This window comes from Eleutherodactylus coqui, chromosome 13, assembly GCF_035609145.1.
Source record: "Eleutherodactylus coqui strain aEleCoq1 chromosome 13, aEleCoq1.hap1, whole genome shotgun sequence".
Taxonomy (NCBI): Eukaryota; Metazoa; Chordata; class Amphibia; order Anura; family Eleutherodactylidae; genus Eleutherodactylus; species Eleutherodactylus coqui.
The window spans coordinates 58,386,834-58,530,783 of record NC_089849.1 but is presented as its reverse complement, the minus strand read 5'-3'; the positions used below and the strand labels follow the sequence as shown (position 1 = coordinate 58,530,783).

General features: G+C 44.3%; 4 protein-coding genes across 10 annotated transcripts in view; 3 read left to right on the top strand and 1 right to left on the bottom strand.

The window, feature by feature from the left end:
• The window catches only part of RBM39 (RNA binding motif protein 39), a 34,725-nt gene extending 9,909 nt beyond the window's left edge, over positions 1-24,816 (top strand). The window contains exons 2-18 of one of the 6 annotated variants that reach the window (XM_066586035.1): positions 4,819-4,879; positions 5,097-5,169; positions 6,580-6,629; positions 9,291-9,485; positions 11,287-11,352; positions 12,427-12,477; positions 17,516-17,633; positions 17,735-17,887; positions 19,072-19,209; positions 19,293-19,358; positions 19,445-19,649; positions 20,191-20,268; positions 20,728-20,760; positions 22,077-22,203; positions 22,698-22,803; positions 23,856-23,934; positions 24,022-24,816. In XM_066586035.1, the coding sequence (XP_066442132.1) occupies positions 11,312-11,352; positions 12,427-12,477; positions 17,516-17,633; positions 17,735-17,887; positions 19,072-19,209; positions 19,293-19,358; positions 19,445-19,649; positions 20,191-20,268; positions 20,728-20,760; positions 22,077-22,203; positions 22,698-22,803; positions 23,856-23,934; positions 24,022-24,122 (1,296 nt within the window). In that variant the 5' untranslated portion in view covers positions 4,819-4,879; positions 5,097-5,169; positions 6,580-6,629; positions 9,291-9,485; positions 11,287-11,311 and the 3' untranslated portion in view covers positions 24,123-24,816. Of the gene's footprint in view, positions 1-4,818; positions 4,880-5,096; positions 6,630-9,290; positions 9,486-9,737; positions 9,881-11,286; positions 11,353-12,426; positions 12,478-17,515; positions 17,634-17,734; positions 17,888-19,071; positions 19,210-19,292; positions 19,359-19,444; positions 19,650-20,190; positions 20,269-20,727; positions 20,761-22,076; positions 22,204-22,697; positions 22,804-23,855; positions 23,935-24,021 lie in introns of those variants that run through there. The other 5 variants (XM_066586032.1, XM_066586034.1, XM_066586031.1 and 2 more) reach the window with 5 other exon arrangements.
• Positions 24,817-48,470: 23,654 nt separating this feature from the next.
• On the bottom strand, positions 48,471-51,650 carry ROMO1 (reactive oxygen species modulator 1). The gene is given in 3 exon segments (XM_066586497.1): positions 48,471-48,823; positions 51,518-51,554; positions 51,557-51,650. Coding segments are annotated over 3 exon segments (240 nt in total). The 3' UTR covers positions 48,471-48,714.
• Positions 51,651-58,247: 6,597 nt separating this feature from the next.
• Positions 58,248-96,611, top strand: NFS1 (NFS1 cysteine desulfurase). Of its 2 annotated transcripts, XM_066586494.1 has the most exons (13): positions 58,249-58,404; positions 61,797-61,873; positions 64,775-64,891; positions 65,754-65,837; positions 70,130-70,282; positions 70,376-70,469; positions 72,081-72,215; positions 73,655-73,812; positions 75,038-75,143; positions 76,560-76,641; positions 88,214-88,297; positions 89,410-89,499; positions 93,273-96,611. In XM_066586494.1, the coding sequence occupies exons 1-13, from the start codon at positions 58,314-58,316 to the stop codon at positions 93,334-93,336; spliced, it is 1,335 nt and encodes a 444-aa protein (XP_066442591.1). In that variant the 5' UTR covers positions 58,249-58,313; the 3' UTR covers positions 93,337-96,611. The 2 variants fall into 2 exon arrangements, with proteins under 2 accessions (XP_066442592.1, XP_066442591.1); XM_066586495.1 differs by lacking the exons at positions 88,214-88,297; positions 89,410-89,499; positions 93,273-96,611 and adding an exon at positions 79,127-79,330 and having other exon boundaries at positions 58,248-58,404.
• Positions 96,612-117,333: 20,722 nt separating this feature from the next.
• Positions 117,334-139,431, top strand: RBM12 (RNA binding motif protein 12). The gene is made up of 3 exons (XM_066587174.1): positions 117,334-117,479; positions 126,246-126,293; positions 133,009-139,431. The coding sequence occupies exon 3, from the start codon at positions 133,031-133,033 to the stop codon at positions 135,665-135,667; it is 2,637 nt and encodes an 878-aa protein (XP_066443271.1). The 5' UTR covers positions 117,334-117,479; positions 126,246-126,293; positions 133,009-133,030; the 3' UTR covers positions 135,668-139,431.
• The last annotated feature ends 4,519 nt before the right edge of the window (positions 139,432-143,950 follow it).

The window sequence follows — 143,950 nt, the reverse complement described above, 5'->3', positions numbered from 1 at the left end:
TATGCTGAGTGATCACAAGGTCGAAGTACAGCACATGCTTGGAAAATATTACTCAAGCCTGAAAACCTTACTGTTTGCAAAGTAGACTTTTAAAGTGTAGTGGACAAAATCATGCCATAAGGGAAATCTGTCAGCAGTTTTAATCATGCAAAACGTAACCGTGTTAAGGTACCAAGCCGCCTTCAACAAATGTCTCACGAAAGATCATTCGTTGGACAACTGTTGCTCTGGTCTCCCACATGGACATGAAAGTTCATGTGTTTAGGAATGAGAGGCAGCCTGTCAGCTCTGACACCAGTTTATCTCCTAGGGAACAAAAAAGTCTGGTGCTGAAATTGCACGCCCCTGATTCTCCCTCTTTTTCGCTGTCGGGGGGGGGGGGGGGGGGGGGGGGGGGGTAGTTAAGCTGCCTCCATATACATTAGTGAATAGTCTAAACCTGCTGTAATTGGTGTGCTCAGACGACTATTGGGGCCTTTGGTAGGAGCCAAGGAGCATTTTTTTAAACATACCAGTTTCATCACTAGCACTCAAATATTATTGCAGTGTGTTTCCGCTATGGCAAGTGCTCCAAATCGGGTACTTCTCCCTGAAGTGCACTCAACTCTGCATGGTAATCCGATGCGGGCAGATTTAAGGGGGGACAGGGGTAGTAAAGGATTGAGTAGTTGGATTTCATGCCTGATCCATTCGTTAGCAGATGAGATGAGGTGCTCTTGAAGTTTGCCAATGACTTACTTCCCAATGTGAACATAAGCACTTTTAAAAGAAACCCATCACATCCCACTACACCGTAAACTAAGTCCATTTACACTCGTCCCTGTGTGTCTGTGCTCCTGTGCTGTCACATGGGAGCTCGTAGAGCTAGCTGCCTCACTCACGGAGCGGCCAGCAGGGGGGCGAGGCAGTGCAGGAGATTTCTCTCCTCTCGCTCCCCTGCTCCTCTCCATTGACATAACAGCGCCCGTTCACTACTGAACTGCCACTATTTAAACTGAACGATGGGTGATAATCGCATTGTTTATGCTCCATAAACGATTGACAATGATAATATCACTCAGTTTGAATAGAGGCCGTTCAGTAGTGAACCGCCGCTGTTATGTCAATGGAGAGGGCCAGGGGAGCGAGAGAAGAGAAATCTCCACTGCCGAGCCAGCACTACTAGCTCCCGTGGACAAGTGTCGGTCATCGGTCTCCCCATATTTGTCCCATGTAAATGGACCTTTAGGGTGCCCACCCACTAGCGTTTTTTTTACTGCGAAATTCGCAGCGTTTTTTTTTTTTCTGCAGGGGTCTTTGGGCTATGGGACATACAAGGCTAAAATTGCGATCGCGCAAAATCGGGATATCGCGGTAAATCGCGATTTTGCGCAATCGCGATTTTTACATTACAAGTCCCATAGACCCCCTGCAGAAAAAAAAAACCTGCGAATTTCGCAGTGAAAAAAAACGCCAGTGGGTGGGCGCCCTTAGTTGTGATACTGTTAGAGAACATGGCTGGGACCTGGTTGATGTCCCCCCCCCCCCCCTTTTTTTTTTTTTTAAGGGGGTGGGGGTTATATTTGTGCGCTCTCTAGATCCAGCGCTGTCACCCTGTGATGTCTGCGCAACTCTGACTTTTCAGAGTCCGATGCATTAATGTATGGTATTGGGGGTACGTGACAGGTTGCCTTTAAGGTATCTTTACATGGGACAACTGTCAGGTGCATAGGCGCCAATGGCCATCCCATGGACTATCACCTGACAGTTCTATGGGCACATAAACTTGAGCATTTTCTTTCAGCTTAGCTGCTCCTAGCACAGCTAGACTTTAAGACACGGCTTTTTGTTTTTTCCTTCTCTCCCCTCTCCCCTTAAAAAAACAAAACAAAAAAACTCCTTTTATTTATCTATTGACGTAGCTGTATGAGCGCTTGTTTTTTGCGGGACGAGTTGTATTTTTCAATTCTATTTAATGTACTGAAAAACTTTTAAAAAGTTACAAGTGGAGTAAAGTGAAAGAAAAAGATATTCCACCATCTTTTGGTGTGTCCTTGTTTCAACGGCCCACAAACTGCAACAAAAATGACATAACTTTATTCTGTGTCAGTAGGATTACTACGATACCAAACAGTTTTTTGCTGCACTACTTATATTTTATTTTTTTCAAAGACCTTTAATTTTTTTAAATTATTTTCTGCCGCCATCTACTGCGTGCAATAACTTTTTTTTCCCTATCAACATAGTTGTAAGAGGGCTCATTTTTCGCCAGACTTCCTGTAGTTTACATTGGTACCATTTTGGAATACATATGACTTTTTGTTAGCTTTTTATTGCATATTTTCTGGGAAACAGGGGGACCAGAAAAGTGCATCTCTGGTGTTCTTTATTTATTTTTTTGGACGATGTTCCCCGTGTGGGTTAAATAATGCATTACTGTGATAGATCGAACTTTTACGGACGGGGCGATACCAACTATGTATTTTTGTTTTGTGATTTAGATTCTTTTATTATAGATATGGCAAAAGGGGGTGTGATTAAAACTTTTTCTTTTTCTTTTTTAACAATTAGAAAAACTTTATTGATCTTATTTTTACTTTTTTAGTCCTCCTAGGGGACCACAACATGTGATGCTTTGATCGCTTCTGCAGTATGATGTAATGCTGTAGCATTACATCATACTGCTATCGGGCAGGCAGTCTATCAAGCCACCTCACAGGGAAGCAGACTGCCTTTTAGAAGGCCCCGGCTGTCATGACACCCTCACAGCTCCCTGCGATCTTATTGTGGGGGAAGGGGGGTCTACCGGACCCCCGAACATTGTTCTTTCCGGGGATTTAAATGCCACTGTCAGAATTGACAGCGGCATTTAAAGGGTTAATAGTGCTGATCAGCCGTGCAGCTGATTGCAGCCCGCGGTTGTTAGTTGTAATAAACAGCTGGCACTTGCGCTGTATGAAGAGAGAACGCCCCGCGATCTCTCTCCATACATATCGACTTCACAGGACGTAACTATGTCCTAGAGCGGGAAGGGATCAAACAAAACGCGCTAATGTGAGCTTGGCTTAATTTTTGTGCGGATCCACTGACTTTTTTTTCTGTCTGCAACTTCCTGTGATACTGTACAATATACTTGAAAGCTGCCAGTCACTAAAATAAGTAATTAAAATTATATGTTGTAATAGTGTAAAATAGACCTGTAATCCCCCAAACGCATGCGCAATAAAATGTACAAGAGGAGGAAATCTCCATGTAGGTTTTCTAAGAGCGTACACATCACTGGATCATCCAAAATGCCAAGAGAAAATAATTAAAGATGAGCGAACGTACTCGTTTTGAGTAATTACTCGATCGAGCACCGCGATTTTCGAGTACTTCCGTACTCGGGTGAAAAGATTCGGGGGCGGGGGGAGGCATGGCGGAGCGGGGGGTAGCAGGGGGGAGCCCTCCCCGCTGCAACCCCCCACTCACCCACGGCGCCCCCCCCCCCCCCCCCGAATCTTTTCACCCGAGTACGGTAGGACTCAAATCGCGGTACTCGGTCGAAAAAGGGGCGTGGCCGAGTACGCTCGCTCATCTCTAAAAATAATCCTTTCTTTGAAATTCTTTATGAAATATATTTACAACGTAGACCACCACAAAAAACAATAGTGCTGCATTCTTTCTGATCTATTATCATATTTTAAAAGGTTTTCTGTGAATTTGTTGTCCATGACCTATACTCAGGATAGGTTATCAATAGTTGTTTAGCACGGAGTCTACTGCTCAAATTAACTGTGGGGATCCTGATTTTCCAGCCTGGTGTTAGTGCAGTGGAGTTGGACGTTCGCATTGGGGTTGAAGCTAGAAGTGTATTAGAAGGCATACATAGTAACACAGTATGCTAGGCTGATAAAAGACAAATGTCCATCCAGTTCAGCATGTCTACCCTCCCCTCTCCCCAACTGTTGATCCAGAGGAAGGCAAAAAAATAGTGGGGCAGAAGTCAATTTACCCTCCTGACTCTGTAATGGCAGTCAAAATAATCCCTGGATCAACATTTTAGATCAATAACCCTTCTGGTTATTGTCTATATCCTGTAATGTCGTGCTCTAAAAAGACGTCTAGTCCTCTTAAACTATATTGATTTTGCCATCACCATATCCTCAGGCAAAGAGTTCTAGAGTCTTGCTGTTTTTACAGCAAAGAACCCCCTTCTGTGTTGGTGATGAAACCTTCTTGTTAAAGTCCCAGTCCTAGGTATGAACAGATCATGGGAGAGATCCTTGTATTGTCACCTAGCTGCCATTGAAATCAATGGGAACAAAGCCTTCTACACTTCCAAAACCCAATGTGCTGTGCTCTGCACTGACAGCAGGCTGGAGGATCAGCAGAGCGGCAGGGATGCTACAGATGCAGAGTAGCGCAATCTCTCTTCCACCCCACCTTCTTATTTGTACTGTCTGCAACTACTGATGACCTATCCTTTGGGGAGGTCATGAATTTTTAAGAGCTGGAAAACATTTTTTGTGCTGGTTTTATTCAAGTGTATTATGGATGTGTTCCAGCTTGACTGGCTCTACTGAGCTGAACACAGAACATCATATGATGATTTGAGTTCAGGGCAGTAGATCTGCTGTTGGGCTGGGACATTGATCTGCATTATGAATGCATAAACGAATCTGTAATATGGTTGTGTAAAACTAGTCTAAACCTAACAATTCTTAAGCAGTTGAACTTTTTAAAATGACTTTTAGATGTTTCAGCCTATCCGTATGTTGCACTGCTTTCTTGCTGATTATTAGTAGTTTCTCTGTTAGATTTTGCACAAATTCTAATAGGACTTTGTTTTCTTTCTAGATAGACCATAATGGCTGATGACATCGATATAGAAGCCATGCTTGAAGCGCCCTACCGGAAGGTGAGAAAGATCTGTCATGTTTTTCTTTTCCAAGATTAGTTAATTCTTGAAACTACTGCAAAAAAAAATGTTAACTAACACCCCTGGAGCTCTCGTGACTTATCCCTTGGAGATGTTACATAACTTGAAACGTAAATATTTACTGTTGATGTGATGATTTTGTGCAGTAGTTTGACTTCAGCGTGATAAATAAATGCCCATCTATCTCTTTTTGTAGACTTGCCTAACGATATATCACCTCTACTCCCATGAATTCACCTTTGATTCCAGTGTGAACTGTCAATCATAAGGTAGTAATTGAGTGACGTATCGCTGTACCGTGGTCCCCTAGGTAAAGCCTATGAACTGCCGAGCTTCGGTTTGGCTTAGCAACAAGGTGAATAGAGTGGTTTTGGGAAAGAAATGGGGTTCCAAGAATATCCACTTTCACCAGCCAAGATCAGGGCAGTTCAAGCAGATTCTACTCTGCATATTTTAATATATTTTGTCATTTTAAACTTTTTTTTCTTTTTCTTTTTATTAAAAGTGGAAAAAATAACTGGTGGAAAGTTTGACATGGAAAGTATCCAGCATTTGAATAAAGAAACGTGACCAGATTCTTGGATCTCCCACTTAATCACTTTCATTATTTATTTATATATTTTTATTTTGGCCTTTTTTATGAAATTGTCTTGACTACTATGCTGTTCCTTAAGTTCAGCAAAGTTCTGTAGTATTGTAACACAGGTTTCGTGTACTATTCTTGGTGCATTACGTTACTGTGTTATCTTAATACAAATTTCTATTTGAAAATTCTGAATTTATCCTCACCATGTTCAGGGAGTTAAGCTGTAATTTGCATGCAAAAGCATAGAAAAGCTCAGTATAACTGAGATTATGTTGTAGGCTATGCGTTTGAAATGCCTGTGTTTTGAACTTGGAATGTGGCCCTTTTACCACAAAATTTCTTTAAATAAGCTTGTTTATGTATTGACAGTTATCCCCTAATAATGAAGATACTCGTCATAACCTAATGGCTTTCGGAGCCTTCATTAAACATGGCTATTTCCGTGTTAGTAGGAATGAAAATAGGGAAATGTTTAGGTTTGACAGGTGCATATTTGCTGATTTTTCTTGGGAGTCGACGTTACTAAAGCAGTGTGAATCCCTGTTTGCTTCAGGGCGAGATGTGTGACAGAGGTGGCATCAAGCTCTTACAGTCCCAACCCACCAACGAAAATGGGCGAAGATCACAGGAATGGCATCGGTCACAGGAATTGGATAGTGGCTGCTGCTAGCGTGGCCACTTTGGGCTTAGGCAAACGATAGCCTTGGTACTGACCATAAGGACCACAGCACCTAACCAATGTTTAAATCAATACAACTTTTCACATAGGCAAAACTACAGCATCTGCATTTTACAGTCACAGGATGCTCTATTACATGAACTGTGTTAAGTATAGACAACTAAGCCAAATTGCACTAGTTAATTGTAGCTTTTTATAGACTATTATTCGCATTCTAGTGGAACTCTTAAACAAGTTTCCATGTATTTCTTTTTTTTAGCCTTACACACAAGTTTTTTTTTGTTTTGTTAGTAATTTAGTCATTAAATTTATTTTATTTTTTTTTTATTCTCTCATTCCAATCCCCTTTCCCCTTTTCCCACTTGAATTATTACCTCTTCGCCCTCATGATGTTCTTCTATCAACCCTGCTTAGGACGAGAACAAATTGAACAGTGCCAATGGACATGAAGAGCGCAGCAAAAAGTAAGTGCCAACGTAAAGTTTTTTTAATATATACCATTTTTGCTTATTTTGGCATACTGCTGTTATAATATTACATAATCCAATGGATTCTCTAGTTTTGAAGTTATACTTGGCACATTATCCATGCAAATTATCAGTCTTAAACAGTTTTTTTTTCTGGACGACTAATGTGATATGGACGCAACTCACAAGTGTAAAGAGCCCATTCATTTGAATGGGTTTATGTATACATGTGAATTTTGGTCTGAGTTTACTAAAAAAAAAATGTACCATGTCCTATTTTTGTGCTAGTGGAGTCCTGCAAATTGCACATCACCCAGATAGGGTGTCTCCGTGGTGTGCAATGCGAGTTGTTCCCTGTGCGGACCTGGCACTTTTATTATGGCTCAGGGTTTTTTATATCATGAACTATTTCTACAATCGTAAATACAAGTTTATTACTTTTACATAATGAACCTCTAGTTACCACTCTGGTCCTCAGTGATTCTTCTCCTACTCACTAAAAATCTGTTTTATGGGTAGACATGAAGTGAACAGTTACATGGCAGCATCTATGTTCTACAGACTATATGCCCCAGAAGTCCTTTGAAGAGAGTACTCACGATCTCTGCATGTTACAATCCCAGAGCCATACATTGTGCTACAAACTGAAATGGTATAGTTAGATTTGGGTATAATGAGTTTGCCAATTAACTTTAGTGTGCTTTCTCTTACTAAGCATGCTCAGACTTGCCTGTGGCCTTTAGCTGGGTCTAGGAAGTAGTGCATGCTCTGCAAGTTTGTTCTCGAAATGAAAAGCCACTTACAGAATCTATGCCCAGCATCTTTACTTGTGCAACGATGGATAGAGTATAGCGATTCATTGCTAAGATGCACATACAGCTACCCTGCCAACTTACCAGTAGTTAAGCAGATAACCTTAAAACTTTGCTAAATTTAATTGGTTCAAATTGACAACTGGTTTACATTTCCACTGTGTTTTGTACTTGTCTCAATGGGATCATGTTTGTTGAAAAAACCCTTTCAGTTAGTGATAGGTAAACCTTCTACACATATGTCAATCTGTTTGAATTTGGCCTTAATTTGCCATGGCTTTCATTGCTACTAATGGGTAGATTCTGGAGTCTTGTTGTAGTGTTTTCCTCTTGCTACAATATTGAATTATGGGAGTAATATACTTTGGTTAAAATATTTTTGCTTTTAACAATGTTAATATTACGGAGAAGGAGGCCATTTTCTGCATTGAACTACTGTGCAGCGCTTCAATGCACCAAGAGTTCTAAGAGAATGCATTGTCATAAAGTTTAGTTTGTCATCAAAAGTACTGCTAAATCTGTAAATTGTGTAGTATCTTATCCTCAATTCTACATTAGCAAGTTCTAAAAGTAAATCGGACGTGTGCCAAGTCTTAATTGCTGCTGTTTCTGTTATTTTTTTTTATCCATTTCAAAATGGTGATCTTGCATTTATGACAATTTCGGCCCTGAAAAATTGGAGTTTGGGCTGCCTTGTTCTCTTGATTTGGTTACCAGTTTACTATTATTAGACATGCCGTAAAATTTCAGTTTTAGAGAGAAAAAACAAAAACCTTAACGTCTGGGACACATGAGTGTATTAACCACACTTATGTGTCCTTAATAGGGGTGAATGTCCTGGCCTGATCACAGGTATCCTGACCCGAACCGTAAGCCTCATAGGAGAGGGCTATGCTTAAAGTTCAGGTCAGGATACCTGCCCCCGTGGTCAGGCTGGGAGATTTTTCTCTATTATGGACGCAAAGATATGATGCAGCCATAATGCGCTCATGGTGTCACCAGCCTAAGGCAGTAGTTTGTGGGGGGGTTTTGCATTGCACAGGGAGTACTTTTTATTAAAATGAATGGGATCTTTTTTCACCTTGCTGAAAACTGTAATCCTAAGGCTACATTCACACAGGTGACAGTAATATCTGGCGAAGAAACGCGCCCCAATATTGTGCTTGGCAATGTACATTTTACATAAGGATGCAAGGTATTTTTCCTTCAAAAACCTCACATGCCTTGCGTGAAATTACAATCCCCAGGCACATATTTCACATTCGCTAGAGTATCGCAAGTGTTTCCTATTCATTTTATTGGGAAACTCATCACATCGCACGGCTTGTGAGTGCCATGTGATGTCTTTTAAAGGTTCCCATCGAAAACAATTGGCAATGTGTTTTGAGGGAACGTAAAAAGCTAACTTACAGCGATGCTGCATGGTAAAGAATTGCTTCGAGGGGAAAAAAACACTCATCAATAATTCCATTCAAAAGAATTGCGTTTATTCGTGGGATTTATTTTGCGTATTGCAACGCACAATACTCGCTAGAGATTCTTGCTCGTGTGCATATAGCCTTAGGGAGTTTTTTTGTTTTTTTTTTTATATAGACCCTGGCATATCACAAGGGTTATATACCACCAATGTCCTATTGGCTGGGGTCTGAGGGCATATCCTCCCCAAAATTAAAGCAACCTGTTAAATTTTTCATAACAATGCAGTGATTAAAATATAGAAATGTTTGGAATTAACCTAGAAATAAAAATTGATATATAGATATAGATATAGAGAGATAGATATAAAATTATATATATCAATTTTTTTATTTTATTTTCATTCATTCTTTTTCGGTGTGATTTCAAGGAGAAAGAAAAGTAAAAGCCGAAGTCGCAGCCGCGAAAAAAAGCGTAGCAAGAGCAAGGAGAGAAAACGTAGCAAGGAAAGAGAGCGGAAAAGAAGTAAAAGCCGAGAAAAGAAACGCAGTCGCAGTAAAGAACGGAGGAGGAGCCGGTCACGGAGCAGGGATCGGAGGTTCAGAGGCCGGTACAGAAGTCCATAGTACGTATATAGTCTTGTATAGTATGTCATAATCGCATATTGACGGAAGAAATGATTTTCAATGTCCTCTGCATTGGTCTTGAGCATACATGGTTACAGGCTGGATATTATTACCATGGATGAAGCGGCTGTAAAACTTATAAAAACCTTAACGGTCTGAGTGTCATATTTAAAGTGCACCTCCTCTTATAAGGTTTTGGCATTCTGTTTTAATATGGAGCACCAACACTTTCGTCCCCTGTCCCCTTTCAGGAGTTAGCCTTCCCGATAGAGGTGTACTTAAACTACAGTCTCTTGAAACACCTTGACTGCACAAAGGTGATCTGAACTTGAATTATGTTACTCCTAAAACCAATTGACCGTTCCAGTGGTTTAGGTGTGTCATAGTAGCAGGGGTGAGTAGTAATATACTTATTTTGTTTTACATGGGTCATTTCGGGGTTTGTAGTTAACTTGTCATTAAAGCCTAGTTAAGGCTGTAGTGACATAACAGTGCTGTTTACCAGCGCTTAAAGGAATGAAAACATTCAAAGGGCAATACAGTTTATAGGCACTGCTCGTTTGTTGGTCATGGCATAAAGTGCTGGCACACAACCTTTTTTAACTTTTAAGTCTTAAGGCCCATTTACACCAGCAGATGATCGCTGAAATGTCTGAGTGACAGCGTTGAGCGATCATTTTGCATAAACTATTAGGTAGCCACTTAAGTACCAATTAGGTGTGCAAATGAAGCCTTCGCCGAATGCAGTTAATAGCCTGATGGCTATTATCTGCGCTCAGATCCTTTGTTCTCGACGGGGAAACGATGCTAAGACTGACAATTTTTAGGTTAGCTTGAACTTAACGATCAGCTAGCAGTGCCTGAAAAGCGCACAATGGGCGCACACTTAGATTGCTAAAAGAATCACCGATTAGCTTTTTTCTTTTTGTGATCATCGGCTGGTGTAAACGAGCCTTTACAGTACTCTAGTGTAAATCTCAAAGCTAATGGGGAGCTGGCTGCATAATTGTTAGGTGTAGAACTTTATTTCAAAATGCGGACTTGTAAGACCTTATACACTTTTTCATTTGCTTCCTATCATTACTTTCACAATGCTAGCTGGTTCTTGACCATTTTCCTTCCTGTATTCTGTGAGGTATGTTTGTCAGAACCAAACTCTGCTTTGGTACATATGTGATATATATGCTGCTTTCATCTCCATTATGTCACAGGTCATCAGGAGGGTACATTATGGAATGATTAGTCTAATGCTTGTCGCATAAGGCTCAGTCTTTCTACACAACAGTGTTTGTAGGGGGCTTTTACAAAGTCCCTCTGCTACGAAGTGCTCTTCATCACTAAACTGCTCTAACGTTTGTTGCTGCTTCCCTTCAAAAAAAAATAAAAAATTGTGTCAAGTATGATTTGTCCCCAATCTCCCATTAGCTCCCCAAGTTGCAAAATGCTGCTTCTAATGGATTTAATGATGTCTAGTAGTACCAGTAGAATATATTTTATTACTAAGTAATAGCATGAAATATTTGCTGAGTAGACTCCTAAACTAGGAGTTTAGAAGATTGGCATCCTGCAGCGGCACTGGTAGCTTTTCTTTTGGTTATTAGGGAATTAAACACAACTTTCTGCCTAGCAATTTTGAAAACTATTTTATGCTTCAGATTTACAAAAAAGTAAAAAATCCTATACACATGTTGCTGTTGCTCAGAGAAATGCAGGTTTTTTTTCCTCCCTAAAAGTGTAAATGGCATATTTGAAGTGTTTTTTTTTATTTTGAATAGAAATTCCACTTTTATCTTTTTACAGTTCTGGACCAAAATTTGGCAGCTCCATGCGAGGCAAAATGGGAGTACCACATAACGTGAAGTTAAGGTTGGTAAACTTTCTTACAGATGTTTAGAAATTCTGGAAATTGTAGCCTTTAAGCAATCCTCTGGTTTCGGGAGTAAATTCTGTCCCAGCATCGGAGGGGTTATATTGCTTGCAGTTCTCTCGTCTCTTCAAGCCACCCATTCTGGGCCCTGTATTTGGTCATTCAAGATGGCTGATGCAATGTCCAGACTACATAATTTTCACAGTGCATTAGTAGTATTGGACTATCAATGCACTATATCTGCAGATTGGTCAGAGCTGCTCACATGATTGTCACTGCACAGTGTGCATTAAGTAGTTGGAAAATTGTTGTAGCCAGCTTGGATTGTTGAAAATGGGTTCTGGAACCAGCAGATTGGGGGACAAAATTTTATCAAAAACCATGAGGTTTGCTTTAAAGGGTTAGCATCTTGTGAAGCTAAGGCATATCTCCTTGAATGGGATTGTGCTGCAGTTCCATGCACAGCACATGGTGGGAACACAATTTTGTAGGATTCAGTGGTAAAAAAGATGCAAAGCTGCTGCCTCCTTCATTCTTGGCATCATTGAAGATTCCAGTGGTATGGCACCAACTGATCATAACATTAGTTCTATTAAGCTAGGAATACCCGTTTTAGTAGTAAAATTGGCTTGCTTGTTTACTACTATTCCTGTCTCGTTTTCTTGTGTCGCATGTAACTAGTGTTTGTGCAATAGAATATTCTCAACCCTTATGGTATGTCTAGACGTTATCAATTTTTGGCAGGAAAAGTCACCGATTTTACGATGAACCTGCAGCAATGTCCGCGTGTAAAAAATGCAGATTTCACAATGTATTGATATGAGTGAAAATCTGCAAAGAACATGCAGCAAATTTAAAATCCACATGCCATGTCTTTTCCTTAGGGTCTGATTTTCTGCTATCGTAGTATGCGGCACATTTTTGACCAGAAATCTGGGTCGAAAATTCACAGCATTCCTGCTGTAGGTCAACAGTGTTATGCTGTCACTGCTTTAATTCAGTTAGTTGATGTGCTCCTTTGCTTAAGCTTACATATTTAGTGTCATTTAAATATATATTTTTTTATATTCTAGACGTCGTTCAAAGAGCAAAAGCCCACAAAAAAGGGAGAAAAGCCCTGTAAGGTATGTAACTGTCAAATGCCTCATTAAAGGGGTTGCCTCCAGAAGCGTAGTGGAAACTTGTCCAACTGGGAAAACTGTGGGCATGCAATTACATCTGTTAACCCTGCCCATACACCTTTTAACGGTGGCTGTTAAGGGGATTTTTTTTAGTGATTATGTTAACAAATGGAAAGAACTGTATGGTCCAGTCAAAAATGAAAGCTATAGATGAGTATAGTAGGCTTCGAAGGAAGACTTCAATTCAAGTACTACAATCCAAAGAAGCCTGCAAAGTGGGGCCTACAAACTTTCGCCTGTGTGATTTCTGAAAATGGCCTTTCTATTTTTTCGAATTCCCTATTATTACAAGCCCCCCCCACAGACAGTCTTATTCAGCCTGATTTTTGCCATTTGTCTCGGCTTGTGGTTCATTTGTCGCAAGGCTTACAAGTGGTACACGCTATCACATCTACACTGACTGGTTGTACACAAGCCCTCAACTTGCTCAGAAATTGTTTGACATGAAAATACATATAACAGGAACAGTTATGGCTTTTAGGAAGGATTTTCCTAGTGAACGAAAATAAAATGGCAGAATATCGCTTTATGTACATATCAATGTGACAAGAAAGTGATGTGCCTCCTATTCCATTACAAGAGGACAGTGACAATGCGGAGTTTATTCTATGGCCCTCAAACAGTCACAGCTTATAGGAAGAAACAATCTAGTCAAATTGAAAAACTGACTGTTATTTTGGAATACGCAAAGTTTATGCGAGGAGTGGACAGAGCTGATCAGTTCTGGGGCTGCTACAGACTCATAAAAAGTGCCTAAAAATAGTGAAAAAAATATTCTTCTGGCTGATGGAAGTTGCAGTTGTGAACAGCTATACTCTTTAGATGAGGAGAGTGGCGAAATATTGCAGAAACCCTTTTCGTGCAGGAAAAAACTGTCACTTTGCTTGTGGGCAATGTGAGGAACAGAAATTTTAGAAAGGGAGGAATATCATTAACTTCTGAGGTTGAGGAAAGACCTGATGGGAATATGCATTTCCCAATGCAAAATGAAGAAAAATCTACAAAGGATTGCATGGTCTTCAGCAGAAGAGAGAAGTAAGGAGAGAAACAAGTTTCTACTGTGAGACCTGCAATGGGAAACCTGGACTTTATCCTGGAGATTGCTTCAAGAAGTACCACACAAAATAAACCAAACCAATATTTTTTCCCAAAAAAAATTGCTAATTAAATCATGCAAGTTCATTTTTAGATTTCAAAACGCTAGGTTTTTTGGAGGGGAGGGGGGCGGGGGGAAATCGCAGCATGTCCTATTCTAGTGCAGGCCTCCCACAGATGGCAATTCCGAAATCTCAATTTCAGAATTGCAAATCCGCGTCATTGACTGTTATCTGCAGTGCATCGGAACAGGTATGTGGGGGATTCACAGGCCGGCACAGTGTCGGATTTTGCTGCGAAATCACGCAGCTGGAATCTGGCCTGGCCGTGTGCACGCGGCCTTAGTTATATTTGTCCAAAACAATTTCTTGCATTACAAACCAGTATTGTGTTTAAAACTATAGGCCAAAGGAATGAATAAATTGCTTTGGTTAAACATAACTAAAAACACACAAGAATCTCAATACTCAGCTGTAAAAATACAAAAAATATTTCAGATTTTAACGTGCATTGAAGTTTGGTTCTCAACCAGCCTCTCATGGCTGGGAATTTTTTTAACCAAAAAAAAAAAAATTTTGAAAATAGCTTGACTTAGTAACGCTGTTTTGCTGGGATTTTTGGAAGGGGGGCTTTCAATGTTATGGCTGTGCTTTGGTTCATCGATCGCTGCGGTGATTGGCCGAGCCGCAGAGCTCGAGAACCAATCACAGCCAGCGTTTTTTGTAGATGGGGTTTTAGACTTCCAAACCAGGAAGCGCTGACTGAAAACTTCAAGCAAGTCAGCTGGAGCTGACAGCGCCTGCTAGGTGCATAAAAAAATAAAATCGATCAGCCAGGGCTTATTTTAGGGCTTTTATAATAGGATTTGCAACACAAAGGAAAGGTCCATAGGAAACATGGACTATAAAACATGGCTATAGCAAATCGCGCCTGCCGCGATTTTGTATTCTCGCAATGTAGCAGTCTACAAAACATCACTAATGTAAAAGTACCCATTGAAAAACACGAGCTTCACATACATGTGATTTGTAGCACCGTCGCAGTACAAGAAAATCGTGCGTTTTTTGTCGCCCGTGTGAAATCAACCTAAATCTTTCTTTGTGTGTATTTAGATTTCTGCAAATGTCATTGAAAATCAAGATTTTGTCAAATTTCATGGAAAAATTGTGGAAATTTTTTTTTTTCTTTTCAAAACCTGTATGAACTCTGCAAACACATTTACAGCACAGTTGACCAAAAAATTGGGGGGTCTATGAATGCTGCAATATTAAATTATTTTAATGTGTGAAGTTGCAAATAAAAATAAGAAATATATATAAATTTGGTATTGACTTAATCATACTGGCCTGCAGAATTAATTTTTACATATTTATAAACTGCACTGTGAACAGCGTTTGCAATTCAGGTATGGTTTTGGTTTATTTTTTTAAGATTTTGTTAATCTTGCCTATAGAAAAAAAGTTTGGCTGACTGCTCATCTCATGTAAAAAGGACTGTTTAAAGGCTTTGTTTTTATGTGTGCATAGGAGACTGTTCACAGCCTTGATTGCTATTTGTAAGACTTGGTTGGCATTTTGCTTATTGTCAGAATGATGGATTCTACAATAGAGCCTTGACTGGCCCCATTGTTAGTAAATAGGTCCAACAATCAGCACGGGGATCCCTCCATGGCTTTTAGTTTGTAAGTTAAATTTCCTAAGCCCCTTTTACACGCAGCGATTATCTAGTTAAGGTTAAAGGTCCATTTACACACAACGATCGTTCAAAAGCCATATTTTGAGCGATAATCGTGTAAATGTGTACCCATCGTGCACTTCTCATCCATCGCTGAGTTCAGCTCAGCATAAAATCCATTGTGGACCACACTTGCCGTGCTGATAAGAGCTGATAACATTCTTTTAGCAGGTGTTGGAGAACAATAGTGATGAATACATGCAAATGAAGGTACTTCCCTTGTAATAGGCTGATTAACCCATTAGTAGCTAATGCAAAATAATCTCTCAAACCTGTCAGTTTCTGACGAATTTTGAGCGATCATCTGTGTGTAAATGGACCTTTTAGAAATAAAGGCAAACACATTTATCTTTCAATAGACTGCATGCTGCTGTTCTCATGGCATGTTTACACTAGCCTGGAGGAGAGCAATGCAATCTCATCAGCCATGAGTGAACAAAGGAATGTGCTGGTAATTAAACCCATGCTGGGCTCTGAAAACAGCTTCTGCAGGCTTTTTTTATATGCAAATGATGGTAAGGCCCATTTTGACAACTATCACTCAAAAGCCGTCTTTTGAGCAATAATTGTTTAAACGCGCTGCCATCGTGCGCTATTCGTTCATCGCTAATTTTTAGCAAGCTGAAAATCAGCGATGAGCCTTATCAGCGCTGAGTTCTCAGCAGAATACTGCTGATAGTATTGTTTCAGCTGGTATTCCACTTGGAGCTCCCAGCTGGATACCAACTGAGGCCTCCGAGAACAAAGCAGCTGTATGCAGAAGACGGAGCTACTGCTGTCTTCTGCATACAGCAGGAGCCTTCATTTACATACTAATAAGCCCTTAAGTAACTAATTAGCTATTTAAGAGTTTATGCAAAGGGATTGGTCAAAACTGTCACTTAAACTGCCTTTTGAGTGATTATCTTTCTGTGTAAATGAGCCTTTAACCCCTTGAGTGGCACGCCCGGAAATTTTCCGGAACGAGCTCCACTGCCGATAGTGATATAGCCCGGAAGATTTCCGGGCTATGTATCACTATGGGAGCTGCAGAGCACAATGCTACAAGCTGTGACATTGTGCTCTGCCTGCACAGTCCCACAGAGAACAAAGCGGGACATTGAGAAGCAGGAAGATATTGCCGATATGTCCTGCTTTGTTTAGAGGTTGCCATAGAGACCATCGGCTTGTCAGAAGCAAGCCGATGGTCTCTGTGGCAGGGAGAGCTTGGTGCTTGGCTGTCAGAGGACAGCTAGGTACCTGCTCTTACAGCAGAGATCAGAGAAAACCTCCGATCTCTGCTGTGTTAACCCTTTACATGCTGTAGTCTATTTGACTGCAGCATGTAAAGGGCTGTCACCATCAGACCCCTGGAAAGTGATCAGGGGGTCCTGATGGGTCCCTGTGGAAGTCCCCTAAAGGGACAAAAATAAAAAAAGTAAAAAATGTAAAATAAAATCACACATGTGGTATCCCTGCGTTGTAATGACCCAGAGAAGAAAGTTGGTACATTATTTAACCCCTTAATGACATGGCCACTTGTTTTTCTTTTTTCCCTATTCCTTTTTTTCCTCCCCGAAATATAAAAACTGTATAAACTTGGTATTTCCAGAATTGTGTGACTCAGAGAAAAATGTTATCACATTATTTATTCTGCATGTTGAATGCCGTAAAAATGAAATCCAAAAACCAAATGGCAGAATTTCTTTTTTTCCCCTCAATCTCCCTACAAATGTTTTTACAAAAGTTATGCAATACATTATATATACCCAAAAATGATGCCATCAAAAAGTACAACTTGTCCCGCAAAAAACAAGCCCTCATATGGCCTGGTCAATGGAAAAATGAAAAAGTTATGGCTCTTGGAACGCAACTGCAAAATTAGTTAAAATTCAATGATTAGACCATTTAAAAAACCTGCCCTGGTGGGCACGACAGGGTCGTAGGAAACCCGCCACCCAAGGGGTTAATGGCCATTAACACTTTATGCAAAAGTCACAAACTTTCAGTCATTTGAAAGATTATCTTTGTGTCAAAGGGCCTTTAGACAATGTCTTGCTTGCAGTGTCTATTAGCATAATTTAATTTACAGCTGTGTGCTATAAACTGACTTTTCCTGCTCCAATAGTTGATTGATCTTGTTCTTGCCCACTACCAACCTTTTATCTTTCAGAGGACCAATTGATAATCTATCACCAGAAGAAAGAGATGCTCGCACTGTTTTTTGTATGCAACTGGCAGCACGGATCCGCCCAAGAGATCTAGAAGAATTTTTCTCAACTGTTGGAAAGGTAAGCAAATTTTTAATTTTTTTTTGTTTAAACATATCTCTAGTTTGGACGTATGTTGTAAAATTTGTATATTTGCTTATTTTTAATATATTTTCTTTTAGGTTCGTGATGTGAGGATGATTTCGGACAGAAATTCCAGACGTTCTAAGGGGATAGCTTATGTTGAGTTTGTTGATGTTAGTTCCGTACCTCTAGCAATTGGTTTAACAGGACAGAGAGTCTTGGGTGTTCCCATAATAGTGCAGGCATCTCAGGTAAGTGCCATGAATATACAAACCCTAGTTTAAAGGGGTTCTGACATGAATAATGTTTTTATGCTTTAGCAGCCATTGTTCCCTGGTCTGCCTAATGGACCCAGGGAACCCATGGGTTAATGGCTGCTAAAGCATAAAAATCTTATACTTACCTTGTCTCCTGTTGTTGTTGACATCGGGGGGTCATCTCCCGGCAGCATATTAGCACTTTCTGCTTAGGTTAAGCAGCCTGACTAGAGCCACCTGATTGGTGCACGCTGTGCAGTCACGTGGTGCCGAAGAGCCAATCAGGTGGCTCTAATCAGCAGCGCTGTTTAACCTAAGCAGAAAGCGCTAGTATGCCTCCCGGCAGGCAGTCTTCTTCCTCCAGCAGCCGCGCCGCTCCGGGATCGCGCGCAAGCGCAGTGGAGAGGTGCCCTCTGACAGGAGTCAGGACAGGCTGCGTCTCCACTGCGCATGCGCAGCACTCCGGAGTTCAGCCGGACGGACGGGCCGCCCACAGCAAGCACTGCTTGTGACGTGCTTGCTGTGGCGGTCCGTCCGTTGACCTCGGAAGTGCCTGACGGACGGACCAGAGCAGGAAGCGGTCTTTTTGACCGCTCCTGCTCTGCTTTAAAGGCACAGAAGAAGATGCCGGCTGGAGGGGACATGCCTGGCGATCAGGCCAGGCAAGGTGAGTACAATTTTTTTTTTTTCATGTCAGAACCCCTTTAACTGTTTCTTTTATAACTTACATAAATATATATAAATGCATGTATTGATTGGAAATTAAAGGCTTTAAATGGGTTTTCCAGGCAAATGCTATTGATGACCTATCCTCAGGATAGGTCATCAATAGTTGATCATCCGAGGTCTGTCGCTTGGGAACCCGACCGATCAACTGAGCGCGGGTGCATGCTGTCAGCACCGCAAATACCCTGGAAAGCCCCCTTAAGTCAAGAAATTGAATGACTTATCTAATTGTGGGTGGTGTGTAAAGTATTATGTTGGAATATGCAGCATTACATTGCTCTAATAGCCACTAATCTAAAGAATTAGCTAATCCAGACAGCATACATACACATACCATGTCAATTATAGATATCTGCAAGTGAGAGCATTTAGGGAGTTGGAACGTTGTTGTTTTTTTAAAATTTTTTTGAGACAAGATTTCTAATGTTTGCACTATTGATTTTTCATTGCAGGCAGAAAAGAACAGAGCTGCTGCAATGGCAAATAACTTGCAGAAAGGCACTGCGGGGCCAATGAGATTATATGTTGGATCTCTGCATTTTAACATAACCGAAGACATGCTACGTGGCATATTTGAACCATTTGGCAGGGTAAGTGCGAGAAAACGCATACGTTTTTGCTGTAGTATTGTTTTGTTCTATCTTTTTACTTTTTTTTTTTTTTTTGGGGATAGATTGAGAGTATTCAACTTATGATGGATAGTGAAACTGGCCGCTCAAAGGGATATGGATTCATTACGGTAAGTGGTTGCATTGTGCATTCATCAGTTGGTAATAAAGTGAGGTGTAGATTGTAGAGTTCAGCTAATCGTTTTATTTATTTTAGTTTTCCGATTCTGAATGTGCCAAAAAAGCTCTGGAACAGTTAAATGGATTTGAATTAGCTGGGCGTCCTATGAAGGTTGGCCATGTGACAGAACGCACTGATGCTTCAAATGCAAGTTCATTTTTGGACAGTGATGAACTTGAGAGAACTGGAATAGACCTTGGTACCACTGGTAGACTTCAGCTAATGGCAAGGCTTGCAGAAGGTATGCATTATACAGTAATTCACGTCAGCCTGAACTTGGTTTTAAATTTATGATGACCTTATAATAGAGCAATTCCACCTATGGCCTCCTGCACACAGACCTATTTGCATTGTGGGCGTCCGCCTCTGGACTCTGCAGCAAATACAGCCCATAGTAGTCAATGGCAAAACGCCATTTTATCTCGAGCGGAATTCAATTGCCATTTTGTGCGGGTTACACATGGCTGTATTCTAACAAAGCCAACGGAGGCTGCCTGTCCCGCAGTACTGCAGAAGTAGCGCGGGGGATGCGCTGGCGGCTACTGTGCATGCGTGTTGGAGTGCTGGCCCGCATACCCGCAGTGGGTGCAGAGTCCGCCGGACAGTCACCAGCCGGTCACTGAGTCAAACTCCGCTGCAGGAATCCCAAATGCAGGGTCTAACCCACCCCTGTGCAGGAGGCCTAACTTTAATAAGCTTACTAGTTTTTGGAAACTGTAAAGTTTGTATTACAGGGAATGTATGGCAAAGCATGTAGTGTTTAACTTGTTCGTTATTGCCAGGTACTGGATTGCAGATACCTCCAGCGGCACAGCAAGCATTGCAGATGAGCGGTTCTCTTGCGTTTGGCGCTGTTGCAGGTATGAAGCTGTCATTTACTTTACATCACTCAGTTGTTTTTGTTTGTGGAGCCTACCTCTAGTTAAAAATATACATAATAGAAGACTTTGCAAAATCTTTCTCTAATATATGTTAATTCTAAATAACAGCACAGATTGGCTATGGTTCATGTTTCAGGCTGCACATAACTGTACAGGAGGTGACCTGTCGTACTTTCTTGGGCTCCTGTTTTAAGTACAGGAGCTAGGACTGTAGGTTCACGCTGCATGCTCAACTGCTGGCGTGTGCTGGAGATGAGACGCAATGAGAGCAGCAGGGACTGCGACAAAATCCAAATAGAAGCCTTATTGGCTCTGTTGTCTTGTTTTGTCCTGCATTGCACTATTAGCATTTTTGTATATTACTAGAGGCATACTTTAATTTCATATGATGCTTTTTTTTTTGCCTATTAACAAATTTTTTTATATATCTTTATACAGATCTTCAGTCAAGAATTTCACAACAAAGTGAAGGTTTGTTTTCTGTAATGTCTTGTAGTTATGTTGTTTTCAATGCATGGCCATGTTTAGATGTGGAAGCTTAAGGGGGCAAATCTGCACCTAGCACAATTCTCTGCCATGTGTTAACTTGGCCAATAACGCTATGTTCAAATCATGTTTGTTTTTCCTTCCATCCTGATTAGGAATAACGTAGTTGCGTTTGATTTTTTTTTTTTCTCTTTGTCCATCTTATTTGCATAGATATCAAAACACCCAGAAAACAAGTTGCGGCATGTTCTATTTCTGTGCGGGTCTCGCAGAGGCCCGCACAGAAATGTCAGTAGTGGCGGTCTGCTCCGCTCTGCGCATTGGTCGGCAGCCGGCGCATAGCAGAAGACGCCAGGAGCGGGTGAGCTGCAGGTCTCTGCAGCTGCACGGGTCCGCACCCCGCTGCGAGAATTCTCGCAGTGGGATTCGGCTGTCTGCAGGTGGCCTTATGCTGAGCATAGGTCATGAGTGTCTGAGATGTGGTTGGCTACTCGGGACGAGAGGCCTCTTCTCGGGCGAGTGATGTCATAGTCTAAGCAGCTTAGTTCCAGTCAATTGATTGGGACTGCAAAATGTTCGACAGTGACTAGGCAACGGTGCTCAGTAAGGCAAACAGCTGATCGGCAGGAGCTCTGAGCGTCAGTCCCACACTGAGTATTTATACCTAATCTTAAAAGGTATTGTACCAGAATAACACATTAACCCCTATCCAAAGGATAGGGGATAATTTGCTGATCAGTGGGGTCTCGCTGCTGAGTCCCGTGTCCCCTGTCAATGTGGGGTTGCTGCACCCCTCTCAGTGAAGAGACTGAATTGATCGCTGGACTCGAAATTATACAAGCACTCCATTCACTTTTAATGGGACTGCCAAGTGGCAATCCGTTCATGTATTTCTATCGCTCCCATTAAAATGAATGGAACACTGACCACGTATGCTTGGTTAGTGCTTCGTTCAGAGTAATGTCACTGCTGAGGTAGAAGCCACCCCCGCAGTGGCAGGAGAGCGCAGGGCAAGGGAGTCCTGCTTTTGAGATCAGTAGGGGGGTCTCAGCAGTGACCCTGTGGATGGGAGATAACTTGCTAGTCTGCCACAACTCCTTTTAAGGATGGGTTATCAATATTGGGAGTTCCAGAAACCCCCCTTTAAACCTCTAATATAAAGTGTCTGATAGTTTTGGTTAGGTTAAGTAGGATATCAGGCGTTAAAAGCTCTTATTGTTGCAAAGTCTTATTTCTGTGTAGTAACATTTTGTATGTAATTTGTGAAAGGCAGGTTCTGTAACTTGTTTTAAACTTTACAGCTCTTGCTGCTGCTGCCGCCTCTGCTGCTGCGATCTCATTGACAACATCCACTTTACCAGTACCAGCAGCCACTCAGCCACTTGCTACACAGTGCTTCCAGCTGTCAAACATGTTTAACCCACAAATGTAAGTAGGTTATGGTTTTTCTACTAATCATTTGTCCAGTGAAGCAGTGTGTTCCCTACTGGTTTTACATGAGTAAATATACATTACATATAGTTCTCCATTTTAAAAATTGCTGCACAATTTCACGTTATGACCACAGCCTAAATAAAGCCAACAATGTTCAGGGTTATTTGACAGCCATAGAAAACTATTGGTACGTTACTGTATAGAAAGTCTTGATTATGGCTCAAACCTCAGGAGTGTACATGACCTAAACTGTACTTTACAGGGGGTTTTGCTGTGGTGAAGCAGCCATGTTTAAAGGTTTGTTTTTTTTTGTTCTTTTTTAGAACGCCTTTTACATTTATTTATTATTTATTTTAATATAAACTACTAAATAAAACTTTGGTTTCATGTCCTTTTGGCTAATGCTAAAACACTATGGTATTGTTTGGGATTGTATAGGTTATTACTTTATCTCTTTTTTTTTTTTTTTTTTTTTTTTTTTAATTCAGGGAAGATGAGCCAGGTTGGGACGCAGAAATTAAAGATGATGTAATTGAAGAATGCAACAAACATGGAGGAGTTGTTCACATTTATGTTGATAAGAGTTCACCACAGGTAAGTTCCTTGTAGTTGCAATTTCAGTTTGAATTTCTTTTGTTTGAGGTTAATCATGTAGACAAGATTCACTGTTCTGCTTTTGCAGAAAGTGCTATTTTTTGTCTTGGTGCATTTTGCCAGACTGTTTCTATTATGTGGACTTTGTAATGTATATGGCTAAATGGGCAGAGCCAGTAATCTACATACTTTTGGTAGTTTGTGTATTTTTAGTGCAGTAATGTACCTTTTACTGGTTTTTGAAGCATAATACTGTGTTTATTTGCTATTGAGTTTAAAAGGGTTGTCTAGTAGAGATGAGCGAGCATACTCGGAAAAGCACTACTCGCTCGAGTAATGTGCTTTATCCGAGTATCGCTGTGCTCGGGTCTGAAGATTCGGGTGCCGCTGCGGCTGACAGGTGAGTTGCAGCGGGGAGAGAGGGAGAGAAAGATCTTACCTCCGTGCCGGCACCCGAATCTTCAGACCCGAGCACAGCGATACTCGGATAAAGCAAATTACTCGAGCGAGTAGTGCTTTTTCGAGTACGCTCGCTCACCTCTATTGTCTAGTTGTAAACTATTGATAAGCCTAACCACAAGATAGGCTTGGTATTGCAGTTCAATTTGCCATTGATGTGAATGGGAACTTTGCTTGTAAGCCTGATTCTGCAGTGGGATCAAAGCTGTCTTACTGCAGAAATGAGCTCAGTGCAGACTAGCCTAGAAAACAGCTGATTGGTGGAGGTCTTGGGCAGCGAAGCCATGCCAATCTATTTAATGGCCTATCCTGCGTATAGGCCCATTAATAGTTTACAATTAGATAACCCCTTTTAATGCATGCTACATATGGTGTCTCATGTTGGAACTAGTTTTTAAATATTATGCATGGATGCCTTTTATGGATTACACCATTTTACCTTTAATACAGTATTTTTCATTTACTTGGTTACACTTTAAATGCAAGACTTTTTTTTCTTTAATATCTAGTTGTGTCCTTAAAAATTAACTTCAGAGAATATTTGCATTGTTTTAAGTTTATTAAAATTTTTTTTTTCTTTTTTCTCTTTACAGGGTAATGTTTATGTTAAATGTCCAACCATAGCATCTGCAATTGCAGCAGTCAATGCTTTGCATGGAAGGTGGTTTGCTGGTAAGTAGTTACTTATCAATGTTGTCATAAGTACCTTAACACTTTTAAGATGCACTACTTAAACTGATCAAATTTTCTTCACTATAGGCAAGATGATTACTGCTGCTTATGTCCCTCTTCCAACTTACCACAGCCTCTTCCCAGATTCCATGACATCTACTCAGCTTCTGTTTCCTGTTCGCCGATGACCTGACTCTCGACTATTTTGTACATAGGATTTACTTTACTTTTCGAGAGAGTGATGTAGGGATTGATTTAGATGCATTTGGAAAAGATTTGGTGTAATTTGTGTACAAATCTGAAACCTTTAAATAAAGGATGAATGCAGTGTATTGGCTAAGCTGCATTCAACCTGTTAATTTGTTGTGCTGCCTTACTGTCCAAGAGCAAATAATTAGGACAGCAAAAAGTAAAGGGGTAATGGAAGAAATAAATGCCTGAACTTCTGTGAGGGTTAAAAAGTTCAAATCGTAGGAACTCTGTTACAATCATTGAAAGAATCTCAAAATGTTAGCAAATGAGGAGAAGCAGAGACATGCAGAACTGCAGTTTTAAAGTCTCAAATTAGTTATGTATCTGTGAAATTTATTTTGTACATAGTTCTGGTATTTCTTCTATACCAAACAAAATCTCAGTTGTGTTTCCAGGCAGGAAATTGTAACGTTTAAAAATCAGCATGTGTGTTGGAAGGCTGCCAGGTAATGCAGTGACATTTTGCTTGGTTGCATATAATCTTTTGCTCTTTAAGCTCTGTGAGCTCTGAAATTTTATTTTTTGTTAATTTAGTGTGTTTGACAAGACTGCTTAATATTTCTATCCAACAACTTTCATATTTCAAGTATCTTTGTAAAGAAGCTCTCAAATAAAATTATTTGAAACAAATAGTATTTAAAATTTTAGTGTGATGTATTTAATTGTCCTTTAAGAACTGTTAAGTTGCTGGTTTTTCCCATTGAAGTCACAAACAAAGTGAAGTGTTCTGCAACTTAAAATTGAATTCTAGGAACCCAAAGTATACCATCTACTTACAAGTGAATGTATTGAAAGGCAGGGATAGATCCTTATCCATGTGTATGTATTAAAGGGTTTTCCCCAATAGACATTTATTTTCTATCAACAGTATTAGGGGATGAATGTCTTGCTGGGATCTCAGCGATCCAAAGTCTGGTACACCAGAGTGTCCTATGTGAATAGGGCTGTGATGCTCATGCTAGAACACCACTCCATTCATGACCAGGTGTCCAGTCTTGACTGCATTGAGGAGCCAGAAATTCCCATTGATTTCAATGGGAGTGAAGCTGGCTATTACACTTATACCACTGACCACACATGACGTCTGGCCCGCTACACTGATAGAGGGCCAGTTGATCAGATGACTGTCAGGGATCCAGAGTGGTGGACCCTCTGTCGGTTAACTGTTGATGACCTATCCTGCAGATAGGTCATCAATAGCTGAAGTCCTTGAATACTCCTTTTTAATATGTTCGCAGAGGTCTGGGTAGGGGCTAAACCCTTAACAAATATTCATAAGCTCCTATTTTGAGTATCATACACTAGCTTTATTTTTTGAAATGGGTATTAAGGAAATGATCATGATATATCTATATCTGTTATGGTGAGACAAAAGTCTTGACACACCTGTATAAGGGGTAATATTGAGGAAACAGACTTGCAATGTATGAAAGAATTAAATGGGAGGGAGGCTGCATTTTTTTGGTGGTGATCTTGCCCTAAGGATGCTTTCATGCAGGACATCTGTGGAAGATCTGCTGCAGAATTTGTTGTGGTTTTGCAGATATCCAGTTAAGCTGTAGAATTAACTGCAGTTTTTTTGTTGCAGAATTTGTTTTTTGCATTTTTGTGATATGGCAGTTTCTGCTTCTGATGTTGCACACTGGCCAACCTTAAAAGTGTATTTTCAAGCTGATTTAGAGCAACAATCTATTTACAGATTGTTTTGTTTTTTTTTGTATTTTTTTTCCCCTTTCATCTCTGGAGAAACTCCACTGCAGATGCATGGTTTCCACAACCTATGTAGACATGTGGATTTGTAAACCGCAGTGTCCAAGTTTCAGGCTTTTCCAGTGCAGCAAAAAAAATCTGAAAGTTTGTAAAATCTCATTGACTTGCCTTGCACTGAAAAAATCCCACAGCTTTTATTATCTGTGAGAAGGCAGCCTTAGATGTAAAGACTAATGGAGGGGGAAAATAGCAATATTTTGGTTTGCATCATTGTAAAACTAATAAGCTAGTGAATTAACTGGAATGCAAGAACCTGATTCTAAAGCCGCGAACATCTCATATACCCAATGCTGCAATGTTTTATGAAGTTGCACTATATAGCAGTATTGGTCCCATATGTGCAGTTCTGTGGATGCTGCATGTTTGGAACAACTTTTTGTCTTTGATTCCTTTTAAGATCATACTGTAGTTAAAAATGCAAAACATTTTCTGTTGCTTATATAGCACCAACCTAGTCCACAACACTACAGAAAATCAGTACTTGTTCCTAAAAGGGCTCCTAAGATAAATGCCTGATTTCAAACACTAGGTCCAGTCTCCCTATCAATATGGTTATAGAAAACAAGTGCTTAGAATAAACACCTACAGAATTGGAAGTAGATATTAGCCCAGTGCTGCATGCCAACAGTATGTGACCTACTGTGTGTCCCCAAAAATAAGGCACCCCCTGAAAATAAGGCACCCCTGAAATTTGCAGAAGTCCCAAATATAAGGCACCCTCCCGACAGTATAGTAAAATGTGCAGGCAAGTCAAGAGGCCTGTCCCCTGCTGCCATCCCCGTTGTCTCCTACCTCCAGATGTATAGGTAGATCTGCAGACAGTCTGCTGTTATCCTGTCCCTGCTGTGTTGTTGTGAGCTCCCCTTGCTGGCTGGAAAAGTGCATACTGTACATTCTGTTCCTGCTGTACATGTCTGCTGTGATGAGCTCCCCCTGGTGGCCAGAAGCTGCAATACCATCCCTGCTTACAGGTGGTCCAGGACCTGTCTGCAGACAGGTACGTTACTTTACAGCCCTTATTGTTTTATGGCTCTGTGTGTGAGTCGGGCAACCTGTGTGATTCTTAAGGCTGGGTTCTCACAGAGCGTATTTCCAGCGGAAATCTCGCAATTTGGCCACAGCGATAAACAGCGAGATTTCCGCCGGGAAAGCGCTGCTTCAAAACCCCTCGGCACTCAGCCGCTGGTTTTGAAGCGACCTGGCTGCACGCTTTTCCATTTCTGTGGCCGGTGAATCCGCACCACACCACCGGCTTCTCCCAGCTTTGCCGTGACAGATTTGCTGTCCCATGGGGATGAGATTTCTGAGAAATTTCATCCACAAAGCTGGCCAATTGAGGGATTAGCGGCCACAGACGGATTTGCTGCGGCAAAATAAGACACCCCCTGAAAATAAGACTTAGCGCATATTTGGGAGCAAAAATTAATATAAGACGGGTCTTCAGGGAAACAGGGTAAAAGGTGTCAGCCCACTAAAAGGAAGATATTCGTTATAAGTATAGGACTTCTAACATGGGAGCTGTGTAGAGTTAACTTGCAGCTGTCATTTCAACTGAGCAGGGAGAGCTCCTTGTACAGAGTATACAGTACTTGCTCCATGTTTAATAGAAAGATCTTATCTTTTTCCAGAAACTGAGTTAATATATGAGCACTAGCTCATTTAATCACTCCTCTCTGCCTAATTAGGCTGTTTTGACTCTAAATTGTCACTAAGGGGTTAAAGGGATTCTGTCAATTAGATTCATGCTACCCGAACCACAGGTGGCATGAATCTAGGACAGGGAAGCCTGTTATTAATTTTGAAACTCTGCAGTGTTTCAGAATAAATACAGTTTGAATTTGGACTCTGAACTGAACCGCGCCAGACTCTTCATGTCCGCTCGCTGTATAGACAGATGACTCTCTCCTGGCTTGTGTTGAGAATAAAACGTCCACAGGGGCATCGGGCATCACTGTTCTGAGTTCATGCTGCCTTCTAGTTATATTTGTGCTTCTAGTTAGGTGGAGTAGAGTAAGAGCAGAAGATTTTGCATATGTCTGAAATTAAAGGGGTTGTCCCGCGGCAGCAAGTGGGGTTATACACTTCTGTATGGCCATATTAATGCACTTTGTAATGTACATCGTGCATTAAATATGAGCCATACAGAAGTTATTCACTTACCTGCTCCGTTGCTAGCGTCCATGGCTCCGTCTAATTCTGATGTCTTCCGGCGTTTTTGGACGCGCTTGCGCAGAAGGGTCTTCTGGTTTCTGTTCCGTCTGGCACGAGTGGCGTTCTGGCTCCGCCCCTTCTACGCGTCGTAGTGTAGCTCCGCCCCGTCACGTGTGCCGATTCTAGCCAATCAGGAAGCTGGAATCGGCAATGGAACGCACAGAGCCCATGGTGCACCATGGGAGAAGACCCGCGGTGCACCATGGGAGAAAACAGCAGTGCATCCCTGGGAAAGGACCGGCGGCCATCTTAAACAGAATATTTTTTTAAACTTCATATTTCGTCGGATCGGTGAGTAGCAAGCGGCTTAAAAACCGCTTTAAATTGCTATTTTATGCCAGGGGGGTGACAGGGGGAATGGGGTAATGTAAAATTTTGATGTTTGCCGCGAGACAACCCCTTTAAGCCCTTCTTGGAAGGACTTCAAAGGCACAATTATTCAAGTAGTGTAAGTTTAGGTATTACTATTGATCAGCGGCATATGTGGGGTTCTTTTTCACCACCCAGGAAAAGCCTATCAGCCTTGTCCAACACTTTAAATTTCACCAGTTAAAATTAGATTAACTAGTTTGATCTGCCAAAATCTGAGGATCAATTTGAACCTACATTTTAAACCATGATTACAGGCTACGCTGTTGGTGCAACATGTTTCTACTTGATCAACTCTTGTTGATCTTGAATCAAAACTCGACCACCTCGCCCGTGGTAAGTTATACTCATGAAGGCTTCAAACCATGGAGCTTTTCTGGTAGGGTGAGGATTGTCTACATATCTGAAAAGTCCTACTTGTAAACAGTTTGGTCATAAAGGAGGCTCTAGAGAAAAGCTGAAAGGGGAGAGGCTGATAGTCGCTTAGTTTTTAGGTGAGCTGAAAACCAAGTGACTCGGATAAGTGGGCAGTTTCTCACACAGTGCCCTGTTAGTAGCTGTGTGTACACAGGTCAACTATTGCCCAAAATTGCTGTTTACAGCAATTATTCAAACAATTGCCTCATGTAAATGGAATTAATATGATGCCTACCGTCTCCAAAGTTTAGAAAAGATGACTGAGACAGGACAGATGGGAAGGCTTTTAAACAAGTAAAATTTTGGGAGGACTGTTATTTTTGGTGCGTTTTAGATGCCCCAGTCCTGATATGTGAACAGGTATCAACTTTGCAAGTTTTTAAGTTTGTGTCAAGTAGACGTTAAGAGTAACTCATAAATATTTAATATAGGATAAGATTGTGGTGGGAAGATTAATTGGAAGGGCATCTGGTTTGGATCTATTGATTTTTATAACCTGACAGATTGCCAAACTCCAATCAGGGCCTTGAGGCACAGGAGTGAGGTCAACGGCTGTGTACTCGTAAGCGGCATGCAATGCTATTTTGAATTCCTTGTATCGTACTTTGATTCTACAGATAACTGGAGCCAAGCGTAACACTGTTGCTTGGAGGTCTATACAAAAGACAGCCATAGGATATAAATACCATCATAGTCACTGCAAAGAGAAGATCTCAAAGACAACTCTGGTGTGAAGGACTTCTATTTAATCAAATTCAGATAGGTTGTGCGTGTGGTGAAAGAATGAATCTATTTCGCTTTTCTGTAAATGGTGGACCATGCTGGTTCCAAGCAAAGCGATGGTGTAAACTTTAGGAAAGGGGGTGCTGCAATTTGAAAGGTAGCACAGAATTTGGGGAGATCTTCTGTAGCATATAACTTCACATATGAACACCTAGTTTGGCAGTCAGGCTGGAATGGAAGCCACTGTAATGGCGTTATTGGCTTCCCTAACTACTATAATTTAAGCATAGTAGGCATCTTTAACTTTTACGATAAGGAATCTTAAATGGTGAGCCCAGGGGGGTAGTGGTTTTAGGGCTCTTTTACATGAAATGATCTGTCAGCCGCAGATGCCTGACAAGTCATCCCAGCGATAATCGTTCCTGTGACTTTATACAGGAATGAGCATCGCTCAGTGAAGGGAGTGCAGAGCAGGCTCTGGATCACTCCAACTTGTCGTCCTCCATTCACAGTAAACAGTCGTTCATAAATGAACAATGGCCTGTTTTACACGGGCTGATCCATTGTTCGGTTTCTGCAGGAAGAGGAAGAGTGTTCTGTCAGGTATTGAGCCGTAGTGTTGCATGTCGTCTTTGTAAATGAGGAAGTGGCCCTACTCTAGGACTTCTGATGTCTTCCTCTGGCCCCGGTATTTTCCAATCTTAAAGCAACCCTCCAGGTCCAGACAAAGAAAGATGGTCACCTAGCCTCACTGACTACCTGATCCACATTGTGCATTCCCTTTTGTGCTACAGCACAATGATGGGGTTATTTCCGCCCCTGTGGACTGGTAGGACAGATGGAATATTTAATGAGTAAAACAAATAAACTGGAACACTACATGAATAAACTCATCCTGCCCCTTTTAATAGACCTAGCTACCTCTAATCTGGGCAATGCCTTTTTTCTGTCATGTGGTCAATGGGCAGATAGCATCTCCTTTAGTTCCTGGTAGCGGCTCCCATTTTGGTGGCTGGGACCTGGTGGATTTTGGGGGCTCTCTGCCTTGATCCAACTGGATGCTGTCACTAGCTACAGTAGTTGGTGTGCGCTGGTTCCCGTGCTACTCAAGCCATCCCAGGGCTGGGAGTTTCCTTGCTACCCAGGCCCATTGTAAGATGGCAGTGCCCATGTGGAGACAAAGTAGTTTGTTCCAATAGAGAGACTATTACTCATTAAAGGTAAGGTATAGGGGGAAGAAAAAACAATATATATAATTATGTAGGAGGGGGTATTCAGGTCCTGGAAGGAGGATCTGAGATATCTCATTTCCAGTGGAAGGGCTGTTTATTAAGCCCTTTGCAGTCCTCAGTACTCCTTCAGGGCCACCTTGCAGCAGTGTAGACAAGTGCAACTGCAGTCCTGCACTACTGCTTGCTTATACTTTTAAGTAAACCTTTTTTTTTTTTCCCCTTTAGTGATTGATGATAAATACATGGAAAATTTATTGAACTGCAAAAACTTTATTTTTGCGGTCTGAACAATTATAGATTATAAATAGCATATTTCCTTTCATGAAAATTACAAACGTTTGGGTTTCAGGTAATAGAAGGATAAACATAAACCATATTTCAATCAGAATACTACAAGTTGATGAAAAGGAACCAAGAAATGTGTAGTGCTGAGAGATTTGTGAGGGGCTTAGTCCCCAAATGTAGTCCCCCATCGTGTTTTATTGTAGTTTTTGGTAGCGATGTTTAACTTGTAAGATGTCTTGATGAAACTGCTTTCCTTACTCCTCTTAATAAATCTGCAGCCAATTTTGCTATAGTTTTTCACCAGATTCACAACCAATTCAACATAGTTTTCAGCTTTGATTTCTAAGAAAGCCTTTAACTATAACAAAACTTGTCCATGCTGCTTTTTTCTGTTCTTTGACAAGGTTGGGAAACTCTTGACACGCAATAACTTTCTTGATTTGAGGACCAACAAAAATGCTGGCTTTAACATCTGCTTCCCAAAGCTTCGGGAAAAGATCTTATAAATACTTGAATGCCACTGATTCCTTGTCCAAAGCAGTGCCATTGTTTCATGGGGCCTAGTTTGATGCACAGGTGGCCTTAGTACCATTCGAGGGTCTACAAGTGCCTCCCATTTAATTCTTTCACACAGAAAACTGTATATTTAGACCAATATCATCTGTGGTAGTGTGCTCTAGTATCTCTGCTATCCCATTAAGAATGCAACCATTTAAGTCTTCAATAACTTCCCAACCATATTATTCATATTTCAATGCATTAAGCACTCTTCACATTTGTGTAGTCGTCTTTAAGTTGAGCTGAATAGGCAAGAGTAAGAGGCTATTTGTTATCATTATGGAGTAATACTGCTTTAAGACCCTGAACTGTCAATGAAGAGGTGCCACTTACTAAGAACAAACAAAATTCTAATATCCTTGAACATACCAGTTACATCATGACGATAACAAAGTTCATCACGAATAAAAAAAACTGGAAAAAGTGTGATGTCTCTTCCTCTGACGTGACACTTGCACAGTTTTATCTAACAAGTTCCATTGCTTGAGTCTGGATGTAAATAGTTCAGCATTAGACTTTGTAAGACCAAGGTCCCCGATCAAATCATCAAGATCTTTTTGGTTGGGATAGTATGGTTTTCTTTCACTGGTTTCATATTTAGCACTGTAATTTGGATCAGCAACATCTTCAGGACTCTCATAGTTACTACTTTCATCATCAGTCCGATCTCTCTGTGGAGGAGTAGGAACAGGAAGTTCTAGGCCATGTAGTACAGGAGCAATGGATGATGGGATGTTTGGATAAATAACTGCAGGTGCATTCTTGCCAGTACGTCGTTTAGAAGGGTCAACCATGCAAAAATAGCAGTCCATGGAATGATCAGTGGGTTCTCGCCAAATCCGTGGAACACCAAATTTCATAGCCCTCTTTTCTCCTCTGTACCATCCTTCCAGAGTTTTTGTACACTTCTCACATGTGAAATGTGGAGCCCATGATTTGTCCTGGTCTCCAACAGGCATCCCAAAGTATGCTTTGTATGCTTCACACATCTTAATTGATGATGAAATGGAGAACTTTTTTCCTCTCCTTTTAATAAATTCCCCACAAATATAACAAAATGCATCTGCTGGATGCTTGCAACCTCTTGCAGCCATATCTGCGTTGAAACAGTTAACGTTAAGGGAAACTACACCTTAACGATGATGTACTTCTGTGTTTATATAAATTTGAATGAATAAACGTGAAATAAGGGAGGCTCTATTGGAATTTAAAGGCATTCAACACCTTACTGACTTCTGGTATTCTGAAAATAAGGAAAACAATATTTATCGAACTAGTGAAACAGACAAATTTTTATATACTGTTGTGCATTTAATGCACATGAACAAAAAATTCTAATTGGTGGGTAAATATTAGAATACGTAAATATAATATTGTGGCAGCTACAAAAACAAAGTTTCTGGAGTCTAACAATTACTTTCAAAGTACGTAAGGCACAATTAAAGAGGAAATAACACTATCAAACAGGAAGCAGAAAATGTTTTACATTTTGTTATATAATCTTACATTTTATTTTTAATAATATTAAAATCATGACTTTATTTTTGTGTTTCTATCAAATAATTCCAAGCAATCCACAATGCTCTTTCCAACCCAAAATAAATGAAAGCTGGGGAGTGTGCAGGGAAATTGGATTGTAAAGGGTTAATACTCTTGTTCCAGGATGTCCAGAGCAGGTTCTGCTGAATGGGACCAGCTGGGTCAGAAGTCAACAGCAAAGCACAAACCCCTGGTGTGTCGGGATTCTGAGACACTGCTTCCAGATCAGTTGAGTTCAATTGCTGTTGAGCCTGTCAGCCAAAAGAACCATCTAATGAGTTCTACAACTTAAGACAACGTAATTTAGGTTAATGACTTGATGCAGAACTCTATGAGGGAGCTAAAGGAGTCAACTTGTCACTGATCCAAAAGATTCAGACATCAAGTTCAAAGTACTCGATCTATATCATCTGCTGAGGATTTTCACATGCCGGATGAGGGTGTTACTAAGCCTCCATTTAGACAGGACCAATGTTGGACAAACGATGCCCGACACTCATCCATGTGTATCCTCGCTCCAGTGCTATTGCATGGGAGCTAGTATCGCTGGCTCGCTCACAGAGCGGCCGGCAGGGAGGCTGCAGGAGATTTCTCTCACGCTCCCCCACCCCTCTCCATTGACATAACATAGCGGCTGTTCAGTACTGAACGGCTGCTATTTACACTGACCGATCAGCTCATCGTCCATCATTTATGCTGCATGGACAATGAGCTGATCGCTCAGTACTGAACGGCCGCTATGCTAAGTCAATGGAGAGGGGGTGGGGGAGAGCGAGGAGAGAAATCTCCAGCCACCCAGTTGTGAGCCAGCAATACTAGCTCCCGTGCAGCGGCACGAGAGCTACTATGTGCGGGAACGAGTGTTGCGCATTGTTTACCCGACACTTCTCATCTAACTGGACCTTAAGACTTCCTACAGAAAAAAATTAATAAACTAAGTCCCTCTGGTTGTTGATCAGTGGAAGGCCTCAGAACCCACCTCTAGGGGACCTAAAGCCTAAAAAAAAAAAAAGGCAATAAAGGCAGAGCGGAATTTCACACTTTATTTTCCCTAGAGCAGAAGGGGATACAACAGTTGGGGACCACCACCTAAAGTAGAAATGGCTATAGCCAGACTCTCTAAACGCATGGTCATGCCGGCTGAGGACTGGTCTAGTCTACAAGAGCCTATGGATTGCAGGGCAGATTGTGTCCTTAGAATGCATTGTTCCTCAGAATCTGCAGTGTGCAGAGGCTGTAACATCTAATGTGGTTGTGCATTTCTTACATAGGAATATGCAGCAGCTTCAGGATGACGTAGACGCAGGAGTGCTGAGAGATGAAATATTAAAAGTCCTTCAAACATTTGTCTTTGGTGATCAATTACACTGTGCAGCACAAGTTTTGTAACAGATAGGGCGCCTGCACACGAGCGGAAATCCCGCTGCTGGAAGCCTGCATAGGATTGCAATAACAAACGCAATCCTATGCAGACGGCCGCGGTTTGGCCGTGCGAAATCTCACGCAGCAAACAAACCGCGGCATGATCTATTTCTGTGCGGGGGTCGCAGCGCCCCGCACAGAAACGTCACTCACCCGCCGCCAGCTCTGGTCTGCGCATGCGCCGGCTGCCTGGCAAGCCGGAACATCAAACAGCCGGGGCCAGGTGAGTATGCGCTGGTCCCTGCAGGCGCTCGGGTCGGGTCCCGCGGCGAGAATTCTCACCGCCGGATCTGACCCGCCCGTCTGCAGGTGGCCATAAGCAGATAGGTGGCCTATAGTAACTTTAGTGCGTTGAATTCTAATATGATATGTTTTTATCTGCCACGTAAGGTTTTCCAGTTATGGGGAATAATGTAATCCAATTGCTGTTATACTTTATTTTTTGGAAATGTGCCTATACAATTAATCCAGTAGGTTCGCCATTAACCTTGCTTAATAAAAAGAACAAAAAAGATTGCGCATCTATTTTGCAATAGCTGTTATAATGTCAGCGCGGTGTGTAAGGCTGGGTTCACACAGGGCGGATTTACCGCGTAAATTCCATCCGGAATTTTACTGCGTCAAATCAGCCTGTGGCCGCGAATCCCGGGATTAGCCAGCTATGTGGACGAGATTTGTCAAGAATCTCGTCCACACGGGATGGCCAATTCGTTGTGGCAAAGCCGGTGCTGATTCCCCGGTCACATGTCCATTTTTTTTTCCAGTTGCGGCTGCGCTGCTCATTATGGGAGCAGCGCAGCAACGGAAAAGCTTGCGGCCAAGTGCCACAGGTTTTGAAGCAGCACTTTCCCTGGGTAAATCTCACGTTTTTTTGCTGCAGCAAAACCGCAAGATTTCCACCAGGAGTCCAACCTGTGAGAACCCAGCCTAAGGGTGCGTTCACACGAGCGCATAAACGGCGCGTTTTTGCACCCAATCGTATAAACGTGACCATCTGAGGCATTGGTTTCCAATGTATTCGTTCGCACGGGCGGTTTTACGGTGCGTAAAAAGGCAACCCGAAAAAAAACGGAACATATGCGACCGAAATACGCACCAACGCATATTCGATGGCCGAAAAGATAGTTTGCAAAGTAGGAACAAACGATAATACGCTTTCTAGCTGTGGTCATGATCGCCGAAAAACGTTCTTTCCGGCGATTAAACGCGCACGTGCGAACGTAAATACGCCTACGCTCGTGTGACCGCGCCCTTAAGGGTATGCTTATGTAACATATAGGGCATGTTTCCACATGGCTGAAACCCTGCGGACCATCCACCAGTAAGTTGTAATTAGTGAGCTGTGTTTTTACAGGTAATAATAATCTTTATTTGTATGGCACCAATGTATTCTGCAGCGCTTACAGGTCATTGGTTAGACTGGGACTATTTTTTTTAATAGGGGTTCCAAGGAGAAGTTTTTACAGGGTAGGTCACCAGGTCTTTCCCTAACCCTCTCCATTTTTCCGGGCTTGAAACTGGCGTTTATGGCATACACAGCTGGGTTCAAGGTTATCGTGGCAACATGCACCATTTTTGTGCGGTGTCTGCACTGACTTTAATGAAAGCTGTCCATACGGACACCTCACAAAAATGCAGAATGCTGCGATTTTTTTTTTGGCTCGCAGAAACCACAATTGGTTTCCGCAAGTGTGCAGGAAGAAGTGTTTTCCCATAGCATGCTAGTAAACTGTATTTGGTGCGGACGCCCACCGTGGATTTCGCAGCTAAAATCCGTCTGTGTGCAGGCAGCCTAAGAGACACAGGCCGTTTTCACACAGCTGAGAAACTTGCGCAGTTTGTATGTGTTGCAAGACGCGTGAATATGAACCTTGAATGGTGTCATATACATGAGCAATGTCTTATCTCTTCGCGTTCCGAGCAACGCATCGCCTATTGCTTTTAATGGAAACTTTAATGCATCGCATGGCTCTCATATGCTGTGCGACATTCATGCGAGTACGATGCAAGGTTTCCCAATGAAATCAATGGGAAACTCTTCCGATCCTCTATCATGCTTGAAACTCATGCGAGAGGATTGGAGCTTTCAATGGTTGACACTTAAAGCGGCTATCAGGATTTTCCATTTCTTACCATTACCTCATAGACCAGCTACATTCTAACAAGGCGCCACGTGGTATTGCAGCCGGTGATAATATAGGTGAAAGATGGGCTGTCAGCTCATTATTATAATTAAGCAAACCCATCTTTCTATCACTGGATCGGCAACGATATACATTGGGAAAATAGGATGCAGACGTGTCACAAAATATCCCAAATGAACATGCCCTTAGCCTTCACACAGGGTTTTCTCTACTGTTGTATGAAAGCATGTTAGGTTGAATGAAGGCAATGTCCATCTAGTTCAGCTTGTTTTGATCCCCACCCTTGTTGCACCCGAGGAAGGCAAAAGAACTGCAATGAGGCAGATGCCAATTTAGCTCATTTGGAGGAAACAAATTCCTTCCCGAATCCATAATGGAAGTCAGAATAATCTCTGGATCAACATTTGAGTTCCTACCTAATGCCAAGACCAGGTCGAAAACCCCACTGGTCACCTATTGTCTATATCCTGTAATATAGTGCCCTAAAAAGACATCTAGCCCCCTCTTAAACTCCTCTATCGATTTTTCCATCACCATGTCCTCAGGCAGAGTTCCATGGTCCCACTGCTCTTACAGTAAAGAACACCATCTATGTTGGTGATGAAACTTGCTTTCTTCTAGATGTAGAGGATGCCCTCTTGTTACCGTTGCAGTCCTGGGTGTTAACAGATCATGGGAGAGATCCTTGTATTGTCCCCTACTGTATTTATACATAGTTATTTGGTCACCCCTAAACAGTCTTTTTCCAGAGTGAATAATCCCAATTTTGACAGCCTCTCTCAATATTTCAGTCCTCTTATTCAGTTAATTAATTAAGTTGCTCTTCTTTGAAGCCCCTCAAGCACTACAACATCTTTCCTGAGCACCGGTGTCCAGAACTGTACACAGTACTCTATGTGAGGACTCACAAGTGCCTTATATAGTGGACGAATAAGGTTCTCGTCCCTCGCTCCTATCCCTCTTTTAATGCACCCCAAAACTATATTTGCTTTTGCAGTGGCTGACTGGCATCAATTGCTAGTACCCCCAGGTCTTTTTCCATATCACTTTTCCCTAGCAGTACCCCATTTAGTGTATATTGGTGACATCCGTTTCTCCTGCCCATGTGCATAACCTTTAGAGATGAGCGAGTATACTCGCTAAGGGCCATTGCTCAATGCCAATTTCCAACCCAAGCCCCAGCTTATCTAGGTCCATTTCTAGCGACATATTGTATTAATTATCTTGTATAATTTCATATCATCTGCAAATATTGATATTTTACTGTGCAGTCTTTCTATCAAGTCATTAATATATTGACCAGAATGGGGCCCAATACTGAACCCTGTGGCACCCCACTAGCAATGGTGGTTCAATCAGAGTACGACCCATTTATTACCACCCTCTGCTTTCTATCTCTGAGCCAATTCTTTACCCAATTACACACGTTTTCACCCAGACCGAGCTGTCTCATTTTATAAATCAGCCTATTATGCGGCACGGTGTCAAATCCTTTAGAGACATCCAGATATACGAGATCAATAGACTCTGCCAGCTTCAGCCTCAAACTTACTTCATCGTAGAAAGTGTTTAAATTGGTCTGACATGATCGACCCCTCATGAGCCCACGCTGATGAGGAGTTATGCTGTTTTCCTTGAGGTATTCTAGGATGGCATCTCTCAGAAACCTCTAGAATATTTATCCAATTATTGAATTGAAACTTGCTGGCCTGTAGTTACCAGGTTCTCTGTTAGAACCTTATTTTTATATTGGGACCACGCTGGCAATGCATCAATCTAGCAGTACAACCAGTTTCAATGGTGTCCCTAAATGTAAGAAATAGCGGTCTAGCTATCATGTCCCTTAGTTCCCTAAGAAGCCTTGGGTGTATTCCATCTGAGCCCGGCAAATTGGTGATGTTAATCTTTATCCGGCTCTGCACTTCCTCCTTTGTGAGGCATGCAATACTTAGCAGAGGGTTCATTTTGTTCCCCTGCATCTCGTGTGACAATTCTTATTCATTTGTGAATACACTTGAGAAAAAGCTATTTGATAGATCCCCCCCCCCCCCCCTCATCATAATCTATGGTTTCTTCAGCATTATTTTTTAGAGGGCCAGTAATTAGAGATGAGCGAGTATACTCGCTAAAGGCAATTGCTCGAGTGAGCATTGCCTTTAGCGAGTATCTCCCCCGCTCGAGACGGAAGGTTCGGGTGCCGGCAGCGGGCAGGGAGCTGCGGGGCGGAACAGAGGGGAGATCTCTCTCCCCCCCCCCCCCGCTGACAGCCGCTACTCACCGCTCCCCTGCACCAGCACCTGAACCTTCCGTCTCGAGCGGGGGAGTTACTCGCTAAAGGCAATGCTCACTCGAGCAATTGCCTTTAGTGAGTATACTCGCTCATCTCTACCAGTAGTCTTAGTGCAAATCCTTTTACTGTTTATATAATTGAATAGTTTATTTTTGCCTCCTCCTTGGCAATTTTAATCTTTTCCTTACATAATTTGCTTTTTTGCTGCCTTGTTTTAGTAATTTAAACACTTTTTACCCCACTTACTGCTCCCCTTACAATCTTGCTGAGCCACATTGGTTTTCTTCTACTTGTAGTTCTTTTATTTTTATATGGTATGAACTGCTCACATGGGGTGATTAGGATGTTTTTAAACTTTCCCAATTAGTCGTCTGTTCTGTTATTTATGAGAACGCTGTCCCAATTAATGTTCACAAGAGCTGATCAAATGTTGCTTTACTGAAGTTTTGCTTTTCTGTTGTTCCCCGGTAAGGCTTCCTATTGAATGACAGCTGGAATTTAATTATAGTATGGTCACTATTCCCCAAGTATCCCTCAACCTGCACCCCCATTATTCGGTCTGGTTTGTTAGTTAATACTAAGTGCAGAGTGGCCCTCCCTCTAGTTGGCCCCCATACAAGTTAGGAAAGGTAGTTATCTTCATTTATTCTCAAATACATCACTTTTACGAGATTTACAAGTTTTGTCTTCGCGTATCATATCCGGATAATTAAAATCCCCATAATAGTTCCTTGATTGTGGTTTGACACAAGTCTATAAAAAACAGGTAAGCATATATTTGGTGAGCGCCTTGCAAGCTGTGCGAGCTAACCGCAGTACAGAAGACCTGGAAGTATGGATGCCGACGCCTGCCTGTACAGGTATGCAGGGTCTTCTGCTGTGGGCAAGGTCAGATCCCGCTGCGGGCCCCCGCACATAGAATCCGACCCGCTGCGGAAATCCGCGGTAGAGTTTTGCAGGTGAGTATTTAACAGGCAGAAAACTTTTAGGGTCAATAGAACCTAATAGCTGCAGGATTGGCGCACGGATTTCTGTCGCAGGAAATACGGTAGAAATCTGTCCGTGAACATTCACCCGTACGCAGCTTAAACGGACTTCTGGCGGGTGAGGGCAGGCGACAGAGCAGGCCGATGTATTCTTCATAGCTGCCTCCTGGTTCCCACCTGTGAAGTCTGTGCGCTGGATGAAGTCCAATTCCGATTTTCGGTCGGCGCGCGTATCTCAGCGGCGGACACCGCAGTAGTATGAAAATTACAGCACAACACATTAGTGTACGGTGTTTTAGGCAGGCGACCGCTTCCCTCTAAAACCCTCACAGGCCAAGCTGGGGGCGTAATCCACACGGAAACCCCACTGCTGCGGCATGTTACGGTTTTACATTTTGCGTGGCATGTCCGTTACCACAGCAGGAGTAGGAAAGGATTTTTTATTTATTTTTAAAACCTCATTCGCTTTACCGTAAATGCTGCAACTTTCCGGCGCAAAGTATCCACAAGCCAAATTGCCTGCAAATCCGCCCCGCGTGAAAACGGATGCCGCAGCATAATCCAGCAGGTGTGAACGCGCCATTATGGGGAGAAGGTAATACTAAAGAGCAGACAGAAGGACCTGCAGACTTCACACTATCTGCTGAGACTTTGGCGCAGGAACGCTCCAGAATGCAGGTCCGCGAACGGCAACACGTAACGGCGGCGCAGAAGTCGCCACAGACGGAGTAATGTCTAAACGAATACACTAACATACCCACAACAGCACAAGGACCCTGCAGGGGGCAGACGCCATAGCGCAGCACTACTGGACCCACTCCCCTCACTGCACCAAACACCTCTTGTTCTGCTCCTTCCACATGGCGCCCGGAGGAAGCTGCGGCCGCACACTCGTGAGGTAACCGGCCCGTTAGTGCGGCGGAGAAGTTTCACACACTGATGGACAATACAGTCAAACCCCCCGCCGAGGCCTCTTCCCGGCCGCCGGCCCTCACACACTCCCCGCGGCGCCTCCGGACGTCTCTTACCGCTGCAATAGCTTTAAGAAAGAAAATAAAAGGAGAGAAAACGCATCAGGGCCGCCGGACCGTCTCCTCCGGCTCCTCCGCTCGCGCACTAGCTTTTATTATCACGCTTTCTTTCTCCTGCGACATCAGCCGCACAAAATGGCGGCTGCGGGGTGGTCACGTGACGAGCCGCTTCCATCTCGGCTCATGGAGGCGGAGTCTGCGCTTCCTCCCGCCTGTCTGAGGGAGGGGAGAAATGGCGCCCGTTTATAGCTGAGCCTGACGGGGAAGACGCGTCCTACATGGCACAGAAATACCACATTTCTTCAGTGTTTTCAGTTACTAAGATTGTGTGAGGGGAAACCAGCAGGAGTTGGGCTGTGTTCACACCAGCGCTGATTTCACGCTAGTTTTGCAAGACGCACAAAAGTCGTAAGGTTTTGGGACGCCATTCTTTTGAAAACAGTCATACACACGGGAGTGATTTTTTTTCCTCACAACATTAAAAAATTTGCACGTATTTTTTCACGCCCCTCAGAACGCGTCAGCCATTGTTTACATTGGATGGAAGGACACACAGCGTGCCGTGCGATGTGATGTTTCCCATTGTAATCTATGGGAAACGCAGATCCTCCGACCTGTGTGAAGGAAGCGCCGCAGGATCACAATTTCAATGAAGTGTTGCAAGGAGTGCCACTAGAGATGAGTAATTACTCGATTGAGCACCGCGATTTTCGAGTACTTCCATACTTGAGTGAAAAGATTCGCAGGGGGAGGCGGGGCGGAGCGGGGGGTAACAGGGGGGAGCCCTCTCTCTCTCCCTCTCCCACTCCCCGCTGCAACCCCCCACTCACCCACGGCGCCCCCCGAATCCTTTCACCCGAGTACGGAAGTACTCGAAAATCGCAGCGCTCAGGTGAAAAAGGGGCGTGGCCGAGTAGGTTCGCTCATCTCTAAGTGCCACACATTCACAGGTAGAACACACCAGCAGGATAGAGGGCTGGTTAGTCGGACCGATATGGCGCTCACCTGTGTGAGCGCAGCCTTATGAAATCCTTGTTTAAGGTGCTTTTACACGGGTGATTTTTAGGCACTATTTCCTTGCCTTGTGAGATAATGGAAAAAGAGACCGTTGACGTATTTTGGGGCATTTCCGTTGGAGAAGCGCCCATTCTTCATTATAAGAGAGAACAATAAATCGCACCGCGCTCGCGTGGAATGCTCATGATGCATTTTTCACGTGCAAAAAAATCAATGCAATTTCCTCACAAAACGTATCGCATTCACAATAAACCTGCAGGTCTGAACGTGTGATATCAGTCCGGGCCTATATTGCGCTCGCCCGTGTCAACACACTCTTAGGGTGCCCACCTACTAGCATTTTTTTTACTGCGAAATTCGCAGCGTTTTTTTTTCTGCAGGGGTCTTTGGGCTATGGGACATGTAAAGCTAAAATGGCGGTAAATCGCGATTTTAATATTACAAGTCCCATAGACCCCTGCAGAAAAAAAAACGCTGCGAATTTCGCTGTGAAAAAAAACGCTAGTGGGACCCTTATAGGTGTCATTTTCGCAACATCAGTTAGCAAAATATCCCCATGCACCCGCCCATAGCATGGTCATTTAGTTTTTTCTGCGCTCTCTTCTATGGTTTGTGAACCCAGCCTGAAGCTTATTTTTGTCTTGCGTATTTTGGGCGCTTTTTTAGCTCAGAAAATCCGCAAGCGTTTTTTTTTTCCGCAGCGCTTTTTACTTTTTGCAGCATATTGTAGTGCGGATTTTGCAGCAAATCCCCCCCCCCCCCCCCCCCCCCCACCCGCTCTCAGAACGTCTGCTTTTTTCTGTGATTAGTGCTACTTCCCGAACGCCGCACTAATCGCAGTACAACGCTCCTATTGATTTCAGCGGGGCCTTGCAGACCTGCATGCAATTTTTGCGCACTCTGTTCTATTTCCACGCGTTTTAGCACCTTTTAACCCCCTCCCCCAATCACCCATCACAATGATTGGCTGCGTTAAAAAGTGCTGTTAAACGCTGAGACATGCATTCAAAATCGCGGTAAAAATTGCGGCGATTTCTCAACGCATCTGTGAGAGTGGCCTACACGAGGGTGGTTTCACATGAGCGAGAAAGTAGTGCGATTTTCGTGTGATGCAAGAGTCAGTAGAAAAGCAGACTATGAAACCAATGATTTTTAATGGTTTCCTTCCCATTAGCGATGTTTTCACTCATGCGATGTTGCGAGAGCAAAAAAATCACAGCATGCGCTACCATTCTGCCATTTGCAATTTTTTAATCTCCCCTGTTTACCTATGGAGCTTGCTTTTTTTCGCATCCTGAGGAAGTGCCACATAAACAGCGTTCCTCTACATACAGTTTCACCCTGCCACGTAGCCGGGGGTAAACTCGCTGTGGTCTACCACTGAATCGCTCTTGGCAGATGTGCAGCGTAGACATCTAACCTCACATTACAGTTAACACAGCAGGTTCTTGCCTCTTCTGAGGTGAGGACCTCCTTTAGAGCGCCACTTAAAGGGGTTGTCCCACGCCGAAACGGGGTTTTTTTTTTTTTTGCATAGGCCCGCCCGTTCAGCGCAGGACAAACCCAAGGGATGTGTTGAAATTTTAAAAAAAAGTTTTACTTACCCGAATCCCCTCTCTGCAACTTCTTCCTTCTTTTTCTCCAAGATGGCCGCCGGGATCTTCACCCACGATGCACCGCGGGTCTTCTCCCATGGTGCACCGTGGGCTCTGTGTGGTCCATTGCCGATTCCAGCCTCCTGATTGGCTGGAATCGGCACACGCGACGGGGCGGAGCTACGTGATGACGCGTAGAAGGGGGCGGAGCCAGAACGCCGCTCGTGCCCGGACTGACCAGAAGGGAGAAGACCCTTCTGCGCAAGCGCGTCTAATCGGGCGATTAGACGCTGAAATTAGACGGAGCCATGGAGACGAGGACGCCAGCAACGGAACAGGTAAGTGAATAACTTCTGTATGGCTCATATTTAATGCACGATGTATATTGCAAAGTGCATTAATATGGCCATACAGAAGTGCTTACCCCCACTTGCTTTCGCGAGACAACCCCTTTAACCCCTTAGTGACCCTCCTTATGTCTTTTTACATCCTGGCTTTCTGGGCTTTAATCCATAGGGTCGTAAAAACACGCTCGCCCTGTGGATTAAAGCCGCGAGGGGCTCTGAGCGTGACAGCTCTCTGCTGCCTGAGGTAGCCAACAACCTGGAGTTATCATAAGGGGCCGCGATATGCAACCCCCGGTCATGTGATCGCCGTTACCCAATGGATGACAACAATCGCCTTAAAGTAAATAGGAAGTACAAAAAAAAGTTACATTTTCAGCTCTCCTTATAGATTGGATCCATGAGGGGAAATGAAACCACTCACCTCCTCGATGTGCCGCAGCATTCTGGTCCTTTCAGAACCTGACGCTGTCTTCTGCACATGTGCGCCAGACGGAATATGTCAGGAGCATGTGCAGAAGGCCAGGGAGCCTGGGAGATTTAAAATCTCCCTGCTCCCGGCTAGCATGAGTAGCCAAGAGCAGGGAGATGTCACCCAGTGCCGCTGTATGCGGTTCCCAGTCACATGATCACCGTTATCCAATGGATAACAGCGATCATGTAAAATAAAAAGTTTACAAAGTTCAAGTTTCGTCTCCCCTCATTGTGTATGGGCTGCAGGTACCTGCATCATCGCTAAGCAACAGCGTGGAAAATACAAATGAAGTACTGCAGTTATGCGCAGTACATTACACGTCCGTACACAGGGTCACGGCCGGGCTCAAAGCCAGTATCTGCTGTGGGCCTCCGAAAGCGGATTTCACATATGGCCCCGTGAGTCTGGCACTATTCAGATCGCTACCTGTAATACATAATTCACAAGAAGTCCCCGGGAACGCTCGCCTTCCAGCAGTTCCAGGAGCAGCATATGTTGAGTGCCTTCTGTGTGAGACCGCCGAACCTCAGAAAGCTTACGAAGCCTCACAGAGCGCCATTTTTTACAGTCCACCCCTGCCACTGAGGGAAAAATTCCTCCTGCAAACCTAAAAAAGTGTTGTGTCTGCAGGAAGGATGAAGGTTTTATTACCCCATTCATTGAATTGCTGTGATCGAGTGCTGGCTCTAATTGGCTGGGCCGCAGCGCTCGATAACCAATCACAGCCAGCGCTTTCTGGAGGCAGGGATTTTGAACCTTCAATCTAGGAAGCGCTGACAGAAGACTTCAAATAAGTGCCAGAGCTGAAGAGAAGAGCGGCGGACCTGACAGCGGCTGTTAGGGTATGTATTTGGTGTTTTTTGTTTGTGCAGCTAGGGCTTAGCCCCCGAAATCCCAACGTTAAAGTCATGCTATTTTGTAGGAACACCAAATCGAGATATCACTGCCGCCCGTGTGAAAGAGGCCTTAGCCATTGTCTACTGCCGGCATGAGTAAACAAGTAGTCCTTTTGTTTTGGAAAGGCAAACAATCACTCCTTCCAGCAGTCTTTCAAAGAGTGAATAAATGGCATTTAAATGAAGCGAATAGCAATTGAATTAAGAACCATTGTTATGCAGGCTGAAACGCAACAATAAAAACAATACACGAACAGTGCACAATGGCTTCGCATTCACATGCAGAGATTATAGCGCAAATTTGTTCGAACAAATTTTGAGCGATAATCGTTGCGTTTAAATGGACGCCTAAAGTACAACAGAAATGGCAGTTAATGTGTTGTGTTACTGAATCAACATGTTTTTATCAGAGAAAATGCTTCGTTCGCTCTCTGGGTGATATGGTGATCTTGTTTTGCAACAAGATCGCGCCTGCCGCTACCAAGTCGCATAGCTTTTTAGCTCTCTTTTGTCTGGATTTTCGGGGAGGCTTGAAATATAAGCCCTACCCTGAAAATAAGCCCCAGCTGCCTTTAAAAAAAAAACCTCACACAATACATCACCTAGCAGGTACTGTCCGCTTCCGTGCTCATCTTCTCCACAGGTCCGTGGCACACTTGCTTGTAGTTTTCAGCCAACACTTCCTGGGCAGAGGTTCAAAAACCCCACCTCCAGAAAAGCACGGGCTCTGATTGGTTCTCGAGCACCGTGGCTTAGCCAATCATGTTGAATGGCTGTGATTGGTTTTCGATTGTCATGGCTCAGCCAGTCAGAGCCAGTGCTTCCTGGAGGCAGGGTTTTTGAACCCCTGACCAGGAAGCACTGGCTGAAGGCTACAGAAAAGTGTGAGGGGGGGGGACCTGCAAGGAGATGTGTGGCGAAGCAGACAGCGCCTGACAGGGGTTATTTTAGGTGAAACAGTAGGACTTCCTACTGTAAAAGTTGCATCGCACGAAAACCACATTTTTGTACGACGCAACACAAAGGAGGGCTCCATAGGGAAACATGGGCTATAAAACCTAGCAAATCGCGGCAATATTCAGCAGGTCGCAACTTTTTTCTCTCTCGCAATGTCGCAGGCTACAAAACATCACTACATAAATGAACGCATTGAAAAGCATGGCTTCACATACATGTGATTTGTAGTACTGGTCGCATCGCGATATAAAAAAAAAGGAAAAAAATGTTCTCGTCTGAGTGGAAGTTGCCTCGGGCCCATTTATACATGCAACGATTACTGCTCAAAATTCGTTCAAACAAACAAATTTGGACAATAAGCGTTACGTGTAAACGTGCAGCCATCGTGCACTATTCGTTCACCTGTCTATCACAGAGGTGTCAGCCTGCATAAAAATGGTCGTTCATTTACTTTTCTTGTGGTTTAAAATGACATTTGATCAGTTGTTCAGACTTTTTTTGAGCACAGCGTAATGGCCAACATAGTATCTAGTCTACACTCACCAGCTCAGGAAACACTGAGCCAGCAGAGGTGAAAGCTGTAGGGTGCACACCCCAACCGTCAGAAAGGGTTATCCCTCATGTACACAAACCAGCATATTCTGAAGCGTTACGATTATGATGGCAGTACACGGCTTACTAGTCTTATAACTTGCGATTCACATGTTGTGTATCAAGTACAGAAGCCTCATGGAAATATGGCATATAGAAGTGTTAGAATAGTGCTATACAAAATTGGCTCAGCGGTAGGTAAAATTTGTAACTACAGATGATATTTAGTATCAAAGCATGAGGCAATTTGAGTTAATTTAAATGTTACAATTTCTAGAATTAAAGGGTTGTCCCGCGAAACAAAGTTGGGGTAAGCACTTCTGTATGGCCATATTAATGCACTTTGTAATGTACATTGTGCATTAATTATGAGCCAAACAAAAGTTATTCACTTACCTGTTCCGTTGCTAGCGTCCCCGTCTCCATTGTGCTGTCTAATTTTCAGCGTCTAATTGCCGGATTAGACGCGCTTGCGCAGTCCGGTCTTCTTCTTTTCTGAATGGGGCCGCTCGTGCCGGAGAGCGGCTCCTTGTAGCTCCGCCCCGTCACGTGCCGATTCCAGCCAATCAGGAGGCTGGAATCGGCAATGGACCACACAGAAGACCTGCGGTCCACCGAGGGAGAAGATCCCGGCGGCCATCTTCACCAGGTAAGTAAGAAGTCACCGGAGCGCGGGGATCAGGTAAGCACTATCCGGTTTTCTTTTTTAACCCCTGCATCGGGTTTGTCTCGCGCCAAACGGGGGGGGGGGCTATTGAAAAAAAAAAAAGCCTGTTTCGGCACGGAACAACCCCTTTAAGGGTACTGTTTCAGTCATGAACATTACTAAGGCTGCTTTCACACCTGCGTTGGGACTCCGTTCAGGGTTTCCGTCTCTGCTCAGTTTTTTTGAGGAGAGAAATGGTGTAAAACTGAAATAAATACTGATCAATTTTTTTCTGCATTGATTTCAAAGAGTTTTCAAAAAATCTGAATGCTTTCAGTTCCGTTTTACTTCAGTTTTTTTTTCTATTTAATTGGAACAAAATTGCAGTTGGTAAAATATGCAGTGGAAAGAGCCTGAAAACTTGTGGGTTTTCAGATTCATAAAATGTTACATGGCGCCTCCATTATGTTGAAACTTCTGTATTCCATCCCCTGTTCACATGCATTATACTTTTAGTGCAGATTCTGCTATAGACAAGCAGTGTGTGAACCCAGCCTATTATTCTTAGCTCTCATGCTTGTTAGAAGTTTTGGACTCTTTCACATTTGTGTCTATATTTTCAGAGCAAACAGAAAAAAAATAAAAATTTGGAGCCTGCATCTCCCCCCCACCCCCCCCCCCCACAAGTTTATGCTGGATCTGCATTGAAGACTGAGCAGAACCTGAATATAGCCAAGGTAGATAAGTGTGCAGGTACAAATAATTGGTCAATATGAAAGAGAAATAAAAAAAAGTTAAACATTTATTAAGATACAGTGTATTGAAAGCAACAAAATACCTAGGGTGTGAGACATTGACTGATCTGGGTATGAAACCATTAGGATTGCAGTTTTTATTTTATTTTATCTTTTAATGGTGATCGTTTGACATTTATGACACAATAATTCAATTTAACCAGCGACACATTAATGACATTCATAAAGACTTATTGTGTGAACTCAAGAGCAGATGTTTATTGACTAGTGGCAGATCAACATCGAATTCCCATCCCAATGGCCATAAATGTTCCAAATGTGCCACCGCTTTGCATCATGGTCTTTCCAATGCCACCTATAAGTTCACGTCCTCTCATTCCAAACCTGCAACAGAAAGTACTATTATTTTGTGGTGTTTTAACCATATTTGCTAAACCTTTCTTGTCAAGAAAAAAAAAAACAAAAAAAACAAAAAAAAAAAGGAAACATCAACCAAGGGCACAAAAGGTTACACGAGAGTTATGCCCCATTTACACGCGACGACTGTGGGCTAAACGATCTGCACAAGCGGGTGACATCACTGCTCGTTGTTGGTGCTTACGCAGAACTGCAGCGTTTTTTAACACATTTCACTGTGTTCAACAGTGGTTTTTAATGTACCCCATCATTGTGGGGTATGTTAAAAACGCACAAGACTAGAGCATACAGTGCTAGAAAACCGTAGTGTTAGATAAGCCACATTCAAGTGCTAGTCTGCGAAACCCATTGAAATCAATGGAAGCGTTGTACCTCGATTAGCGCAGTGTTTGAAATACCGCACCAATTGCTGGTAAAAAGCAGGCTTTATGAAAGTAGCCTTAGACAGGCAGATCACTGCTAAATATTGCTCACTTCTCACTCAGCGCTATTCTATTGTGGCCATTTAACTGATTAAATACCATGGTCAAAAGTTACTGTAGAACCTAAGCAGCTAGCTTGAGCAGGCGGTGGCTTCATCACACCCTGTTGACCAGATCATAGGGTGCAGATATGTTGCCATGGCTATTAGGCCTGCTATGCAAATCAGCATATTAAGCACCGTCAGTGGCAGGGCTTAAAAGGGTTCGGTCATTAGTTTAAAAAAAAAAAAACTAAAAAACTCCTATACTTACCTATTCCTCCTCAGGCAGTCTTCTTACTGCATCTTCTCCTGGCTCCTGCAGTCCCTGGGTTACCTCACCTCCAGCCGGACGGATCTTCTTCCCGTTACTTAGCGTCCATTCTCGGCAGTCTCCTTCCTGCAGGTCAGTGCATGCTATGTCGCTAGTGACGTAGCGTTCACATGCCTAGCAGAGAATGTTGAATCCTCTGCCAGGCAATTGCCAAGACTGCGTATGCACGCTGTCTCGACACAAGTGTCCATATACTATTGCCGCGAGACAGCGTGCATACGCAGTCTTGGTAATTTCCGGCAATAGGATTCTGCATTCCCTACTAGGCAGTGAACATTACGTCACTAGCGACATAGCATGCACTGACCTGCAGGAAGGAGACGGCAGAGAACGGACGCAACATCACAGGAGATAGAGGATTCGGCCGGCTTGCAGCAAGGTGAGCTGGGGAAAGGGACTGCAGGAGACAGGAGAAGATACAGCAAGACTGACGGACTGACGAGGAATAGGCAAGTATTAAATATTGTTAGTTCATTAACGCGGTTCTGTATTTAGAAGAAAAAAATTCAAGTATTAAAAACGTAAATCACAATGATTATTAAAGGGGTTGTCCCGCGATAGCAAGTGGGGTTATGCACTTCTGTATGGCCATATTAATGCACTTTGTAATATACATCGTGCATTAAATATGAGCCATACAGAAGTTATTCACTTACCTGCTCCGTCTGCTGGCGTCCCCGTCGCCATGGAGCCGTCTAATTTCAGCGTCTAATCGCCCGATTAGACGCGCTTGCGCAGATGGGTCTTTTCCCTTCGGCTCGGCAGCAGCGGCGTTTCTGGCTCCGCTCCTTGTACACGTCATCGCGTAGCTCTGCCCATGACGTGTGTCGATTCCAGCCTCCTGATTGGCTGGAATCGGCACGTGTGACGGGGCGGAGCTACGCGATGACGCGTACAAGGGGCGGAGCCAGAACACCGCTGCTGCCGAGTTGAGCTGAAGGGAAAGACCCATCTGCGCAAGCGCGTCTAATCGGGCGATTAGACGCTGAATTAGACGGCACCATGGCGACGGGGACGCCAGCGCAGGGAAGGTAAGTGAATAACTTCTGTATGGCTCATATTTAAAGTGCATTAATATGGCCATACAGAAGTGCTTAACCCCACTTGCTGCCGCGGGACAACCCCTTTAAACTTAAAAACACACCTTTTCTCCATAAAAAGAATCTAAATAAAAATGCAGACCTTCCGATGTGACAAATCAAACGTGTATAGCCTCATAGGCATTATCAAGGTGACAGATTTGTGTTAAAAGGGGTTTTCCCAAGCAAAAACCACCCATGACCTATCCTCAGGATAGATCATCCATAACTAATCGCCGTGGACCTGCCCCTCGCTTGGCCCGTTTCACCCCCTCTGTAATAAATTGGGGTTGAAGCGCCTGTCCATGATCTTGGAGGCAGAAGTGCTGAAAGTGTAGCATCCGCTTCAGCTCCCATGCGATCCATCACACGACAGACTCCAATAGTGTCCAACACACCTCACTGGCTTATAATCAGGCCTGTTAGTTTGATGAGAAAGTGTCCACATACATGTTCTCGGGAAATACAATGTAGATGTCACCAGTGCCAAACTAGAAATCTGAGAAGCAGCAGTAAGACTGTCTATCCCTGAGCAGCTCTCGACAGAGCCCTTACATCCCAGATCACAGACTTCACTAGTGCCATTTCATCATTTCTACTTCTGACTGTGCAGAATATCATTTTCACTGGTTTTCTACTATATAATAAAAATCATGGCCGCAACAACTGCGCCTTTATTAATATATTCATTAGTGCTTGGCCCATTTGTACACGTGACCTGAGCTAATATTTATTCTGACTTGAACTTTGATCATGAGAGAACAACTAAGCACCATTTGTTTGCTTACCTTAAACATGAGAAAGTGCCAAATAGTGCCCCAGCTGCATGCCTACAGAGAAGCCCATCATGAAACCCATCTTTACTTTGTCAAAACAGCTGGGCTGCGATTGCCCATAGGGCCCACCAACTGCAACTGGCATCTGGAAGAGAAAGTATGAAGAATGCTTTGTGCATCATTCAATTGGATCCTCAGCCCAGATCATAAGCTGTGAATGCAGATTTTTATATTTTTGGTCAACAGCATCATATAATCCCCTAAACCCCAACATTGTTCAACTACAGACAGTCCTAATGCTAAATGTAGTACCTGGGAGAGGTTTTTCCAATAATGCCTAGAACACCCCTGTTCGTATATATCTATATTACACTCGAGTTCGGCACTATGGAGCAATTCCAGCAACCTCATTGGTTCTGATTCACAGTTCCAGCAACCTGATTGGTTGTTTGGCTTGTCTGATTCAACCCGATTGGTTGTTAGGGTTCCCTGATTCAACCTGATTGGTTGTTAGTGCTGAACTAGAGTGTAATATAGATATATGCCCCCTGTTCTAGGTATTACTGACCTCAGATGGGGCACTTGACTCCACACGATAACCTCATTACTCTCAACGTCCCACTGTTTGCAACAATCAGGTGCCACACTTGTAAAGTCACTTTGCATTGTAAGGTCCCAATACACATTAGGGAAAGTCACTTAGATCTGCCGATTTGTGTACGAAGCTTCCTGATCCCTCAGCACAGGGCAAGCTGAGTTTCAGTTCTGATCCTTTTGTTCCCAGAGCAGTCTTCCTTCCTCTGGCAAGTGAAAATTCTTAGGGGCAAACCGTACCGTCAGGCTGGGAAACACTTCTGAACTCTGTACATAAAACGGATGCTGCAGAAGACAATGTGGTTAGCCTCTTAAATGCTCAGCCAAACCAAGCATTCATGCGTATGGGAGATCTGATAGCTGTCAGCTGAACGAGTGTTCAGCCAACAGCTACTGCAGGCGTGTGCGCACCTTTAGGCCTCTATCACATGGGCAACAGAGATATTGCCATGAGTAAATCACAGCAATATCACATCTGTGGTCTGTGCGATATTGCTGCGTTTCCTCACAGCGATATCACGATTGTGTCGCTACAAAGTCACACAACTTGTAGCATTCTTTTACCAAGATTTTAAGCCTAGGCTGCATTAAAAAAAATAAGTCACATCACCAAACAGGCTCTGTCGGCTCCGCACGCATCTCCTCAGCAGCTCCGGCAGACTTGCTTATAGTTTTCAATCAGCGCTTCCTGGTTTGCAGGTTTAAAAGCCCCACCTCCATGAATCACTGGCTGTGATTGGTTCTAGAATGCCGCAACTCAGCCACTCACTGCAGTGCTCGATAAACCAATCACAGCCATTCAATGCGATGACTGTGATTGGTTCTCAAGCGCTGCAGCTCAGCAAATCGCAGCTAACACTTCCTGCAGGCGGGGATTTTGAACTCCCAAACCAGGAAGTGCTGGCTGAAACCTACAAGCAAGTCTGCCAGAGCTGCCAAGGAGACGTGCGACAGAACCTCTTAGGTGTTTTTTTAATGCAGATAGGGGTTATTTTAGGGCTTTTACAGTATAATTTCCTACTGTAAAGGTTGCATGCAACAGAAAGGAAGGCTCCATAGGGAAACATGGGCTACAAACATAGCAAATCATGGCTGTATAGAGCATGCTGTGATTTTGTATTCTTGCAATGTAGCAGCCTACAAAACATCACTAATGTGAAAGAACCCACTGGAAAGCATGGGCTTCACATACATGCGAGAAAACTGTGCGATTTTGTCACCTGTGTGAAACCAGCCTTATAGTCCAATTGTAAGGGGAGTTTAACCCTTTAACTACCAGGCATTTTTCACAGTTCATTTTTCTCCCATGCCCATGTTCCAACAGCTATACATTTTTTTTTGTTTTCCATTGACGTAGCCATTTATTAGTGGTTCCCCCACCCAAAATGAGTTCCAATTTTGTAATGGTACCATTTAATGTACCACATGAGCTACTGGGAAAAAAAAAAAAAAAAAAAAGATTAAAAAAAGTCTTCATCATGCTGTAAAAACTATGTTAAAGGGGTTGTCCCGCGGCAGCAAGTGGGTCTATACACTTCTGTATGGCCATATTAATGCACTTTGTAATTGTACATTGTGCATTAATTATGAGCCATACAGAAGTTATCAAAAGTTTTATACTTACCTGCTCTGTTGCTGGCGTCCTCGTCTCCATGGTGCCGACTAATTTTCGGCCTCCGATGGCCAAATTAGCCGCGCTTGCGCAGTCCGGGTCTTCTCCTGTCTTCAATGGGGCCGCTCGTGCAGAATGCCGGCTCCGTGTAGCTCCGCCCCGTCACGTGCCGATTCCAGCCAATCAGGAGGCTGGAATTGGCAATGGACCGCACAGAAGAGCTGCGGTCCACGGAGGAAGAGGATCCCGGCGGCCATCTTCACCGGTAAGTATAGAAGTCACCGGAGCGCGGGGATTAAGGTAAGCGCTGAGCGTTTTTTTTTTTACGTCCCTGCATCGGGGTTGTCTCGCGCCGAACGGGGGGGGGGGGGGGGGGGGGGGGGGGGTGTTGAAAAAAAAAAAAAACCTGTTTCGGCGCGGGACAACCCCTTTAACTTCATTCCAGATTTTTTTTGCATGTTTTGCTACTTTTAAAACCCCTTTTACTTAAAGAATTTTTTTTTGTCATTCAGCTCATAATTTGTTATTGTCCATCGGAAGGGGGTGTGGGCATTTTTTGTGGGGCGAGCTGTACTATTATTGCTACCATTGCTGTACATGACATGTTGATCATTTTTTAATTCAATTTCTATAGGAAGACAAGGTTCCCCATCCCCTTTACCCCCCCCCCCCCCCCGCCAAAAAAAAAAAAAAAAAATGTAATTAAACTTAATTACAATTTTTTCTTAACTTGACACTAAAAAAAAAAAAAATTACCAAGGAGAAGCTGGCTCCTAAAAAGAAAGTTCGGGGACCAAATAAATTTAGTAAAAAAAATAATCTATTATTGAAATATCATAATTGACTACTTCACTGTCTCTTCCACAGACATTCCTCCTGCCAATTGGATTAATAGTCCCCATCTGTTGCACTCCTAGATTACTCATATGGTGACAGACATTTAAAATGTGCATGAAATCCACTCTTCTGAGGAATCGCTGTTACTTCCTATGACTTTAACGGTTGGGGGATGGGGGGAGGGGGTTAGAGTGCAAACGTTGGCAAACAATATATCTGCACACCATTTCGCTGATTTGACACATTTTTCACAGCTGAAAAATTACGCAGCAAAGCGAGCCAAAGTACCCGCCTCACAGCAGATTTCACTCAATCAATTTACATTTAAATCAAAAGGTGAAATCCGCACCAAGCGACTTCAGAGGGCGACAGCACTGGGTTGGGCAAGTATAAATACATTTATCACCCGGCTCCTGTCACGTTCCCTAATAGCATCATAACTTAGACAGGTTCTCTTTAAATAGACTTTGTCACCATCTTTTTTGCACCCCACTCTGAGGGCAGCACGGTGTAGTGACAGGCACACTGATTACAAGGATATGTCTGCTGTGTGGCTCCGTGCAGTAGTTTTGAAGAAACTTTCCTTTCAGCAGATGCATGGAGGATTACTTGAAATAGTTGTATCCCCTGTCTATGTAAGCGCTGCAGAATATGTTGGCGCTATACAAATAAAGTTTATTATTATTATTATTAGTCCTGGATATTCATGAGCTGCAGGCTAGCCACACCCACCCCACCCTCCAGCCATTGATTGGCAGCTGTCTGACTATCACTATGCATGGAGAGAACTGTCAATCATTGGATGGAAGGAGAAGTCGGTCTGGCTAGCTCATGCAATAGCCGCAGGACTATTTCTGAGTCTGGCTGCTATAATAAGGCTGCATGTCCACCGGCGATTGATCACGTTGTGTGAAGCTTTCCATTGCGTTGCTATGGAAAGCGCAGCGCCAGCGTCCACGAGCGGAGAATCATAGCGATTCTCCGCTCGTGGGATCTAAATCGCGGCATGCCGCAATTCTCCACGGTGAGCCTATCCTCCAGCTGACAGTTTACATGCTTTGATCAGGATAGACTACATATATATCACAGCCAGCTCCGTATGTGGCCGTTTGCATCAGTTGTCAGAAGCAGCCGGCACCACCGTGTATGCAGCGGCCTGGGCTTTGTGTGATTAGCTGCAAAAGGAAAGACAGAATGCAAGAGTGAGTGAGGAAGAAAACCCAATGTCCTAGTGAGTGCCATGTTGGAGTGCCCACTCTAGTGCCCCTTGCTGCCATCAAAGAGGAGATAGGTGCAAGGGACTGAAGTCTATACTGCTCCAGCGGGATGTCAGAAGCCGTCTACACCGACTATCTGTATGACCTGCGGAACGGAGGAGGGCGGTGGGAAGGATCTCCAGCCCGCTACGCTGAGTGATTCTTGTCGCTATGTGAAAGCACTGGAGCGATTGTGTCTGGGATGAGTATTGGGGGCTTCAGCCTGTGCAAGAGGACCCTGAGGGCCGATTCACACAGCCGCATGTTATGCAAGCAAAATCTGCAATAAATAAAGCCCATTGATATCAAAGGGGTCATTCCCAGGAGCGCTTTTTTTAATGCGAGCTGTGACTGCGTGAAATTAATTCCTGCCATGTTCTGTGTTCCTTTGCACAGCAGCTCATTAAAATCAACGTGCTTCTGTAAATGCGGTATAAGCAGAAAACCTGCATATTAGAGGTTCTTTTATGCTCAAAATCGATGTAACTGAGCGGATTTGTGTGCGCAAACACATGCAAAACACACACCAGCATAGGCGCATTTCAGGCAATGCACACACAGCACATATGCGCAACCAAAATGCGCTTGTGTCCGTGTGAACCCAGCCTTAGAGCGCTCTGCTCATCCTAAGTGGCCCCCAGTCCCAAGAATACCCTATCGACGGTTGTGCCAAAACTGACCCCTCCACTAAGTCCCTAAAGAGTGTGGTCCAATATCACAATGTGGAACTAGTGGGGGCCCCTCCGCTGTTCCCATGTCTCCTGCAGCACCCCTACCAGTCCCACCCTAGTGGGAGTTCCTCCGCTGCTCCCATGTCTCCTGCAGCCCCTTTACCAGTCCCACCCTAGTGGGGGCCCCTCCGCTGCTCCCATGTCTGCTGCGGCACCCCTACCAGTCCCACCCTAGTGGGAGTTCCTCCGCTGCTCCCATGTCTCCTGCAGCCCCTTTACCAGTCCCACCCTAGTGGGGGCCCCTCCGCTGCTCCCATGTCTCCTGCGGCCCCTTTACCAGTCCCACCCTAGTGGGGGCCCCTCCACTGCTCCCATGTCTCCTGCGGCCCCTTTACCAGTCCCACCCTAGTGGGGGCCCCTCCACTGCTCCCATGTCTCCTGCAGCCCCTTTACCAGTCCCACCCTAGTGGGGGGCCCCTCCGCTGCTCCCATGTCTCCTGCAGGACCACTACCAGTCCCACCCTAGTGGGGGGCCCCTCCACTGCTCCCATGTCTCCTGCGGCCCCTTTACCAGTCCCACCCTAGTGGGGGCCCCTCCACTGCTCCCATGTCTCCTGCGGCCCCTTTACCAGTCCCACCCTAGTGGGGGGCCCCTCCGCTGCTCCCATGTCTCCTGCAGGACCACTACCAGTCCCACCCTAGTGGGGGGCCCCTCCGCTGCTCCTGTGTCTCCTGCAGGACCACTACCAGTCCCACCCTAGTGGGGGCCCCTCCGCTGCTCCTATGTCTCCTGCGGCACCCCTACCAGTCCCACCCTAGTGGGGGCCCCTCCGCTGCTCCCATGTCTCCTGCAGCACTCCTACCAGTCCCACCCTAGTGGGGGCCCCTCCGCTGCTCCCATGTCTCCTGCAGCACTCCTACCAGTCCCACTCTAGTGGGGGCCCCTCCCATGTCTCCTGCAGTACCCCTACCAGTCCCACCCTAGTGGGGGCCCCTCCGCTGCTCCCATGTCTCCTGCAGCACCCCTACCAGTCCCACCCTAGTGGGGGCCCCTCCGCTGCTCCCATGTCTCCTGCAGCACCCCTACCAGTCCCACCCTAGTGGGGGCCCCTCCGTTGCTCCCATGTCTCCTGCAGCACCCCTACCAGTCCCACCCTAGTGGGGGCCCCTCCGCTGCTCCTATGTCTCCTGCAGCACCCCTACCAGTCCCACCCTAGTGGGGGCCCCTCCGCTGCTCCCATGTCTCCTGCAGCACCCCTACCAGTCCCACTCTAGTGGGGGCCCCTCCGTTGCTCCCATGTCTCCTGCAGCACCCCTACCAGTCCCACCCTAGTGGGGGCCCCTCCACTGCTCCCATGTCTCCTGCAGCACCCCTACCAGTCCCACCCTAGTGGGGGCCCCTCCGCTGCTCCCATGTCTCCTGCGGCACCCCTACCAGTCCCACCCTAGTGGGGCCCCTCCGCTGCTCCCGTGTCTCCTGCGGCACCCCTACCAGTCCCACCCTAGTGGGAGCCCCTCCGCTGCTCCCATGTCTCTATGGCTTGTATAGCCCTCACTCTGCCGCAAACAGGGACACAGGACCCCCACTAACTACATAGTATCAGACACACGCGCTGGCTACTACCAACATAGCGCCCTCTACACACAGCAGGTGGCCCCTGTGACCGGGACGCTACCCCCGGTCACCCCCGCCGCTCTCACCTCTGCGGTGTCGGTCGCGCTGTAGGCCGCAGCTCAGTGATGACGCCGGGGCCTCTCCCCCGGAAGTGGCCGCTCTCCTCCTCTTGTAGCCGGTGACGCCCCCTATCGGACTCCGTTACACAACACTCCGGAGAAACATGTTGTGCAGAGCCGCCGTGAGGGGCCTGCTGCCGGCGGGGAGCTGCAGGAGAGTGGCCGCGGTCCGGGCCGCTCATGTGGGGCAGACAGGTAGAGTTACTGGGCCGCGGCCTGTCCTGTAGGAGATGGCCCAGTGTATACCTGACCGTACAAGACATGGCGTGATAACGGGCGGCGACATGGGTTGGGGCGTAATAAGACCTGACGATTTATCGCCTGCACGAACGAATGACGTTGGCGCTACTCGCTGTCGTGCTGCGTAGTCGGGGTGATGCGTCGGTGAAGCGTGCCGCAGCGTTCAGTCTTTCACATTCGCTTGTGAACGAGCCGGAGATGATTTTTATGGCTGCGCAATATGAACGAACAGCGACCGGTTCTGCTTCGGTCGTCGGCGCGCGTTTAGCGTTTCCTCGTTTGAATGATAATCGTTCCGTCTAAAGGCGCCCGAAGTCGGTGCAGTAAAGGGAGCCGGTCAGCAGCTGGCAGCGCCACAAACTGCGTTCTGGCCGGCTCACACGCCTGTAAGCTCCTTGTATCACGCGGCTATTGCTGCGTATCTCGCGCACGCTGTCCTGCGCAGGGTGACTTGCTGCTCTTTTTCAATACCGCTCTGTCTCTTAGCAGCGTTACGTATCAAACGCAGTGTATTGCGCATGTACAGCGTTTAATACACAACCCATGGAGAACAATAGGGCTATAAAGAACCGCAGGGCTGTCCGTGCGTGATACGCCTTAGAATAACACGTGCTGCGTTTCGTTTGATTTTCTTTATGGCGCGATTGGTCAATGAAAATCAATGTATTTTCATGGATTACATTCACCGCGCATTACGTGCTCAAATTACGTACGCGTGAGCCTGCTGCCTCCATAGTTTAGGGCAGGGCTGTGCAGTCGGTGAGCCAAAGCTCCGGCTCTTCCATTTACCCGGACTCTGACTCCTTCATATGTGACGTGTTCGTTAAGTGATAATTTTACTTTATTAACCCTTTCCAATCCACTGTCTGACGTCTTCCTATATTCTGATTGAAGCTTGTAGAGCTCCATTGTCAAAAGATGTCTGACAGGGTATTCTTACCGTCTATTGCCAGCCACTCTGCTGTCGGAGCCTCTCTGGTGTACACACACTTTAGCCAGCAGATGGCACCGTTGTATAACAGCAAAAAGAGAAAGCCTTTTAGGATACCCTGAATCCAAAATTGGACTGGAAAGGGTTAAAGTGATAAGATCTGGGTTTTCATCACCCTTATGATAAAATAAGGCCGGGTTCACATGTGCGCTGGACCTTTGTTTGGAGGTTCCGTCGCAGATCCAGGACAAAAGAAATAGAATTGCATGCAGGGCTTTTTCTTCCGGTTAAATGCCGGCCAGCTGAGCGGAAACCACATGGACCCAATTTTTTTACACGCCTGCTTTCCCATGGAATCTATGGATCAGTCGCGAATTCTACGGGAAAGCAGGGGTTTTAAAAAAAAAACAAAAAACTCCACTGTGCATGTGTGGCGGCGGCGCACTGACCGGCGCTTACGCACACATCTGCAGTGAAGGAAATAGAAGACCCGGACGGGCACGCAGAAGACCCGGACGGGTAAGCAGTGCCCTCTCCCACGGTAGGATTCCACTGCGGGTTTCCACATGCGGAATCCGTTCTGCCCGTGGACATTAGGACTGACTCAAGCTATTTAAATCATAAAATATACTTATTTGAGTACAATTTGAGAACACAAAACTTGCCTAAATTGTAAATACACAACACACTGCGTTTAGGAAGTGAGAAAAAAGTTTTCAACAGAAGTTTCTATGAAAGGAGATATGCAACAAATTCTGCATTGAATTAATTATACGAAATGTATTTTTTCTAAGCCAGGGTCGATACATTTCTATCCGCTCCGACTCTGGCAACAGGGAGACTGTTCAGCTGCATCTTATACTCACCCGGTCCCTCCACTTTGTGGTGTCCCCTGGAAAAGTCAGCGCGCTCACCGCTTGCTGGACTGTCCTCAGAAGGCTGTGCTTGCTCGCTCTCCCATAGAGATGAATGGGCACAGAAAGAGTCAAGCTGCTGGCGTATGCTGACTTTGCCAGGAGACCATGCAGGAACGAGAGACTGGGTTGGTATGAGAAACAGCTCACCGCACTCCCCGTAATCTAAGCTATAAGCACCATAATAGTGAGGGATGTACTGTCCAAGGCACGGTCTATACTAATTTGGTATAATAATGAAGGATGGTACAAGGCAACATGTGCCCCATCTGAAAACGGCAACCTGTTATAGAGAACTTGAAGTGAAAACCATGGTATGGCAAATAAAAAAAAAACTAGAGTAGTAGTGAAGCATGGCAAAACATATGTGAGGCTTTATTCACATGGGCGATTTTTTTTCCCTGCCAGTACCGTCCACTTCAGAGATGACGGAACTCGCACTGGAAAAGAACCCATTCATTTCAATGCACAGTAAAACGGAGAAGGTCCAACGTAGGGTAAAAAACTTTCTCTTTATTGAACAATCCAGACAGACGTAGAGGAACAAGAAGCAGAAGCAAATTGCACATGCTTCTTGTTCCTCTATATCTGTCTGGATTGTTCTATGAAGAGAAAGAGTTTTTATCCTACGTCGGACCTACTGCTTTTTCATCTGTATTGGTTTCCAGTCAGTCCTTGCATGGGAGCGACTGCAGAGGAGCTGGTTTCTGGTTTGTATTAATTTGAATGGGTTAATTCACAGGAGTGATTTTTCTCTCAGACCGATGGTCGGAGTTTAAACAAATCACTGCATGTCTTATTTTTGTGTGGTTCTTGTTTCAGAATTGCCCATTATTTTGTATGGCAGCATAAAGAAAAAAAGGATCACAATTACATGCCATGTGATTTACGTGGGAGTGCAATGTGTTTCTAATGCATGTTAAGCTGGATTTACATGGGACGATTGCCAGGCGCAGAAGTGCCCGACAGCTGTCCAAAGCATTATCAGTCCTGTGCCCTATACAGGAGTGATAGTAGTTCAGTGAATGGAGGCAGAGTGGGCTGGAGATTGCTTCTGGCCACCCGCCTCCATTCTTTGTAAATAGGCAGTCGGTCAAATTTTACCAAACGGACCTGCCAAAAAGTAGACGCAACAAAACTGCCACCGATGAAGTAAGAACAAGGGCCTTCCCTGCGTCCTTCTTTAAGAGCACCCGGCGTCTGTCAAGGGAGAGCGGGTTGAGTTTAACCACCGCCAGGTGGATACTGGTTATGCACAAATGGCAGCCATACAAGATGCAGTTGCTGCATTATTTCAATGAGGATAATCCCAATCGCCATGTTGAACTTGCGGAATGGGTGTCACAGCAATTGTAATGGTACCCACGTTTCACAGATTTGCCCCCTTCCCCTTAGCAACATGCCGCACACAGGATGATGTTCCCAACCACTGCTTTCCATTTTTGTCATGTGTCTCCATGCCTTTGGACAACCATGTATGTATATTATGTTTTACCTTACAGACTTGCATGATGAAAAGAGCTTGGAGAAGCCAGAGCTTAGGCCGCTGTATATGGACGTTCAAGCAACAAGTCCACTGGTGAGTTTTGTAAATTCTGTCCCCAGTCCGTGCACAGACATTGTTATGGGGGGGTTAAAGGCTTTGACCCATAAAATACACTGCATATATTGAAAACGCTCACCTCCACATCACACCACGTCTCCCTTTCCTTTATTCCACCACGGGATCAGCTCCTTTCCCTGAGACTTGTTTCTGAGTCCGCTGCCGTTCGATCCAGCCAACTTTCTACATTCAGTATATAGTAATGCTCAGGAACTTCGGACTTTTATAAGAAGCAAGTTTCTTTTATTCCATCATTGTGCTCATAACATCATGGTACGGGGTGTCCAGGACACCCTGTACCATGATGTTATGAGCACAATGATTGAATAAAAGAAACTTGCTTCTCATAAAATACACTGATCTGCTTTACACTGTGTAGGGCAGTGGTGGCGAACCTATGGTACGCATGCCAGAGGCGGCACGGAGAGCCCTCCCTACTGGGACTCGCCGCCAATGGCCACTCACCACTTTAGCGAATACTGGCAGGAGGCAGGGCTCCCCTGTCACTCAGCTGCAGTGCTAACGGCGCTGATCCCGGCGCACACTGTGACATCAGTGTGCAGCCGGGATCCTCCTCCCTCGACATCTCCTACATGGTTCCACGAGAGCAGGGGAGGAGACGAGGAAGAGGGGGTAAGTATGTGTGTTTTCGGGAGGGGAGGGGGTGCGCTGTGGGATGTCACTATTATTCTGGGGGCCGCTGTGGGGTGTCACTGTTACTACTAGGGTATGTTGTGGGATGTCACTATTACACTGGGGCCGCTGTGGGGTGTCACTAATATTCTGGGGGCCGCTGTGGGGTGTCCCTATTACTACTGGGGTACGCTGTGGAATGTCACTATTACACTCGGGCTGCTGTGGGGTGTCACTATAATTCTAGGGGCCGCTGTGCGGTGTCACTATAATTCTAGGGGCCGCTGTGCGGTGTAACTATTATACTGGGGGCCGCTGTGCGGTGTCACTATTATACTGGGGGCCGCTGTGGGGTGTCACTATTACTACTGAGGGCCACTGTGGGGTCTCACTATTACTTCTGGGGTATGCAGTGTGGTGTCACTATTACTACTGGGGGCTGCTGTGGGGTGTCACTATTATACTGGGGGCCACTGTGGGGGGGGGGGGGTCACTATTATCGTTGGGGTATGTTTACATGTGGCGAAAATGGGCAGGGCTGTTTCAAAATAGACAGCGAGCAGATTTTGACTGCTTTTTGGATACGGCAATGCTGCAGAAATTTCCACAGAAGTCTCAGCTGAGGACATTCTGCAGCATTTCCACTTCCAAAAAGTAGTCAAAATCTGCACGCTGTCTATTTTGAAGCGGCCCTGTCCTTTTTAGAACGATGGTAGTAAAATCATACGTCGTGATAAGCCCCGCCCCCTGACATGTTAATAAACATAAATAAGTGGGTTTTGGGTTACAGTTTTGGCACTCAGGCTCTAAAAGTTTCGCCATCACTGTTAGAGGGAATAAGTATCCGATCAGTGCGGTTCCGACCACTCGGACTTACAGCGCTCGTGAGAATTGGGATTGCGGTTGTTCCCGAATGAATGGAGTGGTGGTCACCTGTGTGCACTACCGTTTCAGTCATTTCAGTGGGACTGTCAGAGATAGTTGAGTACTTGTACTTGACCAATGCTCTATACATTTGGGGACGCCTGACATATGACTTTTTATTATTTTTTTCTTGGAGACAGGGTGATCAAAAAAAAGCACAATTCTGATGTTGTGTATTTTTTTTTCCTGATGGTGTTCACCGAGCGGAATAAATAATGCTTATTATTTTAATAGATCGGACTTTCACTTTTTAGTTTTTATTTCTTTTGATTTTTCATTATGAATACAGGAAAGGTTTTTGTTTTTTAACTTTTAGTTTACTCAATTTTTTACAATAATAACAAACTTCTTTTCCCACTTTAATTTAAATTTTTCTTTCAGTCCCTTTTGGGGACTAAAAAACTTGATTGTTTGATCACTTATACCATGTATTGCAGTATATGGTATTTCTACCAGTATTTTATTAACCCTTTCCAATCCACTGTCTGACCTCTGAAGACATTATGATTTAAGGCTGTACAGCTCCGATGTTGGAAGATATCCGTCGGGGTTCTCTTACTGTATATTGCCAGCCTCTCTGCTGTCGGAGCCTATCCAACGTGTCACCTCATGCAGTACTGGCTTTAGCCAGCATATAGCGCTGTTGTGTAACGGCAGAAAAAGAGTAAGCCCCCTAGGAAAACCAGGATACAAATTGGATTGGAAAGGGTTAAGACACTCCACAGGCCCATCCTACTAGGCAAAAATACATTGCAATAGTAGGGTCTTCAGAAGGTCCTTGGCTGCCATGACAACCAAATGGCACCTGGCAATTTTATTGGGAGGTGACCGATTAGGGCTTTTAAATGCTGATGTCAGAATTGACAGTGGCATTTAAAGGGTTAACAGCCGCTATCAGCTCTAACATGGGCAGGCGTCACCTGTGCAAGACTACCAATATCTTTTTGGAGTAGGATTGGATCTCGCTCCATACATGCCCTGCCCCTGGAGGATGTACATGTATGTCTTTTAGAGTGAAGGGGTTAACGAGTAACTGAACTTTTAAAAAACTTTTGGCATGTGAGAGCAACATATCAAAGTTTTGATTATTGGGGGTTTGGATGGCCGAGACTATTGCTGATTGAGGAAATGAAGTGGCTACAGTCATCACCCAAGTGCTGTGCCCCTTTGGCTATCTTCAGTGCCAGTTAGCTCCCTTCAGCAGCGGAGGATGGACACCTAGATGTTAGCAGCTGTCAGTGTGGTCCACATGTTCCAGCTTGGTTTTTAATTGAAGGATGCATCAGTCCTGTGTGTTTCATGCTATGATTTCTCTTACAGGATCCCAGAGTACTAGACCGTATGTTGCCTTATCTAGTGAATTATTATGGAAACCCTCATTCAAGAACTCATGCATATGGGTGGGAGAGCGAGAAGGCAATGGAAAAAGCAAGAGAGGTAATTACTACCGATGGTACAAGTGCTACGGCTGCAAATTATGTACTTCAAATCCTTGCTGGATCCAATTAGCATTTTTTTATTTAAATGCACCATGTTAAAATGCCAAATAACAGGAAAAATAAGACCAGAAACAGGTAAAATCTGCTTTAAACCACATTGTGCCATAGCAGTCTTTGTGGTGGGCAGCTATTCAGGCTAAAAAAACACCCATATTTTCCGGTGTATAAAACGACTTTTTAACAAAGGAAAATCTTCTCCAAAGACGGGTTCATCTTATACGCCGGAAATACGCTGTAGAAAAAAATCAACACTCGCCCCCCACGGCGGTGCTGCAGGCTGTCACTCCCTCCTCTACGCTGACAGAGCATTGCTTTCCGGATGCGGGGCTTGAATGCCCCTCCTCCAGAAAGCTAATTCTCTGATTGGCTAACTCAGCACGGCGTCAGCCAATAAAAGCTGGCGCTGGGTTAACCAATCACAGCCATTCAATGACATCATTGAATGGCTATGATTGTTTAACGCTGCACCGGCTTTTATTGGCTGACGCTCCGCTAAGTTAGCCAATCAGAGCATTAGCTTTCAAGCCCCGCATCCGGAAAGCAATGCTCTGTCGTCGTGGAGGAGGGTGCGACAGCCTGCAGCAGCGCCGCTGTAGGTGAGTGTTGATTTTCTTTTTCTACAGTGTACTCCCGGCGTATGAGTCGACAGTTGGTGGTCATCTTATACGCCGGAAAATATGGTAAATCTTATCTACTTTGCATTCGTAGCTTAAAAAGATACGTATATTTGGCTTTTTATTTATTTATTGGAATAGATTATTATAAAACTTGTCTGAAATGAATAATTATATCTCGTGCAGCAAGTGGCCTCCTTAATTGGAGCGGATCCCAGAGAGATAATTTTCACAAGCGGTGCAACCGAATCTAACAATGTCGCTATCAAGGTAATTCCTATTTTTTACATACAATGTCAGCTCCATCTCCAATCTGAAAGAAGTACGTATTTGGTGTGATTGAAAATAGATATTGCATATAGTTTTATTTTATATGAATAGGTAAGTTTACTATATTATTATGGCCGCCTGCACACGAGCGTTCCGGATTCCGCTAGCGGATTTTCACGCGCGTATGGTACCTAAATGTGCTTGCGGATAGGTGCGGATGCGTGAAAAATCACGCGCGGATATACGCGGATGTGTTGCGGAAAAGAACGCGCAGAAAAACCAGCAGACACCCCTTATTGTAAACCCAACCCCTAGAGAACTGCCCATTCCTTGGAAAACAGCTTAAAAACCAACACCCATACTCCGTTTTGTCCCTCTTGCTTGTGCGAGCACCGTTAAATTATTCTGGCAACATGCTTTCACCCGGTGAGCAGATGTCTTTGTGGGCATGGTTGATCCATGTAACTTTTTTCAGGCGCTTCTCCAGCGTGACTTTATTTCAGTCACTGCAAAAAAATTCACAAGAGGAATTCATTACTACAGATTTTGCGTTCTTACATCCTGCATTGGCAAGAAATACTACCTATCTCCCTCTACACATTGCGGGTGTCTGCTGAACAAGGCTATTAACCCAATAAATGCCGCTTCAGTGGCACCAGTGGAAAATACAACTGTTCCCGCAAAAAACAAACAGGGAGGGCTTAGTAACTTGGGCGCATCATGGCGGCTGATGCACCCGTCTTCCTGCACAAGACGGCCGCAATGCAGGATGGACGTCTTTCCACAGAGCTGGAGGAAAGAACACAAGTCCGGCAATGGAGCCGGTCATGTGCTCTTTTCTGCCAGCGTTGCGGAGAGTCATCCGTCCTGCAGTGTGACCGTTTTGGTATCGCTGCATCCGTAAAAGTCTGATCTATCAAAGTAATGTATGATTTACCCTGCACGGTGAATGTGGCCAAAAAAATAAAGAAACTACGCCCGAAATGCACTTTTTCGGTCACCCTATTTCCGAGAAAAAATGTAATAAAAGGCGATCAAAAAGTCAACTGTATGCGAAAATGGTACCAACAGAAATGTCAGGACATACCGCACAAAATGAGCCCTCACACAACTATGTCGCCAAAGAAATAAAAAAGTTATTGCACGCAGAAAATGGACACAGAAAATAATTTAAAAAAATTAAATATCTTTAAAAAAAAATAAAAAAATACAAGTACTACAGCAAAAAAAAATACTATATAAGTTTGGTAACGTAGTAATCGTACTGACCCATAGAATAAAAATATCAGGTCGTTTTTGTTGCACTTTGCGCGCTGCAGAAACAGGACGCACCGAAAGATGGTGGAAAGTCTTTTCTTTTTCTCTCTGATTACAATTTTTTAAAGCTTTTTCAGTAAATTATATGGTACAATAAATAGTGCCATTGCAAAATACAACTCGTCCCACAAAAAAACAAGCCCTTATACAGCGACGTCGATGGATAAATAAAGGAGCTACGATTTTTTAGGGAGTAGGGGGGAAAAAAGGAAAAAAGCTCCGTCACTAAGGGGTTAAAAGTGGGGATGGAAAAAAGCACAATAAAAACAAAAGTAAAACTGCTTGGCCACTAAGGGGTTAAAATGAAAAAAAAAAAGAGGACATTTGACGCAATAGCGAATAATACTCACGCAAGTTCTTCTTTTCTGCTTCTATTGCGTTCGTCCAGACATCCCCATAAACCCGAGCGGAGAGTTGAAGCCAGGATTGTTCCTTTCGATTCTTGTTTAAGTACTCTGGGGAGTTACTGTCCCATATGCTAGGGAAGTCCTGCATCATTGCGACAAGTTTGCCCATGTCGATCATTATTCGTTACGCCTGGTGGCTGCAGGCTGGTGGCTGCAGGCTGGTGGCTTGTGGCTGCAGGCTGGTGGCTGCTGTCTGGTGGATGAGGTGACTGGAAGGGCAGTGCTGCTGCTGAAATTTGCCTGTGAAGCTCTGTGCTGTGTGTTGGGACGCCTCCTACCATGCCTACTTCCTGTAGTCATAGCAACCAGTGACTCCATCCGCAGCTGCACTGCAGATGTACTGCGTGAAAAAACGCACTCATTCACTTGTATTAGAGGCTTCACTCGCAGAATCCGACCCAAATTAGAACAGGTCACAGATTTTTTCAAGCGCGTGAAAAAACGCGATACAAATCCGTCCGTCTGGGGACAACTGCGGATCCTCATAGGAGTATATTGGCTGCGGTCTGGGGCGGACAATGTGCCTAAAATAACGCGCTAGAAATTCCGTTCGTGTGCAGGCACCCTATATACAGGGTTATTCATAAAGAAGTAGCAGATTTGGGGATTCCATTACAAACAAAATGTGAAAACATGACATAAGTGTTTAAAAACTACTATGTATCCCAAAATTGTTTCATTAAAAAAATACAGCTTTCTCTGCAAAAAAATAAGTTATTAGAGCTCCAGCGACAGAAAAATAACAAATGTTATGGATCTCAAAATATGACAACACAAAATATTTTTCCGTGTCATTGGTGAACACAAAAAAATCCTTGGGTATAGCTGCTGCCGCTAGACACTAATCACAAAGAGAGTTAGGCCTTCCTACTAGCTCTACTCCTGCTGCAGGCACTGAACTAAATCAGTTTTAGCTTGGTGTATGAAGCAGTAAGAAGGAAGCAGACCTCCTGCTCTGCAGGTCTTTTCTGCTTTTTATTATTTTTAGTTTTTCCCCTCTAGGTGGGAATCATGGTTGAGCTAACTTCCCTGATTGCTCCATAAGTGGGGAGGGCGAATAGTTCTGCATCAGACACACTGTTACTCTCTCCTCAAAGAAGACAGAGTGGAACAGAATGGCGCTAGCCACTCTACTTTCCAACAGCCATGAGGTCATCTGAGAATCCTACATCTAGTGATCTCTCACCCTTAAGCGACAGTCCCTGAAGTGGTGACTCTGCTGGTAACCTGGGGGAGCCGAAGAGAAGTGGGTGAAGATGAGGTGAGTAAATAGGATGAAGCAAGTATGGTGCCTCTCACCTCTTCATACTCTCATCGCCTTCCTCAGTTCTCTTGGTTCAGTTCTGGATGGTAGGCAGGGATACTAGTCATAGTCCCCAGCTCTTTGCGGGGTCTCCCCGTTCCTGGCCTGGTGCCTCTGGCCGGTTCAGCATTATTAGTTCCAATCCCGGCTTGGAGCTGGGGTCGGGGCCGGGAGTCCTGTGGGTGCTTCTCTGTTGGCCGCAATGGCGAGTGTGAAGCTTCTTCTCACCTAGCCACTCTTCTACTTGAGGCCCCAGCTCCCAGGCCTACACAGGCTGCATTTGAAAGGCGGGACTTCCTCTTTGTGTGCTGCCAAGGGCAGGACTTCTGGTTGGCGCATTTACAGCAGCGAGACTTCCTCTTTTAGGTTATCAGCTGAATCCACGCCCGCCTTGCGGCCTTAGGATCCTCTCCTAATGGATCTTCACAACAGCCTTCCAGGGAGGAGCCCATAGAGAGATGTAGTGTCTCTGGATCTCCAGGTACTGCAGCAGCATTAGAAGTGAAGCCCAGGGACAGAAAGCAGGTGCAGCCCATTAGGAAGATGGGCTGTATGCTTAAGGGTGGTGTTCTCAATTATTGGAGGGATATTTGTACTTTCTCCACCTGCATGCTCCCCCACATCTAAAGTCATGGGGAGACCTCCGATATCAATTCAGCCTGGTTAGAGTTGATAACCCAGGGGTAGCCTGTCCATGACTATCAGCAGGACATCTAACAGTTTTCGGGTCAATATAGGCCCCTTATTTAGATTCAGAGGTCGCTATCCCTCCCTCAGTTTACCCGGGCGCCTGTCAGCTCATATTATTCACTTGGGAACCACGATCCAGACTGAGTCTCCTTGTGGCAGCAGATATACCCAAGGTCTTGCTGTATGAATGTGATCAGAAAGTGACTTTACGGCAAGTAACAAAAGCCTGTTTTCTTTATTTTAGCATAAAATATATATGTTGAGTAGCCTCAGAATCGTGCTGACCCTCAAAATAAAGTTCATTTGTCATTTTTAATTTGCTTTTCTCCATTCTACCCCATAAAAATGTAAAAGTTTCTTAATTCATTGTATGATAAAAAAAGCAACTTATTTATCAAAAATTAAACTTTTATATGACTATGTTGACGAAAAAAAGAAATACGTTATGACTCTTGAAAGGTGGGAAGGAAAAAACAAAAAGGGAAAGGGTTAAGAAAACATCTGGTTGGTTCCTATGATTCAAAGTGCAATTATTTTTTTAACTTTATTGCTTTTTTTCTGTCCATGACCTGAAGGGTGTTGCCAGATTCTACAAGTCTCGCAAAAAACACATTATTACCACTCAGACTGAACACAAGTGTGTCCTAGATTCGTGCCGCTCGTTAGAAGCTGAAGGATTCCAAGTGTCTTACCTTCCTGTTCAGAAGAATGGTCTGTTGGATTTGAAGGTGATTTGTCATTTTACTGTTGACTATTTGACTGTTGCTTTATAATTACAAACTGTATTCCTTCTTGTAGTAAACCTGATCATTACTTTTTAGGTTCTAGAAAAAGCCATACAGCCTGATACCAGCCTGGTGTCCGTCATGACTGTGAACAATGAAATCGGGGTGACGCAACCTGTAGCTGACATAGGTGAATTTCAGGTTTCTACTCTAGTGATAAACATATAAATGACCACAATGAACTGTTTATTTACTCACTTTTCTTGCTAGGATCTTGTCACTGTAATGGTCCTTTTACACTGGCTGATTATCTGGCCCAAGCGTTCCTCCCAACACTTGTTCGCTTGATAATCGGGCTGTGTAAAGGGACTAACGATCACCTGACCAACGAGCAAACCTAAGAATGCTCACTGATCAGCGGGCCCTCTTTCCATGTGCTGCTGGGGACAAGCAGTTGTATTAGTAATTAGGGTCAACATTGTCTTATCTCATGTCTCAAACTGCATTGTTAACCTATGTAGATGCAAGGTTTTTGCAGTTATTTCAGAAGTGACACTGAAATCCCTTTCCCAGGTCCCGACAAGCGCAGCTCACATATCACATGACCATTAGTTCATCGATCTTGGATGAGATTTCAGAGTAAAGGCCCTTTCAGACACAACGAGAATCGCTCAAGGCCGTCCCTTTCCCAAGGCCGTCAACTGAGCCACCAGTGGTTATCAGTGGAGCAGGCTGTTATCAGCTGGCCGCACTGATAACATTCTCTCCGCCTGTGTCTTGCTGTGAATTCACAGCGGGGCATGGGCAGTAAGCATGGAGAACAATACAGCTCTTTGCATATGCAAAGCAGCGGTATTGTTCTATAACATTTGTAAAGCAGCAAAAAAAGTCTCACCTCGTCTCATCCACTTCAGCTTGCAGCATATATTTCACATGTAGGAGTATACTCACATACTTCATTAACCACTCGATCCGGAGGTATTTATACGTAATGCAGAATCAAACAGGTGGGAACTTGAAGTGCTGTGAATAAAAACTCTTTATTGTAATCCGTGCATGTAAAAATCACAGGTCCAGAGATGTTGAAACTAGTCCTCTGGACCTGTGATTTTTACATGCACGGATTACAATAAAAGGAGTTTTTATTCACGGCACTTCAAGTTCCCACCTGTTTGATTCTGCATTACGTATTGTTCTATAAGTGGCCATGGCTGTGTCCCGCTCTGCTTGCATATTTTATAGTAGCTAATTAGCTACTATAAAGTATGCAAACATGATCGCTCAAAACTGTCACTCAAACTATCGTTTAGGCGACTTTTGAGCAATCATCTATTAGTGTAAATGGGGCTTAACACTTTCCAACCCACTGTCTGACATCTTCCAACATTCTAAATGAAGGCTGTACAGCTCCGATGTCGGAAGACGTCAGGCAGGGTATTCTTACTGTATATTACTGGCCGCTCTGTTGTCAGGGGGTCTCTCCAGCATGTCCCATACCGCAGTACTGGCTCTAGCCAGCAGATGGCTCCATTGTAAAATGGCAGAAAGAGAAAGCCCCCTAGCAAAACCATGAATCCAAAATTGGATAGTAAAGGGTTAACCTGTTGAAGGCGATATGTCATCATAGAGCCTAGCCTAAAGGGCTTCTAAGTTATTTTATTGTGGCTCGTAAACGGAGAGCACATCTATTAAAATTAAGTGAAGTTCAGTTGCTTTTTTTCTTTTTGACCAGCTTATATATTTTTAATCAAATGAACTGATGTAAATTAAAATCTTATTCTTGACCCGTTTCTCTCCTCAGGTTACCTTTGTAGCTCCAGGAAAGTGTTTTTTCACACAGACGCTGCACAGGCTGTAGGCAAGATAAAACTTAATGTGAATCAAATGAAGATTGATCTAATGAGCATAAGTGGACATAAGATTTATGGTCCTAAAGGTATGGGACAACTGTAGTGCGCATGCTATGTTAATTACATTATCACATTACACTGCTCAACATCTGGTGTGCGATATATCAATTCTTATGGATTTTTGGGTGTAGAATCTGAATTTACCTTTAGAAAAGATGTATCACGTAAGGTTTTTATATAATTTTTAGATTTTTTTTTTTCATAAAGGTTTTTGTGTTTTTGCTCATTTTCTGGGGAATTATTTATATAAAATTAAATCGGTGACTAAGCTAAACTCTTTATTTGAATGTAATACACAGTGGGTGAAGTTCTGAAAACGGTCACTAGATGGCAGAACAATGTGGTTGAGCAGGAAGGTTACCGACATGAGCCTCTCTGTACTGCTGTTTAGTGTTTGCTGTAATCTGCATGAAGCACTTCTCTTCATTCTCACCTCAGCATATCGGTATTTTTTGAGTTTCATTCACAAATACATGACCAGAAAAACATTATTGAGTTCTAAGTGTTATTTTTTTTTGTATTTAAAACCAGACAATATTTGTCAATACTGTATTATTGTCCATGTAATAGTGCTATGTATCTCAGAAATGTGACAGGATAGACAGAATCTGATTCTTCCACTGACTTCAGCACCCCAAAATTAGTTGAACCAACCTGTTTTCAAACCAGATACAGAAAAACTGTTGATTTGTTGACCAGTGATCATTGACTGCTCCGCTACTTCATGATAAGGGAATGTAACTTTCCAACTCCTGCTACTCACAACTTCATGTAATATTTGGTTTTTGCAACGTTTTGTTCCAAAAAATGTAGTTTTTCACAAAAACATAATTCCATTCAAATTTTCTTAATGATAAATGTCATGTGTTGATTGAACGATTCTACAGCAATAGCAATCACCCTTGATGTCCCCATTTACATGGAAATTTAGACTAGCCAAATGTTTATTATTGCAATATGAGTGGAAGATAATTACTTGCCAGATACCTTTTTGGCTTCGCTTACTTTGTTTTGGCCGAAGTTGCCTCTTAACATCTTAACTGAAAGCGCAACTAAACTTTCAACAAATTTTTGGCACATGTCAGAGGTTCTGATCAGTGTGGTCTGGGGGGCTGATGCCCCTATACGGATTTATAAAAAAAAGGGGCAAAAACACTCATCAATGCCCAATTGATCATTTTCTGCTCTTCTTGAATGGTGTTTAGGCTCAGTAGAAAGTCTGTACTCTGCTCACCAGTCCCAACTGAAGAGGCATGGTGCTTGGACGAGCCCTGCTGCCCCTTCATTTTTGCGATTGATGGGGGTCACAGCACCTGGACCGTCACTGATCAAAACTTCTATAATGTCACTATGACATGTTAAAATATTGACAGTAAGTTACGCTTTAAGACTTGTTAAGATGTTTTTTATGCTTTTTTAATTTAGATTATTCAGCAGTTACATTTTTCTCCTATTGACACTTCAGGAGTTGGAGCCCTTTATGTTCGTCGGCGACCAAGAATAAGACTAGAGCCCCTGATCAGTGGTGGAGGGCAGGAGAGGGGTCTGAGATCCGGAACAGTACCAACGCCTCTCGCTGTAGGGATTGGTGCAGCCTGTGAAGTATCTCAACAGGAATTGGAGGTAAATGATCCATGTTACTTTATGCGCACTGCTTATATGTAGAGCTACAGCTTATGATTAGTCAGTATAGGGCCACTCTCATTTTTTTCCCATTCATTAGGCAACTATTCCTCAGTGTATAAATCAACTAGCATTATTTTCTTTAGTTATTTCTCTCTATTGGAAACTCCTGGCTTCCTCCTCCTCAGATGGTCATGTGATCTCCATTCTGACCAGGTCAGATTTACTTGGGCTCATTTGTTCAGTTTCTAGTCATTTTCTCAGTTTATGTGATGCTATTACATCGACCCTACCACAGAAACGACCTATTAGGGGCCATAGAAACTCCCATCACAGTTACTGATGATGATTAGAGAATCCTGTTACAGTTATAATAGAGGAGATCCCAGCTCATCCTCCTGACTGTATACTTATGGTCTGTAGCTTAGTTAGGTGAATATAGAATACACATGGTTAATGTCAGCATTACAGAGATACTACTGGCTTTATCTGATCATGTAATGCTGCATTGATGCATCAAGTGAAAACAACATCAAGATGGTGTCTGATAAAGATCAGACAGGAGGCTGCACTGCATGGAAATATACATAGGAGACCTCCAGAATGTGACAGGCTATCAAGTGAGAGGGGAGGGGCAAGGATGGAAGAATGTGCTTTCACTGGAGTGTCTCTTTTAACTCTCATTGTTTAGGATTGATAACTACAAGAAACGAGTGAAAAAACATGTCTAATATAGGCCGAATGCCCATGGACGGATTATCGCTGTGGAATTCGCCATCAGACACCCGCCGCGTATTCCGCAGCAATGTCCGTCCATAGACATGCAATGTTAAACGATTTTCCCCTGCCCACGAGTGGATATCGCAGCATGTTCTATTTTGTGCGGAAAATCGCACAGACTGCTTTAATTGCAGTCAATGGGAGCTGTCCGTCCCGCGATACTTACAGCCCAGCGCCAGCACGTCATGCGCGCCAGCCGAGACGCTCGCAGTGGATCCGGACAGGGGAGTATAGGGTCTCTGGGGGCACCGGGTCTGATTCCTCTGCGATATTTTGCAGTCACAATCAAACCCGGCCATGGGCATGAGGCCATTCAAGGATGAACAGCAAACTTGATAATCAGCTATGTTTGGTGAATACCGGAGTACAGATATGTTGTATATTTTTGTTATCTGTGGTTTTATTATGGTAGCTTTGTCCCTATAGTATGTGTCTATTCCCATAGTATGACCACAAGAGAATCAGCTATTTGTCTCAAAGGCTGGTTAAGAACATAATGAACAACATCCCAGAGGTTGTGTTGAATGGAGACCCTGAGCAACGGTATCCAGGTAAGTGGGGCTCATGGCACAGATATGAGTTACGGTATATTTGTGTATACACACATGAACACATATTTATAATTTCCTGATGTACTGTAATTGTTTGCAATAACATTTCCTTGTTGGGACCAACATCCTTTTTACCGGTTTCCAGTAGAATATTTTTGTAGTGGTGGTGTTGTGTGACTGTTCCCGTGTTCAGTTAATTTTAAAGAGGTTCTATATATTTAACGAGCCATGTTTCTATGTGTCAATTACATGCCAAGGACAGGTTTTTAATTGCTAGAAATAAACCATGCTATAATTGTTAACCCCTTCCCGACATGTGCCGTACAACGCATGTTGGATGTCATTGCATGGAGTGGGTTTGGGAGCCCAGTCATCTCCATACATGTTGGGATCTGGCTGTCTTTGAGAGCTGACCCCCTGCCTGGAGATAACACAGACCACATCTGTAAACTATTAGAATGCCGCTGTCAGAAAAATTGGTATTACTGCGTTCATAAAAGTAAATTTATTAAAATAGTACATTTAATAATTCCGCACGGTAAACAATATACATGAGCCCAGAATTTCGCTTTTTTCTTTTTGGTTTCCCCATTCCAAAAAAAATTGAATTAAAAGTGATGAAGAAGTCATATGTACCCTAAAACGGGCACAGTGAAAATTTTAGGTCACTGCATAAAAAAATAAGCCCTCACACAGCTGCAATTATGGAAGGGGGGGGGGGGGGGCGTTTTTAAACAGGTTTTTTTAAACAGGTTTTTTTAAACAGGTTTTTTTTAAGTAGTACTACATGGAAAAAATATAAATTTTGTATCGCTGTAATCATATTGTCCGACAGAATAAAGATAGCGTGACGTTATTACTTCATCAGGACTGCCATAAAAACCAAACGCCAAAAAGGCTCACTTGCAGGGTTTTTTACGTTTCATCCCATTTTTAAAAAAAATTACCAATACATTACATAGTACTTTTCATTTTTTCCTGCTTTTTTTAGTGAGACAAGTTGTATTTTTCAATGGTACTATTTCAATTGATGATTTTTTGAAAGGAGGGAGGAAAAAATGGAAAAAGCAGAAAAGGGCTGCAGCGGGAAGGGTTTTAAAGTGGTTATGGTGACAATTCTGTCCCATCTCTTTATTGACCGTACTCTATAGATGTTTGCTTTTATACCGTATGTAATGGTTTTTTTAAATATGTGCTGCACACACCTGAAAGGAAAATAGTTTTACATATGTATATTAGGCCTCATTCACACGGGCTACAAAATCATTGCTACAAAACGCACGTATGGTTATGGTTTCCAATGGATTCTTTCAGGCTACAAAACATAGCGATGATTTTGTAGCCCGTGTGAACGAGGCCTAATAATGTTTATATGTACATTACATGTGTATATCTAACTTTACATTTTTTCTTTAGGTTGTATAAACCTTTCTTTTGCCTATGTGGAAGGTGAGAGTTTGCTGATGGCTTTGAAAGATGTTGCACTTTCGTCTGGAAGGTACAATACAACCTTTTTTTAAAATTCTGTATGACTGTTGTGTAACTGTTCCTGTGCTCGGTTAATTTTAAAGAGGTTATTCCAGCTGGCCAAATGGGCTGCTGAAATCTCAAGCAACACCCTGTTGCTTGAGATTTCGGCCACAGCAGGGAAAATTTGTTGCCACTAATTTTCCCTGCTGTGGCTGGAGAATGTAGTGTTACACAGTACTCTTTCAGATGAATGGGTAACCATATAACACATGATTACACCAGGTATGTTCCAATAGGAAAGCTACTTTCTCCTCTGTGTCATTGGGGGACACAGCTGAGGACCGTGGGTATAGCTACTGCGACTAGGAGGCAGACACTAAGCAAAAAAGTGTTAGCTCCTCCTACCAGCTATACCTCTCCTGCAGGCACCAAGCTAATCAGTTTTAGCTTGGTGTTCATAGAAGGCAGTCCTCTCCATGCACTGGTCTTCAACTGTTACCTTCCTGAATCTGGGAATACAGGGCTGGTGCTATACTCTCCTTGTTGCCCCACCGAGAAGGGTGAACAGACTGGTGTTGGCCCTACCCTCAAAAGGCAAAAAGGCACAGTCAACTACTAGTTTGACCCTGAACCGTCAGCCATAGTAGCCCCCACAACTGGAGCACTCCCTTCCTATCCAAAGGCAGGCAAGCACAGGGGTGCACACTGCTGGAGTTCCCGGGTTATATTCTTCCATGGTGGAAATTTAAGTACTTCTGTTCACGAGGGTGAGTATTCAGCACCCCTTCTTCCTCCTTCTTATCCCCCTTTTCACAGCAATAATCCATGGAATTTTCTCTCCCAGTGCCACTAGCAGTAGCCTGCTTCTCCAGGGGAAGGGTTCTCGGAAGGTGCAACTTCTCAGTTGTCTTGAGACCCATTAACCTGGGGAGACGCGTACCTTTGGGAGGGTAGGTGACTCTTAAGCATTCCCCGTCATCATAGACAGGTTGGACTGTACTAGCAGTCCTCCATCCCCTAATGTGTCTGACGGAGATGAGTCCTATGTGCATGACCATTCCCATGGTGGACCCAAGAAGCGGGCTAGGTCTTCTTGCTCAAAGGCAGTCTTCCAGATGCCCTGCATTGTCATTCCTCCCAGTCCCTCCCGGGATGCGCTTAGACTTCTTCAGGGATGATAGCCATTCAGAAGGTGAAATTTCTGAGTCAACCTCAGATTCTAACTCTGATAAGAACAGACATCTAAGATCTCCACTATGGTTGATAGCCTGATGATTGCTGTGTAGGATACCCTTAAGGTGAAAAATCAGACACCTACCACATCCGCGGAAGCATTCTCCTTCCGACTCCAGAAACGTTCTCCGAAGGTCTTCCACTCTCATTCAGAGTTCGAGGACGTTTCAGCCAAAGAATGGAACCTTCCTGACAAACAAACCAAAGCGTTTGGACATCATGCACCCCCTCCCAAATTAGTCAGTCAAGAAGTAGTTGTCTTCACCAACAGTGTATTCCCCAGTGTCCTGTTTATCAAAACACAACACACTTCCTATGGTGGACGATTCTATGGTGCATGACAATAAGTTGAATTTGTTAGCTAAAACTTCTTTTGAGTGGGTTCGGCACTTCAGTCTGTTTTCGCTTATACCTGGGTCAGTGGGACCACTACTGAATAGGCTAACCAGTTGCGTCAAGGCTTCCTTTCTGGCTTTGCTCCAGTAGAATCAGTAGACATTGCACATCAGATAGGCCAGGTGGGAGAACTTATCTGTGAAGCCTGTATGCAGCCAGACTCTTACCCCCCCCCCCCCCCCCCCCCCACTTAGCAGCTTTGTTAGCGACATGCCTAACTTTGCGGCTCAAATCCTGGGCCACATATGCCGCCTTTAGGTAGTCCTTAACAGGTCTTCCTTTTGTCGGATCATGCATCTTTGGCACTAGACTGAACAAAATTATCTCTGAAGCCCCTGCCGGTAAGAGCTCTCGCTTACCACAGAATAGATCCAGCTGTGTGGGATCATCACAAAAGAAAATGCCTCAGTTTTGTTCCTTTCACTGCTCCAGTTTCCGGACCTCTGATAACAAGAAAACCGCACACAAACAAAAACTTGAGGCCCTACATTAAACCACAATCTCCTCTATCAATCCTCCATATGAAGGGTGGCCCCCACCCAATCCGTCTAGGGTGCGGGTGGGGCTTTTTTTCTATTCAGGGTGACCCTAGCTTGTTCACATCTCAATCGCCTGGATTCAGGAGGCTACGCCATAGGAACCGCATATAGGTGGTGGCTGCACCCTAATAGAAGAAAGGCCAGAGTGGGGTACTAACTTTGTCCATATGACCAGTTTAATAGTATCATAGTATGTAAGGCCGAAAAAAGATATATATCCATCCAGTTCAGCCTTGCTTTTCTTTATGAAAGTTACACTAATTTTTTAAAATATATTTTGTGTATCAATTTCTCAAGATTTGTGCTTGTAGTTATTGAATCAGAAACTTCATTCTTTACTTCCAGGTGCAAAAACAAAATGTCCTGGTCCCTGCTCTTGTGAAAATCATAACCGTTCACAGGTCCTTATGACAACTAGCAGAGCACTTTCTTGTCAAACACTTATCTCACATGATGACGGTTTCTGATCCTTAGGAAATAAGCAGATCTTGATGGTGTCAATTGCTATGCATCAAGAACAGACATAAAATTTGAAGCTCATTAAGAACCGATTCAAACAGTATTGAATATATAATATTCTATATTTGTGTGTATCTAAATAAATATGCACTCAGTGATTCAAAGATCAGGGTCACTTGGAATATCTTCTGAATGAAAAGAGATACGAGAATCCAGCTCTGTCGTTTGCAGCCGGCCTTAGGTTCATGAAAACGTTTTAGCACTATGGTGATGTCTGTTAACCATCCAAGAAACTTCAATGGAAAAAGGGTTATAGGATACATGATTTAAGGGTACAACTTCATGAGAAATTAATAGGTGCAGTCATCATGTTTTCAATTCCTGCAATCATTTTGTAGTTTTGAATGATGTCATGTTGAGTGTTAATAAAGTTATGTTGAATTATGAGGTATGGAATACACTAATCGCTTGTCTTTGTAGGTATAGGAAGATGCCATTAACAATCCAGGACAGAACTGAGATCATTCTGATGAACGGGAACGGAAGTTCACATGAGGTGGCCGAAGCTTTCAATCAAGAACAACTAGGAAGACTGCAAATGAGTGCACAAACTGTCAGGAAACTGATTCAGAAGTTCAGGAAAACTAGTAGTGTCCAGGACAAACTGAGAACTGGTCGTTTGAGTAATGTTTGCAAATCGTGTATCTTGGGCATTGGAACATGGTGTGAGTCAACCAACTGTTATAAGGGTCCTCAAGAAGTGGCAGCCATACAAACTGAAGCTGCAAGTGAAATTGTGTGAAGATGACCCTGACATGTTTGGAATTCTGTAAGTGGGCATTACAAATGTGTGAACAAGATACACGATTTGCAAACATTACTTGGACAACCAGTTCTCAGTTTGTCCCGAACACTACCAGTTTCCCTAAATTTCTGAATCTGTTTCCCGACCGTTTGTGCGCTCACTGGCTGTCTTCATAGGTGTTTTTGATTGAAAGACTTGGCCACCTCACATGAACGTCTATTACCGACCATCAGGATGATCTCAATTCTCTCCTGGATTATTAACGGTATATTCTTGCACTTGCAGAAGAGACGTGCAATTAGTGTGTAATTTAACCTGTCATGTTAAGTATTAATAAAGTTATCATCCATAAATCTAAAATGGTTGAACTTATTGATATAAAAAAAAGACTTCACCTATCAATTTCTTATGACCTTTTACCCTTAATCATGTATCACATGACCCCCTATCTATTTAAGTTTCTTTGGCTGAATCCAATTTGCCTATGACCAAGACGGTCAACGGGCACCACAAGAATGCCAAAAAGTTTTCACCTGCCCATCTAAGTGTTCTGCTAAGTTTCTTACTTGTGCCTCTTTTCATTCAGAAGATATTTCCGGTGGTCCTCATATTTAAAATGCACATCACTGACCTCTATCAATTAAAAAAATGTATCATATGGTGATGAGTCGTGCCACAATGCAACTGTACCTGCTTATAAAAAGTACATTTCATTCTCATTGCTGTTCTGCATGCTCTGTGGTTATTTCTTATATAAAAAGACTAAAGTATTACACAGGTGATACCTTTATTGGCTGACCAGAAAATTCTATTTGCAAGCTTTGAGAGCACAGAGACCTCTACATCAGGCAGGTTTAATAAATCAAAGTCTAGTAGTCAACTTGTAGTTGCAATTCCTGAAATGGCGGTGGTATATCATCAGTATGTTCTTTCAACACTTCTAACAGTGCCAGTCCCAAAGGACGTAAAAGGGTGTTCCCATCTTGGCTTTTCATGGCTGATGTGGGAAAACCTTGCCCTTTGTTTTTGACCACCTGTCGGAAACAGCCAAGCGCTTCAGCCCAGCTCTATTTGTGTAGTTCTTATTGAAGTGCATGAGAAATACGTAAACGGCGTAGTAGACCGTGCTACGCTGTTTCTGTAATTTTCATTCACCCCAATGGGCGCTGCAGAAACAGCTCTGGCTGAAATGCTCGTCTGTTTTTCAAGTTACTGGCCAGTAATTATAGTGGCATTTCTCATCCATGCTGTGGAAATCCGAGATGGAAATACCTCTCTAAGAGCTCTGACATCGTCATATTCTTTTAATAGCATAGATCAAATATTTCCTGTTACATTCAAATGAATGTTTTATACGAGGCTCAGTACTATTTGTTGCAATGTCACAAGATTTGTCTATATATTGTGTGATAGTAATGTTATTTTATTTTCATTTTGTCAGTAGATGTCAGACAGACCCCTATTAAGAAAGAATATCTCTTCATTAAATACGCTTAATAAATGCCAACATAGCAATAACTGAACAAGTTAAAGAGTAGCTGCACTTTAAACTAACTTTTGACATGTTGTAGAGAAGTGTCAGAGGTTTGCTCAGTGGGGGTCCCGCTGTTGAGACACTTGCTGATTGCTAGAACAAGGGGGCTGCAGAGCTCACCTGAGTGTTGTGCCCCTTCAGTCATTTTGCTGCTTTTCAGCTCCACCCGACAGCTGAAGACTGCCTCATAGAGATCTGGACAACCTTTGTATAGATCTCTATAAGGCGATCTTCTTCAGCTACCGTGAGGAGCCAAAAACCAGAGAAGATGGTCGAAGGAGCACAGCAGTCGGGTACCACAGCCCCCTTGTTGTTGCAATCAGCGGGGGTTCTTGGCAGCGGGACCCCCACTGTTTAAAGCTTTTGACAAGGTTTTATGGTATGTCAAAAGTTAGTTGTAAGTGCAGTTACTCTTTTAGCTGCAGCCTCACATGGAAGTTGCCCCTCTTGAGCTCATTGGGACAGGAAGAGGGGAGTTCTTGAGGCCCCCTCCCACCACCATTCTCCAGTGTTTCTTCATGTCCCAACGGACACAGAGGGAGTGCCAGATGATGGACTCAGAGGACTACTTACCAGAGTTCAGGATCCGGTGCTCGTTCAGGGGGGCACCAGATTTGAATCTCTCAGAGCTTTTCCTGTGAGATTCAAGGTCTGCATCACCTCCTAACGCCATGGACAGCGTGGATGGTGACCAGGGGAATTTGCCAACTGTAAGCAGTCCCCTTGGACAAATAAGAAACAGTGATTGACACATGTATGATGGTATAATGGCTTCTCCTATTTACAGGAGGAGACATTAAAAACAAAAATGGACTAAAAAAAGAATAAAGAGGTGCGCATTGTGTGCTGAAAAAAAATGTGAAAAAGCTGGACTGTACGGCGAAAAAATCATTAAGGAACAATTCTTAATGGAGAGCATCCACCTAATGGTGAGGGAGGAAGTTCAGGCAATGAGGTCGGAACCGGTCTCCGAACCTCAGCCTGGACCTTCCAGACAAGCTAAAAGAGGCCTTACATAGGACTATATGTTGTCCTGATCCGAACAGTCTGAGATGGACTATTCTGAGGTGGAATCATCCGATTAGTGCCCATCATAATAGAGGAGGATGATAAAAAATTGTATTTCCCTAACCAGGACCTCGAGGAGTTAATAACAGTACGTAACACCATGAAAGTAGTTGAGTTCCAGCAACAGACCTCAGTGCACGATGAGCTGTTTAGGCGTCTCGGGTCGCGACGCAGAAGATGTTTTCCTGTAAATGAGAATTTAAAGCAACTCATTACTGATGAATGGACCACAGCCGAGAGAAGGCTATCCATTTCTAGGAAGTTCAAGGATAGGCTCCTGTTCACATCAGAGGACACGACCTTGTGGGATATGGTGCCACAGGTGGACATACAGGTAGCGAAGCTTATTAAAAAGACTTCCCTACCCTTTGAGCATGCATAGCAATTAAAGGACTCAATGGACAGAAAAGTTGAGGGCTTCCTTAAAAGAGCCTGGGAGTCGACGTCTACTTTAGCAGAGTCCAATATAGCAGCTACATCTGTTGCGAGGTCCATGTACCTATGGCTAGCTCAGCTCAAGTCTCATTTAAAGCAGAAAACATCAAGAGAAGAAATATTAAAATGTATTCCCCTGCTTAAGAAGGCTACAACTTTCCTGGCAGATGCTTCAGCGGAGTCAGTGAGGTTCGCCGCCAGAAATGCGGTGTTAGGGAATTCCGCCAGGCGTGCGTTATGGCTTAGAGTCTGGTCCGGGGACACAATATCAAATAACAAGTAGTGCTCTATCCCCTTTTAAGGCGGATATTTGTTGGTCCAGTTTTGGATAAGATCCTGGAGAAGGTAGGAGATAGGAAAAAAGGATTTTTAACAGATTATATGCCGAAAAAGACCTTGTCCTTTTGGAAGCAAGCATACCAACCCAGAGAAAAAAGTAAAGGCAAAACTGGCAGGTGATCGTACCCAAAATGAGGCAGGGGTAAAGGTTCCAGTTTTATCCCTAGGCCCAAACACAGATGAGTTTACAGGTTCGGTAGGGGGTAGACTTTCTCAGTACTCAGGGAGATGGAACCCCTGAGTTCTGAAGGTAGTATCGTTGGGGTACAAACTGGAGTTCTCATCCTGCCCTCCTACAAGATTTTTGATTACTCCATTACAGACCCCTGTTCTTCAAGAGCTATTGGAGGAAGGGGTTCGAAATTTATTGCTAATGGGAGCAAGAACAGGGTTGTAATTCTTCTTTTTTATTTTTGGTGCCTAAACCAAATGGTTAAGAATAGAGATGAGCGAGCGTACTCGGAAAAGCACTACTCGCTCGAGTAATTTGCTTTATCCGAGTATCGCTGTGCTCGTCCCTGAAGATTCGGGTGCTGGCACGGAGCGGGGAGCTGCAGGGGAGAGCGGGGAGGAACGGAGGGGAGATCTTTCTCTCCCTCTCTCCCGCCCGCTCACCCTGCTCCCCGCTGCGACTCACCTGTCAGCCGCAGCGGCACCCGAATCTTCAGGGATGAGCACAGCGATACTCGGATAAAGCAAATTACTCGAGCGAGTAGTGCTTTTCCGAGTACGCTCGCTCATCTCTAGTTAAGAACCATACTTAATTTGAAGGCCCTTAATGAATAAATCAGAGTTTTTTTGTTTTAAAATGGAACCGATTAGATCGACAATACTGCTAATTGGTCGATCTAATGTCATGTGTACGGTGGACCTGAAGGACGCCTACTATCATGTACCCATTCATGCTACATATCAGAAATATCTTAGATTCTCAGTAAGAATGGATACAGAGATATTTAATTTTCAATTCATCTGTTTGCCTTTTGGTGTCTCCTCAGCTCCAAGAGTTTTGTCTAAAATAATGATTGAGCCAATTGCTTTCTTGAGAGGAAAGGGCATCAGCATAATTCCCTATCTTGATGACCTGCTAATCACATTAAGGGATTTAAATTCTATGTAGTTTCACCAGGAGCAAAGGCTTAATCTTTCGCATTTAGAAATCGGACCTCAGGACAGCAAGGTTTCACTGGTGCAAATATTTAAAAAATCCCAAGCGATGTATATTTATTCCTCATGATCGGATAATACAGCGACGTTTCGACTGCTAGCTGCAGTCTCTGTCAAGCTCACATTGAGGGATTTAAATTCTATGTAGTTTCACCAGGAGCAAAGGCTTAATCTCCTTTCGCATTTAGGTTGGCTATCAATTATGAAAAATCCAGCCTAAATCTGGATACTCAGAAAGTCTCCCTGGGGGTTCTTTTAGACTCTTCAAAAGGCTATTCAATTTTACCAGAGCCTAAAATGAAAGATATTATCCTCTTGATTGATAAATTTAAAAAGAAGAACCGGGTCTCTAAGAAGGAGGCTATGAGGATCCTCGGACAAATGACAGCTTGTTTGCTAACGGTTCCATGGGCTCAGTTGCATTGTAGACCCTTGCAGCAAGAAATCTTATCTACTTTGGATAAAAGGCAATCTTCCATAGATAAGAAATTTAAACTATCATACTCCATTAAAAAAAGCCTTAAATTGGTGGTTGTCGTCTGCTAATCGTAGGAAAGGAGTCCAGTGGTCCCTGTCCCCATGAAAATCTGTCAACGCCGATTGTAGTGAATCAGGCTAGGGAGGTCAGATAGCAAAAGGAGTTCTACAGAGCTCTTGGTCATCATATGGTAGCAATCCTTGAATTATAGAGAGCTTAGAGCAGCAGTCTGGGAAACTTTAAAGGGGTTGTCCTGCCATTAACATTAAATTTCATTACTTCTGTTTGCCCATTTCCATGCACTTTGTAATATACATTGTGCATGGAAAATGATGCAAACAGAAGTTATTGACTTACCTGTAGGGGTGCCCCCCCCCCCCCTGTGTTGCTCCTCGGTCGTCCCTGGTTACAACAAGCACTCTTCTTTTCTTCTTGTTGGGCCGGCAGCAGCTCTCGTCGGCGCGGGAAAGAGCCTCTCCTCTTCCGCGCATGCGCAGTAGTTTCTTCAGCCAGGAAGCCTTGCAGGGGACGCGCGCCGCCGGTCGGTGCATGCGCAGTACACTCACTTCCTGGTTTCAGATACCAGCGTCTGCCTGCTGCTGCTGCTGGACGAGAGGCACCGACGTCATCAGGAGTGCGCACGTCGGAGCATATACAGTGGTGCACTATGGGAGAAGACCCGCGGTGCACCTTGGGAGAAGACCCGCAGCGCCATCTTTGAAAAGAATTTCTACAAAAAAGAAAAAGCTGCTGCAGGTAAGGGGAAAGAGCTGTTTAAATAGCTTTTAATGTATCTATTAAGCGCTTTGATTCTCAGGTGGTCTCTGCAGAAAAAAAAATTTACTTTATCTGCAGGACAACCCCTTTAAATCAGGCCGGGGATTTATAATGCGAAGGAAAAACAATCTGACAATATGACGACCATATCTTTTCATTTGTCATCAGGGTGGCACCAGGCATCCGCATCTGCAACAATTTTCAAGAAGGATATTCTCTTAGGCAGAAAGCAACATAGCATCCTTGTCCGTCGTATACCTAACAGGGTCACTGAACTATGTGGCAGACTTTCTGAGTCGGGAAGCACTAGATCCCGTGGAATGGGCCCTGAATACAGAAGTGTTCCATCTTCTCAAGTCCTGATGGGGTCACCCCCAAGTAAATCTTTTCGCAAGAAGGACAAATTCAAAATGCCAAAGATTTTGCCAGGAGATTAGTTGGATGAAGCTAATAGCCTGGCTACTGAGCGGCAAAGATTTAGGGACCATGGGCTATCACAGAAGGTAATAAACACACCCTTGAAGAGTCATAAGAGCATTACCTCCAATATTTATTCCAGGATATCGAAAAAATGTTGCCACTGATATCAGTTGGATAGTCCAGACCAAAATAGTCCTGTCTATACAAAGATTCTAGATTTTCTACAAGAGGGTCTTGATAAGGGTTTTAGCCCTAGAACCCTGCGAGTGCAGGTAGCAGCTCCCAGTTTCCTTTTTGATGTCCGTCTGATAGAGAACAGATGGGTGAGCAGGTTTCTGCAGGGTGCGGATAGATTGAGCCTTTTGTGAGAAAATCAGTGTAGTGCTCTTCCCCCTAAGGTTACAGTCATAATCTGGTATTGCCTCCATATGTGCTGTTAGGATGGACGGTATGGTAAAACTGGAATTATTCCTATAGTTATTTCCTTTTCCATGAGTCCATCATGACAGCACATTACTTACCCACCCTTGTAAATTACTGTATATTGTGCATGTGAACATAACAGTATGTTGGTTTTTCAGCAACAATAAAAGACTGGGTCACGTACCTGTTGTGATAATTTGAAGCCAGTGGAGAATGGTGGTGGGAGGTGGCCTTAAGAACTCTCCTCTTCCTATCCCAATGAGCTCAAGAGTGGCAACCTCAATGTGTGCTATCATGAGGTACATGTGGAAAAGGAACTAACTGTAAGAATAATTCCAGTTTTGTCAAATAGATTTCCCACAGTGTAAACATAATAAAGAGTTAATATTCGTCTCTCCCCGCTCATCTCCTGCCAACAGCTCCGTATCTTCCTACTGACATCGTGTTTGCAGGCCGCAGTCAGCCTGAGCCATCTTGTAAACTGCCTACTGTATCCAATAACATAGCTCAGTGGTCACAGTGGTCATCGCTGAGCTCTGTCATTGGCTTCAGTGTCAGGTTTACGGGACATCACAGGCTGTAAACAAAACCACACAGCAGAGATCCAGAGTGGCAGCGAAGGGACGGGCGAGTATGAGCTCTTATGTTTACCCATAAGGATTTGTTTGTTAATTTTTTTATTTTTTTTTTAAGTACTGAACAGTGTAGATGTGATTTTAGATTTGGGCCGAATGCACACGGTCGGGTCGATTTCCGACTGCAAAATCTCGCAGTGGAATCAGACCTTGTGCCTCGGCATTGACCCCCGCGTATCTGTCTTGAAGTCTTTTTTCTGATCTGTGGATGTGTCGGCCGGCGCACCGCTGCACATGCGCAGTGCAGAGAGTCACGCTGGCTATGACGCGGATCTGCTGCGACTTGCCACGGGACGGACAGCTTCCATTGACTACAATAGAAGAAGTCCGTGTGAGGCTTGCACTAGAATAGGACATGCTGTGACTTCCCTCCGCGAGCGGAAAATTGCAGTTGATTTCTGCTCTTGGGCTTGGAAAAGCGTATTCCATAGCATGTCCTATGGGGAGTATTTGCTGTGGGATCCGGAGGTGAACGCCCGCTCCGGATCCTGCAGTGCAAATATGTTCGTGGACATTGGGCCTTAAGGTGAGCTAAAACACTTACTGGAAGCAGCAGCTCTGTGTTTCTTTGCCTTCGCTCCCTTCTTTTAGCGTATGGGTTTTATCTGTGACTTGAGAGTATATGATCGGTGTCATGTCATAAGATATATTTTAAACTTTATCTTCACTTGTATTATTGACTTATGGAAAATAGTTTATAATTGGGTCAGACTTTAAGTTGGTAACAATGTCAGGATTGTTAGTAATTAATCTTTTAACTAGTGTTGAAGATCTAAAGACAACGGCAGAGTAAGGTGTAAAACCACACTGTTATTTCTTATAAAGAGTTAAGGCTTGTATACAAATCTTGCATATGTATATCATATGTAACTTCTTGTGCATTAATCTGCAGTGCTTGTACATCTGCATCACTGGAACCTTCATATGTATTGAGAGCCATTGGAGCAGATGAAGATTTGGCTCACTCCTCTATCAGGTTGATTTTTTTTTGTATTTTAATGTATGTAGATCTTGTAGTTTGTTGCCTTATTTTCTCAGATTTTATTGCCATATATAATGCTGTGAATATAAAAATCTGTCTTCACAGATGCCATTCTTATTTAATCCTCTTTAATGTACCTGAGAACATAATCATACCTATTTTTCTGAAGTATAGGGTAATGCTAAAGTGAGAAAATTAAAGGGCCACTCCTGCGAAAACACATTTTTCCACCCTTGTCGCCCTCCCCTGACTGTTTGTCACACTCTGAGTGTCTCCTTTGTATATTGTAGTCACTTCCATACAGTGCAGCCCCCTATCTAATACTTATCAGGCACAATCTTGATGATGAGTTTGCTCTCACTTTCACATCAATCCCATGATCCATCAGCATAGCATTAACTACAGGCTGTGCCATTTCTGCCTGCTGGGGGAACAGTTTAATTCTCATTACCATCTATATTCTTCTAAATAACCTGCAGACCATGAATATAGAGTAGGGAGGATAAGATGTGATCTCCCCTATTATAATTGTTTGGAGCAGTGTAATAATCATCAGTAACTGTGATCGGTAACGTCTGTCCTGCAATGCCTTATCGCTTGTAATAGCGATCAAAGGCAAAGCAGGACGCCTGCATCTAGCATCCTGTTGCCATGGCAACCCGTCGGTCCGGGGTCCGATGACGTCACAGAGGCAGTGCGCTCCCTCTGTGAACCCTTTACATGCCACAATCTACATAGATCGTGGCATGTAAGGGGTTAATAGTAGGCATTGCTGTCCTCATGCACCCCTGCTGTTGCAGCGGGAGGCCTGCTATCTGTAATAGCCAACTCCCACTGCCGGATGGCGCGTGATCTCTTTTGATCCCACACTATCCTCAGGGTGTTAATGTACGCCCTGTTGCATTAAGTACATTTATGCCCTGGAGCGTTATGGAAAATTGCTAGTCTAGGAGGCTTCAATAGATTGAGGTGACAGAAGCAGTATTGCTAGCTGATATCCTTTAATTCATTTTACTACATATGCTATTCTGGGCACCTGTAAAACTGGGTGATGGCAATATATCATTTTATTATTCTCTTATCTGGTTTGTTGTGTTTTTTTAAAGATTTGGTATTGGACGCTTTACTACAGAAGAAGAAGTTGATTATACTGTTAACAAATGCATCCAGGAGGTGAAAAGGCTCAGAGAAATGAGGTACAAGCATTGTCATCAACCTTTTAGTTTCCTCCAGGTCCTTTACCGTTCCGCTTTCTGTAATAATGGTATTCTCAGGGAACGTCTGCTTCTCCTTGCAGCTAGGTTAACCTTGACTAAGCTAAAAGTTTGCGTAGGTCACTTTAATGAATGCTGTTTGATTTTGGGTTCTGCAAAAAAGCTCTGCTTTTCTATGAGGTTTTGTGTTGAGGTTGTAGGAGTTACTGTATGTACCTTGTGGACTTAACTGTCAAATGACATGATAATAGAGAAATCGGGTAACTTCTGCTTACTTGATTTTTTTAACCATTTTTCATATGCATTGTAAGTAAGGAACAATGAAATTGTGGAAGAGTTAGATGGAAAAGCAAAAGCCATCTCAATGAGGAATGGCAGGTGCCTTGTTTTAAAGTCCATCTTCAGGATAAGAAGGGAAAGGTCACCTTTAAACGTATTCCAACTTAGGGCTTCTACCTACTAGTGTTTTTTATTTAACGCTGCAATATCGCTGGTTTTTTTTCAATTGGACCTTTTAATGCTAAAATCGCATCGCACAAAAATCACAAAAGCACAAACTTGCGATTTTTATGCAATGGGATTTTAACATTAGAAAGTCCCATTTGAAAAAAGCGCATCGATATTGCAGCGTTAAAAAAAAAAAAAAAAAATGCTAGTGGGTAGAAGCCCTTATGTAGTACTGTCCCATAAAAATAATAGTATTTTTTACATGGACTGATAGTTGCCCGAATGATTACTTTTAGAGCTTTTATAAGGCATTGTAAACACAGGACCCTGCAGTGCAAGTGAGTGAGAATTGCACACCTGTCGGAGTCACATGTTTTTTTTTTTCTTTGCTACCCTAAAAACCAATTGTGTAAACAAGCAGTCATTCATCTGAACAAATGGCTGTTTACTGTGAAGGTAATCACCGAAGAAGAATTATATTAAAAATACTAACTTTATTAATAAAGATTAAAATCAGTTTGGACAGAACAAAACATATATTTAATTGAGGTATTAGGGAAAACCCTTCACTCTATGATTCAGAGCAAAAATTCTTATCAGTAACCCCACTAATGGAAGCTAGGTGTCTAAAATCCCAGGTCCAAGTTGAGAGGGTACATGGGATAACACCCTTCCATTATTAATGTGGTGCAGTTATTGAATTGAGTGGGGTTTAACCCTCCTCCTGCTGATACACAAATTACGGGGTTGTCCTCATTGGGGGTCCCCAGATCAGACCGATATTCCAGATAGAAGAAGGGGTGTTGTGCGTGTTACATAGACACAAAGCTGTACCCTGTAGGCTCAGCTGAGACCCTATAAATGTGCCTATATAAATGTGGGCAAGACCAAGCAACAATTCAGAAGAAGGATCTTAGCCTATGTTGGGATCGTACGGAGGGGTGAGCATACAAGCTTGGCGAGAGACATGAGAGACCATCATGACAATGACCTAAGTCTTTTCAAATTTCAAGGCATTGAACTGATTAGGTATAACGGAAGAATGGGAGACATCGATAAAAAACTACTACAGAAGGAATGCATGTGGATTCACAGACTCAAGACCTGCTCACCTACGGGCTTGAACGAAAAACTATCCTACACTTCCTTCATCTGAAATAACTACAAGCCCCGTCCCACCCCCCTTATCTCCCCTGTATCAGCAGGAGGAGGGTTAAACCCTACTCAATTCAATAACTGCACCACATTAATAATGGAAGGGTGTTATCCCATGTACCCTCTCAACTTGGACCTGGGATTTTAGACACCTAGCTTCCATTAGTGGGGTTACTGATAAGAATTTTTGCTCTGAATCATAGAGTGAAGGGTTTTCCCTAATACCTCAATTAAATATATGTTTTGTTCTGTTCAAACTGATTTTAATCTTTATTAATAAAGTTAGTATTTTTAATATAATTCTTCTTCGGTGATTACTCTTAGACTCATTTTGAAGAATTTCTGCCTCGGTGACTTCTTTTACTCTGAATGGAGGCAGGTGGCCGGAAAAGATCTCCGTCGTACTTCGCCTCCATTCACTGAGCAACTATCATTCCTGTGAAAAAGTACAGAAGACCTAATCCTAACGTGTGTGATTGTTCTCAGAAGGGAAACCAAGTAATCCTGTAGATATGATACCTTTTAACCCCTTCCCCTCCCCATGACGTAAGGGTACATCATGGGAGCAGGGTACTTCCCGCAAAATGACGTACCCTTACGTCATAGGGATAGCACGAGATCATAGCAGATCTCGCGCTATCCCGCAGTGGGAGCCGGCTGTCAGGGATAGCCAGCCTCCCGCTGCAACAGCGGGGGTGCATCAGAGATGCGCCCCCCCGCTGTTAACCCCTTCCCTGCCGCAATCTATGTAGATCGCGGCAGGGAAAGGGTTCACAGAGGGAGCGTGTGCCCTCTGTGAACTTGCCGGGCTCTCGCAATATAATCGCAGAGAGCCCGGCTGGTTGCTATGGCAACAGGATGCCAGATACCGGCGTCCTGTATTGCCATAGCCTGGGATTGCTGTATAATTGAAAAGGCATGGCAGGACAGAAGTCCTGCTATGCCTTATCACAGCTATCATCAGTGCTGTGCCTTAAGTCCCTCAGAGGGACACAGACAGTGTTAAAAAAAAAAAAAAAAAAAATGTACAAATAATAAAAATGTTTTAAAAAAACCTTTTTTTTGTGCTTTTTGTCATATTAGGATAAAAAAAGGTAAAAAAAAATTTAAATCCCACATATTTGGTATCGACGCGTCCCTAACGATGCGTACAATACGTTGCACATGCTTTTCACACTGCACGGAAAAACCATTTAAGAAAACGCTAAAAAACTGAGGCAAAATGCTAATTTTTAGCGTTTTGCCTCCCTAAAAACGCAATAAATGTGATCAAAAAAGCCGTATGTACTCCCAAATGGTACTAATAAAAACTACAGCTCATCTCGCAAAAAATAAGCCCTTACAGAGCTCCGTCCGTGGAAAAATAAAAAGTTACAGGACCTTGAATGCAGCGATTTAGAATTTTTTTTTTCCAAAAAAGGGGTTTTATTGCAAAAAAGTGGAAATACCTAAAAAAAAGTAAGAATCTTGGTATCGTTGTAATCGTACCGGCCCACAGAAAAAATGGATTGTGTCATTTATGCTGCATAATAACGCTGTAAAAAAAAATCTATGGCAGAATTGATGCGTTTTCTCTCCCTGCTATCATAAAAAAATAATAAAAGTTTTACAATATAGTCTATGTACCCAAAAATGGCACCGATAAAAACTACAGTTCGCCACACAAAAAACAAGCCCTTATACGGCCACTGAAAAATAAAAAAGTTATGGCTTTTGAGAAATGGAAATGAAAATCCGCCAAAAATCATTGCGTCCTTAAGCCCAAAATAGGCCATGTCCCTAAGGGGTTAATGGCTAACAAAAATACACGATGTAATAGTGAGCTTTCGAACCTCCCCGGGTCCTTCGGAAGGACCCTGAGAGGTTTGAAAGCTCACTATAACATCATGTATTTTTGTTAGCCATTAAAAGGTATCATATCTACAAGATTACTTGGTTTCTCTTACTGAGAACAATCACACTTTGTTCTACTGGCTAACACCGTACTAAACTTTAATCGTTACATATAAATAGCCCTTTTGTACATGTAAAAGTTCCCTTTTAAAGGCTTGTATGAACATATCTCGTATCCTCTGCCTCTGAATTGCTATTTTCCTAAATGATTTCATGCTGCTGCATCACTTAGTGAAAAAAATCCCTTTTGTATTTTACAGCCCACTGTGGGAAATGGTGCAAGATGGGATCGATCTGAAGAGTATACAGTGGACGCAACACTAATTATCAAGGACTACATAGTACTGACTCCTAATAGAGAACACGATGAACGGCTTCTGTTACAATGGGACACTTTGTGGTAGTGTCAGTCTAACATCTGTGTGATCCCATCACCATGTTTTTTGCTTTATGTAATAGTTACATGAAAATCTGCTGTGAGTTTCATCTGCTGCAGAATTAACACAGGCACCACTGAAATAACTTCTTTCACTGTAGTACCAGCAGCTTTAGTAGAACAGCATTGTCATTTCACCAGTATCAGTAAACTTCAAAAAAGATCATAATGCTCTTTGGTGTGGAGCATGGTGGTACACTATAACGTAGTTATCTATATATTTTTCCGCTATATAGTCATAATTTTAATAAATATGCTGGACAACATTCAGATTATATATATATATATATATATATATATATATATATATATATATATATAATATCTTTCATTCTAAACATGGATTGCTGTATCAGCCATTGTTTTGTATGATTAAAGGGACACACGATCATTCGTCCCCATACAACTGTCATTGATCAGCTTTAAGGCTCTATTAGCTCCAGTTTCGTATTCTGCTAAAATTTCCCTAGGTCAGTATTTCAGTTTTTGCCCTTACCAGACATTTTCAAGTATTTTTACATTCCCTAACCGTACAATACTACATGTAGGGCTACTTTTGTTTTTAACATGCTGTGAAATTTAGATCTCTTTAATATTATCTGGTCGACGTTACTACTTTCCACTGTGAGAGCACCATTAAGCAAAGGAAAAAAAAGAAAAAAGTACAATTTCTATGCTTTTACACAATATTTTTTTTTGGTTTTTTTAATGCAAAACTATTTCGTTATATGCACATATCCAACAAACAGTCACATCTATAAGTGCAGATAATAATCACCCAAATTAAGTCCATAGCTGGTATCACAAAGCCCACGAATCCTGGTTAGGACCTATCTGACAAGGAGACACAGTTTGAGGTAGAAGAAGCAAAAAATGTGACTTTTATTGGGACCGTCCCCTTTTTTTGCTTGATAAAATGGGCGATCCCCCTGAAATGTTACACTAGCAAGTTACGATCTACCTCCAACACGGTCTCCTCTTTAGACATGTTTAAAATGGCACTTTTCAGACAACTTCTGCTCTTCTAATGAATAGCTGTGTGTGTGTGTGTGTGTGTATGGTATACTTTCATTAAAAATGTTGTTGTTTTACCACTGTAAGTCAAATTTGAAGTTCCTGCCACTAAAGTCTCCCTTCCAGCCTCTCTGCAATCCACTGTGTGTTGGTATTGAGCTTCTGTAGTTGCTGGGATGTTTGCTTAGCTGTGGGGGAGGTGCTATCTTCACAGGCTGCACCCCTGCACTCATAGGCTTGCACCCCTGAACTCACAGGCTGACAGATCTTCTGACACTATGTAAACAATCCTCACAATATATGCCTCTCCTGTTGTTGCAGTGTCTGTGTGTCTGTGTCTGTGTGTCTGTGTGTCTGTGTCTGTGTGTCTGTGTGTCTGTGTGTGTGTGTCTGTGTGTGTCTGTGAGTGTCTGTGAGTGAGTGTGTACATATTATATTGCATTTACTAACCATTTGGCCAGAATATCTCTGAATGCCCAAAAACTACAATTGTCCTGGGACAGCAGAGGGGTGGGCATTCAGATACTGCCACTTTGCTGATTGGACCAGAGACAGTGCAATGCGGAATGGAAGGTGAGGGAAAGGAAGTACATGACCGTAAACTACTGACAGAATCGTAGGCTTGCAACACGCCCCAAGCCTGTAAGTAAATTGCAAACAGAGGGAGAGCAGAAAAATGGGGAAGACCCCCTGAAAATCAGAACTTAATAACACAAAACAAGGTACAAACTGCAACAAATGAATGGGTGAGGAGAATCTGTTATATTTTAGAAAACGTATTGAAAACTCAGGTATGATTTAACCTGGATTTATGGATTTTGTGATACCACCTATGCACTTCACGCTTTGAGAAATGATTGTTATGCTCTTAGATATGAGACTGTATATTGGATAAGTGCATATAAAGAAATTGTTTTGTCCGTCGTGCATTCTGTCAATGGATAATTGGGAAGCACTGAGAAATCTTCCTTTGTTCCCGACGTAGTGGATCTAATACTTGTATCTTGTATTGTTGCTGTGCTTTTGCCACACACATTAAGCCTCGTTTATCAAAACTGTCCAACCTTAAGCCTGTCCTCCTTGCCTGTAGCATCCAATCAGAGCTCAGATTTCAATTTTCCAAAGCAGTGTAAGAAATAAAAGGTAAGCTTTGATAGGTTGATACAGGAAATAAAGTCCCATTTACATGGAGCGATGATTGCTCAAAAATCGCTCGAACAACAGTTTGACAGTTTTGAGTGATCATCTTTGCATAACTCTAAGTAGCTAATTAGCTACTTAAGAGTTAACGCAGGCGGAACGGGATACCACCATGATAGTTCGGAGAACAATGCAGCTGTTTTGAATATGCAAACAGCTGCATTGTTCTAGGCACTTTCAGCTGGTGTCCCACTGAGAACTGCCAATGGGATACCAGCTGAAAGAATGCTATCAGCACCTCCCGCTGATATATCAGCTTGAGGTGCTGATAAGGCTCATCGCTAATTTCTAGGTGGCTAAAAATGAGCGATGAACGATCAGTGCATGATGGCCGCGCGTTTAGACGCAACGATTATCGCTCAAAAGACGAAATCGTGGTGTCTAAATGGGCCTTTAGAACAGTGCTGCCATGAGGCACTTTTAATAAATGAGGCGCATTGTGCTTTTAAGCCAAAAAAGAGAAGTGTAAAGCATTCCTTTCTACTTCTCTTTTCAGAATTTGCTCCCATTGCAGTAACCATGCTGGTGCCCGCGGCCTTATAGTGCACGTCCCCCCTTCTTCTGCAGCAGATGGAACCTAAAGTTGATGTCCACACCCTGCATATTACATTCAGTAAACGCACAAGGACACACAGCTGTGTGCTCCAATCTTATTATGTAATGTGATAATGCTTGTGTGTGTACATGTGTGTTTATAAGTTTATGTTCCTATTTCAAACTTGTGAATTCTGTTAGATTATTACTGGAACATCTGCAATTTCTTCAAGGAAAATGCTATCTCTGGCGTTGCCAAACCGCAGAGCTCACTATTACTCAGTGTTCATGCACCATATTCTTTTTTTTTTTTTGCCTTATTTTTTCTCAGGTTTGTAAAAATGTAAGGCTATTGTACAGTACATTCATATTTTGCATTTTGAAGACTGTAAAGCAATAAAGGTTTCTGAGCTTATATTTGTGTTACAATTATGTGTAGATGGATGAAAGAACAAGCTCATAAAACCTATACAAATAGCACACATTTCACTGAGATATTCATCATATGTCGCCATTCGTTTCATTTCTATTTGTAAATGGTTGCTTGGCGCACAGATCCCAGGCTCATAGTATCCATTTCTCTGAGAGCCACTGAAAAAAAGCTTATATCTTTCACAGATTCCTTAGGCAAAACTGGACCTACATTGAGACTAAGGCCTCATGCACACCGGCGGGTCGGGTTCTGCATGTGGAATGCGTCCCTGGCAGCAGCGCCATCCACGCGTACCTGCTTTTCTTTTCTTTAATCTGTGCTGTAAATGGTCCACACGGCTCGCCGTTGGACATGCGCAATACAGATTTTAAGTAAAAAAAAACTCCTGCTCTTTCTGCGTCATTGCCTAGCGATGGCGCAGAATCCGCTACCTTTTCACAATGTCAATTGCGGAAGGGCCATGGATCGGATGGCTTCTATTGACTTCAATAGAAGCTGTCTGCGTGGAATCCGCACAAAAATTGATCATGCTGCGATTTTTCTTTACTTCTATGAGCGGAAACTGCAATTGGTTTCCACTTGTGTGCATGAAAAATCACTTTTCCATAGCATGCTATGGGCGATATTTGCTGCGGAATCCGGAGGCGGATGCCCACTCTGGATTCTGCAATGCAAATGCGCCCATATGCGTGAGGCCTTCGACAAGTAATGTTTAACATTTTTATAAATGATCTGGAGAACGGAATTGATGGGAAACTGATCAAATTTGCCGATGACACAAAGCTTGGAGGGATAGCTAACACTAGGGAAGAGAGAGTATTCAAAAAGATCTAGAAAAGCTTGAACACTGGGTGGCGACTAACGGAATGGTATTTAACAAGGAGAAGTGCAAAGTCCTACATCTGGGCAAGAAAACTGAAGAAAGCACATACAGAATGGGAGGAATTGGGCTAAGCAGCAGCACATGTGAAAAAGACTTGGGTATACTAAGAGAACATAGACTGAACATGAGTCAACAGTGTGACGCAGCAGCCAAAAAGGCAAACACAATTCTGGGATGTATTAAGAGAAGCATAGAGTCTAGATCATGTGAGGTAATTATCCCACTTTACTCCTCCTTAGTCAGACCTCATCTGGAATACTGTGTTCAGTTCTGGGCACCCCACTTTAAAAAAGACATAGACAAACTGGAGCAAGTTCAGAGAAGAGTTACCAATATGGTGAGCGGTCTGCAAATCATGTCCTATGAAGATTGTTTAGAGGATCTGAGAATGTTTAGCTTGCAAAAAAGAAGGCTGAGAGGAGACTTAACAGCGGTCTACAAATATCTGAAGGGTTGTCACACTGCAGAGGGATCAGCCCTATTCTCATTTGCATAAGGAATGACTAGATGCAATGGGATGAAACTGAAAGGGAGGAGACACAGATTAGAAAAAAAATTCTGACAGTGAGGGTGATCAATGAGTGGAACAGGTTACTGGGGGGAGGTGGTGAGTTCTCCATCAATTGACATCTCCAAACAAAGGCTGGACAAATATCTGTCTGGGATGAATCCTGCACTGAGCAGGGGGTTAGACCAGATGACCCTGGAGGTCCCTTCCAACTCTACCATTCTGTGACTCTAAGTAGACCTTTCAATCTTGCTATATGTATGTGTTGAGGAATCCCAGAAATAGACCATCCATTCTTAGATGGTACGGAGTACTTGCTGTCCCAGACTTTTCCTGGACCTCTTGTATTTTGGGGATGAGGATAACCTAGGACCATGGTTCATCCATGGTGAAAATGTCCCAAACCAAGCAGGATTTGGATTGCAGTGAACCATTTTATCAAGTTACAAGCTATATCTTCCCTGGGAGCTTTATTATATATACATCTTTCTTCTGGAGCTTTTAAGTATGAATTGAAACAAATTCAGTTTATTGTTTCTAGCAGCTAAAACTAAAAACTCTTTGTTGCGCACAGCGAGCAATCAGAGCTCAGCTTTCATTATACCAAAGCAGTTTAAAAATTGTGCTCCGATTGTTTGCTATTGTCAACAAAGACCGTTTTACTGATGGGGTTTTATCAGATTTAACCTTTCAATTAAAAGGGTGAATTCTGCTGCAGATCCGAGACAGAATCTCCACCATAATGAGGATTTTGATGTAAAAATGCTGCAGATTTTGAAGCTGCAAAAAATCCACAGCATTTCCGCTATGTGTGAACATACCCTTTGGGTGCTTTAAGACTAAACAATTTAAAAATTGTTGAAACGAGCGAAAGTGAATAATAGTCATTCGGTCTAAACGCAAGCGAACGACTAACGAGAATCGCTCGCTTTTCGCTCGTCCATTTTATGCAGGCATAAAAATCATCAATGGCTCATTCAGTTATCATTCAGTTTAAACAGCACTTGTTTAGTTTTTCACATTCACTTATACAGTGAATGTGAAAGACTGAACAATGCGGTTTTGAACGAACCAAATTTGTCTGCTTGTCAAAACGGGCCACACGAAAGCGAACAAGGTAGCGGTGACATCACTCGCCCTTTCTAACAAGAATCGGCTCATCTAAAATGACCCTGAGGGCTTTTTCACACAAACGTATATCGGCCGCTGTTTTCACGGCCGGCCGATAAACGCTACTATTTGAGGCTTAAAAACTCGTGGACCGGCGCACAACTCTAACATGCGCCCCTTCAGACGGCAAGGGCCCCAGCGCATATATGCCGAGGCCACCATGCCATCCCCCTTCCCTCGCCGGCTCTCCTCCTCTCTGGCTGTTTGCAATAGCTAAGCTCCCGCCCCTTATCTGCAGACAGCAATGGGAGGAGGCAGGATGGGGCGGTGCTCAGCTCTGCCCCCGTCTCACCCCCTCCCATTGCAATCAGCCGGAGCGGAGGAGAGAAGAGAGAGGGCGTTTAGCAATCACGCTGCTAAGCTCCCACCTCCTTTCTCCGGCCACTGTCATGGGCTCCCATAGGAGCCCATGCAGTGGTCGACGTATTCCGTCCCGAAAGATAGTTCTAGGGCTATCTTTTGGGCCCGATGTAAAAGCGCCTGGCGCTATATTTGCCCGGCCGGGCCATCGAGGGATTATGGCCATGTGATCTGATGCATTGGAATCCAATGCATCAGATCATAGCGTATATCGTCTGACCATGAAAACAGCGGGTCAATATACGCTCGTGTGAAAGAGCCCTTGGGCTGGACTTACACGGGCATTGGCGATGTAAAAACGCATGAATCTAATGTTTGTGCGCCCGTTTACAAGGCCCGGGGCATGTACGCCAATGCCACGCAATGCCTACCCCTTCCCCTCGCAGTCTCCTGGCATGGGCAGGAGTTGGGAAGATGTGGGAGCTGGTGCGCTAAGCTCCCGCCCCTTGTTGTAGCCAGCAATGGGAGGGGGTGGAGATTAGCGCCACCCCCATCCCACCCCTTCTCATTGCAAACAGCCAGCAAGGGCTGGAAAGGAGCAGGGAAGGGGGGTTGGAGTTTAGCAGTCAAGCTGCTAAAATCCCTCCTACCTCCCTTCTCCGGCAGCTGTTATAGGCTCTCATAGGAGTCTATGCAGCCGGCGTAAAAGCACCTGGCTAAAATGCACTATCTTGGCCGGCTGGGCGCTTTTACGCCACGGAAATATGCCCATGTGCACTGATGCATTGTAAACCAATGCGTCAGAGGGGCAGCGTATATCGGCCAGGTGTGAAAACCCTGACCACTATATACCCATGTGAATCCAGCCTTAGACCTCATGTGCACAGGCACGCACGGATTCCCAGAGCTGAATCCCACAGCAGATTCAACTAGTGCCCGCAGACATGAGGCTAAAAAATACATTTACTCACCTGTCCAGGGGCGTGGGTCTCTTCTGCACGGCGGATGCACTTGGGACGCTGGCAGAATGACTTCTTTTATAACTCCTGCTTTCCTGCGGATCCGCAGCTTGGTGCGGATCGGACGGCTTCCATTGGCTTCAATGGAAGCCGCCCATGCAAGAAAACCATGAAAATGGAGCATGCTGCGGGTGTTTTCCCGTGCGTGTGATGCGCGCGCTGGGGGTAAATTACATCCGCACGTATTTAATTACCTGCGGGTGCCCATGATTCCCTATGGTTGAGGATCGCACGCGTGGGAGACCCACGCGGATTTTTAAAATTCCTTTTACCCGTGGACACGAGGCCTTAGAGCTGATGTTCATGGTTGGGTCGGAGTTTGCCTGCGAAATATCGCAGCAGAATCAGACCTGGTGCCCCCCTTAGACTCTATCTATACTCCCCTATCCAGATCCGCCGTGAGTGTCCCATCCAGCGAGCCATCTTGCAGTACGTCCACTATGCTCATAGCGGAAGTATTGCAGGACAGACAGTTTCCATTGGCTGCAATGGAAGCCGTCTGTGCATTTTTCCGAACAGAATTGAAAATCTCAGTCCATTGCCGCTCGTGGGCTGGGAAGAATCATTTAACGCAGCATGTCTATGGACAGACATTGCTGCGGAATTCGCGGCAGGTGTTTGGCCGCGATTTCCGCAGCGATAATCCATCTGTGGGCATTATTCCTTAGACAATTTTGGTCAACGGGTCATTCCAGGACAAATCACCCAAGGGTTAATACCCAGCAGTCTCTGATTTTTTTTTTTTTTTAATTATAACAATAGTTTTTATTTAAAATTTTCCATTTCACACAGGAATATGACAGTAAGATGATGTATGTAGGCAAATATGATTTAGAAATTAACAAGCAAAGTACGGTCTGGCTGGGTTAGTGGTAACTGACAGTCTCTGATTTTTATAAAACTTTGTACATTTGTTCGTTACTAGAATATATTTATAAAAATCTCAATTTTCAGACCCATCGGGCTTACAGAGTTAAGAGATACAGGTGAGTCTATTTTCCGAGGGTCACTGAGAACCATAATTTATGTTAATTCATATCACAGAAACTATTGGGCACAAAACGATGGTGTCATGCTCTTCGTTATAGTATGTAGACTTATAACATATTTTTCCTAACACTGTAATTGCGGACAAGTGGTGGGGAGGGGCTGGTATTTAGCTTTGCCCCATCCCGCCCACTTCTATTGCAAACAGCCTCAGGGAAGGAGTGAGGAGGTGAGATGCCAAGGGTGAGGGAAGGGGAGGCAATGGCATTGTGAACTCAGCATATATGCGCCAGGGCCTGTGCCATCTGAATGGGCGCACAAATGTTAGATTTGTGCGGCCGTTCACGTGGTTTTTTTTTGGTGTCGATGGGCCACGTAAAAATGCCTACAGCCATGTGAAAGAGGCCTTATAGTGGGAAAAGTTGAAAGGCAGAGATTGGTAGTGGGTGCAAAGGATTTTGGTATTGATGAAGTTTTTAAGTGGAGCTCTAAAGGAGGTCCTCACCTTGGAAGAGGCAAGAACCTGCACTGTTAACTGTAATGTTTGTGTAATGTGAGGTCAGATGGCTACGCTGCACATGTGCCAAGAGCGATTCAGTGGTAGACCACAGCAAGTTTACCCCCGGCTACGTGGCAGGGTGAAACTGTATGTAGAAGAACGCTGTTTATGTGGCAGTTCCTCGGGATGTTTTAAAATCCACAAGACCCCAAGCGCCGGTCACTACACAGGAGTAGCGATCCTCCAGCTCCGCTTTCAGGCGTGTTGGAAGATCAGCAAGACAGCTATAACATTTTTATTTTTTTGTTGACATAGTTGTGCACCACATTGTTCATGTACAAGAATCCATTCAAAAGAATGGGGTTCATATTCATTCGCGTTTTGTGAGTCTTGCAACGCACCAAAATCGCGTGAGATTCTCGGCCGTGTGAAACAGGCCTAAGGGTGCCTCCACAAGAGCGCTAAATCAATGCGTTTTTTGCCGTATTCCAGAGTGAATAAAAAAGCAGATTTATGAAACTAATGTCTTTCAATAGTTTCATTTACATCTGTGATGTGCCGCTTTTTAACACAGCCAATCATTGTGATGGGTAATGAGGTGCGTTAAAAAGTGCTAAAAGGTGCGAAAATAGAACAGACAGTGCTCAAACGTCACAGCTTTGTATTGCAGTAAAAAGCGGACGATGTGAGAGCGGCCTTACTGTAACATTTTGTTTATGACAAACATATACAAGCAACAATAAAAACTTGCAAATTCTCAAATTTTTTTTCTTAAAATGGGTATATTTCACGAACAGATGTTGCGAAAATGACACCTATGAGTGCGTTGACACGAGTGAGCGCAATATAGGCCCGGACTGATATCACACGTGCAAACCTGCAGGTTTTATGTGAATGCGATACGTTTTGTGAGGAAATTGCATTGATTTTTATGCACGTGAAAAATGCATCATGAGCATTCCATGCGAGCGCGGTGCGATTTATTTTTCTGCTGCTCTTATAAGGAAGAATAGGCGCTTCTCCAATAGAATTGCCCCAAAATAGGATATGTGTCCGTTTTTCTCTCCCAGGGCTACGAGAGAAAAATCAGACATGTAAATGCGCACATTAAAAACGACAGTCTCTTTCCATACATCTCACAACACAAAGAAATAGTGCCTAAAAGTAGCCTGTGTAAAAGCACCTTAACCCCTTAAGGACACAACCTATTTTGGGCTTAAGGATGCAACGATTATTGGGGGATTTTCATTTTCACTTTTCCAGAGCCATAACTTTTTTATTTTTCCATCGACATGGCTGTAAAAGGGCTCCTACCCACTTGCGTTTTTGATATCGCAGTGTTTTTTTAACGCGATTGACAATGGGACTTTCTAATGTTACAAACTAGAGATGGGCAAGCACCAAAATGCTCGGGTGCTCGTTACTCGAGCCGAACTTTTTGTAATGCTCGAGAGCATGTTTCGAGTAACGAACCCTATTGAAGTCAATGGGAGACTCAAGCATTTTTCAAGGTGACCCATGCTCTGCATAGGGGAGGGTGTGTGATTCACCTGAAAACATTAGAAAGTGATGGAAACACCACAGAAATGGATAGGGAACAGCAGGGGCATCATGCATGGATGCATCTGAGGCTCCCAGGTTGCACTATTAAGCCAAATTGTGGGCAACAGCCTGGTGGTCACCTCCTTAACAATTTAGTTGGGCCAAACCATAAGCAGCAAAGCACACGCACTGGGCACATCTTAGCTAAGCACCACACCGGGTCACTGCCTGTTCTCCTGTGTTACATGCTGGCATTGTTGTCCAATCCCCCCCAGGACGCAGGCACAAACCTGCGTCCACAGCGTACTGAAATTTTTCCCAGCGCAGCGTCCAGCTGTCCCCATCCCAGACGGGGTAAGGTGCACCCCTTCGCCTACTCAGTAGGCCACAGCGTACTGAAATTTTTCCCAGCGCAGTGTTCAGCTGTCCTCATGCCACACGGTCGCTTGATAGCCACACCACCCTCATGTCTATTTATAAGTGCGTATTGAATGAGGAGGAATAGGAGACACACACTGCAGAGGGTTGGCCGGGCATGACACCGATCCTCCTTGAAATTGTGAGCGACAGCCCACAATGCCAATGAGAATTGCTTATAAATTACTGTATGATCATCATTCCAATCCCATGCCACCTCCGTCACAAACTTTCATGAGCCACAAACGTGAGCATAAAGGGGACTCAGATGCCAGTACTTCTACACATTTCCACAATTCAACAACCCATTCGAAAACAAAAGATTTTTTTACCCAGTGTGCAGGTGAACCCCTGAAAGATTTGTTTACTGAGTATAAGTGAACCCTTGAAAGATTTGTTTATTAAGAGTGTAGTTGAACTCCTGAAAGATTTGTTTATTAAGAGTGTAGTTGAACCCCTGAAAGATTCATTTACCAAGAGTGTAGGTGAAACCCTGAAAGATTTGTTTACCAAGAGTATAGGTGAAACCCTAAAAGGATTTGTTTACCAAGAGTATAGGTGCACCCTTGAAAGATTTGTTTACCAAGGGTGCAGGCAAAAAGCTGAAAGATTTTTTAAACGACAGCTTGTACTTGCTTAATGGGAGTCAGGTGGCAGTCCACCAACAGGCAAGTTGCCGCCTGTCCTAGCCCCTGCCTCTCCCCGAGGGGCTTGCTAACCAGTGCCCCAGGGAAAGACAGCATGAACTGTAAAAAAGATTAGTGGCCAAAGATGGACACCGTCCTGGGATACGTTTCCGTACGCCGTGCGACCTTTTTAAAATTGTGCTTCATAGCTGACAAATTGCAGACAAATTAATGTATCCCATGTCACCTCCGTCGCAGCATTTCATTAGCCACAAACGCCAGCATAGGGGGGACTCAGAGGCCAGTACGTCTACATTTTTAATGCAGAAAACAACCCATTTTAAAAAGAAGAATTTTTTTTTTAACCAAGATTGCAGGTGAGAACCTGAAAGATTTTTTGAGTGAGAGTGCAGGGTATTTGTTTACCAAGAGTATAGGTGAACCCCTGAAAGATTTGTTTACCAAGAGTATAGGCGAACCCCTGAAACATTTGTTTACCAAGAGTATAGGCGAACCCCTGAGAAATTTGTGTACCAAGAGTATAGGCGAACCCCTGAAAGATTTGTGTACCAAGTGTATAGGTGTACCCCTGAAAGATTTGTTTACCGAGAATGCAGGTGAACCACTGAAATATTTTTTTAACATAGATCTCATACTTGTTTAATGGGATCCAGGTGGCGGTCCACCGACAGGCAAGCTACCGCCTGTCCCAGCCCCTGCCTCTCCCCAAGGGGCTTGTTAACCAGTGCCCCAGGGAAAGACAGCATGTACTATGAAGAAATTAGAGTGGCCAAACCAGGACAATTCATTCTGTCTCGGTGTCAGATAGCTGGACACTGCGCTGGGATACATTTGTGGACTCTGTGGGCGTATGAAGCTGGAACCAGCATGTTTGCTGAACTCTAGTGATAAACCTCTTCAAAATTGGGGGCAAGAACCTGGAAGCGACCCTCAGAAAAATTGTTTTGACAGAGCCTGGATGTAGCCCTTCGAAAAAAGACAGGAATTAGGTCCTACCTGTTAATTCCTTTTCTTGAAGTCATCCTGACAGCATACACATGGAGCTTGTCCGCCGGACACCTGTTGGGACAAGAAGCGGAGAATACAAAAGGTAACTCCCACCACCGGCTCACCAGTGTGTACCAAATAACTACAGTGACCCGGCTTTGCTTAACCAATCATTTTTAATACAGAAATCATAGTACAATATGTTACTTCACGTAAAAATAACTCAAGGGGAGGGAAAAGCCCCTATGCTGTCAGGATGACTTCAAGAAAAGGAATTAACAGGTAGGACCTAATTCCTGTCTTCCCCTCGTCATCCTGACAGCATACACATGGAGTAGTGCCAACAATCAAGGGCTTTAGGGAGGGACCACTGCCTGTAGCACCTTCCGCCCAAAGGCCATATCACGGCTGGCCCCCAGGTCCAGGCGATAGTGTTTCGTGAAGGTATGAGTGCTTGACCATGTGGCGGCTCTGCAGATCTGGTCGGTTGTCGCCTGGGCTCTCTCCGCCCAGGAACAGGCGACCGCCCTAGTGGAATGGGCTCTAACGTCGCCCGGGAGTGGGATCCCTTGGGATCTGTATGCCTCTTCTATGGCCCTCCTGACCCAACGCGCTAAGGAGTCCTTAGTAGCGGCCCCTCCTCTGCGTGGACCCTGGAATTGAATAAAGAGGTTGTTAGACTTCCTGAAGGAATGTGTGACCTCCAAATACTTCAGGACTGCTCGTCTAACATCTAAATTATGGAACCTCTGTTCCGTGGTGTTACGGGGTTCCTGGCAGAAGGAAGGAAGTACTATTCGCTGTTCTCTGTGAAAGTCTGTGAGAACTTTCGGTTGGAAAAAGGGGTCAGGCCTGAACTCTATTTTATCTGGGAAGGTGGTCATGTACGGGGGCCTAATAGAGAGGGATTGGATCTCCCCGATCCGTCTGGCGGATGTGATGGCAACTAGAAAGGCAACTTTATAGGAGAGGATCTTTACTGATAGATCTTCCAGGGGCTCAAAGGGGTGTGCGCAGAGGGCCTGCAAAACAAGGTTCAGGTCCCAGGGGGGCATGGTTTCCCTTATAAAGGGGTGGAGTCTGACTGCCCCTTTCAGATATTTCTTAATTAGCCTATGGTTGCCTAAGGGGAAGTCGAAGAACGCCCCAAGGGCGGCCACCTGGACCTTAAGGGTACCAGGTCTTAGCCCCATGTCCAAACCATCCTGTAGGAACTCCAATATTTTGTTAATGTCGGGCTGTTGGAGGTCATGTATACTATGCCCCAACCACCTAGAGAAGGTATCCCACACCCTGGAGTATATTTTCCTGGTGGATTTTTTGAGGCTCTCACATAAAGTAGTGGTCACCCTCCCTGATAGGCCCTGGCTCAGGTATTTTACCCGCTCAACTTCCAGGCCGCCAGTCTGAACTGTCGGACCTTTGGGCATATCAGGGGACCCTGCTGAAGGAGGTCGTCTCTCTGCGGCAGATGTAGAGGCTCCTGTGTCGAGAGAGCGGCCAGGAGCGAGAACCAGGGTCTCTTGGGCCAGAATGGGGCCACCAGGATAACGGAGCCTGGGGACTCCTGAATTTTCCTTAGGACCCGAGGAATCAGGGGGATAGGCGGGAAGGCGTATGCAAGGTCCCAATCCCAAGCCTGGGATAGTGCATCTATTCCCAGGGAGCCCCCGTCTGCTCCCCTGGAGAAAAAACGGGGACACTTGGTGTTCTCCTGAGAGGCGAACAAGTCCACCTTGGGTGTCCCCCATCTCTCTAAAATTAGCTGGAACACGTGTGGATGTAGAGTCCACTCCCCGGGGTCTATCTTCCTGCGGCTGAGATGGTCCGCCATGGAGTTCTCTGGGCCCCTTACGTGGTACGCTGTGATGGAAGGTGTCCGCTGCTCTATCCACCCGAGAACGTTCGCCGCCAGGTCTTGGAGTCGGGGGTTCCGCGTGGATCCCTGGTGGCGAATGAGGGACACAGTTGTTATGTTATCTGAAAAGATCTTAATGTGTCTACCCCTGATCTCTGTCTCGAGGCCCCGAATGGCCTTCCAGACAGTGCAAAGTTCTTTGTAGTTGGAGGATTGAGTAGCTTCCTCCTGGTTCCAGCCCCCTTGGAAGTAATGACAGCCTAAGTGGGCCCCCCAGCCAGTTGCACTTGCGTCAGTAAAGATGGATACTGGGGATGCGGGGTACCAAGCCGTGGCTCTGGCAAGGTTGGAGATAGACATCCACCATTCCAAGGAGGATTTTATCTTGTAGGTAAGGACGACTTTCCGATCCAGGGAGGCGGGGGATTTATCCCAGTTGTTTAGGATAAAGTCTTGGAGGGTTCTACAATGTGACTGGGCCCAAGGGACTACCCCGATGCAAGATGTCATGAGGCCGAGGACCCTCATGCCTCTCCTAAGGGAGACTTGGTGGTTAGAGAAAGTGGCCGACACTCATCCTGGATCGTTTTTTGCCTTTCTAGGGCAAGGGATGAGCACTGGTGGTGTGAGTCCAGAATCACTCCCAGAAATTTTTTCTTCTGCTCGGGCAGAAGACTGGATTTAGCGGAGTTGATGATCCAGCCTAACGACTCGAATAGACGGAGTGTGAGGTTGACCTGGAACTGGAGTTCTGAAGCCGATCCTGCTATGATCAGGAAATCGTCGAGGTATGGGACAATCAACACCTTGTCAGTCCTTAGTGCCGCCACCATCTCTAACACCAGTTTGGAGAACACCCGGGGTGCGGAGGAAATCCCGAACGGCAGGCACGTAAATTGAAAGTGAGAGACAGAGCCATCTATCACCAGGGCAAACCGCAGAAACCGCTGGGAATCTGTGTGTATAGGGACATGGTAATAGGCGTCCTTTAAGTCCACGGTGGCCATGACACTATCCGGCGCAATTAAGGGGATTGCTGACCGCACCGATTCCATTTTAAATCTTTCATACGCGATAGATTTATTCAGGAATTTCAGATTAATTATAGTTCTATAGGATCCATTAGGTTTTTTGATTAGGAACAAGGGGGAGTAGCACCCCTTGAATAGTTCTTCTGTGGGAACCCGAGTGATGGCCCCTAGGGACAACAGCTCCTGCACCCCCAACTGGAGGGCCTGAGCAGACGCAGGTGACTGGCAGGGGGTGACCACAAACCTCCAGGGAGGAGGGGAGGAAAATTCAATTTTATAGCCATCCGAGACTAGGCGTAAGGCCCAGGGATTGGAGGTCACCTCACTCCATCTAAGGGCGAACCCCTTCAGTCTACCCCCTACTTGTAGGATCCGGGAAGGCGGATTCTCACCCTTTCCGCCTTTGGGATAGGACCAGCGTCCGGTTTTTCCTTTCCCCTTGTATGTTCTAGAGGGAACAAAAGGAGGAGGGTAGGAGGAGGAAGGCCGCTTAAAGGATTTCTCCGACGGTAGTCCCTGGCTCTTATCCGATGCCTTCTCTAGGAGTGTATCCAAGGAAGGCCCGAAGATTCTGTGTCCTTGGAAGGGCAGGGAACAGAGTCTATTCTTGGAGGCGTTATCCCCTGTCCAGGCCTTAACCCAGACAGCCCTCCTGGCTGTGTTCGAGAGGGCTGCTGAACGGGCCCCGAACCTCACTGACTTTATAGAGGCGTCTGCCAGAAAGCCGGTTGCCTGCTGGAGGAGGGGAAGGCAGCTGGAGATGTCCTCCCTAGAGCCCCTCTGAGAAATCAGCATCTGGAGTTGGTCCAACCAGACCGACATAGATCTCGCCACAGATGTGGCCGTGATGTTGGCTTTGACGGTCAGGGCCGCGGTCTCCCAGGCCTTTTTCATCGCAGAATCCACTCTGGTATCTAGTGGATCCCGCAGTTGGGAAATGTCCTCAAAGGGGAGGGCTGCTTTTTTGGAGACCCTGGCGACCGCCAGATCCACCTTAGGGACGGTTTCTAGGAACTCGATATCTTCTGGTGTGAAGACCATCCGATCCTTGAATTCCTTGGACAGGAAGAATTTCTGATCTGCCTGTTTCCACTCTGTCAGGATCAGCTGTTTTAAAATGTCATTAACTGGAAATGACGGCTTTGGCTGTGGTAGGAGCCCCCGGAAACGGCTATCCTGAAAGGATGGCTGCTGCGGCACCTCTTCCTCCACCTGCATGGTGCGCCGGACTGCAGTTAACAGCTGACGCAGGTTCGCCGATGAAAAGAAATACTTCCTTGCATCCTCCATGGGCGGCATGGATTCTGAAGGAGAATCTTCTAGGAGTCCCTCCTCAGAGTCCGACTCTTCCATTCGTGCCCGCCTTACCCTTTTCGTGGGAGGCGGCAGAGAAAGAGATGAGAGCGAGGCTTCAATCTCCTCGCGGATCATGGATCGGATGTCCGACATGCCCGAGGAGCCCTCTTCACGGATCACCTTCTCCGTACAGTCTGCGCATAGTGGCTTGGTGTGGCTCTCTTCTAGCCGCCGCAAGCAAACTGGACATTTGCGCACTCGCTTTTTGGCCTCTCTAACCTTTTGTGCCTCTCTGTCCTAAGAGACGGAGACAGCAAAAAGGACTTCCAGCACCAGATACCTGATTTCTCAATCCTCCCTCCCCGGTACCCCCAAAGCGGTCTACTCACCAGCAGGCTGCTTTCAGTGTCCTCTCTGGCTGACATCTTCAGTAAGGTGCAGACAGGAGTGATGCAGGGGAATCCAGTCCTTTTAAATTTTCAAATTTGGCGCCGACACGCCCCCTTTAAGTGAGGCCCCGCCCCCGTGACGCGGCCGTGCTGACGTCACGCCACCGCGCCGGACCCGAGGGATACGCCGCATACACCAGGACGCCGCCGACCAGAACACACGTGGGGACGCACGCCAACTGGACCCGCCACCTAGGAGACACACATGGCGCCGCGCTCGCGCCGACCGGACCGTACCGAGCGCTTTTATGCACGCTGGCATACCTCTCTAGACGTGGATCCCTGGAGAAGCCGGCGTCCGAGCCTGCAGGTACCGTCCTGCTTCCTACCGGTACGACAACCCCACTGGGCAGCGTACTGGGGGAGGATTTTCCCACAGGGGGAACAGTGCTGGGTAGATCCTGCGGGTGAAGGTCCCCTCGTAGGGTCTCACCCGCGCAAGCCCTGCCAGCCCGAACAGAGGGTCGTTCCCCCACGGGCGGACAGGCTGCATGGGAGTCTTCTTTCTTCATTTTCCTCCAGCATACACCTGGAGGCCCGCTTGGACTGTCCTGTAGGGACAGGAAGACACTGGTGAGCCGGTGGTGGGAGTTACCTTTTGTATTCTCTGCTTCCTGTCCCAACAGGTGTCCGGCGGACAACCTCCATGTGTATGCTGTCAGGATGACGAGGGGAAATAGTTTTTACAGAGCCTTTTGGCCCTCTGAGGAATTGGCTATTCAGCGTGCTGACATGCTGGTTTAGGAGGAGGAGGAGGATCAGAGAAGCATAGACCAAGCTACTTCTATCCTTTTTTGGGGTGATAGAAGGTGCATGGTTCTCTGGTTCCAGTTTGAAGATACTTTATGTGAAGCTGCATTCCACCAGTGGAGAAGAGAAGTCTGGGGAAATCTTAATAAGTGTAAACCTGTCGGCGCTGTTAGTTGACAGGTGGGTATGCTTATCTGTGATAATCCCCCCAGCAGCACTAAACACCCTCTCTGATATCACGCTAGCGGCATTGCAGGCCAGCACCTCCAAGGCGTACAGCGCAAGTTTGTGCCACATGTCCAGCTTGACAGTTGTATGGAGCAGAGGGATCCCGTAGGATGTTGGTACAGTCGGCTAGGTACTCCCTTACCATATGTTTACACTCTTCCCTCCTACTCACCCTAGACTGGGGAGTGGTGACACAGTCTGGCTAGGGTGTCATAAAACTGGCAAAGGCCTTGGAGAGTGTTCACCTGCCTGCGCTGGACATGCTGCCTGTTCCCCTCATCTCCCCTGCTAGTTGGTCCGCTGAACTACGTCCTCTACTGCTAGCGTTGTCAGATGGGAAGTTTAGTATGAGCTTTTCCACCAGGGCCTTGTGGTATTGCATCAATCTCATACTCCTTTCCTCTTCGGGAATGAGAGTGGAAAGGTTCTCCTTATACCGTGGGTTTAGAAGGGTGAACACCCGGTAATTAGTGTTGGCCAGAATGCATCTAATGTGAGGGTCACGGGAAGGGCAGCTTAACATGAAGTCAGCCATGTGTGCCAGAGTCCCAGTACGCAACACATCGCTGTCCTCACTAGGAGGATGACTCTCAGTCTCCTCCTCTTCTTCAGCCCGTACACGCTGAACAGATGTAAGGGAAGTAGCATGGGTACCCTCTGCAATGTGGGCAGCAGTCTCTTTCCCCTCCTCCTCCTCCAATACGCACTGAGAAACAGACCTGAGGGTGGTCTGGCTATCAAGCGATGTATTGTCATCCCGCATCTCCTCTTCTATCCACAAAGCGTCGGCCTTAATGCTTAGCAGCGACCTTCTCAGCAGGCAAAGCAGTGGAATGGTTATGCTGATAATGGCGGCATCGCCGCTCACCATTTGTGTTGACTCCTCAAAGTTTCCTAACATCTGACAGATGTCAGACATCCATGCCCACTCCTCTGTGAAGAAGTGCGGAGGCTGACTATCACACCGATGTGCATGTTGCAACTGGTATTCAACAATGGCTCTACGCTGCTCATAAACCCTGGCCAACATGTGCAAAGTTGAATTTCAACGCATGGGCACATCGCACAACAGTCAGTGAACTGGCAGCTGGAAGCGCTGTTACAGTGTCCTGAGGGTGGCAGCATCTGTGGTGGACTTTCTGAAATGTGTGCACACGCGACGCACCTTGCTGAGCAGCTCAGACAAATTGGGGTAGTTTTTAAGAAAGCGCTGAACCACCAGATTGAACACGTAGGCCAGGCATGGCACATGTGTTAGTCTGCCAAGCTGCAGAGCTGCCACCAGGTTACGCCGATTGTCACACACGACCATGCCTAGTTTGAGATTCAGCAGCAAGAGCCACAGATCTGTCTGCTCCGTCAAACCCAGTAAGAGCTCTTGGGCAGTGTGCCTCTTGTCACCTAAGCTTAGGAGTTTCAGCACGGCCTGTTGACGTTTCCCCACCGCAGTGCTACAGTGCCTCCAGCTACTGACTGAAGGCAACGTGCTCACAGGATGGTAATTGAGAGGTGAAGGAGGGCGGTGTTGGAGGAGGTGGCATAATAAGCCGGAGAAACCATGACCGAGGTAGGACTCGCAATGCTCAGTGTGGGTAGCACGTGAGCGGACCCAGGGTCAGACTCGGTCCAGCCTCCACCAGGTTAACCCAATGTGCCGTCAGGGAGATGTAGTGTCCCTGCCCGCCAGCACTTGTCCATGTGTCGGTGGTTAAGTGGACCTTACCAGTACCGCATTGGTGGGGGCATGGTTGATATTCCGTGACATGTGCTGGTGTTGGGCGGGGACAGCACAGCAGGAAAAATAGTGGCTACTGGGGACCAAATAGCGAGGGACGGCAGCCGCAATGAGGTTGCAGAAAGCCTCAGTTTCTACCAGCCTATATGGCAGCATCTCCAGGCTCAGCAGTTTGGAGATATGCACGTTTAGTGATTGTGCATGCGGGTGGGTGGCTGCATATTTGCACTTGTGCTCTAATGTTTGTGTTATGGACAGCTGAACGCTGCGCTGGGACACATTGGTGGAGGCAGTGGAGCACCGTGCAGGTGAAGGGATGGGTGCAGGGCGGGAGACACTCGTGCCTGCATCCTGGGAGGGAGATTGCATCTCAGTGCCAGCATGTGACACAGGGGCAGAGGCAGTGGTATGACCCGCAGGTGGTGAATGGCCTTCGTTCCACCTTAGCTATCATATGCCTGCACATGCTGGTGGTGGTCAGGCTGCTAGTTGTGGCTCCCCTGTTGATCTTGGTGCAGCACAGGTTGCACACCACTGTTCGTCGGTTGTCCATGCTTTTATTAGAAAACCTCCAGACCTTCGAACACCTAGCCCTCTGCACGTGAGCTTGCCACGAGGAGGTGCTGTGGGGAACAGTTGGGGGATTAAATGCTCTGGCCCTGCTTCTACCTCTAGCCACCCCATTGCCTCTTCCAACCTGTTCTGGTGTTGCACTTGCCTCCCCCTCTGAAGCGCTGCCTTCAGTAGGCTTACCAACCCAGGTCGGGCCAGTCACTTCATCATCCACCAGTTCTTCCTCTGAAACTGTCTAATCATCATCAACAAATACCTCTTAAGACACCACTTGGAAGTCCCCACCCTCATCACCCTGAGACTGTGAAAGGTCCAAATTTTGGGCATCGGTCACGACAAACTCCTCAGGTGGCTCATGAACCGTTGTTTGCGACTCAGGGAAGGGACCTTAGAACATTTCCTGTGAGTATGCCTGTTCTCAATCTCTCCTTTTCCTGGAGTGACCAGGCTGGAAGGAAGGAGGATCAGCGTGAGGATTCACAGGTCCAGTCCCTTGGCTAGCGTGAGTGGACTGCGTGGAAGACTGGGTGGTGGATAAATAATTGGACGCGTTATCCTCTATCTACGTCATCACCTGATCGCACTGTTGTGGTTTTAATAATGGTGTACCATGCAGACCTGCAAACTGTAAGATGGAGCTAGGGAGCGTAGATAAGTGGCGTTCTATTTCTCCCTCAGCAGCAGGCACTGTTTCATCCCACCCAGGACCTCGGCCTCTGCCCACACCCTCATTCGGACGCCCACGTCCTCGACCCTTACCCCTAGTGTTGATCATGTTGTATAATGCACTGCGTCAAAATACTACGCAAACTCCGAGGTACTTTGCATATGCTTTAAGCCAAAAATAGACAGTGTAAAATGAGTACAGTCTTGTTATATAGTGCGGATCGACAGGACACACACAGGGGTATTTTGCGTACACTATAGCAAAAAATAGACAGTGTAAAATGAGTACAGTCTTGTTATACAGTGCGGATTGACAAGACACACACTAAGGGTATTTTATATATGCTTTAAACAAAAAATAGTGTAAACTGAGTACAGTATTGTTATATAGTGTGGATCAACAGGACACACTAAGGGTATTTTACATATGCTTTAAACCAAAAATAGACAGTGAAAAATTAGTAAAGTCTTGTTATATAGTGTGGATTTACAGGACACACACTAAGGGTATTTTACGTATGCTTTAAGCCAAAAATAGACAGTGTAAAATGTGTACAGTCTTGTTATATAGTGCGGATCGACAGGACACACACAGGGGTATTTTGCGTACACTATAGCAAAAAATAGACAGTGTAAAATGAGTACAGTCTTGTTATACAGTGCGGATTGACAAGACACACACTAAGGGTATTTTATATATGCTTTAAACAAAAAATAGTGTAAACTGAGTACAGTATTGTTATATAGTGTGGATCAACAGGACACACTAAGGGTATTTTACATATGCTTTAAACCAAAAATAGACAGTGAAAAATTAGTAAAGTCTTGTTATATAGTGTGGATTTACAGGACACACACTAAGGGTATTTTACGTATGCTTTAAGCCAAAAATAGACAGTGTAAAATGTGTACAGTCTTGTTATATAGTGTGGATCGACAGGACACACACAGGGGTATTTTTGCGTACACTATAGCAAAAAAATAGACAGTGTAAAATGAGTACAATCTTGTTATATAGTGCGGATCGAGAAGACACACACTTGGGCCTATTATGCAAATGCTTTCAGCGAAAATCAAATACAAAAATGAAAAATTCCTGTTAGTTCCTATAATTCATATAATCTATGTACACTAGTAGCAGTATACTGTATATAACCGGTAACAGTATGCAGTATACAGCCGGGATGCTTGTGAATGTTTTGTGCGCACTACTGGTCCCAGGCAGCCAAACTGATGATGCACAAAAGTGGAGTTGTAGTCCTTAAAAGGACTGTTGGGTTCTTTGAAGATGGATCCCTGCCTAAACGCTCCTTCAAACTTACACTAACACTCTCCCTCATTCACAGCAGCTCTCTCCCTCAGCTAATCCAGCCTCCATGTGAGGCGAGCATCAGGTGACCTGAGTTTTATGATCCTAGGTCACCTGATCCGGCCAGCCAATCACTGCTATAGACGTGCACAGGGTTGGCACATCATAGCAGGAGGTGCCAAAGCCTTCCCTGGATGTTCATTGGCTAAAAAAGCCGCTAAACATGTGGGGAGGAGAGAGTGAAATTTTCTCGAACACCGCATGGTGCTCCCTCGAGTAACGAGTACTTTCGAGTATGCTAATGCTCGAACGAGCATGCTCGCTCATCTCTATTAAAAACGCATCACAAGTTTGTGCTTTGCGATTTTTGTGCGATGCGTTTTTAACATTAGAAAGTCCCATTGAAAATCGCATTAAAAAACTGCAGCGATAAAGAAACACAAGTGGGCAAGAGCCCTCAGGGATGTGTTTTTTGTGTGGCGAACTGTAGTTTTTATTGGTAACATTTTGGGGTGCATATAATTTATTGTAAAACTTCTATCCTTTTTTTTTTTAGATCAGGGAGAGAAAACGCATCAATTTTGCCACAGTTTTTTAATTTTGTTTTTCTTTACAGCGTCAACAGTACAGCATAAATGACAGAATACACTTCTGCTGTTCAGCACGATTACAATACTAAAAACATAATTTTTTTTAGGCTTTTCCACTTTTGCACAATAAAACCCTTTTTTTTGTAAATTATAATTATTTTTACGTTGCTGCATTCAAAGTTGCACATCTTTTTTATTTTTCCGTGGATGGAGCTCTGAGGTTTTTTGTGTGTCACGAGCTGTAGTTTTTATTCGTACCATTTTGGGGTACATATGCCTTTTTTGATCGCTTTTATTGTGCTTTTTGAGAGGTAAAACAAATAAAATACGCATTTTGCCTATGTTTTTTTTACGGTTTTTGCTGCACAGAATAATTAGTGTGCTCAAATCATAGTACAGGTCGTTACAGACACAATAATACCACATATGTGGGGGTTTTATTACATTTTTAACTCTTTTCATACAAATAGGGGGAAAATGAGCAAAAAGGTTTTTTTTTAATTTGCACTATTACTTTTGTTTTTTCACAGGGTTTCTGTCCCTGATCCGCAGCAGCTATAATAAGACATTGCAGGACTTCCATCCTGGGTGTTAAGTGGTTACACAAGGATTTTATAAGGCGACATTCACACAGGCGAGTGCGATATCGGTCCAAGAAACCAGCCCTGCATCCCGCTTGTGCGTTTTACCCGCGAATGCGAGCCGCTTTTCATGCAGAAACGCCTCGCATCACTTCAGTAAAATTGCGATTTTACGGCGCTTCTTTCACGCACATCGGAGGATCGGCAAGTGTTGTCCATAGACTACAATGGGAAACATCACATCGCACGGCACGCTGTGTGTCCGACCATCCAATGTAAACAATGGCTGACGCGTTCCGAGGGGCGTGAAAAAATAAGACATGCGAATTTTCTAATGTTGTGAGGAAAAAAAATCGCTCCTGTGCAAAAAGAATAGCTTCCCAAAACCTTACGAGTTTTGTGCGTCTCGCAACACACAAAACTGGTGTGAAATCAGCGCTGGTGTGAACGCAGCCCAAGTCCTGCTGGTTTCCCCTCAGACAATCTTAGTAACTCAAACCACTGAAGAAATGTGGTATTTCTGTGGCATGTAGGACGCGTCTTCCCCGTCAGGCTCAGCTATAAACAGGCGCCATTTCTCCTCCTCCCCCCCCCCCTCCCCTCAGACAGGCGGGCGGGAAGCGCAGACTCCGCCTCCATGAGCCGAGATGGAAGCGGCTCGTCACGTGACCGCCCCGCAGCCGCCATTTTGTGCGGCTGATGTCGCAGGAGAAAGAAAGCGTGATAATAAAAGCTAGTGCGCGAGCGGAGGAGCCGGAGGAGACGGTCCGGCGGCCCTGATGCGTTTTCTCTCCTTTTATTTTCTTTCTTAAAGCTATTGCAGCGGTAAGAGACGTCCGGAGGCGCCGCGGGGAGTGTGTGAGGGCCGGCGGCCGGGAAGAGGCCTCGGCGGGGGGTTTGACTGTATTGTCCATCAGTGTGTGAAGCTTCTCCGCCGCACTAACGGGCCGGTTACCACACGAGTGTGCGGGCGCCATGTGGAAGGAGCAGAACAAGAGGTGTTTGGTGCAGTGAGGGGAGTGGGTCCAGTAGTGCTGCGCTATGGCGTCTGCCCCCTGCAGGGTCCTTGTGCTGTTGTGGGTATGTTAGTGTATTCGTTTAGACATTACTCAGTCTGTGGCGACTTCTGCGCCGCCGTTCGCAGACTGGAAATTAACCGCGACAAAGTCTCAGCAGATAGTGTGACGTTTGCAGGTCCTTCTGTCTGGTATTTAGTATTACCTTCTCCCCATAATGGCGCGTTCACACCTGGCGCGTTGTACTGCGGCATCCGTGTCCATGCGGGGCTGCATTCTCTGTACTGCGCATGTGCGCTCGCCCGCACCTCCGCAATACAGGAGATGCTGCGGTAAGGTACTTGGGGTTAACCGGCCGGGCACGGGGTCGGATTCTGCTGCGGGATCCAACCTGGCCGTGTGCATGTGGCCTAAAGCACCATAAACTAATTTGAGCTGAAATCTGTGCGCCAACCGAGAATCGGCCTCTGAAAAAGCGCCTGATTTCACAGGTAGAAAGCGACTATGAAGAATACGTCAGCCAGCTCTGCCCTAACCCAGCAGAAGTCAGTGCAGGTCAGTGACGGGTTCCCATTACATCTGCAGCAGCACAATTTAGGCCGGCTGTCCACGGGGCGTTGCGAAGTCCCGCGGCAGATCGCCACCGCTGAATCTCCGCCGGTCAGCCCTATCTGATAGGCTGGCCGCCGAGAATCGGGGCAATTTGCAGCATGCTGCGAATTGCCCACCGTGAGCAGAGAATCGCAATGATTCTCCACTCGTGGACAGGGGCCGGCACTTTCCATAGCATTGCTATGGAAAGTGTCGGCCGGCGTGATTCGCCGTGAATAAGGGGGCCTTATGATGTAAATGGCATTTTGTCGCTTCAAATGAGGAGGTGAAAGCCATGTCAAAATCTGCACCAAAATCCATATTAAACTAGATTTTTAAATCAAGTTTGCAGCAAAATCTGCTGCAGCGAACTCTGCATGTCTCCATGCCCATGGGGCTCATTCACAAACAGAAGATTTACAGCAGATTTCACTTCCTCCATTGAAGAGGCGACATCTGCTGTGGATCAGTGTCAAAATCTGCACCAGGATCTGCTACAAGTGAATGCACCCTCAGGCTGGGGTCACACTGGACCGAAATCCAGTGGAATGACCGCATGGAAAGACTTCCACCAGCGATATGCAGCTTCAAAACATGCAGCCTTTCACTGCAGGTTTTGGAGCTGCTTTACTGTTGGAATTCCGCTGCGGCCATCTCTCCCCATAGAGGCCCACGGGGAAAGAATTGACATGCTGGAGATTTGACTTCCGTGTCGCATGTCAATTTCAGCGTGGTTTGACCGCAGTGTGTGGACGAGATTTTTGCAAATCTCGTCCACTTTGCTGGCTAATTCCGTGATTAAAACCGCGGGTGGAGTTTCTGTGCAGAAAGTCTTCAGACATTCCGTGGCACTTTTGCCTAGTGTAAACCCAGCCTTAGGCTAACTTCACACTGGTGAGCGCGATATGAGGGCTGTGTCTCCTGCCCCCCCATATTACGCTCTTCACCAGGGATGGGAGGAGTTTTCATGTCAAAACCGCCTCATCACTTTGGGCAAGTTGTGGAGTTTCTCTGTTTTCAGAAGACCTCACATCACATGCACCTAGCCCGTCGTACGATGCTGCCGCCGGCCCCACTGAAAACAATGGGGCTGCGATGCCGGAGAACGTACAAGATGGAACATGCCGTGATTTGTTTCCTGCATTGCTGTGCCATGCAGGAAAACCTCGCTCATGTGTTTGACCACAGTCAAAAGAATGGGGTTTATATTCATCTGTCTCGCAGCGCACAAATCTTGCACGTTCTTCTCGCCCGTGTGAATCCGGCCTGAGGGTATGTTCACACATAGCTGGCTTGGTGCAGATCTGCAGCAGATTCACCCCTTCAGTTGAATTTGTGAACAGGCCCTAAAAGTCAGAGGTCGGCTCTTAGACTTCTGTCCCAGTTTTGCATGAAGGTTTAGCCCCGTTTAGTGCATTAATGAGACTGACCTACCTGTTGCTGATACCTTCGCAGCAAGACCTGACGTATTGTTTATTTTTTTTTTTTTTTTCAACTTTCAAACCATGGCACAGAATCTTATTGAAAGCAATGGGGGATAGAATTCAAGGTGATTTCACACTGATTTTGGTGCAGAAAGTGCATTCGGATCAGCCTGAAAATTCGGCTGTTTGAACATATCCTATAGACACCGATGCGTGTTAGATCAATGTTGGCAGGATCTGACAGCAATCCTATGTATAGCTGAGGGATCCTGACTAGGAAATAAGGATCATGCAAGTTGGATATGCATAATCATCATGTTTTCTGCTGGGAGGTAAGACACTCAGAGGCGCCTGGCAGTGGCTTGTCTCCTTGTGGAATAATCATGCACTCCCCACCAAGCAAGCATATCTAGGAGGAGACCTGGTGAGAGATTTCCTGATCAACTGCTCAATGATAGCTAACTTGCATATAAGTCGGCTAACTTGCATATAAGCCGCAGTTACTTTATATGTAAATTATGCATGGGTTTGGCTGTTACCATGGAGACACAGAAGAGTGCATAGGAACTGTGACAAAATAAGCACATTTTTAGTCAACTGTTTGTAGTTTCCTTATTCTCGATTCCTTGGTGATACAGATAGACAAGCTTTATATTTAACACATCCATTTATTTGTCTAGCAGCGCTTTACCATTCAGTTGACTTACAAGCACACAGGCATTCAAATAAGACCTAAACTGTAGAGAAAACCCCGTATGAAAGCTAAGGCCATGTTCATTTGGGATATTTTGTGGCACATCTGCATCCGCTTTTCCAAATGTATATCGTTGCTGATCCAGTGATAGTATAATTAAGCAAACCCATCTTTCTAATGAGCGGATAGCGCATCTTTCACCTATAATGTCACCGTCTGCAATACCACATGGCGCCTTGTTGGGACGCAGCTGGACGTGGCTGATTTGACTATGTAGTAAGAAATGGAAAATCCTGATAGCCACTTAACGCGTCAGCCATTGAAATCTCCTTGTGTGCTGAGGTTTTCCTGTACTGAAAAGCATTGCAGTCAATTCTGTTTCATCTTTCTTTTCCTGAGCAGATTTGATAAAGAAAGTGACTTCTGTGGGACGTCCGCCTGCGTTAGTCTTTAGATGGAATAACTTATCATTCGAACGTGCGCAGAGGTCGCTCACTTAATCATTCAGTGTATAAGCGAATGAGCATGAGTGAACAATCGGTATTTAAACCGAATGATTAGCGGACGAGCCAATGATTTTCATGCTTGCATGAAATGAACTATAAGCGAATGATCATGGTGTTTTTTTTTTTTTCTTTAATAATTGATAATCGTCCTGTCTAAATGTACCTTTTAGGTATTGAGCATGAGATCCTTTATGTGCAGATTGTGTACTAAGTGTATAACCTGAACAGAGACTAGTGTTGATGGACCATGTCTTGGGTTACGTACACTTAGGTCTCCGTTTAATAGGCAATGTAGCAATTAGATGAAATAATTATATAAAAACTTTCACATCACTTTAAATATGTCTTGTTTGTTTTTTTTCCTCTGGTCTGTGGTTGTGTCTTGAGAATCTGATGATTTTTAAAATTCTTTAGGCTTGAACTGGTCTGCCTAATCACATGGACCCTGAATTTGGGTGGCTGATGTACATCACAATGGTTTGGAGGTGTTGCCTTGTTTATATCGTTGAACAGTGATATTTTTGTATTAATGACTCTTCAATTCTGTCTGACATTTGCAGCAATTTTGTATGTTTACTGGAGTTTAAAACTATTCTAATAGTTAAAAAAAAAAAATCTTGCTTGACTTTCTTTATACTTTATTGTGCATTCTTTAAGTGTTTAAAAATGTGTTTTGTTTAGGCTCATGTCCTAACAAAGTGCATTTGAGATCTTTACTATGAATTCTGCTCAATTTGCTAAGCACAAATGGTTTATTATATATTTATGGTTAAATATTTGTACAATTAATTACTTATGTTTGTAAGGTCCTTCCTGGTGCATAGTTTAGTAGATTACACCGCAGATGGCTTTTGCAAATAGGGGCTTTATTTTGTGATATCTGTTTTGATACATTGTAGCCTCTGATGTTACATGTGTTTTTGGTGTATGGATTTTTGTTTTATTTTGATAGCAGATCCGCTCTTTACCTTGACATACTCCCTTTAACAATAAGACTTTATTCTATGCAATGTCAACCCAGAGGGCATATCAAAATTCATGTTGTGTTCCTTCTAATTGGTGGTCATTTCTCCGAGACGCACTGCGTTCCTAGCTACAATTTCACTTCCTTTGCAGATAAATTGTGATGTACTTTGGTAGTAGCTTTCTATATTTTCTGAAAAGAAAAAAATGCCTAATCTTAACCAAATTCTTGCTGGACCTTGCCTGCATCATACACATTGTGATTGCTTGTTGCAGTGTCCATTGTGAATTATAAATGGAAATCTTAAAATTATGTTAAAGAATTTCCTGGTGTTTAAGGGAAGACTCCTTGTAAATCCTTGTTAGTCTCAATACAAATGACGCATTTTGTTTTGTTGTGGAGAGATGTTTGAAGTAGGTAATTTATTTCTGTGACCTAAATTGTGGTTTATTACTACTGCTCTGTGTATTATATGGATACCTATATATTTATCCTAAATTGTCAGCACACATTATCCTGTGTAGAGCGTTTTGTTGTGGAACAGACAATGGACTATAATTTAAAAATGACCTGTCACCATTCCTGACACATCCATTATGGTATAAACTTCTATTCCCATTGAAATGACACTTTTGGAGACTCTTTTCTTGGGCTATGTTCACACTAGTGTCTTTCTTGACTGATCCAGTCTTACTAAAAATGGAAATCAGCAGAACAGAATTGAAACTTAAAGCCTGCCTTCTGGGGTTTTTGCAGATTTATTAAACGGATTTAAAAAAAAAATGCTTTCTATTTTGTTTCGCAGCATTGAAAACAGGTCTGTTCTCTTGTGCAGCCTGGTCGAAATGAGAAAAATTACAGTGGATGTTGTCTTCAATCACAGGATGGTTTTGTTTTGTGTTTGTTTTTTTTTCTTTTTTTCCCTCCCCTTTCACCAGTGGTGGTTAGAGATGAGCGAGCATACTCACTAAGGCCAATTGCTCGAGCGAGCATTGCCCTTAGCGAGTACCTGTGCGCTCGAGAGACAAGGTTCGGGTGCCGGCGCGGGGCCCGACCGGTGAGTTGCGGCAGTCAGCGGAGGGGGAGAGAGAGATCTCCCCTCCGTTCCTCCCCGCTCTCCCCCGCAGCTCCCTGCCCGCCGCCGGCACCCGAACCTTGTCTCTCGTGCGGGCAGGTACTCGCTAAGGGCAATGCTCGCTCGAGCAATTGCTCTTAGCAAGTATGCTCGCTCATCACTAGTGGGGGTGCTTCCTCATCAATAACTGGCTCAGTAGCTAGCACTGTTGCCTTGCAGTGCTGGGGTCCTGAGTTCAAATCTCATGGACTTTTAAGGCTGGGTTTCCACGGGACAGGAATCTCGCGGCTTGGCCACACCGAAAAGCTGTGAGATTTCCGCAGCTTCAAAAGCCACGACATTTGGCTGCAGGTTTTGGAGCTGTTGGGCCCCTGGCATTCCGTTGCAGCTTTCTCTTCCTATAGAGGAGTGAGGCCGCAATGGGAAAAAAAATTGACCTGCTGCTGTCAATTCCGCGCTGGTTCCGCTCGGCTTGCCTCGACAGATTGGCCGCCCTGTGTGGACAAGATTTTGGCTGGCTAATCCCGGGATTAGGAGCCGTGGGCAGATTTGCCGCACGGAATTTCCGCGTCCCATGTGAACCCAGCCTAAAAACTCCATGCAGATGTAGCTCATGATTAGATTTGAATGTAAAACTTCTGTGCTGCAAGGAAGCAGTTCTTACACTAAGGCCTCATGTCCACGGGGAAAATCGGGCCCGCTACGGATTCTACATGTAGAATCTGCAGCGGGTCCCTCCTGCCCCGCGGACATGAGCGCTGAAAATACAAATAAATAAGAATTTACCTATCCGTAGCGGGCGGCGAAGCTCTGCTCTTCCTCACGGCCGGATCTTCTTTCTTCGGCCGGCGGATGAATTCCACACGCTGGCGGCACGTCGTCGACGTGCCGCGCGCATGCGCCGGGCACATCCGCCGAGCCGAAGCAAGGGAGATGCGGCCGTGAGGAAGAGAAGAGCTTCGCGGCCCGCTGCGGGTGAGTAAATCCTTGAAATTCCTATTTTAGGTCTCCCGCGGATCCGGACGGCTTCCATAGGCTTCAATAGAAGCCCGCGGGAGCCGACCCCGCGGGAGACCCGCACGAAAATGGAGCATGGTCCAGATTTTTTCATGCTCCATTTTTTTTTAAATGCCTTTTATTGACGATCCGCGGGTATTTATCTACCCGCGGGTGGTCAATGCATCCCTATGGGGTGCGGATCCGCGTGCTGGAGATCCGCTGCGGATCCTAAATCATATTTTGCCCGTGGACATGAGCCCTTAAGCCACCATGCTTCTGTCTTCTATCTTTGAAGGTGAAGAACAAGAAACACGGGAACATGCAAACTCCATGCAGATGTTCTTAGATTTGAACCTAGGACCCCAGACCTGCAAGACAACAGTGCTAACCATTAGCCCAACCTGCTTCTCTTTCTTCCGTCTTCTTGCTTCCTTTTCCTCCTTCTCCAGAAAATGAAGAGCAGGAAAAGATCAACTTCTTCTCCTATGCAGAAGCAAGAGTTAGGTAGAAGGGAAAAAAAGTTTGGTGGCTTAGCGAATAGAACAGTTGCCTTGCAGTGCTGTGGTTTTTATGTTCAAATCTGACAGAGAAACATCTGTATGGAGTTGTAACATCTGTATGGAGTTGTATGTTTTCCCCTTCACCTTCTTTCTCCTCTTGCTCCTGAGGAGGAGGAGGAAGAAAGAAAAAGCATGGTGGCTCAATCTTTAGCGCTGTTGCCTTGCTTTGCTGGGAGTTTCAAATATGACCAAGGATGACATCTTTATGGAGTTTTTCAAAGCTCCTGCAGATGTTATCTTGCGTGAGATTTGAACCTAGGACCTCAGCACTGCAAGGCCTTATTCTGTCTCTCTTAGGCTGCCTGCACACAAACTGATTTTTGCTGCTAAATACCATTTCATAGCACTGTATGGGAAAAGGCTTTTTCTTGCACACTTGTGGAAACATTGTGGTTTCCGTGAGCCGAGGAAAAATTGCAGCATGCTCCATTTTTGTGTGCTGTCCACATGGACGGGTTCCATTGAAATCAATGGAAGCTGTCAAACCCGCGGCCCATGCACAATTAACATTGCGGACAGGTCGCGGATTCCGTGTCATCTGTACTGCACATGACCAATAGCGGCTTGCTGCGACCATCCACAGTACAGATGAAGAGGAGAAAAAACAAGTACGTTGGGGTCGAATTCTGCTGTGGAATCCAGCTCTGCCTTGCGCAGACGGCCTCATTCTTTCTAGAAATATTTCAATAAATTCTATTACTAGGTGTTACCTGCATAGCCGGATGCTGTCTGTGAGCACGGATTGTACTATTCCTCTGTTATACAAACTGTCCAAAGTAGAATTACAAGAAAAGACTGTAGAATTGTTACATTATTGGGAATATGTATTTACCAAAACCGACACGTCAGGAGTGATGACAGGTCGTCTTCACACTTGGGTTGGTGTGGCTCTCGTAAAACTCTTTTTACACTCTTGTTGGAAACGAAACGTACTATTTAAATGGCAGTTTCATGAAAAATGTTCAAAACCATTTGACAGTATTGACTTGCAAAGCAGAATCTTACTGAAATGACTTGTGGAATCTAGTAGTTGGCTATTTAACCCCAGGTTATTTTAGGGCATTATGTAGTGACCTAGAAATGGGCAACAGAAAGGTACTAATGAGATTCTTGCTTCAAGAGTTACATTTATATTTTTTCTTTTTTTGTATGCTGTTGTGATCGAGTAACTTTTACTACTACATATTGCTATTGACTGAACATAAATGTTTGACACATAAAACAAAAAAACCCCAAAAAACTCTGAGCTTCGAAGTGGAATGGCAAGATGCTTATTGAATAGCAAATGGCATTGAGGGTTATAATTTTAAAAATGTTAAACTTGTTGGACCTGTGACACTTTTTCAGCCTGTGTAACTATGTTGTAAGCATGTGTGAATGCTGTGGCATATATATATGAATTATCCGTCTGGCATTGTAAAAGGATGAGTTTACCTGTTCATCGCAGGTAATGAAATTGTGCACTGTGTCACAGTACAGTAGAGTTGGACAAGTCCTAGGAGCCAGATATCCAATGCACAGAGTAACCTCTTTTCAGTGCCTTACTACTTCAGTTGTTGGAAGATTGTTGCTGGTATCTATATTTCAACTGAAATACTTATTGTTACATTGGCACCTCATCCTGGTGAGTTGTCCAAAAGGCAGAGTTTTTGCTGGATTACCTAATGCATTCTCTGTCAGATTGTGTATTGAGAGTTACATTTGTGCCTTTTTTAACTTTATTTTTTTTGCAGTCATAAAGCTTTTTTTTGATTGCCTACAGGATTCACTGGATTGTTCCCAATACAGAGAAAAGTCGTATTCTTACTAGGTAAGTTTTTTAGTTTAACTATACAGTAATAAAGACACTGCTTTTTGAGCATTTTGAATATTCTCATCAGTAGCTTTTAAGGTTCTAATTTTAACCACTTCCTCAAACCTAAAATGTGATTTTTGTCGCAGATGGAATAGGTATCGTATTGTAGGTCTCCTGATTGACTTTAGGAAAGAAAAGATCTATAAGATTGAAACCTACTAAGGGCAAGCTTGAGTGGAAAGTAGCCCTAATGCATCATAGCAGAGTTCATCTGCTGGGCCTCAATGCAAATATCATTTAGTGGTGGTCTAACAATATTCACATTAGTCCTGTAATGAAACTGCATCAAATTGGGAGCGGTTGTAAGTCCGTAGCTGCTCATATGACCATATTTCTCCATGCAGTCTACATACGGCATGTGCTGTATTGCTGCTCTTGTACTTAGTGAAAAAAATTGTGTTTATTTTTATTTTTTTTTATACTTAGCTGAAAAAGGTTGAGAGAATTTGGCATGGTTAAGAATTAGTTTGTGTCCTCTTGCAAAAGAATGAAAATAGTTTCTCTGCCCCCTCCCCCCGTTGAAAAAAAAGCAACAAACCCTCAAGTCATAATTGCCTGCTTTCTGACACTTTGGAGACCCATGAGAATATTCAAACTAGAACTTATACAGGAAGTAACTTCACCCAGAGAATGGGTAACTACAACCTGAGGGGAGTGCGTGCTCTCCTTATGGTTGCCTGTAGACAGCCGGGTCGGATCCCGCTGTGAGATTTCTCACAGCGGGATTCAACCCATGCCCCTGCAGCGACCAGTGCGGCGCTCACCTTCTTCCACGTCCACTCTTCTCTGTGATGCAGCGGCTCCCAGCCAGCGCATGCGCAGAGCGCAGCCAGTGCATCAGGATGACCTTTCTGTGCGGGCCTCTGCGAGACCCGCTCAGAAATAGAGCATGCCGTGATTTGTTTTCCGTGTGTGTTTTCACGTGGACAATCATGGCCGTCTGCATAGGATTGCGTTTTGTAATGCAATCCTATGCAGGCGGGAAATCCCGCCGCGGAATTTCCACCCGTGTGCAGGGGGCCTACGTGGGTGAAAGGCTTATGTTCAGTGTTTTTCTGCCTGTAGCTTTACAATATGCCAAGGTTTTTAAGCACATGTAACGTATTGGTGTAGATGTATGGTAGGCTTGAGATGGAATAAGGAAGAGAGATCTGTTTAAGGTGCCAAATTTATCACAACGCATGCGTCATTTTGGTGCAGTTTACAGAATTTTAGCTGATTTTGTAAATTGATGCATCGTCCAGCACTAGTGATAAATCACCTGTTAGTCATTCTACCTGAAAATAAATATTTGCTCGCTGAGATTTCTTTCCATTCCTTTTTGCTTGCCCCCTGCCATGGTAATGGCACATTTACTTCCTAGTACAGCCAGTGGGTGAGCGTTATGGAAGAATAAAAGGAAAGAGTGGTGGAATTTTCCACATCTATTTATTTATTTTTATTTATTTATTTTTTTACTTTGTCTGAAGGCATTTTATGTAGTTCTCGTGTTTACGGAGAATCTCCATAAATTTCCATCAGCCGTATCTAATAGGCTTACCACAGAGAATCAGGGCAATTTGCAGCATGCTGCGACTTGCCCACCGCGGGCGGGGGAATCGCAATGATTCTCCGCTCGTGGACAGGTGCCGGCGCTTTCCATAGCAATGCTATGGGAAGCGTCGGCCGGTGTGATTCGCCGGCGAAATCACTGCTGTGGACAAGGGGCCTCAATGTTGGGGTATGCTGCTTATGTTTGTGCCACAGCATTCAGACATGATTACAACAGGCCAAAACCAGACTTTTAATCTATAGCAGTAGCCTTTCCGGGAATTAATGGTCTCCCAAGACTTGCAGTATGGCCAAATTTATGTAAAAAGCAGATGGTTGTAAGCAATAATATGAAGCACGTTAGAATACTAGTGAGTAACAAGAAAATGCTAGAATACAAACTTGCCAATAGACGGCAGGAATAGAATGGTAATGGCAGTCAAAAAATTGAACCAATGGGTGATGGTGAACAGATAATAGCAAACTGATTGTAACTCTTGCTTTATATGAGGGTTCCTTCACATTGGCGAGGGCGATTTCGGGCTGCGTTTCACGGCCGATATTGCACTTGCCACCATTTGAAAGCCCTGTGGATGCAAGGCGGTTTCATGTGAAAACCACCTCACATCGCTGTGTGGCAGAGGATCACAGAGTTCTCTCATGGCTTTCAATGGGGCCGGCGCTGCTGCTGCTGGCCCCATTGGGAAAAATGGGCGATATCGCAGAAAGATAGCACATGATGCGATTTTGTTTACTGTATAGCATCGCATCGTGGTGCCATGCAGGAAAACCTTGCTAATGTGAATAAACCCATTCAAAAGAATGGGTTTCATATGTGTGTCTCGCAACGCACAAATTTTGCACGATTTTCTCGCCAGTGTGAAGGCACCCTATGTCTTCCCCTGATGCCAACCTTAATGCCAGACATCACTGTCGCTGGGGTATCCCAAAGGCTGGGTCCACGCAGCGCTGATTTCCAGTGGAATGTCCACAGCGGGCATTCTGCTGCAGATTAGCCACTGAAAGCCTGCCCCCAAACCAAATTCCTGTTCGGAATTCTCACCCTCATTGAGAGAGGGTGAATACCGCAGTGGTGACATTGATAAAAGTGACATGCTGTGGAATTGAATTCTGCACCGCAAGTCAATTTCCACATGGGTTTTGCATGGGTCATTTCTGCCTCTTGTGGGACGACTTTCCAAATCTTGTCCACTTTGCTGCTGTAAGTTCGTGGCAATTTCACCCTGTGTGGACCCCACTTAATGGAAAACCTTTTTGAAACATCCTGACAATGAGAGGGGCCCCAAGACCCAGAGACCAGAAAACCAAACTGATCAGAACTGAACTAAGAAGCAAGTCAAAGATCTTACAAGCAGTGAAAATACAAATGCCAAATTACAAGGCTAAATATACGTGAAAAGTGGGCCAGCGCTCCTCAGAGGAGATATATGACAGATGGGGAAAAAAAAATTATTTGGGCTCACCTGATGTCATCTTACAGACTCCAGGATTCCACATCCTAGTTCCAGGCTATATGGAAACAGCTGGGAGAGCAACAAAGGGACCGATCTGTGGATGTAATGCCTCAGCAAAACAATATGTAAAAGGTCACATAATGTGCTCAAAAAGCAGGTCTTGCGCTTGCCTGATAAAACGGAGGAAAATAATAGGTTGAACTTACTTCACTGGTGGGGTTTGGACAAGCTCCTCCCCCTCCCAACATCCAGGTTAGCAGAGGATAGTCACAGGCAGATGGAGTAAATCTTCATTCCAATCTTTTATTTTCAATCTCAGTGTGACAGAGGGAGGCAACACATTTTTTTTTGGGGGGGGGGGGGGCAGGCGCTCAGAAACACTTCCTTTCTCAAGGCCTAGAGTACAAAACGGTAATAAAGATGCTAGAAACATTGCAGAATCCAGAGATCTCTCACTCTTCCCCCACGCCGCCCCCCGAGCCTGCTCGGACGAGAATGCAGTTACTCGAGAAAAGCTGTGCCTGAGTAACTGCCTTATCCGGGCGTGCTCGCTCATCTCTAATAGAGAGCCTTTTAGACCATTGCTCTTTAAGTGAAATGTTGGGACTAAACTTAATTATTTAAAAAAACAAAATTTGAGACAGACAATGGCTTGCTGTTTTACCATTCACTGCTTCAAGTGTTGAGTTAGATCTACATCTGATACATTTAAAATGGTAACTAGGTTTTTATTGCAGGAAGTTGGTTTTACATAGTTTGGTTCCACCATAAGACTAATCCGTTCGGCCAGGGGATTTCCCTTTCCTGCTCTCATAATGGAGCAGGAAACCGGAACTTTTGAACACAGGTGTGAAAGCAGCCTTACTCTAACTGAACTTGGGGTCAAATGTTACCAACATCCCTTTTTTTTCCTCCCATCTGTTAGATCAACTGAAAAGGGAAAATTATGAGAAGTCAATGTCTGAAGTTGACAATTAAGTGTTTTTAGAGGTTGTCGGATATGTGAGGGGAGTACAAGCATGAGGGATTTTGGTATATGCCCAATCCTTTCTTTTGCAAGATTTGTACAACTGGAGATTTGCAGTTATCTCTCTACTTTTTTGCAATAAGCATTCATGCTTGGCCAAACCGTGTGTGGAAGAATTGGGGTTAGTTGGCTCACAGTTATGTGTAGTGGCAGATTATTTAGAGCTATTCATCTTCAATGGAACTGGAAAGAAAGCCAAGCGGCAAGAACTCGGGTATTTTAAGTCGGCCCCAGTGAAATAAAGTGCTGACCGTATATGCTTTGCTAGCACTCCATTCATTCTGATGTGAAGGGAGAAGTGGCCCCGCAGTGACAGGCAGGCATTGGACATGGGAACCCCGTTCTCTAGATCAGTGGGGGAACCCTGTTCTCTAGATCAGTGGGTGGTCTGAGCTTGATCGGTGGGGGTCTCGCTGCTAACTCCTGTCCTGTAAATGGGGAATAACATGTAGTAATGGTACAATCTCTTTAATTACAGACCATCTACCAGGACATTTTATCTACTCACTCGTGATTGGGCTTAAATCAGTTGTCCCACCTCTAGCTGTTTTGCTGCAGAAAGCAGACGGCTCCATATGTGGCATAGTGGCCTGGGTTGGTACTATAGGTTCCATTCACTTTAATAGCACACAGCCTGCAGTACCAACCTGGGCCTCTGCATAATGTATGGGGCCATCTGATTCCTGCGGCAAAACAGACTGAAGTGAGACAACCGCTTTAATTCACAGCTTGATTTGAGGCTAATTTACCTGGGGGGAGAGGCTCTTCCTTCACTGAGTGCTTGGCATCCTTTTCCTCTGAAGTGTGGAATACAAGAACCCCACCTTACTTATAGGCCCTCTCCCATCTGGCTGCTCCATCAATGCCTTCAGAGGGAGTATTCACCTGAATCATGAGATAATGCAAGGATCAAAGGGAGCCTGCTCAATTGCATGCCTTCTCCCCTGATCTGATCACTAGGAAAGTTTGTTTTCTAGCTAGCAGGAATGCCTGCCTCCGAGACCAAAGCATATCTGGCTGCTGCTCCGACAGAGCAGCTGCGGAGTCCCCGAAGAGAAGGTTACAGTTAACCCTCACACTAGTATTGACTGTCCTGGTGGATTACATGGCTATATGGTAATCCACCACTGGGTATATGTCCAACTAAACCAATTCAAGGGGTTATGCCAGTGTTGTTTGTTTTTTTTTTTGTTTTTTTTTTTTAATAAAACCCTTTGGGTAGGTCATTAGTAGTTGTTGAACGAAGGGCATGCTTGGGACCCCTGTCCACCAACTGATCGGCCAGTCCGCTGCATGTTATTAATGGTCAGAGGAAGCAGGAGGAGCGCCAGATTCACTCCCCTTAAAATCGGTGGTAGCGCTGTGCTTCTCCTACACTTCCTACTGTTGACAAGCTATGACGTCCTGACCATTAGAGGAACAGAAATCACCGTGGTGCTCCCATTGATCTCAACCGCTTGTTTTGATGAAAAAGTCATGCAGAGTGCAGTAGGCTGAATGATAAACTGATGCACGGGGGTTCCAAGCGATGGATCTCCATCCATCAACTACTGATGACCTATCAAGAGGGTAGATCACCAGTTAAAGACGGAATACCCCTGTAAGCATTTTTGGCGTAGTTGCTTCAGCGAAGTAAGCTAGTATTGGAGAAAAAAAATATTTTGAATACATAATTTGTGCATTAAAGGGGTTGTCTCGCGAAAGCATGTGGGGTTAAGTACTTCTGTATGGCCATATTAATGCACTTTGTAATATACATCGTGCATTACATATGAGCCATACAGAAGTTATTCACTTACCTTCCCTGCGCTGGCGTCCCCGTCTCCATGGCTCCGCCTAATTTCAGCGTCTAATCTCCCGATTAGACGCGCTTGCGCAGAAGGGTCTTCTCCCATCTGTTCGGTCCGGCACGATCGGCATTCTGGCTCCGCCCCCTTATGCGCGTCATCGCATAGCTCCGCCCCGTCGCGTGTGCCGATTCCAGCCTCCTGATTGGCTGGAATCGGCACACGTGACGGGGCGGAGCCACGCGATGACGCGTAGAAGGGGGCGGAGCCAGAATGCCGCTCGTGCCGGACCGAACAGATGGGAGAAGACCCTTCTGCGCAAGCGCGTCTAATCGGGAGATTAGACGCTGAAATTAGGCGGAGCCATGGAGACGGGGACGCCAGCAACGGAGCAGGTAAGTGAATAACTTCTGTATGGCTCATATTTAATGCACGATGTATATTACAAAGTGCATTAATATGGCCATACAGAAGTACTTAACCCCACTTGCTTTCGCGAGACAACCCCTTTAAATAAGCAATCCTGCCAAATGTTAAGATTTACCAGAGAATGATCTTTGCTTTTTACTTCCACTGGTAGTAAATGTAAACTTTAGAAGAAAACAAAACTGAAGTAATTCCTTAAAGGACTTTACCAAGTGATGTGTCCAAGTCTACATAAAGACATTTACTTATTAAAATTTTACTGCTGAGGTATTTGCATTTCTGCTCCTTTTTGTCTTGTGCTTTTTAGCTAATGTGTGTTCATTTAGAGAAACCAAATGCTCAAAAGAAAAGCAGAAAAAAAACTAATTGTTGGAAGCCTGTTTAAATATTGAGTCTGATGTGGACGTTGCTTTTTTCATCTGCAGGTGTTAATTGTTTCAGCGCAGCATGGCTGTGGTCATCCGCTTGCAAGGTCTGCCTATAGTGGCAGGGACCATGGATATTCGGCACTTCTTCTCTGGATTAACCATTCCTGATGGTGGCGTTCATATTGTAGGGGGGGAGCAGGGTGAGGCTTTCATCGTTTTTGCCACCGATGAAGATGCACGACTTGGTATGATGCGCACAGGTGGTACAATCAAAGGGTCAAAGGTGTCACTATTGTTGAGCAGTAAGACTGAAATGCAGAACATGATTGAACTTAGCCGCAGGCGCTTTGAGACTGCCAATGTTGATATCCCACCAGCGAATTCTAACAGACCTGGGCCTCCACCAAATTCAACAATGAGTAATACCTCTGTAATGAGCAGAGTTACTCTACCAACAACTGTTCCAAACTATAGCAGTCCTCCTACTAGTACAGTATCTACAGTTACCTCTGTAGCTGACAGCAGTAAGAATGTCACAACTTTCTCTACAGCCGGTGTTGGAAATGCTCCACCCAGTCTAGGTGCAGCCTTCTGCAATCCAACATTTACTTCTCCTATGGCCAGTGTTGCTCCTCAGCTACCTTCTGTACCACCACCACCAATTCCTCCAATGCCAACAATACCAACACTACCACCGATGCCATCCATACCTCCTATGCCTGTTCCTCCTCCTGTGTCTTCCTTGCCTCCAGTTCCTCCTGTTCCCCCAATACCACCAGGTCCACCAGTACCACCAATGTCTTCTCTTCCTCCATTGACCGGAATACCAACTCTGAATCCACCACCTGTTGGTCCTTTGCCTACAGGGATGAATGGTTCTGGGTCCCAAATGAATAGTAATATTAACCCATTGTTTCTTGGTCCTGTAAATCCATTGCCATTAAGCTCTCAAAATGCAATGAAACCACCACCACCACCACCTCTCAATCATGATGACCCATATGTAGCTCTTCATGGATTGCCTGTTCCTGTGTCAGACAATGACGTGAAGGAATTTCTTCATGGTTTGCGTATAGATGGGCTGGTTCTTATAAAAGATCATATGGGTCGCCACACAGGTGGAGCGTTGATAAAGCTTCTGACTCCACATGACACCTATGAAGCTTTGAAACGGAATAGAATGCTATTGGGGCAACGTTTTATTGAAGTTACCCCAGCAAGTGAGAGACAGTGGGTAATGTCTGGTGGACACATGGGGAAGCAGCACAGTACAGGACACCATGGTGCTTTGCATTTGATGCAACCATCAATGGGCAGGTCCAAATCGCCTAACCGTCGGCAGCGTTCAAGGTCAAGGTCCCCACATGAGCATGGTTTCTGCATTTATTTGAAAGGTCTTCCCTATGAGGCAGAAAACAAACACGTGATAGATTTCTTTAAGAAACTGGACATTATCGAAGACAGCATATATATAGCTTATGGACCCAATGGTAAAGCTACAGGAGAAGGTTTTCTGGAATTTAGAAATGAGACAGATTATAAAACTGCACTGAATCGACATAAGCAATATATGGGCAATCGATTTATTCAAGTTCACCCTGTTACAAAGGGTCAAATGATAGAGAAGATAGAAAGTATTAGGAAAAAAATGCAGTGTTTCAATTATGTTGATCATAAAGATTCTCCCCTTGACATGGAGCATATCCCCAGATTATGGGCACATCTTTCAAATTTGCCATATAACATTTCTAGAAAAGATGTGTTTCAATTCTTCCATTTAGAAGGAATTGGCGTGGAGGAGAGCAGTGTGCATGTCTTGATAGACAACAATGGCCAAGGCTTAGGGCAGGCACTCGTTCAGTATAGGAGTGAGGATGATGCGCGTAAATCGGAGCGTCTTAATCGTAAAAAGTTAAATGGGAGAGATGCTTTTCTGCGTGTGGTGAATAATGAGGAAAGGAAAGACATTGAGATCAATCCTCCAATTCTAGGTAGGAAGAGTTTCAAAATGCATAGCTATAGTACATTACCAGATCCAATTCGATCCAGTGCAGATGAATTTTCTTTTTTGACTAGTAACTTAAATGACAATGGTCAAAGCTTTCTTATACCTAGTAAGTTCAGTGGACCAAGCAATACCTTTGCTCCTCCTGTGCCACCACCTGCCCTGGGAATTGGATTTGTAGATCCAAGACCACCACCACCTGGAACATCAAATGTGAAAAACTCTCCAGCTGATCCCCCAGAATTTGTGAGTGTCCCCAGTCATTTTAATGTTGCCCCCACTGGATTTGGAGCTGGTCCTCCACCTTTTGGAAGCGGACCAACCAATGCAAATGCCCCACCAAACTTTACCACAGCCCCACCAAATATACCAGGTAGTCCTGGTGGTTTGAATCCTCCTCCTCCTGGTTTTGGTCCTGGAAGTTTGCCAGTTAGTGGACCTCCAGGCTTTGGAAATGGGTCTGCAAAACCAGGGCCAACGGTAATTAGGATTCAAAATATGCCCTTTACCGTTACTGTAGATGAAATACTAGATTTCTTTTATGGTTACCAGTTGATACCTGGGTCTGTGTGCTTAAAGTATAGTGAGAAGGGTCTGCCTACAGGAGAAGCCATGGTTGCGTTTGAATCCCGTGATGAGGCAACGGCAGCTGTGGTTGATTTAAATGATCGGCCCATGGGCTCAAGAAAAGTAAAACTGGTTTTGGGTTAATACATTCATACCTTTTACGTGTAAATACACTATTTTGTACTGTGAGTGACGTAAATTTATAGGACAAGGCCATCAACATTTTGCAAGTCTGTTTGTTTCATACTGATGTAGGTGAATTGTATAAAGTATTCGCAGAACAAATCACTGTTTATGGCATGCTTTGGTTACGTCAGAACCTGGTAAGGCATCTGTTTTAGTTGTTTTTATTCTCCTTGTCTCTTTGACAGTATTAATTTTCATTAAGACTGTATAATTTTTTTTTTTTTTTTTTTTTTTACTTTCAAATTGTTTGGATGTTTTGTTGGAACAAAGCAAGTAACTTTTTGTAATTTTCAAAAATGTACAAATTGATGTTGACCTGTTATGTTCTACATGCAATAATGCTCATTACCAAAATTCTGCCTAAATGTTGCAAATCAGGTCTCTGTACAGTGGAAATCGCTCTCCTTTTTTCTTGTATGGTATGTGGAATACAAATTTTGCCACAAGCCGCTCAGTGAAAATACGTAAGCGGTGTAATCTATATAATTTTTTCCCCTTATTATCCTTTATTAAGACTTTATTGCTCTGCTGTTGCACTGAGCAAATTGTAAAAACTGCTTTTCTAATATGCTGTCACAGAAATTTTTTTTTTTTTTGAGTGCTGTATGGACAAGACCTAATAATTCTATGTTTCCTTTTGTACTTTAAGTATTGTTGTAGATAAAGTGAGCTAGTGGCAAAACTTTTTATTCCATTGGTTTTGCGGAACCATCTGCTTAAGACTTATATTCCATTTGAGTAAGTTGAGAGTACAAAGTGGAGCCTGCTTTTGTTTTCTCTTGAGAAGATTGTACAAATTGATGGAAGAGGGGATTATTCATTTTTTTGCAACTCGTGTGATGCTTCTCAACAAATCAAGTGGATTTGCCACCCAAAAGTTGACATCCGAACGAGAAACGCACATGATCAAACTTGTTTTCAGTCTAATAAACTTGTATATCCAATGTTCAGATGCTCAGCTTTGTTCTTCAGGCTGTTTGGACTGCTCTTGTATTTTAATTTGGTGTAACATCTCGAACTGTTTAGTTGTGGCACATTATGAAAAATGCTTCGGATCATCATCTCCATGATTCCAATTACTTCATTGCTGAAAAGTGACATTTCTTTGGTGCAAACGTGGTTAGAAAAAGTGCTAGTTTTAAGTATCTGCTGGTCATTTCTAAGATAAATGCTCAACTCTTCCGTTTTTTTTCTTGCTGTTTCAGAGCTTAAAGGGAGTTTGTTTTGCAGTTGTGCATAGGCTAAACTGCTGACGGCTCTATTTGTGGGCAGGAGGAGGGGAAAACAATACTTCAACCTTTCTCAATAGTTACATCATCAGCAGGACTCTGAAAATTGAAATTTTAAGCGGGGTGCACACAAACAGATCGCATGCGGGATCCTGCACCAGAATCTGACTCAGAGCCCCGACCAGTGACCTTGTGTACTTGTCGTTTTCTTCCTTTGTACTGCGGATGGTCAAGCTGGTGAAAAGTCCGGCATATGCAGTACAGATTTCCCGCGCCGTCGCTAGGTGATGTCGTAGATCACACAACTATTCTGCAATGTTAATTGCGGAAGGGCCGCGGGTTGGACTGCTTCCATTGACTTCAATGGAAGCCGTTTGATTGGAATGGGCTAAAAAATAAAGCATGCTGCTTTTTGTTTTTTCAATCTCCGCTAACAGAAATTGCAATTGCTTTCCACTTGTGTGCAGGAAAAACCGCTTTTTCCAGTGCATGCTATGGGCGGTATTTGCAGCAGAATCTGGAGGCGGAGGTCGCCCGCTCAGGATTCCACAATGCCTGTGTGCACTCGGTCTTGGGGTCAGTTCAAATGTAACTGATTTGGTGCCAAGTTCCTGCAGCTGAAAAAAATCTGCCGTAAAAGTAATTTCACATCATTTGGTAATTGGCACACATTCTGGTGCAGATCCACAGCAGATTTCGCTTTATTTGATGTGGGGAAATGTGCTGCGGATCCACCTCAAAATTTGTACAAAAGGATGTGGGTTTGCTATGAATATTTTCCTCTGCAAATAAGAAATTCCACCATGTGTGAACGCACCCTAAGCCTAGGGTCACACGGGGCGGATTGCCGTCGGAAATCTCGCGGTTTGGCCGCAGCAAAAACCGCGAGATCTCCGCCGGCAGAGCCGCCGCGGTTTAAGCCGCGGCGGCTTTGAAGCGGCCCGGCCGCTTGCTCTTCCGTTGCGGCCGGCGCTCCCATAGAGGAGAGCGCGGCCGCAGCAGAATGAAAAAAAGAATGAGCATGCTGCTTCTTTTGAAACCGCGGCTGCGGTGGCCGCAGCCGCGGTTTCAACCGGATTTACCGCAGCGGATTAGCCGTCCCGTGTGGACGAGATTTCTGAGAAACCTCGTCCACATGGCTGGCTAATCCCGGGCTTAGTGGCCGCGGGCGGATCTGCTGCGGCAAAACCGCGGCAAATCCGCCCTGTGTGACCCCAGCCTAAGGCCTCCCTCACACAGGTGTTTGCAGTAAACGCAGTGTTTTTCAACGCTGCGTTTACTGCAATTTCATCAGCGCTGGTATGTTTTATGCCATCGTTTTGGCTGCATTTTCAGCACAGCTGATAACTCAGCCAAGGAAGCTGGAAAACTACTACTCACCTAGTAGGCACCATCCCTGCAAGCTTCCAGGCACTTGCCTGTGCCTGCAGAGCATTTCTTGCTGGCAACAGAGTTTCAAGACCACGCCTCCAGCAAGAGACTGCTCTGGTTGTCTGAGTCCACGGGCTATTCATTGAATGGCTGTGATTGGTTCATCCAGCGCTGGCTGTGATTTGCTCTGATTAGCTAATCCAGCACCAATCTCTTGCTGGAGGCGGGGTCTTCAAACCCCATCACTAGCAAAAGATCCTCTGACAAGTGCCCGAAGCTCTGGAAAGTAGCGCCAGGGACTCAGACAGCGCCAGCGAGTATAATTTTTTATGGGTAGTGTATCTAGTGCTGTTCAAAACACGGCACCATGTTGTGCTGCGCTTTCAACAGCGCTGGTAACGCTGCCCATTCATTTCAATGGACGACGCAGGGTTGAAAAGGCCAAAGATAGAATATGCATCGATGTCAAAGCGCCGTGTTTTGATACTTGTGTGAACAGCCCCAATGAAATGAATGGAAGTGTTGCACAGTGTTTAGCGCTGTGCTGAAAAGGCAGCGCTAACCGCTGTAAAAAAACCCGAATGTGTGAGGTAGGCCTTAATCCCCCACGGGCTTCTTTGGGTAGTGCCATGAGGGTCTCTCTATTGAGCTGCTCTACAGCTCTGATTGGTAGCGGTCTCCTGTTAGGCTGCTACAGGTGTCAATCAGAACTAGACAGCTGCTCAATGAATAAGTGGAAAGCACTTCTCAGAGCAGCATAATGAGGATTAAAACTTCATTTTCAGAGTCCTGCTGATGCAACCATTGACAAAGATAAGTATGATCATCTCTCCTTTGCCCCCCAAACAGCCCTGCCAGCAGTTGTGCCACTGTGAACCTGCTAACAGACTCCCCTTATTATGTAATATATCTGTTTTAAAATTCACATGTGAAATTTGACAATTAGAAATGTTCTGAGTTAAACTTGTTTTGAATGCTCACGCATTATTCATTTTTAGTTTACTATCCTACAATGAAATGTGGAATATATCTGCCTTATACTTTACTAGTTTAATCTTGGATATGAAGGAAATATTATGGATGCTGTAAATACCATGTGAAATAAAGTGTTTTTCTTCTTTTTTTTTTCCTTTGGCTCCTCAGAGGTGAGCGTGGTTCTGCTTGATGTGCAGATGGATGTAAAATACTTGATTTGTCTGGTGTTAGACAATGTTCAAATAAAGGAACATACATGGGTCTTTCCCAAATTTTGATTATATAAAGGCAATCAAAAAATTGGGAAATAAGCTTTTCAAATGGTCTTTGCAATATTTCTTATGTTGGAATGAATACCATATGGCTTCGATCTGAATTTCTCTATTTCATATGTATGAAAGCTAGATGCAAATGCATGAAATACACGACCTATCGAGGATCGCTTTAAATCCGCAGCTGTCAAACCAATTTTAGTAGGTAATGGTGGACTTTTTGCCATAAGAGAAGATCGATTGTTTTTTTTTTTTTTTTTTTTTCTGTCCTCTTTTTTTTCTTTCTCAGCCTCTCCCCTTCCCCAATTGTCCAGGTGACTGATCTGGTTGGGTTGTATACACTAAATGGATTTCATGGGATGAAATGTCAAATTTTCGTTGCAGATTAACTCTATTATGAGAAACCTGGCAGTTATTTTAAGGCTGGTTTCGCACTACATTTCTTCTCTTCACTGGTTCTGCCTGGTTTTCCATTCTCCATCCAGTAAACTGAATGCAGATGGAAACCAATAAAGAACCTGGATGGCATTGGGTGAGTATGAGACGGAACAAAGAGATCTGTTTCACATATTTACCCCAATGGTTCCACCCAGGTTTCTGTCCCCATGCAGTTTTCTGCTTTCGTGGATGCAACCACGGCTGTAGAGGAGAAGCGTAGAGTCAAACCAGTTAAAACAAAACCACACCTTTCTATTGTCGCTGTACCCCATATTACAAACATATGTACTGTCTTTTTAATACTCAGTTTACTGCTAAAGCTAGCATCTGTTATAGGAAAAATAAATTCACGAATTACACATATTAAAGGGCCACTCCAGTGAGTTCTTTTAATTCATTATGTAACTATTCGCCCAGTGTGTGTGTATGTGTGTATGTATATATAATAAATCAGCTAGGATTACCGTTGTTGTTCCTTTCTATCTGAAACTCCCGGAGTAGTAGTTCTCCTCAGGTAGACATGTGACCTCAATTTTGACCTGTTGAGATTCATTTGGATCTCCCTCAGGACTTATTCAGATGTCTGTATATCGGCCAGGTTTTCACGCCCGGTCGATATACGCTGCCTCTCTCTTCAGGGACGGGAGCAGTGCACTGAGCTCCCGCCGCCCCTCTGTCCCTCGACACTATTTTCAATAGAAGGGGGCGGAACCTAGCTCCGCCCCCTCCCCTCAGTGCACTGCTCCCGGCCCACCTCCTCCTGCCACTGAAGAGACAGTGTATATCGTCCGGGCGTGAAAATCCGGCTGATATACGGATGTCTGAATAAGCCCTCACAGAGACGTTTATTTTACCATGATCAGTGTGTTGCTTTCAGCACTGCGTTAATTGCTGTATGATTCTAGTGTTTTCAATGGGACCGCTGAGACAGACACTCAATCGGTGATTTTCGAGCGGTGTCTGTTCTATTTTTGGGCGTTTAGCGCTCCTCATCAATCATTAAGAGTGCTAGAAGCCAGTGTTGGTTCTACGGCTGAAAACAAAAGTAAAGCCCTGCTCTTTAAATCACGGCGCCTACCATTATGCCTGTGAGAGAGGCCTTATGTGTTCAGTTTTAGTCTTTCTCAGTCTGTGTGGTGCTTATACATGGACCCCACCACAGACACTGCCTAGAGGGAGAACACAGATACTCCTATCAGAGTTATTGATGATCATTCTACAGCTCCTGTCGCATGGGTATAATGGAGGAGGTCACTGCTCATCCTCCTGAGTGTATTCTTATGGGCTGTAGCTTAATTAGATAAATATTGAATACAGCTGGTAATGGCAGTGTTTGCAGAGATTGTAAAGGCTGTAGCTGATCATGTATAAGGCTGTGTTAATGCATGGATTGATGTGAAGGAAACATCAAGATATGGTGCTTGACAAGCATCAGACAAGAGGCTGCACTGCATGGAAGTGACTGCAATTTACAGAGGAGACCTGCAGAGTGTGACAGGCAATCAGGTGAGGGGAGTAGCAGGAATGGAAAGATGCATTTTTGCCAAAGTGGCCCAAACAGTGTTGTGAAATACTTCTGCGTGCACATTAGAAGAGCACTGTACTCCCCCATCAAATATATCCGGACCTCATTAATGGAGCTTATGAATTCTGGTATGTTTTTGCTGTGACTGCATTTTAACAAGGTATGCTTTAGATGTCACACAGTGGAGCATTATAATTGCTTGTCCTGTATTTCATGGTTGCTGGAAAAATGCTTTTACGGATAGACTGCTACTACTAGCAGCTATACTAATACTGGAGAAATGGTATACTACTTGGCAATTGCTGAGGCCGTGTCCGTTCCAGTGTCTCAGTATATAAGGCTTCAAGACGAAAAATGGTTCCCTTTTACTATTTCTGTACGCTGTTTTTGAACAATTTGCTATGTATCTCCCTAGGTTTCAAAAGTCCATTTCCCCTTTTTTGTTTCAAATGGTGGTCTAAAAAAATTATATATGAATTTTGGTTACAATTGCTCCTAATTTTTTTTTGCTTATACATGTCCTTTTATGGTGATGCGCTGCAAATATACTAATACACTGAGGGTGACTTAGACTCTCATCCTCCTGAATTCTATGGATTCTGCAGATGGTTTACATATACACCAGGTGCATCGGGACTGAGGAAAATCTGTCAACTTGTATGTTAGAAGCTAAGACAGCTGCCCAACGGTGGCGTTATTCGCCTATATGCTGTAAGAACGCTAGCTTAAAGGGGTCTTCGGGGCATTTACTATTGTTGACCTATCTAAAAATTAGTCATCAATAGTTGATTAGCGGTGTCTGCTACTTAAGACACCCCCCCCCCCCCCCCCTCTGCCAATTAACTGATCCTATGACCCGCTGTCAGTGTAGCATGGCTGGACATCCACATCGGGGCGTTGCAGCCAGCAGTCTTTGAAATCAGTAGGAGCGGGCTAGAGGATTAGCTGGGGTCCCAAGTGGCGGACCTTGCCCATTTGACCATACTGAGAATGTGTCACCAATAGAAAAGCTTATGACGTATATTATTAAAACTGGTTTTCAGGCATGTACTATGACACTTCAACTTGTTTGGAAGTCAGATGTCGTCATAGTCTATGGGTATTGGATGCCATTGTCTGACATCTGTTACCGATGGGCTATAATGATCCCTGTTTAACAGATGTTATGAAATCATGCCGTGTGTCTTTAAAAAGAATCTATCGCTGCAGAGACACTGCGTGGCATCTGTCAGAGGCATTCATGTTTGTGATACTACGCAGGAAACCAATCGCATCATGTTCTGTCTTGCTGTGTGCTTTCGCATCACAGCGCCTATTGCTTTCAATGGGGCCAGTGTACATGATGCGAGATCTCCCATTGAAAACAATGGCGAAACGCCACGATCACACAGCCATGGCGGAGGATAGCTTCTTTCCTGAAATGATGCGAGGGGGTTTTGATATGAAAACTCCTTGCATCCACGGGAAATTCACATGGTGGGGAGCTCGCCATGGAAGCGGGATTCACAGCTGATATTGCTCTCGCCAGTGTGAAGTTAGTCTGGTCGTATTGTACCTTGATGCCACCAGAACTTGTGGGTGTCCATCAGGTTATAAGGCTGTTTGACAGCCAGGTGACGCCCCCTGTTTCTCATTGGCTGGAGGGCTGGCTGCACATCCTGTGTGCTGCGGTGCTCCTGCACCCGTTGGCAGTGTAGCTACCGCCGCCCTGGCAGCTGCACTGTCACTGTGGCCGACGGTGGCCTCCCATCTCCCCTTACCAGCTCCCAGAGGCGCTGGACCCAATACTCAGTGGCCGTATCATAGACTTCTCACTGCCAGGACCTGCACGAGGAGTGTGCCCTGCACCCAATCACAAACTGGGTGTCACCTAGCTGTCAAGAAAGCACATGGATCCATTGAATTAAATCTATTTACTGTGTGTGTGTGTCTCTCACGCCTGTGAGTGGCCTAGTACAGATCCATAATAAAGACTTATTACATGTGATATTGCTGCAGTTTTTGCTGTCATTGGTTTTATTTTTTACAGTGCAAATAAGGATACTGTTTTGCCTAATAGAAAATAATTCCAAAGAATGCAAAACTAGTTTGTGGTTTGTTTTTAAAACCTGGTCAGGAGAATAGTAATTAGATAGCTCTACACTAGCTCTGTATTACGGTCCACAAAACACGAACCAGATGCAGAGTTAAAAATGCGCTTGTCTAAATGTAGGGCAAAAAAAAGCCATGCCGCCTGGCCGTCTCATAGCAGCCAATCACAGTAGATCTTTAATTTTCCCGGAGCACCTTTAGTTTCCGTGGGCAGTGCTGGACCAACTGCGATCACTACATGCACTCAGCACCAGGTGACAGTTAGTGGAGTGCTGCTGCATCAAAGGGCATACCATGTGCTCCTGCATTATAACAAGCTAATGCCGCTTCTACATCTTCA

Excerpts from the sequence above, each read along its gene's own strand:
- NFS1 (XM_066586494.1), top strand. The coding sequence starts at position 58,314 with ATGTTGTGCAGAGCCGCCGTGAGGGGCCTGCTGCCGGCGGGGAGCTGC. Across the intron at positions 61,874-64,774 it reads TTCAAGCAACAAGTCCACTG|GATCCCAGAGTACTAGACCG; the intron begins GTGAGTTTTGTA and ends TTTCTCTTACAG. Across the intron at positions 65,838-70,129 it reads CTAACAATGTCGCTATCAAG|GGTGTTGCCAGATTCTACAA; the intron begins GTAATTCCTATT and ends CATGACCTGAAG.
- RBM12 (XM_066587174.1), top strand. The coding sequence starts at position 133,031 with ATGGCTGTGGTCATCCGCTTGCAAGGTCTGCCTATAGTGGCAGGGACC.